Here is a 144,179-nt window from a genome sequence, read left to right as displayed (position 1 = left end):
TTTCCTATCCTGGCTGCCACCCTGCAGCCCTGGTACTCTCAGGCCTTGCTTCAGGCCCTGCAGGCCGGGAGCGAGGCCAGGCTAGAGCTCCCCAGCTCTGCCTGCCTTTCCTCAGCCCTGCTCTGTCTTAGGAAGCCTCCAAGCTTCCTCAGTAGCCAGGTCCCCCCTGCTCCCTAGCTAAAACAAGTGTCTCTGTGCCAGGGTGCCCACGCCCCGCACTGTGAGAGGGCTCCGCCGCTGCGACCCTGCCGCGCATGCTCCCAGCAGGCTGGGGCTATAATAAGCCCCGAGCCGGCACAGCAGAGAGAGGCAGTCGGAAGGGGCAGAGCATGAACACTAGCTCCAATTCTGTTCCACCCAGCTTCAGTGTAGGAGGGTTGGCCCTCCCTGGCTGACCCATCACCAGGCAAACCTTCGCCAGTTCTGAAATCACTGTGGCCATGGTGGATGGGGCCACCTTACCCAGCTGTGTTGCAGCCAGAGGAACCTCTAAAGCTGTGAGAGATGCTGTCGCCCTGGCACTTGGGATGGTCCACCAGGAATCCTCCACCACCGAGGGCTGCTTGGGCCACACCGCCGCAGTCACCAGGGACGCTGCTGACTGGGAGGACCCCCTGGCTGGTGCAGAGGTAGCCGTGGATCACATCACCTCTCCAATGGGCTGAACCATGCCCACAACACGCACCAGGCCGCTGCGACGAAATGCGAAGGCCAGCTGGAAACACTGAGGAGCAAACGGCGGGACATGGGTAGGAAGTGGCCCAGGGCAGGGAAACTACGCCCATGAAGTTGGTGTGTTGTGGCCCCTGTCCCCACCAACTTGGTAGCGGAGTATTTCCCTACCCTTAGGGTGCTGGGTCGGGAGCTGGTGGAGTGGGAGGGCTTGGGTCCCCCTACGCTCCTTCCTCCCTTGTCTTTGGGAGGGCACATGACTCCAGCATTCAGGCAGGGTCCTGTGTGATGGTAAATCCTGGCCATGGGGCCATAATTTCCCCTGACCAATAAGGGCAAACTCTAGACTCTGGCTGAGAGGCCTTATTTCCCTTACTAAAGAGGGTGGACTGGGGACCCTGGCCAGGAGGCCATATTGTCCTCATTGAGGGGGCCGTATTTACCCACAATCCATCCATGCTCTTTGGGCATCCACTGAAAAGCTGTTACCCCTCGTGGAAAGGGGGAGAGTAAACCCCAGTGGGTCCCTCTGGGTGACCGACAGGGCGGTTGAGGCCCCCCTACCTGATGGACCCCCCTGACAGTCTCCCTTCCTTATTTATACAGCCGCCAGCTGGGCCCTAATTGGCAGTATCTGCCTCAGCTGTGGCCTTTGCTCTCCCAGGGCTGAGTTTTTTACCCTTAAAGGGCCAGTGTAGGGCAGATCCCCATCACATGGGGCTTCTAGTCTTTGAGTTGTGTTTATATATATATATATATATATATATATATATATATATATATATATATATATATATATATATATATATATGTGTGTGTGTGTTGTTTGTATTGGTGGTGCACATGCCCACACTACCTCAATACCAGTGTTGCACATAAGAAACTTCAATCCGCCCAAGAATAGAAAATGTTAGAGGGAACACAGGCTAGGACCTTATGACTGATTTTGCGCCCCAGCAGAAAAGAGCTCAGCAGGAAAGGTTTTGCCATTTGTTTCTTGGAGCAGAGTGGTTAGCGCATTTCCCAAACTTCCCTTTATCATAGAATGCTAGAACTGCAGCAGCATCACACTGCTGACTCATATTTAGCTTGTGGTCCACTATAAGCCCTAGATACCAATCTGCTGTACTCCTTCCTAGACAGTCGCTTCTCATTCTGCATATGTGAAAAGGATTGTTCCTTCCTAAGTGGAGCACTTTGCATTTGTCCTTATTAAACTCCATTTTATTTACCTCAGACCATTTCTCCAGCTTGTCCAGATCATTTTGAATTATGACCCTATCCTCCAAAGCAGTTGCAATCCTTTCTAGCTTCGTATCTTCTGCAAACTTAATAAGCAAACTCTCTACGCCAATATCTAAATCATTGATGAAGATAATGAACAGAGCCAGTCCCAAAATGGACCCCTGCAGAACCCTACTTGTTATGCCCTTCCAGTGTGATTGAGAACTATTAATAACTACTCTCTCAGAATGGTTATCCAGCAAGTTATGCACCCACTTTATAGTAGCCCCATCTAAGTTGTATTTGCTTAGTTTATTGATAAGGACGTCATGCGAGACCGTGTCAAATTCCTTACTAAAGTCTAGGTATACCAGGTCCACCACTTCTCTCTTATCCACAAGGCTTGATATCCTGTCAAAGAAAGCTATCAGATTGGTTTGACATGATTTGTTCTTTACAAATCCATGCTGGCTGTTCCCTATCACCTTGTTCTCCAGATGTTTGCAGATGATTTCCTTAATTACTTGCTTTAGTATCTTGCCTGGCACAGAAGTTAAACTGACTGGTCTGCATTTTCTTGAATTGTTATTTCCCTTTTTATAGATGGGCACTATAGTTGCCCTTTTCCAGTCTTCTGGAATCTCTCCCATCTTCCATGACTTTTAGAAGATGATAGCTAAAGGCTCAGCTACTTCCTCCATCAGTTCCTTAAGTATTCTAAGGTGCATTTCATCAGGCCATGGTGACTTGCAGACATCTAACTTTCTTAAGTGATTTTTAACTTGTTCTTTTTTTATTTTAACTTCTAAACCTACCCCATTTCCACTAGCATTCGCTATGCTGGGCATCCCGTTGACGAAAACTAAAACGAAGAAGTCATTAAGCACCTCTGCCTTTTTCAAGTTTCCTCTTATTGTTTCTCCCTCCTCTCTGAGCAATGGGCCTGCCCTGTCCTTGGTCTTCCTCTTGCTCTTAATACATTTGTAGAACATCTTCTTGTTGCCCTTTATGTCTCTAGATAGATTGATCTTATTTTGTGCCTTTGCCTTTCTAATCTTGCCCTTGCATATCTGTGTTGTTTGCTTATATTCATCCTTTGTAATTTGACTTGCTGGTTGGGCCTCTCTTCAGACAATCAAGGGAAAGTCTGGGGAAGGCACTAACTGAGAGTGGGGTATTATGTCTAGGCGGAATGAAATGTGGGTCCATCACCAATTCAGATGTCCTCTTGCTCCTACCTAGACATCAGGAGAAGCTTGGCAATCCCCAAAGCCCAGATATGTCAAAGGCTGTAGCAGCCCCTCAGCAACTCTGAGGCTTGGGCCATGTTCCCTGTAAGCTGAGGTCTTGAGGGCCACTCAGGAGAGGTTCAGGTGTCACCCAAAGGCTGATTAGTAGAACGCCCACAGTTGGCATAATGTGTTTCTACCAGTGGTGCACATTTGTACATGCTGTGGTGCACAGAACAAAATGAATTCTGCACATGGATGAAAAAAAACTAGAGGGAACATTGCTTGAGCCCTGCATTTGTTCAAATACAGTCATCCCACTCGGTATTAATTGGCTGCCCAGATCCATGCATGACCCGGGGTGGTGAAAGACAACCCCAGGGCATGCAGCCTTCTCCCCTCCCCACCACAAGATACCTACGGGGCTTTGGGTATTTCCATTTTAATCCAAAACTGACCAGCTCCACAAACGGATGACTGCACATGAGAGTATCTGAACTCTGGCGGTGATGCTGATATGGCCCCATCACTGGGGGATCCGAACATCTCACAATAGCCCAGGCAGAAGGGCACTGCGATAGTATAAAGTGTGGGGGAGGAGCAGGCTTGGAAGCCAAGCGACTTGCTCCAAGATTTGAGGCAGAACAAGGATTTGAATAGGAGTCTCCCAAGTGCTCTAACCATTGGGAAACCCTCCCTCTGCAGCTTCCTGTTGTTAGTAACCTCATCTAGCCATTTTCCTGCCCTAATATGTCACTCTCTCTGCCCCTCTCTCATGCCCCTGCAACCTGCAACAAGCCCCTAACTGCCTGGCTTTATGAATTGCTCTCCACATACCTTCAAAGAGGTTGTTTTTGAGTGTTTGTCTGCCGTTGCTAGCTCCTCTCTGTAGTTTCCCTGCTGCCAGCTCTCTCTGCTGCGAGTGGAGCCCATGAGCAGATAAACACCCTACTGCAGTTCCCTAGGTAACAATTAGCAGTCAGCACCTGGAATGTTGTGGTAGTTGCTTACCACTTACAGCTGTGAGCCTTGAGTTTCCTTGTTCTCCCTCCTGACATGGACAATGGAGTAAAACAAGTTAAAGTGTGAAACACCCGCGGAAGCACAGGTTGATCTCCTGGAAGGGTAAATGGGTTCTGCTGATTCACATGAAACTAAAAGAGGGAGGAACAACTGTCTAGTGAGAGAAGATCTAGAGAGTGGGCTCAGCAGAGCAAGGAGAGGAACCTGAGCTGGGGGAGAAGGTGTGGGCTAAGCTTTACGGTGTATTTCTGTTCAGGTCCATCCAAGTAAAGGTGAGAGAAATGAACCTGAGTTCTGCCTAATGTGATGACTATATTGGATAGGATAACAGGGCCCACATGATTACACATTCTCATACCTGTTTTCCTGTTCAGGCACTTTTGGGCTGCTAGGCTTGAGTGGGCCCAAAAGCTCCTAAACACCAGAGGATGAAGCTGTTGCGGAGGGCATGGGACAAGCTTCAGTGGCCCTCTAAGTCAAATCCAAGTTTTATTTCCTGTGCTGCCATTAAGACGCAGCCCCTCCCTGTGCCTCATGTCCCTCTCTATAATCACTCTTCATAGTAAAGGGCTTTGAGGTCTTTGGGGGCAGTGTAACCATTGTCTAGTCAGAAACAAAATGCACTTAAATATCAAACTGTCATTGAGACAGACCATTCCAGAGAGCTGGAAGGTTCAGAGAACCAGCAGACTGGTGGCTGTTTATCAGACCATGTCTTCTCAAGGATCCCTCAGCACTAAACATGTTGCTCTGGATTCACAGAGGAATTGCAAACCTGCTGCCAGATATCAAGCCCTCTCAGTTTCCACTGAAATCTGAAGATCTTTACCACTACAGGGAAGGAATAGCATCTTGGCATGTAAATGGCGCACACTGTACAATTCAGAGGATCTGCTACAGGCAGGCTTAATTTGGGCTCAACTGATGCACTGAAAACTTAGAGCTCATTAGTTTTCGTGGCCCTATCACAAAAATTAAATCCATCTGTCATGGCTTATGCCCCTTAAACACCCTGCTAAATATCCAATTCCCAGAGCTACTTGACAGCTTTTGTGAAAGTGACCACCAGGGAGTTTGAACCTGACAAACTCTGGTAATAAAATAATTTCTTCCTGATGGAATAAAAAAAAATCATTTTTTTCTCTGCAATTAATTTCTGAGCAATTGCCTTCTATTACTGGTCTCATTTTAAATGTCACGTAGGCTGAGGAGGAGAGAAGAAGCAGAAAGGCCACTCTGCCGGCACAAGGTTCTACCCAGAAGGGCACTTCATAGGTCAGGCAATGCTCATTAAGTTTGCAGACAAGTTCCAATCTCATTTCTCATCATCAGCATCATCTATTAGTGAGTAGCATCAAGACATCAGAGCTGCAGTCATGCAGGGGACCTGTAATTGCTGGGTCTTGTAAGCTGAACTACCCAAATTAGTTCTGCCCTGTATTCCAAAAAAAGAAAGGGAGTGTGGAATCTTGGAGCAAGTGCAGTAGACTGCTGATCCCACCATCGCTGGGTGAGCTTGTGGCTTCATTAAAGCATCCATTGCTGCTCGGAGCAGAAACTTGCTCCCCAGAGGAACAAAATCTTGGCCAATGTGGTGGAAGCACAATACTAGGAACCCTGGCAGTACCTCAGCTCTCTGAGTGCCCCATGCATTCCCTCTCAAATCTTTGGAGGAAAGGAGCGATAGAAGCACACACTGCTGTTGCAGCGGTGCTGGAATAAATTTTATAGTGGGGGTGCTAAGAGCCACTGAACTCACCTGTAAATCCTGTGTCTGATGGAAACCTCTTCATGCCCAGGGGTGCTACAGCACTTCCCCACCCTGCACTTCTTGTTCCAGCACCTAAGAGGCAGCGTGAATGTTAGTGGCTCATGTCTGGGGGCCTGCATTGTACCTATTGTCTTGGCTGGTGGCTACACCTGCAGTAGGTAGGCTTAGCATGGCTGTGGTTTCACTTGTGAGATACCCCAGAAGCGCATGGCTGTTCAGGACAGGTGGTGCTCGCTTTCTCAGCAGAGCTACCAGTAGCTTCAGGCTGACAATGGATTAAAAATAAAACAACAGGAAGGAGTTGGCTGCCACGGCCAGGAGCAGCTCATCAGTGAAGGCCAAGCCCTTTGATCACATCGTCCTTTCTTGGGGGCACCTAACATCACAGGGAGCTTCACTTTATTGAGGACTGAGCAAAATCAGAGCCAGGGCCTCATGGTTCCATGGTCAATAATAATGAGCAATGGTTGCCAGGGGACTGACACATGAATTGCCACTTTGGAAGGGGAAGGGGGAGGGGCATGTGGATTCCTGGGCCACAGTGTTTCCATGCAAACACCCCTAGGGATGAAAGATGCCCTTTCTCCACCTCACTGATTCCTCCCCTCCACCCCAGTGATGTCAGTAGCTCTTGGCAAGCTCTGGCCCTGGCTGTGAAAAGGAAGAAAACTGTGACACTCAGTGGTATCAGGTGATTGGTCCAATGCACGTAGAAGGCAACAGAGGCGCTCCCATTGGCCTCAACAGGCCTCGGACCAGGACCTTATTCCTCGGGTCTCATCTGCAGTTCAAAACAAATGAGAGAAAGGATGTCAGAAGGGTCCCCATATTAACCTGTTACTTAAAAAAAATGACTAGTCCGATAGCACCTTAGAGACTAACAAAAAAATATATATAGTATCACGAGCTTTCGTGGGCACAACCCACTTCTTCAGATGAGTGGAGCCAAATATGTATGTATTTGTTAGTCTCTAAGGTGCTACAGGACTAGTCATTTTTTATGAGGAAGGGTGGTGAGAGGTTTCATCTGTAGGACTAGAGAAAACAGGTCAAAACCAGCTCCATTGTTTTATTTTGATCCCCCATTTGATTGGAACCTAATCAGCAGTTGAATGTATTATTCCAGCTCCCTTCCTCCTCCCTCCCCAAAAAGTGTAATTGCTGATTGCTGGGTAAAGGAAAAGTAAATGGTCAGCATCACCTCCTGTTATCTGAACGTATTAAAACAGGATTATTGCATGGCTTGAAAACCAGAGAGAGAGAGAGCAAGAGAGTGAGAGCGAGAGCATATCAATGCGGTTTTCAGTCATCTCTGCGTATCTCTGTATGCATGTTTATATAGATATAAACGAGGGAAAGAGAATAAGCAGGCTTCAGTTCTAGTACATGGAAAATTGTCTACAAAAGCAGTATAACCTATTGATTCCTTGGTGACCTCTGAAGTGCAGTGTAAAGGATAAGCACATATTAAGCTTCAGCAATTTTGTAGACAACACAAACCATTAAAGGGAGATCAGTATCATCATTCACACACATCCAAGCGGTGCTAAAATAATGGCTCTGGACTTAGCCACGCGAACGGCAGGATCTTCCCAGGCAAGGAAGAAAATTGTTCCTTAAACTACCCCAACTTGCATCAGTTTTTTGTCAGTCTGATCCCTGCCCTGGATAAATTCTGAGAAGACAGCAGTGCTATGTTGGTTCTGAATTAGAGGCAAAAATAGCTATAAGAGACTAGAAATCTAATCTGCACCTTAGAGAAATGATTTTTGAATAGAGCTGTCTGCCTTTCAAAGAATTATCTTATACCAGGCCAATTATTCATCTGATCTGCTGCCTTATAGATCTGATTAATGTCAAAATACCTGATTCTAGCTTGGGCTTTCATATTATAATTGTCGATTTTGAATTCCCCTATTATTCTGTCATTAGGATGAAAATGTTTGAGGCACCTTAGCAATCAAGGTCACAGTCAGCTCCCCAGTCAGAAATATTATATATGGTGTTTTGAAAGTTAATAGAGGATTGGGTTTATTTTTGCAGATTGTTTCTTTCAGGGGAGGCTTGATTCTGTCATGGGTAGCATGGCAGAGTAGCCAGAGTCTTGTGCAATGGGATTTTGTCAATTGAATGAACAGAGCAGGCACCCAGGAAACAGGACTTCTGGGCCTGGTTCTGTGTAGCCAGACAGAACCCTCCCCTACAACATCCATCTTGCTTGCCCCTCTTAGGTGCCTGGAGCGCACAGGGCATAAAGAGCAATAAGATCAGCATCGTCTTTGATGCCTTGACAGAGGCCAGGATATGCTGGCTGCTGTGACCCTGGATAACTGTAAACACAGATACGAGAGAGTGACCAAGCTAGTCGTCAGCCAAGAGGTTGCGAGAAACCGCCCTTGACTGGCACCTATGTTGATACGATCACACACAACTGTCCCAGGGAGGAATCTCCCGCTGAGCAAAGAATGTCCAGCACTCCCAATTTAGTTCTCTCTCTCTTGCAAGTGTAAATTACATCAAAATTCCCTTGTAAGAACTGGCGTCACAAAGATGAACCAGCACAATCTGTCATCTTAGATAAGAAAGAGAATACATGCCCCTATGGGTATAAAGATGGGTCCAGCAGCACACTCACTCTGAGCATCAATATACCATCTACTTGCTGGTCGGGTTAGGTGATTGCCTCACGAGGTCCACATGAGGACGCCCAGTCTCGTATTCGTCTTTCCCAGGGAATTGAGTGACCGTTCCTGGCCTGACACGCTGGAATCGAGAGACACAGAAGGGGATAAAAATCATACCCGTATGTGTCCTTTTGTTTTAGTGCATGCATAGAATAGAGATCTTTAAAGATTAAGCTGTCATTTGGTACCATTATTTTTGTTTTATATTGTTTTATTTTTCCTTTGCAACAATTTTAAGATCTGTATTTGCTAGCAGTTAAGAAATAGAACAATAGCCACAGTAACCCCATGCTTTAGAAACCTCTTTAATAAATTTGTAACTGTTTACGTTTTTAACCTGACTCTTCCAGTTGCTGTAAGAGAACCAAGCACAATTTAAAAGAACTCCAGCCGGTCAAACGGGTAGATGCAGGCAGAGCTGGGCGTTTGGATTGTGTCGCCTCCAGGGGTCAGATCTGTGGGGCACCTGTCAGCCTTCCCTAGGCTGCCCGCTGCTAAGGGGCCCGTGTGTCCTAGCAGTTAAAGTCTCGGGTGTAATAAGCTTTCCCTGCAAACTCTTGGGGCACCTGTCAGCCTTCAATAGGCTGCCTGCTGTGAAGGGACCCTGTCTTAGCAGTTGTAGACTCGGGTGTATAACATACACAGACCACACGCGCTGCCCTGACCATCGGCTGACATTCTGGCACTGAACGACCAAGAGGCATTGCAGAAGTTACGTGGGCCCAAATTTTCAAAATATCTCCAGTTTTAGGCACCTACTATAGATAGAAGCTAATTTTAGATATGGAGCATTTACAACTCCAATGAAAGCTGAGCACTTCATGTATTTAGTACCTCTGAAAAGTTGGCCCTGGATATCTACACTTGGGCACCCAAACATGGAGGTGTCCAAAGCTCATCAGCGAGGAAGCCAGTTTGCAGTGTATCAGCAACTGGATTGCTCCTAAATATGTAGATTCAATCTCCTGTTCCTCTATATACGTGGAACCTATCTAACCTGACCGGTGCCGAACCAGAGAATTTGCCAAACCATGGGAGGGCAATGTTACCTAGCAGCATTACCAGCACTTCCACTGCTTGCTGGGCAGTTAGAAGACATGTAGGGGTAAATTAAAGCTAAATAACAGCACTGAACACTGAGAGCCAGGACTGGTGGCTGTAAACTAACTGTACGGGACTACCGGAAACTTGGCCACACCCATGATAAATGGACATCTAGATAAGAACATATGAACATAAGAATGGCCATACTGGGTCAGGCCAAAGATCCATCCAGCCTGTTATCCTGTCTGCCGACAGTGGCCAATGCCAGGTGCCCCAGAGGGAGTGAATCGAACAGGCAATGATCAAGCGATATCTCTCCTGCCATCCATCTCCACCCTCTGACAAACAGAGGCTAGGGACATCATTCCTTACCCATCCTGGCGAATAGCCATTGATGGACTTAACCTCCATTAATTTATCTAGTTCTCTTCTAAACCCTGTTATAGTTCTGGCCTTCACAGCCTCCTCAGGCAAGGAGTTCCACAGATTGACTACACGCTGTGTGAAGAAGAACGTCCTTTTATTTGTTTAAACCTGCTGCCTATTAGTTTCATTTGGTGGCCCCTAGTTCTTATAGTATGGGGACAAGTCAATAACTTTTCCTTATTCACTTACTCCACACCACTCATGATTTTATAGACCTCTATCATATCCTCCCTTAGTCTCCTCTTTTCCAAGCTGAAAAGTCCCAGTCTCTTTAATCTCTCCTCATATGGGACCTGTTCCCAATCATGCTGGACCACAGATGTTGCTGGACCAGGGACTAGAGAGATTCAACCTGTACCATTAGATGGCATTTTTCATATGTTCTATTGTCTCTCTGTCCAGGCACAAACACGCACATAGTCATACAGCTACAATCTTTTATCCAGAACTCTTGCCTCAAGAGACTCACAAAATTTCAGTTTATTTTTAAAAATCTGGGCCTTAACTTTTCTGACTTCAGTTTCTCTCTCTGTAAAATGGGCCTTTCAACATTTTCACATCTCCCAGCCTTTAGAAAAGGCCTTGAATGAAAGGTTCAGAAAGGTATGAGGATTTTGTACTTACCTATCCTCTGATATGGTAGGCTGTCAAATAACATCACAGATGAGAAGACCAAAGACGAGTGTCATGCTGTACAATTGTAAAATGTACTCTGAGTGCTGCCAGCCATGAAAACCGCCTGAGGAAAAATGTTTATGATAATAAATTCCTGTAACAAAAGACTTAGTGATACATCAAATCTCTGAATATTTATGGGCAATTGTTAGATGGGTTTTCTACAGAATCATAGGGATGTCCCAAGGTGGAAAAGTAATTTTATATTCACCATTAATCTTGCACAACAAAACACATGGAGGGGACCCTGTTGGGAATTCACATTAATTGATTGTGGCATTAGAAATGAGCCTATGACTCATTAGAAAGGAGCTGAAAGCTGTTGTGCTGTTTATTCTCATTTTGTTTTTTTGTTTTTCCACATGGTCGGCCAACAATATGAAGCCATATATGGAGGCAGCAGTCTGTCCCTTGAAACCTAAACGCTTGCCAGAAGCATCATCAATGGAATAGAGTATTCAGAAGGCCTGGACAGAATCAGATGGAAGGTTAAGAGGGCTTTGCTTGTGCTCTATTGAAAACCAAGTGTGAGGGCAGGTTAATTGTTTGCTATGTAAATGGATTATTCTGAGAGAAGAGGACTTGATTCTTCTCATTAGTCAATGGAGATGGAGAAAAGCAGTGTCATGGATTTCAGCTACTGCAGGCAAAATGGAAGTTAATTATTAGGAAAGGCATTCAAATAATGTCCCATGCTTCTGGAAATTCTTCCTTGATTCGCTACCAGGCCATTCTATAGCTAGTCATACCATGTCTTGTCTCGTCTTTGTCTGTTTTGGGCTTGTAAGTGCCTCTAAGCAGGAAGCAGGTTCCCCCACTGCTGCATGTGATTTTATTTTTTATCAAAACAATTTTTCAGTGACAAATTACTTTTTTACACATATGCAAACTTTTGTAGAAAGTACCCATCATGGTCTTAACTTTCTGTGGTAGTTATTCGCTGTTTGTTTGTTATTTTTTTTTGTGGGAAAAAAAACAAAAAATGTTTCCGTGAAAATGTTTGGATTAAAAAAAAAGGGGGAAGGCAATTTGGTTTGAAAACAAACAAACAATTTTTGCTGAAAATATTTGACAAACCCTTTTTTCAGAGTGTGTATGAGAAGTAATCTTATTTATTATATTATTTTTTGTTTCAGTGGTTTGACAAAAACCTGAAATGGTTTTGGAAGAACTTGGGTTTGGGGGGAAAAAGTTGCGGGTCTTTTTTAAAGGAAAAAGAAATCAAAATTATCCACAAAAATGATTACTTTCATTTTCACTAGCTCTAGTCAAAGCCCACAGGGTTCATTGTCTGCAGGACTGGGTTGCTATTCTGACTCTATGTCTATACTGCAGGCTTCTTTTGGAAGAAGTTTTTCCAGAAGATCTTCTGCAAAAACCTCTTTTGATAGAAAGTGTCCACACTGCCAAAGCGCATCGAAAAAACCATCTACTTTTTTGAAAGATAGCATCCCCATTGATTGGACTCTGTCTTGCATTTAAGTTGTGATTACTATGGACAGAGTGGCCACCAGGGCACCTGTGCTTTTTCCTAGGGACCTCTTCTTTTGAAAAAAAAAAAAAAAAAAAACGACAACCCTCTTTCCTGTCCATACATACCCTTTTCTGAAAGAGCTCTTTCAGAAAAAGGCTTCTTCCTCGTTGAAAGGGGTTTAACACTGACAGAAAAACCCCCTGCAATCTTTTGACTTTCTGTCAAAAGAACGTAAATGCAGTGTGAATGAAAGTGTAGTTTTTCCAGAAAAACAGCTGTTTTTCTAGAATCACTCTGCAGTGTAGACATACCCTGAAATAACTCTTTGAACGACCGCTCCTAATTAAATTTACAAATATCCCTTTCTCATTTGACAGTCTCAGAGGGGTCACTGTATTAATCTGTAACTTAAAAAACAATGAGTAGTTTTGGGGCACGTTAGAGACTAACAATATATATATATATATAGTATCACAAGCTTTCATGGGTAAAACCCACTTCTTAAGATGATGAGCTGGAGTGGAAATAACAGAACCAAGATATTTATAACAGGGTGGGGGGAAGTACCTGCCAGTTGTAGTACAGGTGCTAATGAGGCTAATTAAGTGAGCTGGAATTGTCCCAGTCTTAGCTTTGGATGTGAAAATGCGGTAGTCAAAGGCAGGGGAGACTGGTTTTATAAAGTTTTTGTGCAGGGGGTTGGACTTAATGACCTCCTGAGGTCTCTTCCAACCCTATGATTCTGTGATTTTTCTTAATCTCTAGGTGCTGCAGAACTACTTGTTCTCATTCGATATTGTGTGGTTTGCAGGCGTTGTTGCCTATCTGCGCCCATATTGGGGTTGTATTTTGGACACTCATGTCTGAAGATACACCTGTGGCACCAGTAAGAGTGTCTGTGAATTAATGTGAATTTGCAGCTCCCTGGCTGAAAAAATGGTGTCAAAGAGGATAAGAAAGCAACACATGCAAAACGGGGCCAAGCTGCAGGTGTTCAGAATGTAGCTACTGTTCAGACAAAGGCAATTTGTTTCCCTATGAAATACTGTGAACATTTGGTTTATGAGGGTGAACAGTTGGATACCTGAATTACTTATAAGAAGCTCTCTGAGTCACACAGGCAAGTGGGTAATTCAGTCCTTTGTAGCTCATACATAGAGAGTAACTGCCTTTTGTGATCTCAGGGGCCAGAGTCCTTAAAGTGCAGATATTTATCTAGTAAACTTGGATTTGCTGAACTTCCGTATTTCAAAACAATTAGGATGACTGGCAAGGGATTTGAGGGAGGACTGTTGGCTCATAGGGGAGCTTCTGGCCATGTTAATTTCGAGGCATTCTTACTAAGAATAAAGCATGCACAGAAGAGATGCTATGTTCAACTGCCCGCAGGGGGTGAAAACACCTAGCAAGGATGAAAGAGAAGGACAAAGGTTTGAAGACAGACAGTTGACAGGTGTTGCCTTGTTGGTGGAGAATGCAGCTGAGTCCTGTGTGGGTTGCAATTGGAACACTGTTAAATAATATTGGAGCAGTTGCATCCGTTGTGACTAGACACACTTACAGGCCGATGTAGGGTGGTAGAAGGAAAAGATGGGAATACTGACTCATTCTTCTGGTTTGGTGGGCTATAAGGCCAGGTCTATATACTAGGGGATAAAGTCGACCTAAGATACACAACTCCGGCTATGAGAATAATGTACCTGGAGTCGATGTACCTTAAGTCAAATTTTCCTGGCATTCCCACTGAGGGAGGTCGACGGGAGAAACTCAAGGCCACTTCCATTACTCCTCGCAACTCTGCCAAGTTGATGGGGGGTAACATCAGCGTTTGATTTAGTGGGTTCTGAGTAGACCCACTAAATCAAACCCTGGTAGATCAATCTCCACAGTGTTGATCTCCCTTTAAGTAGAGACAAGCACTTTTTGAGAGTAAATGGATATTATGTGGGCCTCTGCACGGGGTGAATTTTCTCCTGATACCACTGCTACAGAAATTGAAAGCCAAGCTTATTTCACATTCTGCAGGGAGGACAACACTTTGCTAAGAGGAGAATGACAGATTGTTTCACTGGTGCTCATCAAAGCCACACGCTCCAGAAACACACAGCAGCCATGCAGGGACTGACAAAAGCAAACACAGCGCAAGAGAGATTTTGTTGAGAGATGCATGCAATCATTTCTGAAAAGCACAAACAAAAGACAAAATATGGGACACACTTTCTAATAAGGGTCCATTTATAAAGGATACACAGAGGGTTAACAAAGAATTAATTGATCTTTTAATAGGTAACAAACTGTCAATGAGTGGCCTTTATCTGAGGTTACAACCCTCCATAATACTTTCTATTGATCTGCTTATAGTATTTAGTTCTCACATCTGCAGCAAGCTTTCAACATCTGTTACTCATGAGTAATTCTTTATGAATTGAACTTTAATCTACATTGTGACTCATGAGCACCCTGGGACACAAAAAACCTTTCTCCAGACTGACAGCGAAGCAAATGATTTCCCTCACTTCAGGGTGGCCAACAATCTATGCCAGGCCCTTGGAAAAGTGGAAGGGCTGAGACTCTGGCCCCCTGGAAAGGGTGGGGCCTTGGACAAAAGAGGTGGAGCTTAGGGCTAGCCTCCTTGGTTACGTCTAGACTGCAGACTTCTTTTGGAAGATGCTTTTCCGGAAGTGAGCGTCCACACTGCCAAAGTGCATTGAAAAAGCGTCCACATTGATTGGACCCTATCTCGCATCTCAGCTATGATTACTATGGATGGAGTGGCCACCAGGGCACCTGTGCCTCTTCTTTTGAAAAGAAACCCTCTTCCCTGTCCACACACGCCTTTCTCCGAAAGAGCTTTTGCCAAAAGTCTTCTTCCTCATAGGAAGAGATTTACACTGTTGGAAAAAACCCCTCTGTTCTTTCAACTTTCTGTCAAAAGAATGTAATTTGCAATGTGGACGAAAGTGTAGTTTTTCCTGAAAAATGTCTGTTTTTCTGGAAAAACTATACAGTATAGACATACCCCCTGAGTCAGCCCTTCAGCACTGCCTGGTGCGCACTGCCGGGGGCTCTGGCAGTGATTTAAAGGCTTCGGCTGCTGCCATTGCTATTGTAGCAATGGTGGTAGGAGCCCCAGACCCTTTTAAATCTCCAGGCCAAGGGACAGCTGCTACCTTCCCCCTCCCCCACCCCATTAGTAGACCAGCCTATCTTATGGTACGTCTAGACTACATGCCTCTGTTGCCAGAGGCTTGTAGATTAGGCTACCAGGCATAGGAAAATGAAGCGGCGATTTAAATAATCCCCGCTTCATTTAAATTTACATGGCTGCCGCGCTGAACTGATCAGCTGTTTGTCGGCTCAGCGCGGTAGTCTGGACGCACGGGTGTCGATATCAAAGGCATTTGTCAACCACCCAGGTAAACCTCATCCCAGGAGGCATACCTGGGTGGTCGACAAATGCCTTTGATGTCAACACCCGCGCGTCCAGACTATCGCGCTGAGCCGACAAACAGCTGATCGGCTCAGCGCAGCAGCCATGTAAATTTAAATGAAGCGGGGATTATTTAAATCGCCGCTTCATTTTCCTATGCCTGGTAGCCTAATCTACATGTCTCTGGCGACAGAGGCATGTAGTCTAGACGTACCCTTAGAGTCCAGTTGAGGGCAATGAAAGCTGGATCAGGTCCCTACTGCATGGAAAACCTTTTATTTCTACTTTGATGGTGTTTCAGGTTCTTTTGTTTCTACTTTTCCCAATTTGAAAGGAAGCCGCTGGGATGCATTTTGTTCTTGCTCTTGCCAGGTCATTCGTAGCCAGATCCTTTTTGTTAATTCCCCTAGCTTTGCAAATGCCTATGGCTTGAGTTAAAGCCAAACCTGCCTCCTGCTGTAGGCTCAGTCATATAGTCCTGCAAGGTTTCATTGCCAGTCAGTTGACTGGGAGGGGATGAGAGCTTTGGTTAAGTGTAACTTCTGACACTATGCAATGTCTGCAGAGCACTTCGGATTGGAAAACATGCCAATGTTCAAATGTGGGAGTGTCTGTCTTGCTCCGTGTAGGTTGATGCATGTAGCTCTCACAGAGCATGCTCACAGGAATTTCCAAAGGCACACACTAACATCACACCACCTAATTAGCATAACCTCGCCCATATTATTTCATTACCTGTTTAGTTTGTTCACACTCATATCCATGCCATCTCATTAGCATGTTCATTTGCTCTGAACAGGAAACTTTTGCTCTGATCTTGCTGTCCAGGGAGAATATTAAAAGAAATGTCTCATTTCAAACCAGGCCAAAAAAATCATACACTTATTAAAAATAGTTGAGCCAACCAACAACAGCAAAAAGGAATGAATAAAAAATAAATTATTCTCTGGCCAGTCCAAATCTTTCATTTTGGTAATTTTTGAAATGTTTTATTAAGATGTCAATTTTATCCATTCCCTCCCACTTTTGTTTTAGTGTAAATTAAATCAGATTTCCCAACAAAAAAATCATCTCAAAACTCTTTGTTTAGAAAATGTCAAAGAAGACATTTTGACAATTAAAAAAAACAAAACAAAACTTTTTTTTTTTTAGTTAGGAAATTGATTAAAAGCTGACTAGTTCCCACTAGCAGCTTCAGTTTTGCTGAACAGGCATTTTTGTATGGAAATAATCCATTCAGTCAAAACATTTCCCACCTTGCTGTAATATTCATTGCAACACTCAGATCCTATTTCTTCTTACAGTCACTACGGAACATACACTTCCCTCAGTGTGCATTGGCCATCTGGAGAGAGCACTGTCTATGTTAGGCAGCTGTGCTGTGAGCCATGACATGAGAATGGCAATGACACTGGTGCTGAAGCATTTTATAAACAAGCTACATTCTCAGCACCTGAACCGCAGTGAGAATTTGTCTTTCTTGCCTTGTCTTGACATTTTACCTTCGATTGTATGTGATTTTACAAAAATCAATTGAGGTGCAGTAAACTATATGTTGGGTGGTCTCTCTGACATGTTTATTTTTAAACAAGCATCCTGCTGCCTTAAAAACTGTGATTATTCAGACAAACTCCAATGCAGTGCTCCTACGAGTGATTGAGACAGCTGCTGTGTTCCGTCCTGGAGGTGGTTGCATTCTGATGTCTAGAAAGCATTCTTAGAACCATGGTAAATTCAGATGTATGTGTTATTCTCATCCTCAATAGTTCATCTCCTGTCGGACGACATTTTTCATTAAAATAATTCTTAAAATATTTCTAATTGTGATAGGCTAAAATGGTTTGAAAAACTTGGGCTATTTCTGAATGCAGTGGTTTTCAGAGGCTTATAGGCAATAACTGTCCCTCACATTTATGTAGCATTTCAAAGGACTCCAAAGCACTGTGTAAATTTTATATAGAAATAATTCACCACTGCAATGCAGCTACTTCTAGGGTAGAACACAGCAGTCATTTAACAGCATATAGCAAAGGTACACATTGTTGTAAGTCAGAAAGGGAAGAAGAACCCTGTATTCAATTGTATCTACTAGATATGACCACCCAAGCTATGTCTACATTTCATCCCTCTTGCGCAAAAGCCTATGTAAATGAAACGTGGATTATATTTCTGGGCTTCATTTGCATAATTAATTAGGGGCCATTTGTGCACAAGAGGCTTTTGTGCAAAAAGGTGCTGTCTAGCTCCTTTTTGTGCAAAAAAACCCTCTTGTGCAAGAGCCGTTCTTCCTGAAAAAAATGAGGAAGAACGGCTCTTCTGCAAAAGGGGGTTTTGCGCAAAAAGATGTGTCAACGGTGCCTTTATGCACAAAAGCCTCTTGCGCAAAAATGGCCCCTAATTAATTATGCAAATGAAGAGTGGTAATATGCTAATCAGCGCTTCACGTGCATAGGCTTTTGCAGAAGAGGTATGCAATGTAGATGTAGCCTCAGAGAGGAATTGTGTAGGGCACTTAGTCGTTAAAGACCCCATCACACCTTTTTTTAAAATGGCTCTGTTAATCTAAGTGACAAGGGAAATTTCAGTTTACATCTTTCCTAACAGGCAGCACCAGAATGCCCTCTGCCTCCTCAATGAGTCACTAATCTCATAATAAAACAAGGAGGAATTATGGGGCATCTTAAAGACACAAATTTATTTGGGTATAAACTTGGGTTCCCACCCACAAAAGTTTATGCCATAATAAATTTGTTGGTTTTAAAGGTGCCACAGCACTCCTCGTTGTTTTTGCTGAGACAGACTAACACTTGACTCCCCTTCTGAAACTAATCTCATGGTGACACCTCCTGAATCACTGACCCTCAGTCTAGACCAGTCCACATGAGAGAATCACTTCCTTGGCACTACAGTACAATTACATGATGAACACATTTCCACCTCCTAATACCAGAAACGTACCAACTGCTACACTTACCTTTTTGCCTCTAGCTTCCATCCTAAACACATTTCCCAACCCATTGTCTACAGCCAATCCCTAAAATACAACTGGATTTGCTCCAATACCATGGAGAAAGAAAAACACCTACAGGCTAAGTAGCAGTTCTGCAGAAAAGGACTTTGGGATTACAGTGGATTAGAAGCTGGATATGAGTCAACAGTGCGCCCTGGTAGCCAAGAAGGCTAATGGCATATTAGGTTGCATTATGAGGAGCATTGCAAGCAGATCTAGAGAAGTGATTATTCTCCTTTATTTGGCTCTGGTGAGGCCGCATCTGGAAGTATTGTGTGCAGTTCTGGGCCCCCCACTACAAAAAGGATGTGGATGCATTGGAGAGGGTCTAGCAGAGGGCAACCAATGTGATTAGGGGGCTGGAGCACATGACCTATGAGGAGAGGCTGAGGGATTTGGGTTTGTTTAGTTTGCAGAAGAGAAGAGTGAGGGGGGATTTGATAGCAGCCTTCAACTCCCTGAAGGGAGGTTCCAAAGAGGATGGAGAGAGGCTGTTCTCAGTAGTGACAGATGGCAGAACAAGGAGCAATGGTCTCCAGTTATAGTGAGGGAGGTCTAGATTGGATATTAGGAAAAACTATTTCACTAGGAGGGTGGTGAAGCACTGGAATGGGTTACCTAGGGAGGTGGTGGAATCTCCATCCCTAGAGGTTTTTAAGTCCCAGCTTGAGAAAGCCATGGCTGGGTTGATTTAGTTGGGACTGGTCCTGCCTGGAGCTGGACTTGATGACCCCCTAAGGTCTCTTTCAGCTCTACGATTCTATGTTTCTATGATTCTAGGATCTATACAGGGCATTCCTAAAACTGAAATACCCACCCGGAGAAGTGACAAAACAGATTGACAGAGCCAGAACAGTACCCAGACATGAACTGCTTTTCTGCAGGCCTGGAAAAAAAAACAGAACACCCACCACTTAACATCAGCTACAGCCCTCAACTTAAACTCCTCCAGCGCATTATCAACAATCTACATCCTATCCTGGAAAATGACCCCACACTCTCACAGGCCTTGGGGGACAGCCCAGTCCTTGCCTATAGACAGCCCCTGAACCTCAAACAAATTCTTTCCAGTAACCACACAACACACCTTCCTCATACTCATCCAAGAACCCACCTCTGCAGTCAGCCCCAGTGCCAACTCTGTCCACATGTATTCACAAGTGATTTCATTGCAGGAACTAATCACATACACCACCACGTCAGAGGCTCATATAACTATACATCCACTAATGTGAACTGAGCCATCAAATGCCAGCAATGCCCTCTGCCATGTATATTGGCCAAAATGGACAGTCTCCACAAGAGAGAATTAATGGACACAAATCAGATATCCAAAAAAAGCAACACACAGAAACCTATTGGGGAACATTTTAACTTGCCCAAGCACTCATTAATGGATCTCAAAGTCACTATATTGTTTCAGGCTAATTTCACAAGCCAACTTCACAGGGAAGCCTTAGAACTTAACTTCATTTACTAGTTTGATTCCTATAACAGGTATGAATAAAAGCTTCAGAGGGGTAGCCGAGTTAGTCTAAAACTCAAAAACAACTCTTAAAAAACTTAAAAAACAACATATAGTCTAGTTGTACTTTAAAGACTAACAAAACATGAAGATGACTGAAGAAGTGGGGTTTGTCCACGAAAGCTCATGATACCATCTATGGCTGTGTCTACACTGCACCCCTTTTCCGGAAAAGGGATGCAGATTAGACACTTTGGAATAGCAAAATCCGCGGGGGATTTAAATATTCCCCACGGTATTTGCATTAACATGGCTGCCGCTTTTTTCCGGCTTGGGGATAAGCCGGAGAAAAGCGGCAGTCTAGGCGTGATTCTCTGGAAAATAAACCCTTTTCCGGAGGATCTTTTATTCCTACTTGAAGGTAGGAATAAAAGATCCTCGAGAAAAGGGTTTATTTTCTGGAGAATCACGTCTAGACTGCCGCTTTTCTCCAGCTTATCCCCAAGCCGGAAAAAAGCAGCAGCCATGTTAATGTAAATACCGTGGGGGATATTTAACTCCCCCGCGGATTTTGCTATTCCAAAGTGTCTAATCTGCATCCCTTTTCCGGAAAAGGGGTACGGTGTAGACACAGCCTATATGTTTTGTTAAAGTGTTACTAGTAATTAGACTATTTCTTGTTTTTTAGGTATGAATAAAGACATTGGCTGGATAGCCCGCTACATTCCACTTGGTCATGACATAAAAAACCAAACAATGGGTACTTAAGAACAGTTAGTACCTTCTCTATCAGCTTTATGTAGCATGGACACTGTAATTGACTATTCTTTTCCTTTTTTTCCTTCCCCCCCCCCCTTCTTTTTCCTTCTCTCCACCCCCATCCACTATTTATTTAAAAACTTCACCTTTAAAAACTCCAGTCATCTGAAGAAGTGGGTTGTCCCCATGAAAACTCATGATACCTTCTATATTGTGTTAGTTTCTAAGGTGCTGCAAAACTTTGTTGTTTTTAAGTTTTACCATTTCCTTCAGTACACAGATTTTCTACTGAAAATCTCCCAGCTAAGTACTGATTAGGTCTTGAGCCTATTTAAAGGGGTGCAAGCACAGTCGTAGACCTTCCAACTTTTCATTGATCTCAGTGTTTTGGATTAAGCCCTGATTACTCTGTAATAACGGCTGAACAGATGCATCATCAAATGCAAGGAGAGGAAAGTACCAAACTAGTGGTGGAAGATGTGAGCCATTAACTAAGAATTATAAACTATAACACTTAAACTTTAACGTATGCCTTGTGCTCAGCCTTACCTTTAGCACAGCACCTGCATCTACTTCTAGCAGGAAGTGCATTAAAATTTACAAGCCAGGTTTTCTCATTTCCTGAATGGGAATCGTTTATTCTGAAGCATCACCAGGAGTTTTTGATTTATTAGGAATTGATCAGCTGTGTCCTCAATATAGCTCATAGTGTTGCCATTAAATTTCCAGAGATTAAAAACATGATGGAGACTATAAATTGTCTTGAAATAGGTGTCCCTGGTGCCCATGCTAGCGGCTGCTCCTATGGAAAGTTCCCATCACCTGGAGATGACAATTGTTTCCTCCTTGAAATGATACCAGAATTTTCCAGCGCTAAGAGGTGTGTCAGTGAGGCCTGAATGTGCGGGAGGAAAGGGCTCTGGGCATATAAATAAAGCCTTCCAGGGAAGTGATGTCCTTTAGAAGAGGAATAAAAAGAGTTTTATTTCTACAGCAATCAGCACAGCTTGACCTTTCTCTGATCTGCTCAGGGAGACAAAAGAATGTTTTCGTATCTCTGACACACAATCTTCTCCCTTGCTATGGCTATCCAGCTAGCTTTGGGTAGCTTCTATCTGGGCACCTGGGCTCAGAGCTTCTGGCAAAACAGAGTTATTGGGTGAGAAAGAAGTAATGGGCCTGATCCTCAGATGGGGCAAAAGAGCTTAGTGCCATTGACGTTGGTGGAAGTGCACTGATTGAGGGCTGAGGGTCTAGGTCAGAGCAGTTGTTTTAATTGCACCTATTTACCATTGAGCATGCTTAGTTTTGAAAAGTGGTGCCTGTGTATATCCGTGTCCATATTAGCATTTGTCCATATTAGCATGTTAGTACCACACAGTACTTAGTGAACTAAACAGTCATGGCATGTTTGCTTGCGTTTGGTTTGGGAATCATTCGCCAAATGCGTGGATCAATAAATGAGCCTGTTTGGTAACCACAAGCATTAGTAGAATGGGACAGGATGACAACCAATAGGCATTACTGTCTCGTTATGTTTTCCTGTCTGAACCCAGCTGTTGTCTCTTGTCTGGCACTTGGATTGGGAGCTGCATAGGGCAAGGACTGTCTTTTGGTTTTGCGTTTGTATGGTGCCTAGCACAGTGGGGTGCCAGTCCACGGTTAGGGCTCCTGTATGTTACAGGAATATTGACTATACATTTGAGAGAATTTGTGTGTCTGTGTGTCTGTCTGTCTGTCTGTTCAAGAATCCTGCCTAAATGGTCAGAGCTGGAACCACCCAATTCGGAATGCAGCTTCCTCTTATCAGAACTTAAAGTGAGGTCAGGGTGGGTTGCACCAGGACAATGGGATGTGTTTGGGATGGGATTGCATCTCATAAAACCACACAGAAAAGCTACCAACGAGGGTTGGAAGCAGAAGGACCTTATGGGTCAGGCTGGGGGCTGGGATCAGTCCTCAGATCTGTTGCACACTGTCTGAGTGCCCTTGGCCAGTCCCTTCATTCCTCTGGGACTCTGTGCCTTATCTGTGCAAAGGGGATTGTTGTGCTGCCCTATGTCGCAGGGCTGCTGTGAGAATGAGAAGTACACTAACGGCAGTACATAAAGGGGCTCGGGTAGGTGCAAAGCCCAGATCTGCAAAGGCACCTAACTCCCATTGGTTCCAGGAGGTGGGCTCCAAACACCCTTAAGCATCTGGACCCTAATGACAAAAGCCCTGATTCTGCAATGAGCTCCACACAGATTTGGGAACCTGCCTATGCAAAACCCAGTGTACGAGCTGGGCTAAAGAGGAGCCAAGGTTTATTATTGTGTGTGTAGTATCGCAATGTCAATAGCAAAATGCCAAAGAGCTGAGACAACCAGATGAGTGGGAAGCACCGAAGGGCAGGACAATTCAGCAATAGCAAAGCTAAAAGCTGAGCGATGCTTCTATAACTAATCGCCCCCGAAATGAAGCGTTATTGACTGTGTCCAAGATTGTGACCCAGGTTGAGAAATGAATGTTAAAAGCCCACAGGAGCATCAGAGAAGGAGTGACAGACAGCCAAGGTACGCGGAGGCAGCAATTTCACAAAATGATGAATGATCAACAGCTCAGCACCCAGCCATGGGAAATCCTGAAGTCACTAGGGATATAAAATCCCGCGTAATCAGTTAACTAGTAAATCTTAGGTTTGACCAGTTAATCAATTAAGTGTGATTCCAAAGGAGATTGCTCCTGCCTTGCTGGCATAGACCTCAGCCCGTGGGGCATCTGGCACCTTATCCCAGTTTCCCACAGGTTGGGGCAGCCCTCCACTTGTGGCAGGCCATAGGTGAGAGGCTGCTCCTGGGTATTGGTTAAAACTGGCTACCCATTCCCATAGCTAGAAGACACCCGTGAACCTTCCCAATGTACGTCTGCATGTGGGCTGGACTAGTGACCCCAGGAGAAGCAGAAAGACAGGCAGCCCAGCAGCATAAGGCACCCCGGTGTTGCTCAGAATGCACATAAGCCTGTTCCTGCCAGTGGGGGAAAGAAGTGGTGGTTGAGAGCATTCACTTTGGAAGAGCACCTCCCCATAGCGCTTTACTTCAGGAAAAGCAAGTGGCGCTAGTTAGCTAGCCAGAATCATAGCTCTCCACAAAGGAGGGCTGAACCGCCAAAGACAAGCACTGCTCCTGCTGTCTATTTGACTGTTGCTTCATTTCTTACAGCATCCCTCATATCTAACTCTTTGCTTTGCAACACCTTTGGGATGCTCTGGCAGTAGAAGGTGCTGTACAGTCAAACGGCAATGCTGTAGCTTTATAAATCAAAGAAGTGTTCACCTGCTATTTATGCCTGCATTTCTCCTGCTCAGTGGCAGTATTCTCTGCCAGGGTAAAACAGACGCAAAATCAGCTGCAACCTGAATTAATTACATAGCTTAAAAACTCGACTGCGGGGAAGGTTTATGTACCTATTGTTAACACCACAGAAGAGGACACCATCTCGTCTTCTGTGAGAACAGAGTGGGCTGTTTTCAGGCCATGTTTTTCTTGCTTTCAGAACATTCTTTTCATGACCACTCCAGGAGTCTTTTTGAGTTGAATCTCTGGCTGTTTTTGAATAACATGAAGAATACCTAGCACTGACAGAGAACTCCATGGTACAAACATTAGCCAATGTTAATTCACCAGTAGGTGGATGAGACTAATCTGTGTGAATTTATAGTCATTGTCAGTCTTACAGTCACCAACTTGAAGCATATATGCTCTGGCAGCCATACAACATGCCACAGAAATACTCTTCCAGGAACCTATCCCTGCAACAAACCCCGGTGTCAACTCTGTTCACACATCTATACAAGCGAGACCATCACAGGACCTAACCACAAAAGCCCACCTGCACATCCAACAATGAGATCTATGCCATCAAGTGCCAGCAATGCCCCTCTGCCAAGTATATTGGCCAAACTGGACAGTCTCTGTGACAAAGAATAAATGGACACAAATCAGGCATCACGAATGATAACGTGCACAGACCTGTAGGGGAACACTTTAATCTCCCTCCACACTCAGCAATGGATTTAAAGGTAGTCATCCTTCTACACAAGAACTTCAAAACCAGAACAGGAAGGGAAACATCAGAGCTGCAATTCAATTGCAAATTAGGACTGAATAATGATTTAAATTGGTTATTTGCTCTCTCTTGGTATTTATACCTCCTCATCAGCGGCTGTGAGTGAGCCACACTGAACTACTCTCATTAACACTGGTCCTATGCTTGTTAAGTAACCACCTTTTGTTGTTCTTATATATATACCCTGCCTCTGTAATTGTCGCTTTGAATATTTTAAATAGAAAGGTGGGGTAAAAATATTTAAATAAATAAATAAAATATATAAATGAATTCTCCCCCCCTTTCCTGCTCTAAGACCCTTCTCTCATTCTAACCCTGCCGAGACTAACTCATCCTGCAGGCCCAAGTCCCCCACCTTAGTGTCAGCCCCACTTACCCTTTGTTCCCCTTCTTGGGCAAGAGTTGTTATCTCCTATGCCTGGCCCCCAGGTGTGAGAGGCCAAATACACTTCTGCAGTGAGTCATCCCCCTTCCTCCAGACAGTGTAGCCGTGCCCAGGACAGTGGGAAACACACACAGCACACAAAGCAACACAGCAATACAGTCTCTGCTACGTCACAATATGACAGTGGCTTCTTTTGGTCTGGCTGAAACTCTCCAGGGACATAACACTAAACCAGAATAAGAAAGTCCACTCTGGGCATTGTGGTTGCATAGAACTATATTGGATTAAATTCAGGCCTTGATTTATCCTGGCACAACAAGCCCACTGCCTCCTCTTCTTTCCCAACTTTTTTCTTTTTGCAGCTAGGACACCCTTTCCCCAAGGATGCCCTCCCCCAACCTCTCCCAGCCTGGACAGATCAATCTGGTCCACCATTCCTCTTTGGACAGAGGAATTGCAGAGCTTCACCTATTTAACTCTCTCTCTGAGGGAACGTCTACACTAGCCCCCTAGTTCGAACTAGGGAGGCTAATGTAGGCATTCGAAGTTGCAAATCATGCCCGGGATTTAAATATCCCACGCTTGATTTGCATCTTCACGGCCGGTCGCCATTTTTTGAAATTTACAAGTCCGGACTAACTGCCCACGTCTACACGCGGCAGGGACCCGGTATTGTGAATTAAAGCCCTAAATCGAACTACCTGTCATCCCATGTATCAGTGACCCTGGGATGGCACCCTTCAGAGTAACGGTAGCTGCTTTCAGCCTTGAGGTTTCAAATAACTAAGCAATGTGCTTCTCGTCACGTCCCTGGGAGACAGCTGCACAGCCCAATTCCTTCACTTCACCCCCGCCAGACATTTATCATGCTCCTATTAGTCAACCCTTGGCTACCAAGAGAGATGGGTTTTTAAATCTTCCCTGGCAGTTCCTCCTGGTGGTGGGAAAACCGGGCCTCATCCTGGCGCCCAGGATTCCCCAGGCACATCTCTTTTCTCTACAGCCCAGTCATCCAGGGATCGCTGACTGCAATGTCACTCCACACACTGTCTAGTGCTCACGGTGTCTCCTGGCTGGTCTGGGGGAGCTCAAACAATTCGGTATTTACTTCAAACAATTTCCCGTCAGGAATGTTGCCTGTGCCTGGTAAACTGTTCCCAATGGCTGTAGGTTGGCCAGCTGGTCTGAGATGGGACCCGGGAATGGCTAATCTCTGCCCCATCCCTCTTCCTCAGCGGCACCCTGGGAACAGCAGGAAGTGCAGCGCGCAGGTGCTGGGACTGTCTCTCTAGCAGGGGGGATGCTGTATCGATGCAACGCTTTGTGGTCAGCCGTGGGATATGAGTTCTGTCCACACTGGTGGGGCTGAAGCATTGAAATTGGTGTTTCTTTGAGAGCTCCCTTCTAGAATGAGCCTGTCAGCCCCACAGGGAGCTTAGAAGATGGTGCCAGAGAGCAGGCCAGGAGGAGGGGGGTGAGTCTAGGAGAATCTGCCCCTCACAGCTGCTCATTTGTATTCTTCTAACCCTCTCCTGAGACACCCCACTTTCCTGGTTGCCTTTTTTGTTTACTGCAGCCATAAATTGGGAAGAAGCTTTCAAGGATTTTTCTGCTGTAAGCTTTAAAATGCTTTTCCTGGTCAGGACACGGCATGGCTTTATTGGCACTTTTGCTTTGGGCTGGAGGGCCCCCAATTTACTCCTAGGTGTTGCGCTCAGACTAAGTGCAGAACACGTTCAGCACAGGATGCATCACAGCAAAGGGTTAGATTGGATAATCTAACAGGGTTCTTCATTGCACCCGCTATGATCCTGTTCTGTTTTCTGTCAGCATGAAGCTCCATTCTCCATTCACACCAGCCCATGTGCATTAAAAACAATCCACCACCGGCTACATCAACAAACAGCGGCATTTGTGTTTGAGGATCACCCAGAATCCTGATCATATGGTGGGAGGGGCCAAAATCTTCCCAACAGAAATGTCCTTGCTGAGGGCTGGTTCTTGCAGGGAACAAGCCAATGAAGTCTCTCAACCCGGGTTCTGGATTACAAACAGTCACTTCAGGTGACCAGATGTCCTGGTTCCATAGGACAATTCTGATATTTGGGGCTTTGCCTTACGTAGGCACCTGTTAGCTCTCTGCCTCGCCCCACCTCCCCCATGATTTTTCACACCTGCTGTATGGTTACCTTACAGTCAGCACATGAAGTTTACAATGTAGTGTGTGTATGTGTGTGTGTGCACACTTCTACCCTCCTGCTGCCTGAAGCAGACTAACTCTAGCATGATGCACATTGCACAATAGCTGCAGGACCATAATGTCTGCAGGGTAGTTGTCACCCTGTTGGTCCCAGGATGTTAAAGAGACAAGCTGGGTGTGGTAAGATCTTTCATTGGACCAGCTGGTATGAGTGAGAGAGAGAATGTCTGAGTCCGTGTGACAATGAAACTCCAGCATGATCCACACACCTTGCAAACGCTCAGCCCAATATACCATGCAGGCATCAGTATTGTTAAGAAAATACTATAAATTCCAGAAGGCAACAGCGGTATGTGTCCTGATGGAAATTTATCCTTCAATTTCCGTCTGTGGCTTTCCCCTCAGACATTTACCATGGCAAAAGGCCAAGTCTGTGTATTAACAACGTACAATGAATCTCTTAAATAAAAGCCACAGAAAACCCTGCTGATTCGATGAAAACTGGTAACTTATTAAAATACACAACTCTTGCCAGCATTTGATCTTTATTTGATCCAAGAGGATACCGACTTTCTCTCCGTTTCTGTTGCTTGCTGAGATGAAGCAGCCTGTTAAACAGTGTTGGCTGCTTATTTAGAAACAGATTGCTCAATATTAATGAAAAACTCCCAAGCCAGTTGCCTTCAGAATCTTGAGAGCTGATTTCTCATCTCCCTTTCACTGAAATCTGAACTGTGTGAGGTGGGGTCTCTTATGGTGTGGCCCGAGAAGTCATAGATGTTTCTCTAATAAGTCTGTGAAGAAAGTGTCTGTAGATGGGCTGGAGGAGAAAAAAATCCCTCCCACCCCCATTGCTTTGCCCAAATTGAAACTGAACTGGAACCAATCTCTGAGTGAAATAATACAAAAGTGCAGGGCAGGGCTTGTGTTCTGGGGCACCTCATTCTGGTGTCTAACTGAGTCACTTTCTTTTGAGAAGGTGAGTGTTCAGTACCTTCTGAGAGTCAGGCCCCTTTAAGAGATCACAGGCTGCGTGCCCAAAATCACTTGAAAACTTAGGCCCAGGAAAATATTTTCCCTGCCCTAGTGTCACCTTTGACTCTCCCTCTGCATTCCTTGGTGTTGGCTGCAGGAGTGAAGTAACTTACATTCCTGATAGGTACTGTCACAGCCCTACCGGAGGGGGGCTCAGGGCAGGAGGCTGTCTTTGTGTGTTGTGATAAGGCAGGATCTGTAAGAAATTTAAGGGTGGGGTTGAGTGTGGGGGGCTCAAGGCAGGGTGTGGGGGATAATGCAGTTAGGGTTGGTGGATGTGAGGAGGGACCCAGCAGAGAGTTAGGGGTGCAGGAGTCAGGGTTGAAGAATGTGGGGGGATCAGGGCAGGGGGCTGGGTGTACAGGGAAGGCAGAGGGGACTGAAGCCCCCCATTAAGATTTGTACCAGGAGGCTGCTTGCTCTCCGCCTTCCCATCACTGTTAGGGAGGAAGGGGAAAGTGCACAGCTCACCTGCCCCCTGTGCTCCCCAGCCAGAGGGAGGATTGCAGCAAACTGTGCACTTTCCCCTCGCTCCCTGATGGAACTGGGGAACAGCCAAAAGTGTCCTGATACTGAACCCCGGGGGGGGGGGGGGAGGGAGTAAGGCTTCATCCATCCCTAGATGGTACCCTGGAGGAGCTTAGGGCTCAGGGAGCCCCAGACAGGGGGGAAGGTACACCCCCAGCTGATCCCTTTCACCTGCCTCGCTGCTTAGTGCAGCAGCCTGCAGGAGAGCCTGGGGAGGCAGGCTGAGAGTGCGCTGATGCATCCTGCAGCCAAGCACCCCAGCCAACAGGCTCCTCGCCGGAGCAGCGCACCGCCTGACCTTTGCCTCTGATTGGCTGGGACAGGAAGCAGCAGCCGTCATATTCCACAAGCAGAGCTGCACCTTGTGGCCCAAACCGAATTGGCCAATAGCAGAAATCTCTGGACTGATGTGGTTCAAGGCATATTAAATCCCTTTCTCACATGCAGACAAGCTGCTTCCCTCCCACCCCCACCTTGAGCTGGAGGAGGGGAGACATTCATTCAGTCCTCAGGCTTGGGCTGCCAGCTCGAGGGCCACCTACTCCCTGGGAAACAGACCCAGACCTATCAACATCCTGCACAGAGCTGTCAGGTGGCAAGGATTTACAGTCACTGTTGAGGTCTTCAGCCACTGACCTAGAGGTAGAAGACTTTATATCCCTTAACCATCGCACAGGCCATCTCTTTGGGCCTGGTTGGCCCGCTGACATTTGACCCCTGGCCTGAATATACCAGGAGAAACCAGGGCCTTAGAAAGGGACTAGACTCTTCCTTGCAATCAATAAATCTGACATGTCTCCTTGGAGCCCATCCTGTTTTGCTGTCCATGTCCCAGCATAGTTTGCAAGCCTCCAAATGCAGCTGACTTAGCATAGATTGCATTGCAAAGGAGCTTCATTAAAGAGTGCAGAAGCAAAAGTCATTCAAATGCTGAATAAAGCATGTCTGAATCCCAATGAAGCGTCCTTTACGCTATCCATTGTCCCCAGTTCTGCAAGCAAGGGACAGGATGTGAACCACAAATCACACTTGGCCACAGCACAGCAGCATTTAAATATTTCTTTTTAATTAGATTCCTGCTCCCCACACCCACCCCATTGTGAGATTTCTTCAGGTCTCTAAACCCGCTAATTAACTGAGATTCAGAATTTGCAGCATCCGTGGAAGCCAAAATAAGTGCCTGGCATCTGGGAGTCTGATTTGGGCACAGTTTGTCTCATCTCAGACCTTTTATTTGCATAAGAGGGGGAACAGAAGCAGTATTTATTAGGTAACGTGATCACAAGTATGAATGGATAAAATGGGCTAGATGGAATGAAAATTGCCCTGAAATTTACACCCCAAAATCCAACTGCAGTCTTGTATGAAATTCTGGAAAACTTCTGAAGCAACCACAGAAGGCATTTGCATAGCATAGGTTAGACTTTAATTGATGGCTTAGCACAGGGAGCTGTTTCATAGCAATGGCTATAAAACATGCCATTTACCCATTAGAGCTGGCCTAAGAATCATAGACAATGAGAGTTGGAAGAGACCTCAGAGGTCATTGAGTCCAACCACCTGCCCAAAGCAGGACTAACCTCAACTAAATCATCCCAGCCAGGGCTTTGTCTAGCTGGGCCTTAAAAAACTCTAGGGATGGAGATTCCACCACCTCCCCAGGGAACCCATTCCAGTGCTTCCCCACCCTCCTAGTGAAATAGTTTTTCCTAATATCCAATCTAGACCTCCCCCGCTGCAACTTGAGACCATTGCTCCTTGTTCTGCCATCCGTCACTATTGTGAACAGCCTCTCTCCATCCTCTTTGGAACCTCCCTTCAGGGAGTTGAAGGCTGCTCTCAAATCCCCCCTCACTCTTCTCTTCTGTAGACTCAATAAGCCCAAATCCCTCAGACTCTTCTCATAAGTCATGTGACCCAGCTCCCTCATCATTTTCATTGCCCTCTGCTGGACTTTCTCCAATTTGTCTTCATCCTCTCTCTAGTGGCGGACCCAAAACTGGGCACAGTATTCTGGATATGGCCTCACCAGTGCCGAATAGAGGGGAATCATCACTGCCCTTGATCTGCTGGCAAAGCTCAATGTACTGTTAGCCTTCTTGGCAATAGGGGTACATCATTGACTCCTGTCCAGCTTCTTGTCTACTGTAACGATACAGGTTGCACCCTATTTGGTGTGTCTTCATTGCAGAGCTGGCCAGGATGGATGGCATCCAGGTGAGCCTCCTCTGGGTGCAAGTAGCTCCATCCCTGGGGCTGACATCACCCATGTGTGTTACTAGGACTTCTGGTGGCATATCCCGTGGTTCCCTGTGCAGGGGTGAGTTGAGCTGCTGTAGGATCCTGTTCCAGTGATTTATGAACGAACTTGTCAACCCTCCAGGGCATACAGAGTGAATTGTGGGAAGGCCCAGGAGGATGATCAGTATTCTAGTAATTTAGCTGGTGTCCTCACTGCAAAGTGAGTGTGTAACCAGCCCGAGTGAAAGCAGCACTGGGGAGTCAGCCTATAGCCACAGGTGAGCCATCTCAGACTCGAAGAACCACCACATTCAGGCTACTGCTTGTTTTTTGCAGAAGAGGAAATGCAAATGTAGCCTTCATTTGTAAATCTTGTGCTTTCATTTGCATATTCTCTTCCGATTCTTTTTCTGGAATAGGTTTTTGCAAAAAAAAACCACAGAGCTCGGTGCAATCTGTACAGCACATACCCACCCCACTGCTTGCTGCACATTTGACACCCGCAGATGGAGACCCTCTGCCAAGCAGGCCGCTGCAGAGTTTGTCTGCATGAATAAATGGCTGCAATTCACCACCGCACAGCACAGAGCCCACCACAGGGTGCAGTAAGCCTTTAGTTATCAGATTATCTCAGTGTTTTCAATACTAATCTAGCATTAACATTAACTGACGTGAAGTGGCCATTAGTTCAGCATTCTGCATGTTCCGAGAGCCATTCCAGCCTGTCGGAGAGCCAGGGAGTTCACCAGCATGGAGAATGGGAAACACAAACAGCCTGTTCCTTTCTCATGCCAATAGAGAGCCAGGGCGGAGATGGTGGGGGCGAGGGGGCGGGATTCTTTTGCAGAAAATGACAGTTGCCTGCTGTTTCCTGGTCAGGCATTGGCCAAAGAACCAGAGGCAGGAGACAAGGAGGAAAACAGCCTTCTTGGAGGTAGCAGGGAGAGAAGGATGAATAAACTAAAGCAGCTAAACCAAGAAGCTGCAAAGATGCTCAAATAGAGGAGCTGGGGGTGTTTACAGGACTGGGAACTTGGAGGATTAAGGTTTTTTTTTTTCATAGAGAACCTAGCCAAGGTGCTGTCCATGAGTGTAGTGAGAGCGGCTTCCTGCCCGCAAACAGCTTACACTCCAGTTAGACAGACAGTGGGTTGGAAAAAAGTATTGGTAATGCACATTCTGAATGCTCTGGATAATAGTTTGCAAATGCCACTTTAATGCCACAGTTTTATCTGCTTGGTTGGTTGTCAATAAGGCACTTTCTTGAGTGTACTGGTGCGGGGGTGGCTCAGAGTATAGGCAAAGCATTGATTTATGCTAAAATCCTTTCATGTGTGCAAGGCCCCTGTCTGAGACCAATCAATGTGCCAGTAAGACTAACAGTTACTATCATTCTGTTCCCCTGAGGTGTCCTTGGGAGAGGGGTCAATGAAGCCTAAGTTAAAATTCTGCTCCAGGATCAAAAGGAACTTTACGACATTTTCTTGTCTCTTTGGATGTGGCTAAACCAGGTGTCGGCAACCTTTTCAAACCAAAGAGCCAAACAACATCAAAATTCAGAGCAAGTGGTCAACAAAGAGCTGTATAAGAATGCAGGAGTCAGGGCAGGCATTTGGGTGTGTAGGAGCTCAGGGCAGGGGCAGGGGCACTGGAGTTGGGAAAGGGGGTGGAAGACTCAGGGCAGGGTATGGGGCTGCAGGAATCAGGACAGGATTTGGGGGTTAGGACAGGTTTGAGAGTGCAGGAGTCATGGCAGTGGTTGGGGGGCTCATAGAGGAAGTAGAGGTGCAGGAGTGAGAGCAGGGGGTTGGTAACTTTGGGAGGCTGACAGCAGGAGGTGGGGGGTGCAGGATAGGAGGTTGGGTATGTGGTGGGGCATAGTGCAGAGGGGGTGTGGGAATCAGAGCAGGGTATGTAAGGTTAAGGATGGGGTCTCAGAGCAGGAGGCTGGGAGATTTGTGGGGGGGCTTACCAGGGCTGTCCGCGGTGGTGAAGATGCTGCTGCTCCAGGGAGGGCACAGTTTCTGGACCTCCCTGGCATCTTCTCTGGGAGAGGAGGGTGGATGGTGGTTTCTGGCCCCTCCAGTATCTCCTCTGGGGGGCAGTGGGTTTTGGCCCTCCCCTGGTGTGCCCTAGAGTGGGGGGATGCTGGGCTGTGGTTCCCAGTCAACCCCTCCTGCGTCTCCTGCATTTGGGGGAGCTGCACCCCCAGCATCTCTTGGAGGTGGAGAGGCTGCTGGGCTGTGATTCACAGCCCCCACAGGTTGTCCTAGGTGAAGGGTGGGGGGCAGAGTGCAATTTGCAGCCCCCTGGCATGTCATGGGATGGGTGGGAGATGCCTGGCCACAGTTTGCAGCCCCCCCAGCACGTCCTGGGGGGAAGGGGCTCATGGCCCAGCCCTTGAGTGTTTGGAGGAAGGGCTGAGGCTGGGGCCAGGACTGCATGGTGGCTGCCTGGCCACTCCCGGGGTGGGCTGGATGGTGGGCAGCTGGGCGAAGCTGGGTGCTCCTTTGGCTGCACCGCAGTCTCTGTCCTGCTGCACCAACCCCAGCAGCTGCTGTGTGAGGGGGTGGGTGGGATTACAATTCTTTGTGCGCACCCACATCGGCGCGCGCCCTGGCAGGAACTCCCTGCAGCTGCCAAAAGAGCCTTGTTTGGTTCCGTCATGAGCCATATGTAGCTCACAGGTTGTTACCAGATTTGCCCAATACTCTGGGGTATGCTCATTGATTAGGGTTACTCGTATGGGACTGGGGGGAGGTAACAATTCTATCCGTGTGCTGCTTGTGCTTCCTTGTGCTCTCATACGGAGCTGAACTCTCTCTGCTGCCAATTCCCCCTCCCACTGGAGCTCTCCTGCAGGAACTAGGTTCCTCAGGATGGGGTTCTTCCCACCTTAGCAACACACACAGACACTCACCCCCACTAATCAGAGCACGTCTGAGAGGACTGGGTACTCAGCACTCACAAGCTGACCCCCTCATATGTCCCTGGACTCAGCTGGCTGGGTTTCACAGCAATGCCACACTGCACCCTCATGTGCCTTTGGACTCCGTGGGCTGGATTAAACAGCACTTTAAGCTGCCATCCTCATAAGCTCCCAGGTTCAGCACCCCCTATCCCCACTTTCACACCACAGTCATTCACTGGTAAACCACACGATGAGCAAACCCAGCAGGACTTTGGGCACTATAGGGATCTTTAGCTTGAGTACAAGAAGCATCGTTGCAGGGCGATGGGGAAGCCAAAAAAACACCCCTTGAGGAAGAGTAAGTGAAAGAGAAGGAAAGAGAGAGAAGCAACCAGCTTAACAATGAACGTTATTTATTATATATATAGGGAGCCAAACACACAAAACAGTTACAATATTAAATCTAAATTGGAACTGATTACAAATGTTAAGGCTAGCTAACCATATAACAGTTTACATAGGGCAGAGTCAGGAGGCTATGCTTAGAGAGGTAGTTGATGGGTGAGAGAGAGAGACCTCACACCGCATGGAGCTTGCACTGATCGGGGTTCCCAGATGATGATGGTAGCCAGGGGGCCAGATGGCAGGAGACAAGCAGAGCAGAGCCCCCAGCATGATCAGACAGGAGATGAAGAAGTCTCAATGGAACTGATGCAGTTTAAATCCAGGTATCAGAACAGTTTTTCTTGGGGCAAGGATAGGAGTTTTTATAGGGATAGGATAATAGTTCAAAGAGAAAGAGGAGAGACAATAGAGACTGATCACACCTGGTTATGGGTGATGTTTCTTGAAGGAGCTCACAATGCAGCTGGGCAGTTTCAGTATTTTGGATGTCAATAGGATCGTTACTAGAATTGGTCTGATAATGACTAATTTGGGTGTGAGCAGGCCTGGGTTCATTAGCATCTGGAGCAGAGATTTCCCATCAGGCAGTGCTTCTTTGCTTTTGGTATCCCATAGTTCACTGTGGTTCCTGCCTTGGAAGAGCTGGTCTCTATTCTGTATGCTAAGGAGTTCTATCTTCAATGCAGACGAGGCTGGGGTGTTTCTTTAATTATTTTAGGTGTGTCTTCCCAGGCCTTTTCATGGCTTTGTCTGATTCTAGCAAAGGCCTAGGGGAAGGGGGGTGTGGTTTTCCATGAATGTCACTCCCTGGCTCCCAAGAGCACAGGGCTGGTAGGTAATAGCACCATAGAGTGTCACCCCCTGGGCTAAACCAACTCTGCCAGGGCCGATGCTTCTGCAATGTCCTGACACCCCTTTGCTTTTGGAATGGACCAGATTACACCAACTCTAAGCTGCTATCAGAAAAGGACCCAAGATACATCCCCCCCGTTCCCCCGCCTCGCAAAGTCATCATGCACCCTACCTCTAATGTGACCCACGTAGCCTGGCCGAGCTGCTGCCCTAGCAACATCCCCGGTATGGGCTTTCCAAAACAAAGTATAAACCACTGCACACAGCACTTTGCCGGGTGGTTTTGACTTCATGGTTACAAGCATGATTTTGTTTGCAATGGGAAGACAAATAGGTTTCCCTTCCCCCATCCTTCCACCCCATCTCTCTGTCAGCTGTTGCACCTCTAGATCTTGGGCCCAATCATTGGGAAGTGGGGAATTTTTGGTGGGAGCCCCTTGTTATAATGTGGGCAGCATATCACTGAGCTGAACATCCCCAAGAACTGGCTTCTTCCTGAGGTTTCTGGTACTTCACACAGCATTGGCTGTGCAAATACTAGGTGGACAGAATTGCTGGGCTCCTGGATAAGGTGATGGGGAGGGTGGTTCTGTGTTCCTGGCAGAAGTGGTGGCACAGGGAGCAGCCAGCCCTCAGCGTGGTCTGGAGCATGCTCCCTCTGCCGGTTCTCAGAGCCACCTGGAGGATACAAAAAGATGTTTATTTTTGTGGCATTACTGCCATTTGCCATCCAGAACTTGTGGTTACAGAGATTCATGGGAAATAAAGAATGCTACATAAAAGTGTGTTGAACATGTCCATATCTGCAGAAAGCTTTGGGCCCTGGGCATGGTTCTGGCTTAGGGTGGAGGCTTGGGTTGGTTGTGGATTTATCCTGATATGCCCCTTCTTTTCTCTGTATGTCGATGAGGAGAGGGCGTTAGTGAATAATGCTGAAAGTTCCCTCAACAACGGAAAAGCTCCCGCATTTCTTCCACAATAAGAGTGTGACGTCTGCTTAGCAATGACACAGGCCATTTTTCATCCCAGAAAAAATACCGTTGGTCCCAGCCAACTGAGAATGTGTTCCTGCCAGGAGATGGAGGAGGAAAGAGAGGGAAATAATGGGACAGTGAGAACAGCTGAGGTTAGAAGGGATGAAGTGAATCAGGAATCACAGCCTGGTGAGAATGTTGCTTTAATTCCCACCCAACAGACCAAGGACATGTGGAGTCTCAGAGAAACATCGTCAGCATCATTAAAGGCGATTCCAGTCACTGGAGGCGGTGTGATAATTGCATTAGATGAATTGCAGCTGGAGGAACCGACAGGTTTGCGTTACATGTAGCCAGAAAAATAGATTGTGCTTGTGACTGGGTAAACCAGAAAAGGAGCATATTCCAAACACATGGAGGCTTTTCTAATGATGCCTTACGGAAAATGGCTGCGGCCTTGCTGGCAGGGTAAACAGCCCCAGTGCCTGCTTATAGTGTGTTCCTGGGATAGGTACGGAGCAGGCAGCTGCAGTCACTCTCCCTGCCTTGCTCCAGTGGGGCTCAGTACCGTCCTGTAGGGATCCCGCTTGGGATCAGAGAGTGCGCCCCTCCCCCCAAATCCATTCATTCCCTGGCCGAGATGGAGGACTCTGATACCAGTGCCAATGGCGTGCGTGTGTGTGTGTGTGTGTGTGTGTGTGTTCACTCAACCATTAGGTGCAGCACACTCTGGCCCCAATTCAGCCCAGCAAACCAAGGATTGCTTATGTGCTGCGAGTTAAGTGAGCCCTTAGATGCTGGACCAGAGCATTCAGCACCTGGCAGCATAGAGCTGTAGGAGCTGCAACAAGATGGCTTCCCATTTCACACAGCCATAGGAAGGCTGCCAAAGGGCAGAGACTTGCTTCCACTGGGTACCAATCAGGCCCACCTGTGAAGCATCCAGGATAGGGACCCTTGTTGTTGGTGGGTCTATCCTGCAAGGTGCTGGATTCCGGCCCTGATACAGCACCACTTGTAAGCATTGCAGACACTATATATCCTGCACCTTGACAGTGGGTGATACTGCCTGGCCCTCATGTTCTCTTCTAGCCCTGTGGTTCTGTGGTTCTATGTGACTAGCTCAACTGGGGTCAATAACAGTGGGTCAGTTTTCCTGAGATCACCTCCCAAATTCAGATGCCTCCCCTTAGCTGGCAATTGGGTCCATTGACCACTATGCAGCAACTCGGAGGCTCCCGACGATATCTCGCTCCCCGCTTCCCGCAGTGAGTGCAAAGATTGTCAAGAAACTCCTGTGAAAGCTCACAACAGACACGTCTTTCCACATTGCCGAGGGTGATGCACCCTGCTGTTCTAACTCAATGTGATGGTAGCACCTGGCCTTTAAATGTCAGACTGAGGCAGCGAGACACGGCTCAGACACAATGCAGGTTTCTTTGGGGAAATCAAATGATCGATGATCCTTCCACAAGGGGAAATACTTGCTTGGCTGTGCCAATCTGTGTATGTCAAGTTAAGGAGGTGCCCCCTGTATCAAAGGGAGTCTGATAGATAATCCTTCTGCTGTTACACTGCAGCTGCAGGGAATACACTGAGAATTGGGTATTCGGATAAAACAAGGAAATAAAAACCAAGCTAAGAACTTAGCATCTCTGATGAATGCATTCACTTTGGCTGGTGTTCATCCCCCCACAGCACAAAAAAAGGCAGTTTTGTGTAGAATCTAGGATTGATAGAACTAACTCAGTAGAATTAATTAGAGCTTGTCAGGAATTCTTCCATGAATGGGTTTTGTTGTTGTTTTTGGTGTTGGGAGTTGGGGAAGAGTTTAATTTGGAAAATGCTGATTTGTTTAAACTGAATTTTTTTTCTCAGGAAAGAATCCATTTTGATGAGTTCCTCAGTCTGAAAAAACAGTTGGAAAAAAAGTTGACGGGTTGAAATAAAATGTTATGACAATGTCTAACTCAGCGTGACCTTTTGATTTATAAATGTCAGCTAACATTTTGGGTAAAACATTGAAATAGTTGATCTTATCAAAATAAAAAAAGACTTTCGAGTAACCCGAATCTATTTATTTATTTATTTTCATTTATGAAGAGTTTGGAGATTTTGATTTTTCATCTCATTTGGGGTCTGGAAAAGTTTTTACAATCTCAAAAGTTTTTGAAGGATGAGAAAAGCTTCCCTCCTTACCACTCAGAATAACCCATTTGTCTGCCAGGATTTCTCTGCAGGAGTAAGTCTGTATCAGCAGAAATCCAATGCAAGCCACAGTCAGCAAAACAAACATATGGTAAAATTTCCCGACAGCCTGACTACTTTATCCAGCCCTCAGAACCTGGGTTCGGAATCTTTGCCTTCCTGGAGGCGTTGTTTTCCTTCTGTCTCTCTTCAGCTTCCTTCTTTTGCCACTGGGGAACTAAAATACTTCAGGCACATCTGGACTCTTTGATTCTTCAGTGTTGCTTTTGCATGATATTCACCCACAAACCTTAAGGCACATTACAAAGCAGGGGCCAATGTGTAGCTGTGTGCTGGTGTTTCAGGAAAATCTGTTACTGTGTAGGTCAGGGGTTACCAATGAGTAGATCGGGAGCTACCAGGAGACTCTGACAGGTGATCCTGACTGGTTTGGCCAAGAGACTTTCAGCTGCCAGCACTTCAGCTGCCCCTCCCGCTAAAGCTGCTCATCTCCTGCCCTTTGCCTTAGAGCTGCCTCCTTTCACTCCCAGGAGCCTCCTTCTTTCTGTGCAGGGCAGGGGAGGGAGAAGAGGAGCACTGATGTCAAGGTGCCCCCTCTCTTACCCTGTATCCTATCTCCGCAGAGCAGGGCCAGGGGTGTGGGCACAACAGGACGAGGGAGGGAGTTTGCTGGCTGCTTTTGGGAGTGGTGCAGGGCCAGGGCAGGGATGAGCCTATCTTAGCCCCCCTGCAGCACCACCCAGGAGCCACCTGAGGAAAGCAGGGCCCAGTTGTAGCCCATGTCCTGAAACCCTACCCCAGGCATGCACTCCTTCCTGTACCCCAAGCACCTGCCCTAGCCCCGAGCACCGCTGCTTCCAAACACCCTCCCAGAACCTGTACCTAGAACCCCCTCTGGCACCCCGACTGCCTGCCCCAAGTTCAGCTCAAAGCCCCTCTCACTCCAAATCCCTTAATCCAAGACCAGAGCCTGCACTCCAAACTGCTGCCCCAGCCTGGTGAAAGGGAGGGAGGATGGGGGAGGGAGGGAGGATGGAGTGAGCAGGGGTGTGACCTCGGAGAAGGGGCACAAAGGAGGTGGGGCAAGGGTATTTGGGTTGAGATAGATCCTGGATTGCACTTAAATGCAAAAAGTGATCTCATGCTTACAAAGGTTGGAGACTTCTGGTGTAGAGGGACTAGATTGGGAGTGGAGAAGGATAGAGACAGTCTTACAAGCCCCACCCACAACATAACCTCCACTCACATGATTCACTGTGAATTGTGCAGCTATTCAAAATCTGAAAATGAGCTTTCTGAGCTGCACAGGGCTCCTAGCTCAAGTTTGGCCTGGCTGCCCCTCTGTCCTGATGGCAGCCCAGCCAAATCTGAGTGCGCAGCATTGCTACTTGGCATGTAGTATTGCATCCAATGTTCCCTCTCATTTTTTTCATCCATGTGTGGAATACATTTTGTTTTGTGCACCCATCATGTGTGGATGTGCACCCACCAATAGAAAGACATGCTGCCAGCTGTGTGCACTGTGGATGCTCTGCTAACCGGGGGGCTGCATCTGACTCTCTCCCAGGTGGCTGCCCAAGTGCTCAGCTTACAGGGGCCACTGGTTGCAGCACCTCTAAGGTTTGGGGCCTGACACTGATAGCAACTTGTCTGCCTGGCCAGGCTTTGAACTGCTGGCATCCCCTTGCTAGAGCCAAGGCAACCCAGCAGGCGAGAGTCTAGAGGCAGGACAGGTTGGGTCAGACTCTCTCTGTTCCCCATTCCTTCCTGAGCCCCACCCCCAGGGAGATGGCAGCAACCCATTGTGCACACATTGCATTAGGGGGCTACTTCCGCCCCTGGACCATGGATTCCATTGGGCTCCTTGACTGGGGAAAAGGAATAGGAACTGATACCACCCAAATGGCCCACACCTGTGGCCCCCAAACGAGCTGTTGCTCTCAACAAACAATGCAGGGTGTTTCTCCTGCCTCCCATGCTTGGCATTTAAATTAGCCACTGGGCATCTATGGGAGCTGGACACTGGCACATTCTTCCCCTGGTGTGACTTTGGGGTTGGAGATGTGCAGATGCCACTTTACTTTGTGGAGGATGTGGCCTACCACTCAAGCCGTGGCTTATGAAGCTATACACCAGCCACCAGGACCCCAGCAGGGAACAATTCAATGCCCACCTCACCTGGGCCCATATCCAGGTGGAGTGCTCCTTCTGGTGCCTGAAGGCGTGGTTCAGATGCTTCCTGACCCACATGGACATGGGGGAGCACAACATTCCCAAGGTGGTGTTGGTGTGTTGTGTCCACCACAACATTGTGGAGAGAAAGGGAGAGGCCTTCCTAACAGGGTGGGGACAGAGGTCAACTGCAAAGGGAGGGCCTTTGAGCAGCCGTGGTCAGTGGCCATCTGCCATGCCCATCAGTTGGGGTTGAGCATCCGGGAGGCCCTGAGGGAGAGTTTCTCTCAAGGACCCCAGTAACTCTCCCCAGGGTCTCCCCCCTAGGGGAGCCTTGCTCCGTTTTCCCTTTCTCATCACAACCCTCCACTTCCCTCCTTCCCTGAGCTCTCAATAAACACACCTGTTTTGATTTGAACAATTTTTTTTTAAATAAAATCAACTGGGGAGAAGGGGAGCTGAGAACCTGTAAGCGGGAAGGAGGAGGGGGGCTCAGGGCTAGGAGTGGTATGTGGGCAGCTGGAAGTGCCATGTCAGGTCCAGCGACCTCGGTGAACTTGGGGTTGGGTGGGGCCTAGGAAAATAGGGGGGGTAGACAGGAGAGGGGGCGGGAGCAGCGTCAGGTATTGCAGGGGGAGGGGGGCATAGATGGGAGAGGGAGCATGGGCATAGCAGGGGCGGGGAAATGGGCATCGTTTGGGGAGAGAGCAGGAGGAGCAGGAGGGTGGGAGGCAGGAGCTGGGACAGCAGCCGAGTGTGCCATCATTTGACACATGACGTCACACATGTTGTCACCCTGCCGCACAAGCTGGTCCCACATGCGTCTCTGCCATTCAGTGTCCTCCTGGACCGTCTGCGCCAGAGTCTGCTGCATGTTGTGCAGGACGCCCACATGCTGCCTCAGGAAGTCCTCGTGCACCCTCAGGGTATGTCTACACTACAGAGTTAGTTCGAACTAACTTTCCTAGGCACTACACTAGTGCTCCGTTAGTTCGAACTTAATTCGAACTAACGGAGCGCTTAGTTCGAACTAGGTAAACCTCATTTTACAAGGATTAAGCCTAGTTCGAACTTACTAGTTCGAACTAAGGGCTGTGTAGCCCTTTAGTTCGAACTAGTGGGAGGCTAGCCCTCCCCAGCTTTCCCTGGTGGCCACTCTGGGCACAACCAGGAAAACTCTTCACCTCTCCCCCAGCCCCGGGCCCTTAAAGGGGTAGACTGTGGCCAGACGGCACTAGAGTCAGCCAGCCCTGCCAGCAGTCTCTGCCCCTGAGCCAGTGGTTGCATGATGAGCCAGGCAGCCAGTGGCAGCGAGACGTCCCCTGCCCAGTCCCCCAGCACCCAGGGGCCATAGACGGCGCGCGGCCTCCTGGACTAGTGTGGAAGTCATGGACCTCATTGAGGTTTGGGGGCAGGCCCCCAACGTCCATGATCTCCACACTAGGAGGAGGAATGCGGCCGTCTATGGGCGCATAGCAGCCGCCATGGCCAGCAGGGGACACAGGCGCACCCAGGAGCAGGTGCGCATTAAGGTGAAACAGCTGCGGCAGGCGTACGCCAGGGCCACAAGGGGCGGCGCCGCTGCAGGGGCTGCCACCTGCCCCTACTTCACTGCCCTCCACCAACTATTGGGGGGCAGGGCGGTCCGTGCCAGCCCGGGGGACATCGAGCCGGGACCAGAGGGCCCTGCCCTGGGCGCACCAGAAGGGCCACCGCCAGCAGTTCCAGCAGGGTCGTCCAGGGAGACCGTACCGGGTAAGTAGTTTGAATTAAGTAGTTCGGGGGGGGAGGTGGGAGGGAGACCAGAGACCGCGCGCGTGGGCCATGTCTTCCACGGATCACGCAGACACCTGTGCACGTACGAGCACGTGTCATGCCACCCTTGGGCAGGTGGCTCCAGCTGCGTGACACCCAGGGGCCATGGCCCAATAGGCACATGCATGTGTGAAGAGACCTGACATGCTCCCGACCCCGGGGCAGGACCCAGCAGGATGCTTTCCCTTCACATGTCCCCTCTACACGGAGGCAGGGGACATCTCCCCTTCCCCCCCACCGCCCCGGCCACACTATACATGGCACAGGGACATGGGTGCGGTCTTGGGGCAGCTCCCAGTCCCGGGGAGAGCCAGACATCCTGACCATGGCCTCTGTACAAGCACAGCGGCTCTGACGGTGCAGGACATGGCCACCCTCACGTCGCGGGGGGGAAGGGGGCTGGGCATCATCCTCTGCGTCCCCAGGGAGAACTGACCACTTCTCTTCTTTCTCTACAGCTGCACCAGCTGCTCATGCAGGGCGCACCACCCCGCCCGGGACATGCTCCCGCACCCGCGGCCTGCTCCGGACCCCCACCACGGAGCAGGAGTACCGGGACCAGCACCTGGGGGCCCTGCGAGCCCTGCACCGCACAGTGCAGGCCTGGATGCGGGCAGACCTCCAGCTCCGCCAGGAGCAGCTGGCTGAGGTCCGAGGGCTGAACTCAAACCTGCAGGCCCTGCTGCAGAGCATGGTGCCCCGTGCTGGTCCTGCGCCTGCTGCCCCCCCCAACTGCTGTCCCTCCTCCCACTCCTGCCCCCCTCCCACCTCTTCCTCCTCAACCCCCACACCCTCTTCCTCAATGTCCACACCCCCCACTTCAACCTCCGCACCCTCCACCCCATCCCCCCGGGGACGCCGAGGCCCCCTCCCTTGCCGTGCTGGGAGGCGGTTGGCCCGGCGAGACCCCCACCCCTGATCCTTCAGTTTCCCCACCCCCTCCTTTCCCTTGCTTCCCCCTTTCAGCTCCCTCCTCCCAGTTTTCCCCCTCCCCTCTCCCACTCTCTCTCTTCCCCTCTCCCACCTCCTTTTCCCAGTTTCCCCGAGTTTTGTTAAATAAACAGAGTTTCTATTTTTGAACACACGTGTCCTTTATTTTGTACATCAGGAAGGGGGGCTAGGGAAGGGTAAGTGGAAGGAGGTGAGGGAGGAATGGGGCACGAGCCCCCGATGGGGAGGACTGGGCTGGCTCTGCGGGCTTCTGGGGGTGGAAGCTCTCCTGCAGCCCCCCAATTGCCCCTCTCCCCAGATGGCAGCCTGCGGCACGTGCAGCTGGTCTGATGGCCGAGTGCTGTGATGTGCCCAGTGTGGGTACTCCGGGCAATCCAAGCCAGGACTGCTTAGCAAGCGGGACACCCCTGAGAACTGTCTGTCCGGGGTGGGGGTCGGGTCCCTTTAAGTGCAACCCTGGGCTAGCCTGAGGCAGCATCTCCACGCTCTAAGTCCTCCTCTGATGCCCTGCCGGCACTGCTTCCGGCCATCCTTAAGCCCAGTTCAGGGTCCACTCTGTGTGGACATGCTAGTTCGAATTAGCAAAACGCTAATTCGAACTAGTTTTTTAGTCTGGATCTGTTAGTTCAAATTAGCTTAGTTCGAATTAACTAATTCGAACTAAGTTAGTTCGAATTAACGTTGTAGCATAGACGTACCCTCTTGTACTTGCCGCTCCCCCGGGGTTGGGCGGCTGCCTCAGAGGGTGTGGATCGCCCCTCAGCAGCAGCTGGTCTGGCTGTGGAGGCCAAGCGGGAGAGGCGGTCAGTCATCCCTGCAGACACTGTCCCTGAGGCCGTGCCATCCTCTGGGAGCAGCCACCAACAGTCCTCAGGCCAGAGGACAGTGATGTCCCGGGAGCAAGGCCATGTGTGACCTGCTCCCTGCCTCCCCAGCTCCCCTAGGACAAGCAGGAAAGGGAAGTGTCCGTCCGCAGTGGGATCCCACGGGTGGGAGAGGGGCTTGGAGCAGCCTGGCCTCTATGGGGCCTGCACACGCACCTGTGCCTGGCAGCACTGCCTGCGGGAGTGGGTGCGACCTTGCGTGGGCAGGCATGCCCGTGTGCTGTGTGCAACACTCCTCGGTCAGTATGGGGACGTGCCTGCGCCCTTGCACCCAGCATGCTTCCAGCAGGGGCCAGTGGTGGGAGGGTGTCCCCCCCCAGGGGTCAGACATGTGTATGGCCTCCCCTGAGCTTGTGTGGCCTTCTCTAAGCCCAGGGCTGCTCCTGATGACGCGTGGTGCAGACTGGCACTGCACATGTTTCCACTTGCACCGACTGCAGCACGATGTCCAGGCCGAGCAGGCCGAGCGATGATCGCACCCCACCCTCTCTGCACTCGCCTCCCCGGCCCCATGTGTGTATAAAACTGAGAGCACTCACCTGATGATCCCTCTCTGCTGTTAGAGGCTGCCTGTGACATGTCCAGGTGCTGGGGTACTGGCTCAAGAGAAAGGGTAACCTTACTGGCTGTGTCCTTCTCCTCTTCCCCCACATCCCTCGTCGTCGTCCTCCTCCTCCTCCGCGAGCCTGGGTGGGCAATGATGGGCGTCTTGAGCCCTGAGTCCACCACCCCGGATGTGGAAAGGACTTCCCCAACCCCCAGGATCTAGTGGAGCTCCTGGTAGTAGGGGCAGGAACGGGCGCTCCCTGGCCCTGGTATAGCTATGGTGGAACTCCTTCACCTTATACCAGATTTATTCTAAGGTGCGGGGTGGGTGTCCCCGCTCCACCAGGGCCTTGGCCATAGATATCAGCATTTCTGTGCCGGGAGTGGAGACCCAGTAGGGTCTCCTCTTCCCTTCACAGCTTGAGGAGGGACAGGATCTCCGCTCTGGACTAGGAGGGCACCAGCTGTTTGCTGCCCCGGCTGGGTCCTGAGAGCCCTGGTGTTGCTCCCTGTGAGGCACCCAAATTTAGTGGATTACCCATAATTACTAAGGGTATGTCTACACTACCACCCTAGTTCGAACTAGGGTGGTTAATGTAGTCATACGAACTTGCAAATGAAGCCCGGGATTTAAATATCCCGGGCTTCATTTGCATGTTGCCGGGCGCCGCCATTTTTAAATCCCCGGTAGTTCGGACTCTGTGCCCACGGCTACACGCGGCACAGAGTAGGTAGTTCGAATTAGAAAGCCTAATTTGAACTACCTACTCCGTGCCGTGTGTAGCCACGAGCACGGAGTCCGCACTACCGGGGATTTAAAAATGGCAGCGCCCGGCAAGATGCAAATTAAGCCCGGGATATTTAAATCCCGGGCTTCATTTGCAACTTCGATTGACTACATTAACCACCCTAGTTCGAACTAGGGTGGTAGTGTAGACATATCCTAATATACCGAGTAGTCCTGTAACACCTTTTGTTAGAGACTAACAAAAATATATATACAGGCAGTCCCTGACTTACGCGGATCCGACTTATGTCGGATCCGCACTTACGAATGGGGCTTTTCTTGCCCCGGAGCTCATGGGCGGCGGGTCGCCACCCGTGTCCTCCGGGGCGAGAAAAGGCTTCTCCCGGTCTCCCTGGTCTGCTGGGGGGGCGGGGGGGGTCCAGCAAAGCCGCTTGACCCCACCAGCAGACCAGGGACACCCGAGCAAAACCGACCAGGCGGCGGGAGTCCCGCTGCCTGGGCGGCTTTGCTCCTGTCCCCCTGGTCTGCTGGGGGGGTCCAGAAAAGCCACTGGACCCCCCCAGCAGACCAGGGACACCCGAGCAAAGCCGTCCAGGCGGCGGGAGTCCCGCTGCCTGGGCGGCTTTGCTCGTTTGCCCCGGAGTAAAGCTGCTCAGGCAGCGGGACTCCCGCCGCCTGGGTGGCTTTGCTCCTGTCCCCCTTGTCTGCTGGGGGGGTCCAGCAAAGCCGCTGGACCCTCCCCCCAGCAGACCAGGGACACCTGAGCAAAGCTGCCCAGGCGGCAGGAGTCCCGCTGCCTGGGCGGCTTTGCTCGTTTGCCCCAGAGCAAAGCTGCTCAGGCAGCGGGACTCCCGCCGCCTGGGCGGCTTTGCTCCTGTCCCCCTGGTCTGCTGGGGGGGTCCATCAAAGCTGCTGGACCCCCCTAGCAGACCAGGGACATCCGAACAAAGACGCCACCTGGGCGGCTTTGCTCGTTTGCCCCGGAGCAAAGCCACCCAGGCAGCGGGACTCCCGCCGCCTGGGCGGCTTTGCTCCTGTCCCCCTGGTCTGCTGGGGGGGTCCAGCAAAGCCACTGGACCCCCCCAGCAGACCAGGGACACCCGAGCAATTGCTCCTGGGCAAATGAGCAAAGCTGCCCAGGCGGTGGCTTAGCTCTGGTGTCCCTGGTCTGCTGGGAGGGTCCAGCGGCTTTGCTGGACCCCCCCAGCAGACCAGGGGGACAGGAGCAAAGCCACAGAGCACGCCCGCAGTGGGACAGCCCAGGCGCGCTTGGGCTGTCCCGCTGCAGCGTGCTCCGTGGCTTTGCTCCTGTCCCCCTGGTCTGCTGGGGGAGGGGGGTGCAACTAGTGCCCCCCCCAGCAGACCAGGATTTTCTTGCCTACCCCTGGGGTAGAGCAGCTGGGGGCTGCCGGGTTGGTCCATTCTCTTAACCTGTTCAAACTTTCATCAGTCGTTATCCACAGCATCATCTATTGAACATCTTACTGCATGTTTGCTGGGTGAGGGTGCAACCCACGCAACAGTTGTAGCTACTGTAACGTAGCACATTCCCATGTGGCTGAACCAATGGGTAGAGCACATGTGTGCATCAAGGACAATTGCCTTTAGTCTGTGCTCTGTGGTGAACACATCTTTCTGTACCTCACACGATTTGGTTTTCTGAGCTGTTGTGTTATTCGCTCACCCGAAAGCACTTTGGGTTCCATTGTTTCAGTCTCAGAGAGCTAGCCATATTACTCTGTATCTGTGAAAACAACGAGCAGTCCTGTAGCACCTTAAAGACTAACACATGTATTGGGGCAGAAATATTTGTGTCCTGGAACCCACTTTGTCAGATGCATGCAGATGCACAGTTTATGAAAGATGCCATAGAAAAAAGAGGTACCTTGTATTAAAAGTTGGGTTTCACTTTGAATCATATCCTGAAGCTAGAGAAGTGGTTTTGATTGGCTTCTCTCTCTCTCTTTCTCTCTCTCTTTTATAATAGTTTTAATCTCAGGAAAGTTTAAAATTCTCGTTGAAATGAAAAACAGATCAGCTGTTAGTACTGCTCAAACACTGCAGGAGCAGCCTGGCCAGGAAACAATGAAGACAAATGTAAAGTTGTGGGCCATTCATCTCACCACGTTGATAGGTGAAAGCACCTCAGTCCTTGCACTGAATACAGCATGGAGAAATTAGTTCAACTCTGGGAAAAGCCACATCCAGGCTTTGGAAATATGATGCATCGGAGAGGAACCACCAGGTGCTAACTAATTAGGACAGTGGCTGAGCTGGCCAGCGTTAGTGCGTATTATAACACTACCTACTTTTAACCTCCAAGCTTGTACACGGATGGCAATTGGATGCAGGTCAGATGGAATTTGTAAAAATGTAGGCAGCTCAAAGCATGAGCCCTGGGGCTATTAATTATGAGACACATTTGAGCTGAATAGTTCAGGCTGTTCTTATGGGAAGCTGTTCAAAACTAACGCTGAGTTGGCCACAGGCCAGTAGGAAGCGCCCCGGAACTTTGTTGACACATTCTCCCTTCCCGCTGCAGCAGTCCCATTCACAGCTACGGAATTCTGGGTGGGCCTTTGCTTTTTTTTGAGCTGCTGAAGGTTTGGGGGGCGGAGTCTCATGTATGTTGTCATGGGGGCAGGCACTCGCCCCTATGGGCATCTCCTGCTGGACACTCTGGGAATTAGCTTTTTAACCCTGGAGCACCCCCTTTCTGCTGGTGTCTCGTCTGCTGTTACATTTTTTCCTTCCACCTCTGTGTTAGGACCCATGTGCCCCCAGACCATGGCATCCTCCCTGCAGGGTGCTGCCCAGCTGCAGTGCCCCCATACTCTGGGATTCTCCCTCTTTCAGCGAATCCCCAATACCTCTGTACCCACCTTGCCTCAGTCACCCCACTGCATGTCATCTAGTCCCTGCCTCAGGGTCAAACTGCTGTCTGAAATGGCCACTGCTCTTTGACAAGGGGTTGTGGACCTGCTGTCTTTTCCTATTAATGGCTGTGTCCCTGTAGTCCTAGTATGCTCAGGCCTTGCCTCAGGCCCTGCAGCCTGGGAGTGAGGTCAGCCCAGGGCTCCGCAGCTCTGCCTGCCCTTCCTCAGCCCTGCTCTGTCTCAGGAAGCCTCCAGCTTCCCTGAGAGCCAGGACCCTCCTGCTCTCAAGCTAGAGCAAGAGCGTGTGTGTTCTCCTTCCCTCCAGGAGTCCTTATTTGTACAGCCCTGGCAAGGCCCTAATTGGCTAATATCTTCCTCAGCTGCAGGCTCTACAGCCCCAGCTCTCTAGGGTTGCCAGATACCTTAAAAAAATACTGAACAAGTGGAAAAAATTGGTTGAGGAAAAAAAAAGGCCACTGCGCCTTTAAATGCTCTCCGCTCTCCCACTCTCACAGCCCCTGCCAGACGTGACAGGGGAAGAATGTCCTTACCAGCCTTCTGTCCAAGAGAAACAGAAAATACTGGAAATTTTACATTATCTTTTTTTTACCAGACAGGTGGCAAAAATCAGATTGTCCGAGCGAAAACTGGACACATGGCCAACCCTAGTTCTCTCCCAGGGCTGGGTTTAACCCTGAAAGGGCCAATGAGGGGCAGACAACCTGTCACATATATGATGGCCCTTTTGCACTGTTCTTGCAGGGTAAAGGATCTTGGAATGGGTATGAATGGATTTTACATCCACTTTAAATCCCTGTTACACACGGGGGTGGCCTTAATATAATGAAAATAAGGCCTCATATTTAGCAATGAGAAATGTGAAGGGTTCCATTGAAGGAATAGTTCCATGTGAATAGTTAAGTGGTTAACCAGTAGGGACAGGAGCAGCTTCCTACCCATGGCAAGCCCAAGTCGGGTGCCCTCTGCAGGTGTGGGCTGCTGTGACTGGCCAGCTGAAACAGCCCTTTTCTGGGGGAGACGGGGGGGACGGCATTCCACTGGGCTGGATTCCCTCTGTTCATCCCCCATTTAATCAGCTAACCAGTTAAACATAACATTTAACCAGTTAACCAATGAAAGTGGATTTTACATCCCTAAGCCACAGTGGTGAGGCATGGAAAAGTAGCCCAGAATGGTGAAACAGAAGGGAAGGCCATTTTAAACAGCAATTATCCAGGGCAATCTCTCAGGAGAAGCAGGTTGGCATGTGCTGACTCTGCTTTGCCCTGGCTAACGTTTGATCTTTATCCCACTGTTGTAGAGTAGCTGTGACCTCTGCGCTGCTGTCTGCAGTTATGTCCCCATTGAAAGTAGGAATAAGAAATCCCCCGGAAAAGGCTTTATTTTCCGGAGAATAACGTCTAGACAGGCGCTTTTCTCCGGCTTTTCCCCAAGCCGGAAAAAAGCGGCAGCCATGTTAATGCAAATGCCGCGGGGAATATTTAAATCCCCCACGGATTTGCCTATTCCAACATGCTACATTAGCATCCCTTTTCCAGAAGGGATGCCAGTGTAGACACAGCCTGTGAGTTTGGGATGCAGAGCTAGCTGAGGAGAAGAAACATTAGCCTTAGGTAGCCAATCATGCAGCATCAGTTGCAAACATCCGGAGCAGTCATCCCAGTGAACGAAAGAACTACGTAAGCTAAAACATTAATATTTATTCATAGTGCAGTAGTTCCCAGTGGTTCCATTCAGGAACTGGGGCTCTACTGGGCTAGGGGTTTTAAAAATGCATACGAGAAAGTTGGCTCCTTGCCCACAGAGCTTGCAATCTACAGACTATCATTTGCATACCACACTTTGATAATTTATTAGCAACAAATGTGTCTGTAAAAATCTCAGCTTGGTGCTAAGAGGAAAAGTGGCTCAATTGGTTGACTAAAGTTGTTCCTCAGTGAATAGCTCTCACCCTCCAGTCCTGCTGGCAGCTAACGAGCAAAACAATTTGGTTAATTAGACAACAGAATCTGTGGAACATTCGGGTGAACTGAATTAAAAGATTTCATGGCTTCACCCAATGGCATCCGGTGTGTCAGTTGCTTCAAACTCAGGGCCTGCTGGTGCATTTAGCCCATTAGTGACCCTGACACCATCCACTGAGTTTCCATCATCATCGTTTAATGAGTGGCCTACCCTGTTTCCAAGTGCCATCACCATAGCAACTCTTAATAAAGAGCAGCAGCATCAAACCAGTATTGACTCAGCCCACAGAACCTCACTAGCACCACTTCCTGTAATACCTTGTATGGTTTAAGAAGGTCTTTCATACACGTATGTACCAGGCCTGGCTCTCTGGAGATCCCAGACCAAGTCAGCCTGGGGAGAGTTACTCCTGTGGATATTATTATTGAAAAGTGGCCCTGTCTCCAGTTAAACATTCTGGATGCAGAAGTTTCTCTCATGTCAGTGTCCTTTAGTTTTCACTACATTGCTAAACACAAGAGTTACTAAGACCTTCAAGGGGCTCTATCTCTTAATGCAGATTTCCTGCTTTAAATTTAGAATAAGTTCTCTCTACTTGGCTTTCCATGATACCAATAGGCAGCAAGTTTAAAACAAACAAAAGGAAGGTTTTCTTCACTCAGTGCACAGTCAGCCTGTGGAACTCCTTGCCAGAGGATGTGGTGAAGGCTAGGTCTTTAACAGGGTTCAAAAAAGAGTTAGATATAGTCATGGAGGTTAGGTCCATCAGTGGCTATTAGGATGGTAGGAATGGTGTCCCTAGCCTCTGTTTCTCTGGAGGTGGGTAGCAGGGGAGGGATCACATTAGGGTTACCTGTTGTGTTCTCTCCCTCTTGGGCATCTGGTATTGGCCAGTGTCGGCAGACAGGACACTGGGCTAGGTAGACCCACTATGGCCGGTCTTATGTTTTTATACCACTGTATCTGTTTTTTCAGGCCTAGGCCTGGATCCTTGCCCTCACAGAAAGTCCTGTGACCAGCGGTGCAGGCCATAGCCCATATCCATAGCATCTAGAGGAGTGCAGATGCCTGGCACTCCAGTTTACTGACCTCTGCAATGATGTCAGTGTAGACAACAACTTCTCTGTGAAATCTAGGCCTCAGTCAGCTTTCGTTAACCCAGACCGCCGAGAAACTTATACCACGACAGGGGACTTGGCTGAACGCGGGGCTTTTGCTTTCTTTTGAGTACGGAATTATACTGGCTTACATTTCCTTCTCCCACATTTCAGAGATTTGTCAGTAGCTGGAGCATAGAGAAAGAACATCTAAAAGCAGGGCCGCTGATTGGGGTGGGGAGGGGCAAGAGGAGAGAGGGCAAAGGTGGCAGTTGCTTGGGGCCCAATGATTCAAAACGACCCGGGATCCGCACACGGCCACCACTGAAGCAGTAATTCTGGCTGGTGTCCCAGGCTGCACAGTGCACTCCAGGAGTCTCTGAGGACTGCCCGGGTTGGGGGAAGCATGGTGCGGTGTGCTGCAGGAGGTGCTAAGGGCTAGCTACAGCCCAGGCCTGCCCCTTCCATCTGAGGTCCTGTTCCTTCTGGGAGCATGGAGCCAAACCGTCCCCCTCACCTCAATTCTGTCAGTCCTCTCCCATCCAAAAGTGGCCTTGTCATGTGCAGAGCAATTACTCTTTTTAGATCTTGAAATTCCTTGTGACAATTACTGTTCTGATATTGAGTGGAACTTCCATATCTCAGGACTGTTCAGGTCTTTCCAGAGCCAAAACAGTTCTATCACCTCCCGCAAAATACAGCAAACGTACTATTAGCCTGAGCAACCTGTTTGTCTTCCACCCTTTATGTTGTATCCCTCTGGCTCTCCTCCAGCTCTGCTAGCAGCTTGCCAGATGTCTCTTCTTGCTGATAGGAACAGAACTTAGTAAAATTCAGCCCATTTGGCACCAAGAGTCAATGTCTGATCCAAGAGAGAGTCCATGGTAGCTGCATATGATTTGAAGCACACTGACTGCAAAGAGTTATTTAGGGATCTCATAAAACTGGGTCGCTGGGCAACAAAATGGCAGATGAAATTCACTGTTGATAAATGCAAAGTAATGCACACTGGAAAGCATTATCCTAACTATACATATAAAAAGATGAAGTCTAAATCAGCTGTTATCTCTCAAGAAAGAGATCTTGGAATCATTGTGGATAGTTCTCTGGAAACATTCACTCCGTGTGCAACAGCAGTCAAAAAGAGCTAACAGAATGCTGGAATCATTAGGAAAGGGATGGAGAATAATTAAAATCCTACTATATACATATATGGTGCACTCAGATCTTGAATACTATGTGTGGTTTTGGTCATCCCATCGCTAAAAAAAATATAGTGGAATTGGAAAAGATTCAGAAAAGGGCAACACAAATTATTGGGGTATGGAACAGCTGCTATATGAGGAGATATTATTAAGACTAAGACTTTAAATCTTGGAAAAGAGACAACAAAGGGAGGGTAGGATAGAGGTCTATAAAGTCATGATCAATGTGGAAAAAATAAATAAGGAAGTGCTATTTACTCCATATAACACAAAAGGCAGGGGTCACCAAATGACAATAATAGGCAGAAGATTTAAAACAAACCAAAGGTAAGTATTTCTTCACACAGTGCACTGTCAACCCATGGATATCTTTGCCAGAGAATGCTGTTAAGGTCATGACTATAAAAGGATTAAAAAAAAACTTTAAAAAATTCATCGCAGTTAGGTCCATCAATGGCTATTAGCCAAGATGAGCAAGAGTAGCGTCCCTAGCCTCTGTCTGTCAGAAACTGGGAAAGAGCAACAGGGAATTGATCACATGATGGTTACCTGTTATGTTCATTCTAGGGCTGTCAAGCAATTAAAAAATGTAATCATGATTAATTGCGTGCACCTCCCTTTTGAAACTCTGTGGCAGCATTTCAATGGGGCAGCGCTGCATGGAGCCCAGGATCAGCTGGAGTCCCCAGCTGACCCCGGGCTCAATGCAGCACTGCCCCTTGGAAGCACTGTGGTGGCCAGTAGTGCTTGCCAATTTAGCACTTTAAAGTAGCAGCGCATTAGGAGCCTGGGGTCAGCTGGGGACTCCAGCTAACCTCCGGCTCCGCTTGCGCTGCCCCTTTGAAGTGCCAGAGCAGCAGTTCAAAAGGGCAGTGCTGCTTTATCTCCTGCGATTAACATGTTAAAAAATTAACATGTTAATCCTGTCTTGGGTTAATCGCAGGCATTAAGGCAGGTCAATTGATCGCCCTAGTTCATTCCTTCTAGGGGCATCTGGCATTGGCTATTGTCAGAAGACAGGATACTGGGCTAGATGGACTCAGAGTGGCCATTCCTATGAAGAGATTAAGTTTGTTTGCATTTTTGCCCAGTGTAATTCACTTCTTTTATGTTCTTCTTCCCCTGTTCCTTGGGTCTATGTTATCTTAGAAAGTTTGAGATGCACATCAATTCCACCACCATCCCGGACCCATGGCACCTGTAGGTACTGGCGCATCTACACAAACCTGCTGAGGGAGCACATAGTGGCCCTGTAGGACCTCAACAGGACCCTCCAGCAGAGGTCAGAGGCAGAGCTGAGTGGCGCACCAGGATGCTGGACAAGCTGGTCCAGCAGTGCACTGACATCTATTCCACAATGCGTGAGATCTTCGCCTTGCCTACCTCTGTCACGGGCACCACTCCTCCTGCATACGAGGCCCCGGCTCCTCCAGCTCCCCCAGCCCCCCAATCCCACTTCTTCCCCAGCTCTGCCTGCTCCCGAGCCCTCACAGGCCCAACAGCTGCCCCCTCCTCCTGCCCAGGCTAGGACTAGGTCTTGCTCCACCCGATCCCAAGGCCGTAGCAAAGCCAGGACACAGGAAGGTGGCAGGACCCTGGGATCAGGGAAGCAGCGGCCTACATAAGCCCTCTCCCCCCTCCAGGTTTTCAGTCCCCTACAACCTCAGTGAAAGGACATTTCAGTTATGTTACAAAATCTTTATTTTTGACAGACAGATTATCCTTTGTGGATAAACAGGTGAACAGTTAAAAGAGAATTTTTTTTAAACAGTTCACACATTTTCTTTACTGCTAGTGTTTCTAATAAAGCAAATTTCTGTGTACAAAGAAAAGTAGGTGATAAATATGTTCTTAATGGGACGAGAGTGAGGGTTGTGGAGGGAAAGGTAGGGGTGGGCCAGGCCAACCCCCCCCCATGGGGAAGGCTCTGGGGAGAGTCAGTAGCTCCTTCTGAGAATCTCTCCCTCAGGGCCTCTTGGATTTGGACACCAGACTGGTGAGCCTGGTGTGCTGAAATTGCCTCTCCTCACCATCAGGATCTGTCCCCCACCCTGGCAGGAAGGCCTCCCCTTTCCTCTCCACCAGGTTACGGAGGGTGTAACATGTGGCCACCACCACCGGGATGTTGCATTCGCCCATCTCCAGCCATGTGAGGAGGCAACAGAACCTCTCTTTCAGCCAGCCGAAGACACATTCCACCCAGATGCAAGCCTGGCTAGGATGCATGTTGAAAAGCTCCTCGCTTGCATCCAGGTGGCCAATGTAGGGCTTCATAAGCCATGCCATCAGGAGGTAGACCACGTCGGCACTATGCACACTGGCATCTGCACGTCCCCAAGTGCAAGGTGCTGCTGGGGGAAAAAGTTCCTGCCTGCAACCTGCGGTACAGGCAGGAGTTCTGGAATATGTGGGCATCATGTGCCAGCCCCGACCGTCCCTGGTGGTCGACCAGGGCCTGCAGCACCACGGAAAAGTAGCCCTTCCGGTTTATAAACTGGGCTGCTCAATGGGGCAGTGCGCGGACTGCGATGTGTGTCCTATCGAGGGCTCCTCCTCAGTTTGGGAATCCAAGGGCAACAAACCCAGCACGGATGTTGTCCAGGTCCCCGAGATGGACAAGCCTCTTCAGCAGCTCCACATTGATGGCCCTCACCACCTGCGGCAAGAGACAAATAGACAGAAACCAGGGAGTTAGAGAGGTTACCTAAGCGCTTGGGAGGAGAACTCCCCTCAGCCCCACATCAGTGCAGGGGTGGCCGAGGAGAGGCCTCCAAGTGCCTCTCCATCCCCCACTCCCTCTTGCCCTTGCCTGGCAGTCCCCCTTTCTCAACACCCCCACTCAGCAGGGCCTATCCCCCGACAGTGACTTACCTCCATCAAGGCAGCCCTGACAATAGACCTCCCCATGCCAAACTGGTGTCTCATGGAGCAGTAGCTGTCGGGGGTGGCCAGCTTCCACAGGGCGATTGCAACCCTCCTCTGCAGGGGGATGGCGGGCCGCAGGTGGGTGTCCTGGTGTTCCAGAGCAGGGGTGAGTTAGGCACACAGCTCCAGGAATGTGGCCTTCCACATCCAGAAGTGGTGGAGCCAGTGGTCATCGTCCCAGAGCTGCATGACGAGCCGGTCCCACCAGTCCGAACTCGTCTCATGCTTCCAAATCTGCCTGTCCTCAAAAAGTTTGGGGGCAAGGGCAGAGCTCCAGCATCCTGAAGGAGGGTCTCCTAGGTGTGGTCCGGGTTCATATGGGGCAGGAGATTCATGACAGAGTCATTCAGATGCAGCAGAAGCTGCAGTATGGCAGTGCGGGGCCATCACCTGCCCAGGGGCAGCTCAGGCTCCATGGCCAAATAAAAGGTGAAAAGCAGAAAAAAAAAACTGCAAATAAACTGCTGTGGTGTCCAAGGAAGCAGGGCAACCAGAGCAAGAACTGCAGCAATTTTGCTTTCTCTCTAGGGGTACCTCTACACTACATGGCTCCATTAATGGAGCCATGTAGATTTGTTTGTTTGGCAAAGGGAAATGAAGCGGCGATTTAAATAATCGCTGCTTCATTTAAATTTACATGGCTGCCGCGCTGAGCCGACAAACAGCTGATCAGCTGTTTGTCTGCTCAGCGCGCTAGTCTGGACGCGCCCCTGCCGACATCAAAGCCCTTTGTCGGCAGCCCCGGTAAACCTCATCCCACGAGGAATAACGGGGCTGCCGACAAAGGGTTTTGATGTCGGCAGGGGAGCGTCCAGACTAGCGCGCTGAGCCGACAAACAGCTGATCAGCTGTTTGTCGGCTCAGCGCCGCAGCCATGTAAATTTAAATGAGGCGGCGATTATTTAAATCGCCCCTTCATTTCCTTTTGCCTACAACCCTCATCTACATGGCTCCGTCGATGGAGCCATGTAGTCTAGACACAGCCTAGGAGGTAGAGAAGCCAGAAGCAGGAGCAGAGCAACAGCTGTCCAGGGGGATCCCTTTAAGCACGTGTCTCTGCAAAGGGCAAGCAGCAGCCCCTGGAAATAAAGGCTGCCCCCATGCCCTGCCAGAAACACTTCCCACTGCCCTCTTTTTTCGACAGAGCATCCGGCAGTCTGGACGCTCTTTTTCGAAAAAGCGGATCGATTTTTCGATCCTCATAATGTAATCTAGATGCTCTTTTTTGACAGAGGTTTGTCGACAGTATCTGTAAGCACTTTTTAAGTTACTTTCACCCCTGCCCTTACATAAATCCTGAATATCTTCCTCTTGTTCCTAGCTCTGTGCAGCTTCTTATTCCAGAGCATGTCTGTTATGTCTGAGCTGATTTGTTTCCTGTTTGTTCTCTGAGGTGTGCAATCAAGGGACACTGCTTTTCGTTTAGGATGCTTCTTAGACTTACAGTCCCCTCCAAGTTTGTGTGCAGACCTAGACAGTGGGAGGGGTAAACAGATGCTCTGCTGGAGACAAATACTTTATATGCTCCTTTCTCAACTTCCTTCTGCTTTTTGTGACCTTTCTTGTTCTGCTTCACCAGCTGCTGTCTTTGTTTATGGCTCCTTAGCACTGGCCTCTGTCACTCTTGCCACCCTTGCACAGTGCCCTGGCGCCATGATTACAATATTGGAAATTCCCCGCACTGTGTATATTTCACCATTAATGCCTGAGCCCACCTCTATAATCATGTTTTATTGTCAAGCGGGTCTTATTGAGAATGTATGGCCAGAAGTATACCAGGATTAGAATCCAGTAAGATTTGAGCAAATGCTCTGGGAAAAGAAAAGAACAGTTACTCTATGGATTTTCAAGCTGATTTAGTTCCAGCAGCAAGAATATAGATCCCATCAGAAAAGTTCTGTTCAGAGACTGCTCAAGCTGGCCCACCAGCTCTCAGCTGTCTGGAAATGGAAAAATTAAGGCTGCACGGTAAACTTAACTCTGCCCCCTTGTGCACATGTATTAATGTGACACAGGACCAGATTCTTTTATACACTAAGGTGCTTTTGCATCACACTTGCAGTGAAAGTGGTCTTCACTATATATCTTTCAGATATTTTTGCACTTCCAGAGTGATATAAAAAGACCTTGTAAATGTGGAATAGTGATAGAGATGCAGCCGTGTTAGTCTGGTGTAGCTGAAACAAGGGTATGTCTACACTACCCTTCTAGTTCGAACTAGGAGGGTAATGTAGGCATACCGCACTTGCAAATGAAGCCCGGGATTTGAATTTCCTGGGCTTCATTTGCATAAACTGGGCGCCGCCATTTTAAAATCCCTGCTCGTTCGAACCCCGTGCCGCGCGGCTACACGCGACATGAACTAGGTAGTTCGGACTAGGCTTCCTAGTCCAAACTACCGTTACTCCTCGTGGAACCAGCAGGGATTTAAAAATGGCGGTGCCCTGTTTATGCAAATGAAGCCCGGGAAATTCAAATCCCGGGCTTCATTTGCAAGTGCGGTATGCCTACATTACCCCGCTAGTTCGAACTAGCGGGGTAGTGTAGACATACCCCAAAAGACAGAACTATGTAGCACTTTAAAGACTAACAAGATGGTTTACTGGAACAGGATACTACACTCTGAGAGGCTCTGAGAGACAGACCGATAGTCTCCTATAGACAATTACTTAACCTCAGGATGATTCTTACCTACAACCACAGGACATATCACACTAATACCAACCCTGGAACTTTCCCTCACAACAAACCCCGCTGCCAGCTTTGTCCACATATTTACTCTGCTGACACCATTATTGGACCTAACCATGCCAGTTACAAGATCAAGAACACATATTCCTGTTCATCCAGAAATATAATTTATGTGATCATGTGCCGAAAGTGTCCGTCTGCTATGTACATTGGACAAATGTGTCAGATACTTCGCCAAAGAATCAATGCCCACAAAACCGATATAAGACTCTCTCACAGAGAGAAAGCTGTTGCCTGCCATTTTAGCCAGACTGATCATTCCCTCAATGACCTTAAAACATGCATATTGCTTCAAAGAGACGTTAACTCCAGACTTCAACGAGAAGCTTCAGAATTGTCATTCATGCTTAAATTTGACACTGTATGTATGGGTTTAAACAAAGACTCTAATTATCTCACCCATTACAAAGATAGCTTCCCCAATTATCACCCCTAATGTCATTACCTCACAGAAACTTCCCCTATTATCACCCCTATGTCACTACCTCACAGAAATTTACCTCCCCCCCCCCACTCTGTTCTAAAATTTGATTTGTCAATTTCACATGCGTTGACTTTTTTTTGATTGTATCACTTTGGTATATATGGTTGTGCCGATTTTCTTCCACATATTGATCTGAGGAAGTGGGTCTGGCTCACAAAAGCTCATCACCTAATAAACCATCTTGTTAGTCTTTAAAGTGCTACATAGTCCTGTCTTTTGTTTCTTGTAAATGTGGACTCTGAACACCCCTCCCCCTCCCCAGAATTTAATTCCACAATCGCGTATTATATTTTGGTTTAATACAATACAAACCATATTAATAGAGCTGGAATAACATGTCTAGTTCTGGTGCCTATACAGGCTGTCCTCGCTATAAGTCCAAGATACATTCAAAAAAAAATTGGACTTATAGCAAAACAATTTAAAGCGGGGAATTTTTTTCTCATGGCTGACTTTCATTTAAGCAAATTGGGGGGAGTGTTTCACACGAATTATAGTGGGAATGGGAGGACTTATAACGCATCAGTTCCTACAAACGTCAATGACTTTAATGTGGAACGGGGCGACTTATAGTGGAAATGCCCTGTAATTCAAAGAGGACTTTGATAAACTGGAGAGGGGTCAGAGAAGAGACACAAAAATGATACAAGGATTAGAAAACCCCCTTTATAGTGAGAAACTTAAGGACTTTGATCTATTTTGCTTAATAGAGAGTGAAGAGGTGACTTGATCCCAAAGTAACTAGAAGGGGAACAAATATTTGGTAATGGGCTCTTCAGTCTAAGTGAGAATGGTTCATTCCACTTCAGTAGCTGGAAGGGGCAGCTGGAGAAATGCAGACAGGAAATACGGTGTATATTTTTAACAATGAGGGTGATTAGCCATTGGAACCATTTGCCAAGAGCCATGGTGGATTTGCCATCTCTTGGAATTGTTAAATTAAGATGGACCCTTTCTGCCAAAACATTTGCTCTAGGGATTTTTTGAGGGAAATTCTCTGGCCTGCATTATCTGGCAGGCCAGGCTAGCCCATCACAACAATTCCTTCTGACCTTGGAATCTATAAATCTATGCCTTGCACAGGAGAGTGAAGGTTGCCCATGTGGACAGAATGCAGGAGATGCAGCCCAACATGTATGACCAATGCAGTTTGTCACATGGCCTTGATGTGCAAATCAGCCAGTGAGCCCTCCTATCCCTGCTACTAGTGCCCTTCCTCCCCCAGCCTCTCTTCTAGTGGTCTGTTCCCTTCATCACTGTTTAGATTGTGTAGCCTGATCTGTAGAGTGTGTATTAATTACACCAAATCCCCAGTTATCATTTGGAGGGTGTTGGGTTCTTATCCAGTATATTTAAATTACTTTATGGTTGGGAACCCAGCTGCAACACTCACACTATTGGAACTCCTTTGTATTTACCAATAGTTTATTAATTCATTTAGCACAGTGTCAGGTTTCGGGCTCCCCCTCAGGCTTACAGCCCCATCATCATCGGGGTTGCCTGCCCCAAAGTCACCACCCTACACCCGTGTCCTTTAAGTTCGTAATCGCGGGCTGTTCTGGCCCCCGAGTGTCTTCAGAGTTGACCGAAGGTACGACTCTGAGCCCGTCCCTCGTGATGGGACCCCTAATTCATCTCTCCCCTTCTACCCTTCGGGGGGGGGGGGATGCAGAAAAGGGGGAATAATGTCAGTTAGGCGCCTCTTGTGGCGGCTATACAGACACCCGCTCTGACGCAGAGACAGTTCTATTGCCACAAGGTAACAAACCACCACCAGGATATCCCCCCCGTCACGGCAGCGGGGTGGGGGAAAAGAGGGGCCCAGACCCGCCCTCGCTCACTGGCCCCAGCCCAGGGCCCTAAGGGTATGGGTCGGTTCGGACCCGCCCTGGCTGATGGGGCTTCCTGCCGTAACTCGTCAGCCCACCAACCCGTGAGGGTTCTGCCCTGGGCTGCTTCCTTTCCCCGCCCCGATGTCCTGTCGCGGGTCGGCTCATCTTCCCTTTCGCGGCCAGACTGCCGACGGGCTCACCTCCAGCCAGAGGAGTGGTGCGCTGCAATCCCCGGCCCTTCAATGGCTCTCTCGGCTTGGCCATCTGCAGGGAGCTCCTTTCTGAGCCTCCCTCTTCCTACCCTCCCTCAGACTATGGCGGCGGCGTTTTAAAACGTCCCGCCACCCTTACACGTCACCTGTCGGGAGGGGGCAGGGCCGACGTCCCTCCGCCGCTCCCCAGCGCGCCGGACGTTCGGGGGAGGGAGGAACCTTTCTGTGCTGCCCCCACGCTCGCTCCGACGCTCTCCGCCTGCCCCCCGTGCACCGGCAGGCTCGGCCCTCCTCGGCGCGGTCCCGGAGCATGCCGCGCACCTCCGGACTGCTCCCCCTTCGGTGCCGAGCAGTGCCTGCTCAGCGGGAGGCATCGTGCGGGGCAGGAATGCCCCGTCACACACAGTCACAACCACTCCCACTCAAGAAGGCAGATCCCTACTCTTATACCCTCCCTGGCAGAGCAACCTGGAACATTAGCCATCATCTTCCTCACCATTATCACCTTCTTCCTCTTCACCAGTAGCCACCATTCAGGTACCTCCCCTGCTGCATCTTCTTCTCCTACCAGCCCTCTGCTGGGATGCAACCTTTTATATGATGTTATGTTGGTACGTCTATGTATGTTGCAGATTCAGTATGGGGATTTTCCCCTTTTCCTTATTCCTCACTGTACTAATGTTGGAGTGACTCTCTTCTAGAGATTAGTCTATTTATGATCTCGACTTATTATTAGATGTGTCAGTTTGTTACCACGGTTCTCTTGTGCTTAGCTCATGGGCTTGTTATGTACATCAACTGGACACCATTATATTTTTGTGGGTGATTGTTCCTGTAGTCAGAAATACCCCTTAAACGCTCTTGTTTCAGCACCCCAATGTTTGGGATTTCAGTTGGGCTCTTTGTCTGCTTGAAGTCAATAGGCCGCAAGCCTTGTGCCAACGACTGAAGCCAGTGTCTCACCAGAATCCAACCTGCAGGTTCTTTCCATTACTGCGGAATACAATAACACCGGAATGTAATACAAAGTAGGGATGTGAACGTGTAACCATGTGCACGGTTAATTGATGAGTCTGGGCCCACTGGTTAATTAATCTTCACAATCACATGCAGGCTCCCAGTCTGTGTGAGGAGCTGGCTCCCAGTGCACACTGGCTCCCATGGGGCTGGCTTCCATGCGTCGTGTTTCCCAGGGAGCTGCCTGTGTAACTGTGTAACCACTGACATTTTCAGTGGTTACTCCTTTACTTGATTAAACATATTTTAACATCCCAAATACAAAGTAGCTCATTGAACACAGACAAGCTAGACCATCACAAGTGCCATGTGCTTGTGTAATGCTTGTGTAGTGCAGGTGGCACATGGAGGGGGGCATCAGGGGTCATGTGCCCCAAATGCCATGGGCAGGAGAGGCCATCTAGCAGCCAGCAGGGGGATCAGCAGGGGAGGAGAGGGAGGGCTGGTTCCCACAGCAGAGGTCTGGTTCCTACCGCATGAACCGACAGAGGTGGGGCAAGTGGAGCCATGTTGCCTGGGGAGGGGGCAGGACCACCCTACACTCACCTGCGGGAAGCAGAGCGATGCAGCCAGAGGAGCGCAGCAAGCTGGGGCGGTAGCTCGGCTTCCCCTTGCCACTGCCAGTGAGTGGTGGGTGGGGATGGCCCCCTGCTGCCGGCCCCAGCCCCGCTATTCCCCTGGGTTGCATCAGCCTGAGGGAGGGGGAAGAAACAGGGTGGGGGTGAAGCAGAGGCAGGGACAGGGCAAAGCAGGGAAGAGTCAGGTCCTAGGGTAGAGGGGGTTGCCCCGGGCTGGGTGTGGGGTTGGAATCATTTAGCCAGTGCCCCCCTTCCCCTTCACCAGTCAGCTCTCCCTTGCAGAATAAAGCCTTCTAGGGTGGGTATGTCTATACTGCAGCTGGGAGGATGCAGCCATGCAGACGTTTTGTCTTGAGTTGGAGCTTGGGCTCTCAACCGAGGGGGACAAGGGGCAGAGAAAAAGCTGGCTTGACAGCCTGGGCACCAGCCTGAATCACATACCAGAGTCACGACTGCACAGCTATTATCAGTGCACCAGCACAAGCCGGCTCACACCAGTCTGTGGCCCTGAGCCCAGAGACTGACATCCAGCTGCAGAGCAGACATTCTGCTGGGGGACACTGTGCCACCAGAGTCCACATGCTACATAATGAGGAGCAGAGAAGCCATCTGAGAAAGGCAGTTGGGAGGAAGCTTTCTAAAGACAGATTTCAAGAGAAGAAGTGACTCAGGGCTGTGGAGGCAGATGGGACAGTTGGGAGAATACCAAAGAGAGGTGGCGGCCTCACGCCGTGAGATCAGAGATTATTTGGCTAATTCTATCCAGATTAGGGAAGTTGTGCACATTCCTCTCAATCCTCACTGTAGCCACATCACTAAGAAAGGCGGGGGAGGGAGGCCTTTGGACCCTATAAACCACCAACAAACACGATTTAGTGTGTGTTGAATGTTTGGAGACAATACAGGAGGCCCAGCTGATTCCTGTTTAGGACTAGGTCACCGGCAGGACCACTGCCAAGTTTGCTAGATCACTATGTTACACCCTCTTCCACATGTTGTGTTATGAGGAAAAGCTGGCCAAATCCCCTAGCCTAAGCTTTTGGTGTGGCTTTTTCTCTCTTGCCTGAACAGCGGATCGGAAAGGCAGTATGTGCATGCTTGTGTGTGTGCATCTCCATGCTTGTGTGCCTCTCTCTGTTCAAGGGCCGTAGAATGATGGAGAAGGAGCAACATCAGCAGGCATGAGAGAAGCTGCAAACAGCTGTGTGCCTAGTGCTGAGTGGGTTTTCCTCCTTCGACAGACCTAACCAAGCCAGAGCATTGTTGTAGCCCATAAGGAGAGCTGAGTCCGTGGAACAGCTTGTTGTTGCAGTGGGTGAATTCTGCATTACTTCATCCTGTCTTTAACAACATCCCGAGCAGTCCAAGGAGAGAGGAGCAGATACAAGGAGGACAGAGCCACTCAGAAGGTACTGTTCCCCAAGGAAAGATTTTGAAGTTGGACCAAAGGGACAAGGATGGGGTGTGCTAAGATGAGCTAACCCTTTCCACCCTCTACATCCCTATGAATTTCTCAGCAAACCCCAAGTCTTCCTAGCTGAGCAAGGGTTTTTTAGGCAAGAAATCCCTAAAGAGCTCTTTATATCACCCTTAAAAAAATTCAGAATAAATCAATGCTGGCAGTCCAGTGCCCGTGATGCCTACCCCTGCAATCAGTGCTGTAACTTGCTGACAGGGACACAGCTATTTAGGTCGGAAGCTCCACAGGGACCTAATCAAATTGGGGGATTGGGCAGCTGCAATTTAATTTAGAGAGCTGCATAATGAGGAGGAATGATCTAAATTCCTCTCTCCTCTGCCTCCCTCCCATGCTGAAAAGGTCTGAGTGAGCAGGTGCCATGAAGGGAGCACCTGGCCAGCATGCCTGGCCAGCATGCAGAAGCTAGAGTAGCAAATAAGAGACTTGCATGTGTTACAGATGGGATGGACGGTATTATAAAGGCATTTATAACAAGATGGCATATCTGCTGGGGGAGTTTGGGGTTCAGGTTCAAGAGCAATAAAGGAAATATTTTTTAAAAACCCAGATTGGAGACACTTATCGGGGGGTCTTGTGAAAGGTACATTGTTATATAGATACATGGTAAAGATTTACCCTAAAGAGAAGAGTAAGAGGTATCTTGAGTAAGGCACTCTCAATAAGAAAACCTAGTCACAGGCTATGTTATAGTCTCCCCTATATTGTGTGAGCAAGGAACCACACAGTGAAACTGAAAGTTTCATCCATTTACACAATTTCTATGTCTAGCCAATCTGTAGGACTCACCGCTACAGCAAAACCATGGAGACTAGTGGTGTCATAACATTGTTTTAAAGGAGTGCAGAGGTTTGTAGCTGTTAATGGTATTTGCTGTTACCTGAGTGTGAATGATAGTGGAAATGCAACTGTGGCTAACATGTTTAGGCATCAGATGCTAAATACATTTCAATTAGTCAGTGGATCCCCCTGCCTCTGGACTGAAACATATCCCCTGCCAAAGTCCCCAGGCCACAGAATTGCACCATAGGACACAGTGTTCCCTCTAATATTTTCTGTCTATGAGTTATGTGCACTGAGGCATGTATGGAGGTGCACCACCAGTAGATACACATGCTGCCTGCTGTGGGCACTCTGCTAATTAGCTGGGTTGTATTTGAATCTCTCCTGGGTGATTGCCCAAGTGCTCAACTTACAGGGAACAGTGGTGGGGCAGGTAGCTGTTTTGCGATGCTGCATTCATCATCCTGGTTGGCGATGGGGTACACACTCAGATCCCTTGGGCTGGATGCACTATGAGAGCCTGCATAAAAGAGAGCAGATGGGTCTGGAGTTCTGTGAAACAAACAGCTATATTCTAGAGACAAAGCATGGAAGGTGATATCTCGTATTGGACCAACTTAAGCTGGTAGGAGAGACAAGATTTCCAGCTTCCCCAGAGCTCTTCTTCAGGTCTGGGAACATATCACAGCTCCCATTCGGCGCACAGCAGTGATTCTCATTGATTTATTTACAGGAGGCCCCTCGACATGAGACCACTTGAATTGCAACCCCCCCACATTTACAACCATTTTTGTAAGTGCAGAAGGCGCCAGAAAGCCCTGACTTACATCCTTGGCCCACATTTATGATGTGCACGGCACCTATCATAAATGAGGACTCAAGTTATAACACCCCCAACTTGTGATGCTTCCCCAGGAATGGATCGTGTTGCATGTCAGGGGCCTCCTGTACAGCCTTTGCACTTGTGGATTGCAGTTGCTTCCTAGGAATCAAAGAATCATCAAAGCAACATGATTTGTGATTCCACAAATACACTTCCTATGAATGTCTCACATACAGGCCCGTCTTGAGAGGGACACTCCTTCATCGTCTAGTCATTGCCAATAATTCAGCTTCCCCACTAGTCTGAGTGATCCCTGAGAATTAGCCGAGCAACACCCAGATTTGCTAATAAAGCAGATCACTTGCGTCATCAGCCAATGTCAGGGACCCCACAGACAGCCATGCCCTCTTGTCCTAGATGCACACTTCCTCCAAGAAGATGGACTTTTGTCTTCTTAAGGGTCCTGCATCCTTTATCTATGAGACAGCCCACACCTAGCCAGCAGCTCTGAGCTGTATGGCTATCTGCTCTTCTGTCTCTACGCTATTGCTGCTGAGTTCAGAGTACATGGAGGCCAGGGCCCTAATGAATCTGTCTCTAGCTCCTAGAATCCTAGAATCCTAGGGCTGGAAGAGACCTCAGGAGACCATCAAGTCCAGCCTTCCCCCACCCCCCAAGGCAGGACCAATCCCAACTAAATCAACCCGGCCAGGGCTTTGTCAAGCCGAGACTTAAACACCTCTAGGGATGGAGATTCCACCCCCTCCCTAGGGAACCCATCCCAGTGCTTCACCACCCTCCTAGTGAAATAGTTTTTCCTAATATCCAACCTGGACCTCTCCCACCACAACTTGAGACCATTGCTCCTTGTTCTGCCATCTGTCACTACTGAGAACAGCCTCTCTCCATCCTCTCTGGAACCTCCCTTCAGGAAGTTGAAGGCTGCTATCAAATCCACCCTCACTCTTCTCTTCTGCAGACTAAACAGACCCAAATCCCTCAGCCTCTCGTCATAGGTCATATGCTCCAGCCCCCTGATCATTTTGGTCACCCTCAGCTGGACCCTCTCCAATGCATCCACATCCTTTCTGTAGTGGGGGGGCACAGAACTGGACACAATACTCCAGATGTGGCCTCACCAGAGCCAAATAAAGGGGAATAATCACGTCTCAAGACTTGCTGGCAATGCTCCTCCTAATGCACCCTAATATTCCATTCGCCTTCTTGGCTACAAGGGCACACTATTGACTCATATCCAGCTTCTCATCCACTGTAATCCCCAGGTCCTTTTCTGCAGAACTGCTACTTAGCCATTCAGTCTCCAGCCTGTAACAATGCTTGGGATTCTTCCATCCCAAGTGCAGAACTCTGCACTTTGTCTTTGTTGAACCTCATCAGATTTCTTGTTGCCCAACCCTCTGATCTGTCCAGGTCACTCTGGACCCGATCCCTGCCCTCCAGTGTATCTACCTCTCCCCCTCGCTTAGTGCCATCTGCAAACTTGCTGAGGGTGCAATCCATCCTCTCATCCAGGTCATTAATAAAGATGTTGAACAAAACACACCCTAGAACTGATCCTTGGGGTGCTCCACTAGAAACTGACCTCAAACCTGACACAGAGCTGTTAATCACTACCCGTTGGGCCTGACAGTCTAGCCAGCTTTCTATCCATCTTACAGTCCATTTGTCCAATCCATACTTCCTTAACTTGCTGGCAAGAATATTGTGGGAGACCGTATCAAAAGTTTTGCAAAAGTCAAGGAATAGCACATCCACTGACTTTCCCATATCCACAGAGCCAGTTACCTCATCAGAGAAGCTGATCAGATTGGTGAAGCATGACTTGCCCTTTGTGAATTCATGTTGACTATCCTGATCACTTTCCCCTCTTCCAAGTGCTTCAAAATGGATTCCTTGAGGATCCCCTCCGTGATTTTTCCGGGAACTGAGGTAAGGCTGACTGGTCTGTAGTTCCCTGGATTGTCCTTCTTCCCTTTTTTAAAGACGGGCACTACACTTGCCTTTTTCCAATCATCCGGGATCTCTCCTGATCTCCACGAGCTTTCAAAGATAATGGCCAAAGGCTCTGCAATTACATTTGGCAACTCTCTCAGTACCCTCGGATGCATTAAATCCAGATCCATGGATTTGTGTATGTTTAGCTTTTTTAAACAGTTCTTAACCTGTTCTTCTCCCACTAAGGGCTGTCCACCTCAATCCCATACTGCGTTGCCTAGTGCAGTAGTCTGGGAGCTGACCTTGTCTGTGAAGACAGAGGCAAAGAAAGCATTGAGTACTTCAGCTTTTCCCACATCATCTCTCACTAGGTTACCTCCCTTATCCAGTAAGGGCCCCACACCCTCTCTGATCACCTTCTTATGCCTGTAGAAACCTTTCTTGTTACCCTTCACATTCCTTGCTAGCTGCAATTCCAATTGTACTTTTGCCTTCCTGATAACTCCCCTGCATGCTTAAGCAATATATTTATATTCCTCCCTAGTCTTCTGTCCAAGTTTCCACTTCTTGTAAGCTTCCTTTTTGTGTTTAAGCTCACCAAGGATTTCCCCGGTAAGCCAATCTGGTTGCCTACCATATTTGCTTTTCTTAGCGTGCATTGGGATGGTTTCTTCCTGTGCCTTTAATAAGGCTTCTTTAATATACTGGCAGCTCTCCTGGACTCCTTTCCCCTTCATGTTAGCAACACAGGGAATCCTCCTGTCCATCAGTACTCTGAGGGAGTCAAAGTCTGCTTTTCTGAAGTCCAGGGTGTGTATTTTGCTGCTCTCCTTTCTTCCTTTGGCCAGGATCCTGAAATCTACCATCTCATGATCACTGCTTCCCAGGTTGCCACCCACATCTACTTCCCCTACAAGTTCCTCCCTGTTTGTGAGCATCAAGTTAAGCTGCGCATAGCCCCTGGTTGATTTCTTCAGCACTTGTACCAAGAAGTTATCCCCAACTTCCTGGATTGTCTGTATACTGCTGTATTGGTCTCCCAACAGATGTCAGGGTGATTAAAGTCCCCCAGGAAAACCAGGGCCTGCGATCTGGAAGCTTCCCTCAGTTGTCTGAAGAAAGCCTCATCTATCTCATCCACCTGATCCGGCGGTCTATAGCAGCCACCAACCACAACATCACCCCTGTTGCTTCTACCTCTAAACTTAATCCATAGACTCTCAACAGGCTTTTCTCCCTCTAAACACTGGAGCTCTGAGCAATCATACTGCTCTCTTACATACAGTGCAACTCCTCCTCCTCTTCTCCCCGAATACAGTCTGCTACCTGCCAGACACCTCCGGGAGGCAGTGTCATGGGGCTGGGGTTCTGGACCATTAGAAGAAGAGCTGTGTGGATGGGAGTGGCTGGGAGAGGACAGTTATGCAGTCCTCCTGCAAGGGAAGGGCAGTAATTTAAATCTCGGCCGCAAGTCTTGAGTGCCACGGCAGTTGGATGGAACAGGAGGATGCTGGCCACAGGAAGACAGTATACGTGCCTGACCTCCCACAGCAGGTCATTCCGCACCTACTGGTGCCATTGATGGGGGACACGACAGCCTCTCTGGAGTACTTGTGGACTGGGCCGCTGAATCTACAGGTTGCCAGGTCCAATGGGATCCACTTCTCTGCCAAGAGTGTATCTAGGACTCATTCCCTGTTCTCCAGCTTTGTGTGGGATGCAGTTTGAAATGCCCTCTGGGGTTCAGCTGTTTGGATCTCATGCCCAGACTATTCCCCTTACGTTGTACATTTAAATGTCACGAGACTATGGGGTGGGTAAATGCATTGTCTGCACTTCAGCATTTCTACAACCTCTGAGCGCAATCTTGCCGTAACTCTGTTCTCCTTTCTCCAGAGCAAACCCCCAAATTGCCAGCCATGTCAGCAACTTTTCTCATGATTTAACTTAGGGCGGTTTCATAAGAGGCAATTGTGCAACAGGATGGACATGATTCCTCTTTTCAAGCATTGTCTGGCTCTTGTTATCTATGGCTATGGTGTAAGATGTCAAACCTTGCTGTGTTCAGCAAGCACAGGCAGGAATCTGTGCAGCCCTTGCTAATTGCTACTTGAACACTAGACCAATGTCTCCTACAGTGTGAAATTCACTCTTTGCAGAAGGGAAACAGAAGGCCATGTGCGTTATTCAGGGCCTCAGGTAAGGAGACCCTCTGAACAGGAATGAATTTCACACATAGCTCTTAAAAAGATAGTGTAGGCAGCATGATGCCACTGACTTTCTCTGGGCATTTACCAGCATCTCTTGAGTCTCATCAGTTGTTGGCAGTGGTTGTTTTGATTGACAAGAGTATTGGTGTCTGGCTTCCTCTCTTTGTTCATTGTCAGAATTATTTGCTCCTGCTAGCCATGCCCTTCGGCAACCCGGTCTCCACGCCAGACTCCTCTCCCTTCTCATCGTGTTTTGCTCGCTGATCCTAATGCAGTTTACAAGGTGCGACAGGAAACAAAACTGAGTGGGGTCTGTTCTCCATCGCCACTTCCCACTGCAGACTGGGGTTTCTTGGCGCTGATGCGGCCCAAGGCACTCACAAGGTGAGACATCACAGGAAGGGAACCTCCAGTGTAAACAGACTGTGCACAGACACGCAGAACCCAGGAACATGTGGCGATCGCATTGCCTCCAACACACAGACCCACTCACACTGCTCTCTGCACTGCCTCCAAATGGTGCTCTATAGAACACGGTGATGCCCTTGTAGGTGCCACAGTTCCAGGAATTGAAAGAATGTCCGTGAACAGAGTACAGGCAACTCATCTCCACTGCATTCCCACGCCCCCTGTCCTCTCCCCATGAGCCACTGAGTGTAAGAACAGCCAGACTGGGTCAAACCAAAGGTCCATCTAGGCCAGTATCCCATTTTCTGATAGCACAGGGAATGAACAGAACAAGTAATCATCACGTGATCCCTCTCCTGTCACCCATTCCCAGCGTCTGAGAAACAGAGGCTAGAGACACCATCTCTGCCCATCCTGGCTAATAGCCATTGATGGACCTGTCCTCCATGGACTTATCTACTCTTTTTAGAACTCTGTTATAGTCTTGGCCTTCACAACATCCTCTGGCAAGGAGTCCCACAGGTTGATTGTGCACTGAAATATTTTCTTATGTTCATTTGAAGCCTGCAGAACAGAAGCATGACATCAGACCACTTCTCAGTAGGGAATCTTTTATCCCCTGAGGGCAGAAGTGGGCAATAAGTAGTCTATGGGCCGGATGTGGTTTGCCAGGGTTAGTCCCTGGTGAGCCACCACATGCTTTATTTATCATCATGTCTGCAGGTACGGCTGCTCACAACTTCCATTCACTCTGAATCACCATTCCCGCCCAATGGGAGCTTCAGGAAGCTGTATTCTTGTCCGCACCACTTATTGCCCACTCCGGCCCTAGGGGAAACATCCCTTTCACCCATATGAGCTAAATCCACAGGCAGAATGCTTCAGGGCACACACTGTACTATGGAAAGGGAGAGAGAGCTCCATGTTCTGATGCATGGCAACTGAAGTGTGTTTCTATTGCCTGCTGGAGCGGCACCAAGGTTGCACGTGGTTAAGTGCACTCTCTCTTGGTTACTTGCTTCTTACCCTTGAAGTTACCTCTCCGATGCTCTGTGTCGTATTGCACTGCCAGCTCAGAGGAGGGAAAATTCCCCAACCTCTGATCATAAACATGACTAGTGGCCCTCCTGATTCCTTCGCACTGTGCATACTGAGTTTTTACACAGCTGCCACCCCGATTTACTCCCAGAAGGAAGCCAAGGCTGCCCAGGCATTTATGTTTCCTTGCTGGTGGCAAATTTCACATGTCCCAGAGCTGCTGGCAAGACTTCTGTCACTAATGCAGATCTAGGCACCGGCTACAGTCGGAGAACGTTTCACTCATGCTATTCCCTTTTACTGACATATTTTGATCTGTGTTTCTCAGAAACAGAGACGAATCCTGGCAGATTTGCTCGGATGGACTCCCTCACTCCAAAATGCCCAAGGGAAGGAAGAGAGGTTTTATCAGCCAGCAGCCTTCTTAGCAGCTGTTAGCACCTCTCAGTCAACCTGCCATCTTGGAGTGCTGCCCCCACAACGGCACCTCAAGGAGCTGCTCTGCCATGCATGGTGCCAGAGTGGAAAGCTAGTGTAATATCTGGGAGTCGTTCCTCTGGCCAGATCAATGAAATAATCAGAGAGATCTACTTCTCCAACCACAGGGAATCCTCTGCCTGTTTTTCCAGAACACTGTGGGGAAGGTGTTGGTGGTTTGGGAGATCACCCATTCAGTGCAAACACGACTGATAAAGTTCCTGGTTTCTACAGCTGACTGCCAACCCATCTCTGTGCCTTAAGGGTGCTTCATAGGGCACAGGAGCATCATTGCTTTATTTTAAATAGAAAATAAAATGAGAAGAGAATAAAAGCTCAGGATAGCATCTGATTGACCTGGCCTCAGAGAACTACCTCCCTCCTGATATGACTCTGACTAAGACATAAATGTCTTAGTGAAACACAGAGCAAAGATTTAGGCTTTCAGAATAAATATAGCCCCTTCAGTTAGGTGCTCAGATACTAGGTCAGTGGTCTCCAACCAGTAGATCAGGATTCACTGGTAGATCTTGGAGCCTCTGATAGGTGATCTTGACTGGTTTGGCCAAGAGGCTGTCAAGTGCTGGCACTTCAGCTGCCCCTCCCCCTACCGCTGCTCATCTCCTGCCCTTTGCCTTGGAGTTGGCTCCCCCTATCCCCTGGAGCCTCCTGCTTCCTGTGCAGGGCAGGAGAAGGAGAGGAGGGGTGCTGATGTCAAGGTGCCCCCTCACCCACCCTGTATCCTATCTCCAGAGTAGAGGGCACAACAGGACTTGGGATGGAATTTGCTGGATGCTTTGGGGAGTGGTGCAGGGCCAGGACAGGGGTGAGCCTGCCTTAGCCCCACTGCACCACCATCCAGGAGACACCTGAGGTAAGCAGGGCCCAGTCAGAGCCCACATCCCGAAACCCTACCCCAGTCATGGACCGCCTCCTGCACTCCTGCCCTAGCCCCAAGCACCCCTGCATCCAAACACCCCCACAGAGCCTGCACCTAGAACCCCTTCTGGCATCCCAACTGCATGCGTTAAGCTCAGCTCAGAGCACTTCTCACTCCAAATCCCTTAATCCAAGACCAGAGACTGCACCCCAACCTGCTGCCCCAGCCTGGTGAAAGGAAGGAAAGGTGGGGGAGGGAGGGAGGATGGAGTGAGCAGGGGCGGGGCCTCAGAAAAGGGGCGGGGCCAGGGTATTTGGGTTTCAGATAGATCTTGGATTGCACTTAAATTCAAAAAGGGATCTCGTGCTTAAAAAGGTTGGAGACCCCTGTACTAAGGGGATGAACGTTGTACAGAAATTTAGTTTAGCTGGTGTCATTATTTCAGGTAACAGACACAAGAGCTATTAACCCCCAGACTTCAGGGCAGAGGCTGCTCAACCCCTAGGTCAGGAAGTAAATCATGCATCAGGATAAGAGTTCAGAAGCAGGTAAGAAGGTGAAGTTGAGGACTAGGAAAAATGGTCATGGATGACCTTTAGATGAGGTATAAATCTTGAGAGCTGCCAAGAAAGTAATTATCTTTTCCATTTTCAGCATGGCTTTGGTTTGCACTTGCGGCCCTCACTTGTAAATTGTTTCAAAGCAGCATTATTCCTCTGGTTGTTTTAATTGCACTTTTAAGCGCTTCCCCATGTTATCTGCTGGAACAGTCCAAACATGCAATGGAATTGGGGTTGGATGATTTAAGGAGAACTCTAATGGACTTTGAGGATGTTGCAGTGCATGGCCTATACCAGAATGGCTGGGAGGAAGAGCTGTGAGTTGAATGCTAATTTAAATGGACAAGTCTCAGAGGGGGAGCCGTGTGTTAGTCACCATCTGTAAAAACAATGAGGAGTCCCGTGGCACTTTAGGGTATGTCTACACTAGGGAATAAAGGTCAAATTAAGATATGCAACTTCGGTTACTTTAATTGCATAGCTGAAATCAAAGTACCTTAACTCAACTTTTGGTGTCGTCCAAACTGCAGGGAGTTGAAGGGAGCAGCCTGACTTCGACTCCCCTTACTCCTCATGGATGCAGGACAACCGGCACCGACCCGAGTGCCCCCTCATTTCTAATTATTGTGTCTGTACTAGACCTGCTCATTCGAACCCTAGAAGATTGACTGTGGCAGCTTCTCTGTAGTCTTGACGTACCCTTAGAGACTAACAGATTTGTTAGGGCAGAACCTTTTGTGGGAAAAGAGTTTTAACCCACAAAATATTATGACCTAATAAATCCATTAGTCTCTAGGGTGATACAGGATTCCTCAATTTTATTATGGGAGAGGTGTAGAACAAACTCTATGCCTTCCCTGCATTGCGAGAGATTAAATTTGTTTGAATAGGGTCAGATGTGTTCTCCCCTCTTGAAGAAGAAAGGACTGAGGAATATCTCAGCAAATGGTTGTGAATGGTCAGTGAATGGTTCCTGTAATATATTCCTCATATACTGCCTTCAGTAGAAAACAGGATTAAAAAAAAAATCAGAGTCACATTAACAAAGCCAGTTCAATTATGGCTATTTACAGTGATGAGATTCTTATTCCTCCCTAATTATGGAGTGTCAGAGGAGGGGCCTGAGAACTAGGACTCCTGGGTTCTTTCACAATGCTGCCACAGACTCATTGTGTGGCCTTGGGCATGTCACTTAACTGTTCTGTGTCTCGGTTTGTCTATTCTTAAAATAATTATATAGATACTGACCTGCCACCCTAGTGGTGCTTTGAGGCTTTACATTTGGATAACATTGCAAGTTCTCCTGCTCTCTAGTCTGTTTCAACTTTTTCTTTTCCTCTCCATTTGTCTTTGTTTCATTCATAGAATCATAGAACACTAGAATTGGAAGGGACCTCAAGAGGTCATTGAGTGCAGTCCCTTGCCCTCATGGCAGGACCCAGTGCCATCTAGATCATACCTGCTTCTTGTCCTATCCTCAGAGGCCAATTTTTCTCTCTTGTCCTGTGACACCCTTTTAGATACCTGAAAACCACTATCATGTCCCCTCCCAGTCTTTTCTTTTCCAAACTAAACAAGCCCAATTCCTTCAGTCTTCCCTCATAGGCCATGTTCTCTAGACCTTTCATCATTCCTGTTGTTCTTCTCTGGACCCTCTCCAATTTCTCCACAGCTTTCTTGAAATGTGGTGTCCAGAACTGGGCATGATACTCCAACTGAGGCCTAATCACTACAGAGTAGATCAGAAGAATGACTTCTCCTGTCCTGCACATAACACCCCGTTAATGCATTCCAAAAGCGTGTTTGCTTTTTTTTGCAACAGCGTCCACTATGACCCCTAGATCTCTTTCTGCAGTACTCCTTCCTAGACAGTCGCTTCCCATTTTGTATGTGTGAAACTGATTGTTCCTTCCTAAGTGAAGTACTTTGCATTTGTCCTTATTAAATTTCATCCTATTACCTCAGACCACTTCTCCATTTTGAATTATGACTCTATCCTCCAAAGCAGTTGTTACCCCTCTCAGCTTCATATCATCTGGAAATATAATAAGCATACTCTCTATGCCAATATCTAAATATTTGGATAAAGATATTAAACAGAACCGGTCCCAGCACAGATCCCTGTGGAACCTCACTTGTTATGCCTATCCAACAGGATTGTGAACCATTAATAACTACTCTCTGAGTACGGTTATCCAGCCAGTTATGCACCCACCTTATAGTAGCCCCATCTAAGTTATATTTGCACAGTTTATTGATAAGAATATAATGCAAAACCATATCTGATGCCTTACTAAAGTCTAGGTATACCACATCCACCACTTCTCCCTTATCTACAAGACTTGTTATCCTATCAAAGAAAGCTATCAGACTGCAAAAGCGACGAGGAGTCCTGTGGCACCTTATAGACTAACTGAAGTGTAGGAGCATAAGCTTTCGTGGGCAAAGACCCACTTCGTCAGATGTATGTCACATGCATCTGACGAAGTGGGTCTTTGCCCACGAAAGCTTATGCTCCTACACTTCAGTTAGTCTATAAGGGTATGTCTACACTACCCCGCTAGTTCGAACTAGCGGGGTAATGTATGCATACCGCACTTGCTAATGAAGCCCGGGATTTGAATTTCCCGGGCTTCATTAGCATAAGCGGGGAGCCGCCATTTTTAAATCCCCGCTGCTTCGAACCCCGTGTAGCGCGGCTACACGGGGCTCGAACTAGGTAGTTCGGACTAGGGTCCTATTCCGAACTACCGTTACTCCTCGTGAAACGAGGTGTACCGGTAGTTCGGAATAGGCACCCTAGTCCGAACTACCTAGTTCGAGCCCCGTGTAGCCGCGCTACACGGGGTTCGAAGCAGCGGGGATTTAAAAATGGCGGCTCCCCGCTTATGCTAATGAAGCCCGGGAAATTCAAATCCCGGGCTTCATTAGCAAGTGCGGTATGCATACATTACCCTCCTAGTTCGAACTAGGAGGGTAGTGTAGACATACCCTAAGGTGCCACAGGACTCCTCGTCGCTTTTGCAGATTCAGACTAACACGGCTACCCCTCTGATACTATCAGACTGGTTTGACATGATTTGTTCTTTACAAATCCATGCTGGCTGTTATCTATCACCTTATTGTCTTCCAGTTGTTTGCAGATTTATTTCTTAATTACTTCTCCATTATCTTTCCTGGCACAGAAGTTAAACTGACTGCTCTGTAGTTTCCTGGGTTGTTCTTATTTCCCTTTCTATAGATGGACACTAGATTTCCCCTTTTCTAGTCTTCTGGAATCTCTCCTGTCTTCCATGATTTTCCAAAGACAATAGCTAAAGGCTCAGATACCTCCTCTATCAGCTCCTTGAGTATTCTAGGATGCATTTCATCAGGCCCTGGTGACTTGCAGACATCTAACTTTCTAAGTGATTTTTAACTTGTTCTTTTTTTATTTTATCTTCTAAACCTACCCTCTTCCCACTAGCATTCACTATGTTAGGCATTCCTTCATCATCAGACTCCTTGGTGAAGACTGAAACAAAGAAGTCATCTCTGCCATTTCCAAGTTTCCTGTTACTGTTTCTCCTTTGTCGCTGAGCAGTGGGCCTTGGTCTTTCTCTTGCTTCTAATATATTTATAGAATGTTTTCTTGTTTCCCTTTATGTCTGCAGCTAGACTGAGCTTGTTTTATGCCTTTGCCTTTCTAATCTTGCCTCTGCATACCTGTATTGCTTGTTTATATTCATCCTTTGTAATTTGTCCAAATTTCTACTTTTTATATGACTCCTTTTTATCTTTAGATCATGTAAGATCTCCCAGTTGATCCAACATGGTCTCCTGCCATACTTTTTATCTTTCCTATGCAGTGGAAAAGTTTGCTTTGGGGCCCTTTAAAAAACTGCCTACTCACTTCAGTTGTTATTCTTCTTAGTCTTGCTTCCCATGGGACCTTACCTACCAGCTCTCTGAGTTTACTAAAATCTACCTTCCTGAAATCCATTGTCTCAATTTTGCTGTTCTCCCTTCTACCCTTCCTTAGAATTGTGAACTCTATGGGTGCGTCTACACTGGGCCACTTATTCCGGAAAATCAGCCGCTTTTCCGGAATAAGCTGCGAGCTGTCTACACTGGCCCTTGAATTTCCAGAAAAGCAACGATGCTCTACTGTACAAATTCAGCCACTATTCCGGAAACCGTACGCTGCTCCCGCTCGGGCATAAGTCCTTATTCCGGAAAAGCTTTTCCGGAAAAGGGCCAGTGTAGACAGCTTTTCCGGAAAAGCAGAAAAAACGGAAAAAAGCGGTTTGGACGCTGGGAGACCCCGTAGGAGCCGCGGACTTCCTGGTAAGCCCGAGCTGTTAAAGGGCTCTCAGGCTGCTGGGCGCACGTGCCAGGAGCCTGCCTGGGTCAGCTCTGCCGCTGCTGTGCTGCCCAACAGTTCAGGCTGACCGCACCATGGCAGCTCCTGCCGGAGAGCCCCCTGGACCCCCAGCGGAGGAGGCCCCCAGGGGCCGCAAAAGGCGGGCCCCATCCCGGACCCCCAGGGAGTTGGAGACCCTCATCGAGTTATGGAAGGAGGAGGAGGGCCTCCACAACCTCCATTCCCAGCGCCGGAACGCCGATCTGTACACCCGGCTTGCGCAGAACCTGGCCCAGCAGGGACACCCCAGCCGCAACTGTGAGCAGGTCCGCTCAAAAGTCAAGGAGCTGCGGCTGGGGTATGTCAGGGCCACTGAGGGCAGGGGGGCAGGACGCGACGCCTGCCCATATTTTGAGGAGCTCCACTCCTTTCTGGGAGAGCCCGCCCCTCAAGCCCCACCGGTCCCCGTGGACACCTGCCAGCGGCCACCCATCAACCGTCCCACCGAGCCGGAGGAGGGAGAAGAGAGTGGCAGTGCATCTGGTGAGGAGGCCAGCGTTGCCACCCAGCAGGCCCCCTCCAGCAACTCCTCCGAGGACGGGGAGGAACCCACTGGTGAGTCTGTGCAGTTTGCACTCCCAAGGGTGGGGGAGGAGGGCGGAAGGTGGGGAGCCAGGTGCCCGGAGGGGGGAGGGGGAGAGCATGTCACTCAGGCCACGTGAGCTGCACGCTGCATAGCATGAGGACAGCAAGCAGCAGATGCAACCACGTGCAGCCTGGTGACCGAGCGGCACATGACCACGGCAGGCAGCTGCAGGCCACGCCTGGGACCCTGCTGCTCACATACATTCGGCGGGACCAGGGGGAAGGGTGGATGCCGGCCAGAACTGGCCAGGGCCCCAGGGACTCAGCCCAGAGCCCGCAGCTCCGGCAAGGGTGCAGACCAGAGAACGGCACACTGTCCCATGCCTGGCTGTGAGGCACAGCCAGCTGCTATTGGGTACACCGCAGCATCACAGTCCTGTGACCCTGGACCCCCACCGAGCCCCTCGCCTGCTCCCGGTGCCTTGGCTGGTTCCCCAAGGGAAGTCCCAACTGGGGCCACACATGTTCCTGGGCTACCGGGCTTGCGGGAGGGATCGTGGGAGGGAGAAGGGCCCCTGAGTTGTGCTGCAAGGATGGGACATCCCCCCACCCAGTCACCCTTCTGGTTCTGTCCAGGAGATATCCCACACGAGGGGGATCTGAGAGCCCAGACCGCCTCTGCCAGATGTGCTCCCAGGCACTGCGTGGGGATGCATCTCGCTCCCTGTCAAACAGCAGTGATTAACCCAAAAGCTTTTCACAGTCTCCACCGGCAGGGAGTTCCACAGGTGAACGCTGCACAAGCACCCTCCCGCCCTGCATGGGGCCAGGATACAGAGCAGTGCTTACAATACCCTGGAGGGAGGACCCTACTCCAGGGGCAGGCAGGAGGGGAACCGAGTGGGCCCAAGCCACACAACTGTGGGGTCACCTGGGCTCAGGGGTGGAGGGCATGCGGTGTGGGGACAGTGGACGGCCTGCCTGACTGACCCATCCTTTCTTCTCTTCCTTGCAGCGGGACCCAGCACCAGACCCTCCACTGCGGCAGCAGCGCCACCCCCAGCAGGCCAACCCCGGAGGCACAGGCTCCGGCAGAGGGACCAGCTGCTTCGGCGCCACGTCAATGCTGTGGAGGCAATCCAGGCCTCCATCGAGGAGCGGGTGCAGGGGGACCTGCAGTGGCAGCAGGACGCCTGGGCTGCCTTCCTGGCCGAATGCAGAGGGATGCGCACCACCATGGACACTCTCACGGCACATATTGTGCATGCCATTCACTATGGCATGGGCGGAGCCCAGGCCCCCGCTATCCCTCCTGTAGCACAGGTCATGCCCCCTCCCATCCCAGCTCCTGGCCCTGTTCCTGCCCCTCCTCCTATCCCAGCTCCTGACCCTGTTCCTGCTCCTGACCCTGTTCCTGCTCCTGACCCTGTTCCTGCTCCTGACCCTGTTCCTGGCCGTGCCCCTGCTCCTGGCCGTGCCCATGCTCCTGGCCACCTCCGCGTGCAGCCTGCCCCGACGCGGTCTGCCCAGCGTGGGCAGGCTGGCCCCCGGAGGAGCGTTCGCAGGGGCCGCCCATCCCGGTAACTGCCTCCCCCCGTCCCAGTTGAAGGTCTCCCCCCCCTCTCCTGTCCCAGTTGAAGGTCTCCCCCCCCTTGTAAATAAACAGATCTCTACTTTGCTGTTCATTCCTGTGTTGGGTATTGTGTAACTCTAAGAAGTAGTGTACGAAATGATGTGAGATGCCAAGTAGCCACTTAAATGTAACATGGTGGCAAACTGTGGAGAACGAAATCTGTACTCTATTCACTGGGGGGGGGGGGCCTTCGTAAGTGGTCAGTAGTTTGTGGCGCAGAAATAAATGATGACACTTTTCAGTAACATGTAAACCACAAAATATTATTAACATAGATTACAAACTAGCAAGAACAGTTACAAGATGCACACAACAGAGATAATTAAACAAACTCTAGGCACAGGGAGGATGATTGTGGTGTTGCTGGCCACCTCGATCCTTTGGTCCTTCCGGGCCTCAGGAGAGGAACAGCCAGGAGATCCCTCGACGGACGATGACGGTGTTGCTGGCCATGTCAGTCCTTTGGGCCTTCCGGGCCTCAGGAGAGGAACAGCCAGGAGATCCCTCGACAGACGATGACGGTGTTGCTGGCCATGTCAGTCCTTTGGGCCTTCCGGGCCTCAGGAGAGGAACAGCCAGGAGATCCCTCGACGGACGATGACGGTGTTGCTGGCCATGTCAGTCCTTTGGGCCTTCCGGGCCTCAGGAGAGGAAGAGCCAGAAGATCCATCGAAGATGTCACTGATGTGAGCCTTCTGCACAAGTCCCAAATCCTGTTGGCTGTTCCTCAGGACGGCGATGGTGGCCTAAACCCTAGCCTAACTTAAAAGAAAAACCGTAACTACGCCCGACGCACCCGACGAACAGACTCGATGACGGCCGCGATGTGCTGTGACCCGACGCTTTACTATACTATTGGGGGGGGGGAGGTAAGGGGAGGAGGTGGGGAAGGGTAGGAGCTGGGACGGAGTACTCTGGGGTGACCCAAGCGACCCTGCTAGGGGGCTTGGGCAAACATGTCCACCAGGGCCTCTCTAATGTGCACCGCCTCCTGGCGCGCCTGGCGGATGGCAGCTGTGTCGGGCTGGTCCAAGGTCTGTGCCTCAGCTGCCACCCATGCAGGGAGGAAGGCCTCCCCACTGCGCTCCACAATATTGTGGAGCACGCAGCACGCGGCCAGCACCTCCGTTGCATTCTGCTCACCCATGTCGAGACGGGTGAGCAAACAACGGAAGCGGCCTTTTAAGCGTCCAAATGCCAGCTCCACTGGGTTTTGGGCCCGGTTGAGGCGGTGGTTGAACCGGGCCCGGTTCTGGTCCGGCTGCCCTGTGTAGGGCCGCATGAGCCAGGGCATCAGGGGGTAGGCCGCGTCCCCGACGACGCAGATGGGCATAGGCACATCCCCAACAGTCAAGTCCCGCCGGGGAAAGTAGGTGCCTGCCTCCAACCTCTGAAACAGTCCAGAGTTCCGGAGGATGCGGGTGTCGTGTGCCCGGCCGGACCAGCCGCCGTAGATGTCCAGGAAGCGGCCCCGGTGATCCACGAGGGCCTGCAGGACGATGGAGCAGTACCCCTTTCTGTTCATAAAGTGGGCTGCTCGATGCTCTGGGGCCCGGATGGCGATGTGGGTGGCGTCCAGGGCTCCCCCGCAGTTGGGGAACCCGAGGGCAGCGAAGCCGGCCATGGTCTCATCGACGTCGCGCAGGCGGATGATTCTCGGCAGCAGGACGTCATTGATGGCGTGGACAACCTGCAGAAGGGTGCAGAGAAACACAAGGGAACACATTACATACAGCCAGGGGTGAGTGTGCGCTCCCTTGGGTCCCCCCCCTTGATTCCCTCTGTCCACACACACACACACACACACACACACACACACACACACACACACACACCAGGGCCCCCCATGCTCCCCCCCACCAGTGGGCCTGTGCAAGGGAGGGACGGCCGAAACCCCTGGGCGACCCAGCCTGGAGTCTTGGGTGTCCCTGGGCCTGGAGTGGAGCACCCTCCCCCCATCCCACTCCCCCTGGGACTTACCTGGATGACGATCACTCCAACGGTGGATCTTCCCACCCCGAACTGGTATGCCACCGAGTGGTAGCTGTCCGGTGTGGCCAGCTTCCACAGCGCGATGGCAACCCTCTTGTTGACGGGGATGGGTGCCCGCAGGCGGGTGGCGGTTCTCTGCAGCGCGGGGGTGAGCCAGGTGCACAGGGTCAAGAAGGTCCGCTTTCGCATCCGAAAATTCCGGACCCACTGGTGGTCGTCCCATAGTCCGAGGACCACACGGTCCCACCAGTCGGTGCTGATGTCCAAACTCCAGAGTGGCCGGTATACGGTGGGGTGCTGATGAGACAGGGTTGCCAGGGCCCCCCTGGTGAGGGCGTCCAAGGCAATCTCTGCCTCCTGGTCCATGAACAGCAGGGCACCGGCCTGCAGCACGAGCTGCAGCCAGCGGAACAGCCCCAAGAGGGGCCCGACCAGGCACATGGCCACCCGTGGCTCCATAGTAGACAGAGCAGGGCAGAAAAAAAAACCGCAGGGAAAAGCTGTTGGGGGCCAAAGGGTGGTGTCCCCAAAAGTCAAAGGGCACCCACAGACCTGCGAAGGGTGCCAGTCCCTGGCAGAGGCCCCAAGGCACGGGAGCAGGAGACCAACGGCTGCCCAGCGAGACCCCTTTAAGCACGTGTCTGAACGGCGCTCTGGCCCCGCCCCCGGAAAGGGCTGGTGGCCTTTGCCCTCTTCAAAATGGCTCCGGGCTTTTGCTTTTCCGGAAAAGCGCTTCGTTATGACAATAACGCCGGGGCCAATGTAGACGCGCTTTTCCGGAAAAACTGAAAACGGAATAGTATTCCGTTTTAAGCATTTCCGGAAAATCATGCCAGTGTAGACGTAGCCTATGATTTCATGATCACTTTCACCCAAGCTGCCTTCCACTTTCAAATTCTCAACCAGTTCCTCCCTATTTGTTAAAATCTAATCTAGAACAACTTCCCCCCTAGTAGATTTTTCAACCTTCTGAAATAAAAAGTTGTCTCCAATGCAGTCCAAGAATTTATTGGATAATCTGTGCCCTGCTGTGTGAGTTCCCCAACAGATGTCTGGAGAGCTGAAATCCCTCTTCACCACCAAATCCTGCACTTTGGATGATTTTGTTAGTTGTTTAAAAAAAGTCTCATTCACCTCTTCCGCCTGCATAGGTGGCCTGTAGTAGACCCCAAGCATGACATCACCCTTGTTTTTTACCCCTTTAGCCTAACCCAAAGACTCTCAACAACTCTGTCTTCTACGTCCATCTCCACCTCAGTCCAAGGCTATGTCTAGACTGCAAGCCTCTTTCAAAAGAGGCTTTTTCGAAAGTATCTTTCGAAAAAGCCTCTTTCGAAAAAGAGCGTCTAGACTGCAAGCAGTACTTTCGAAAAAGCAAGCCGCTTTTTCGAAAGAAAACAGCGAGTGAGTCTGGATGTTCTCTTTCTAAAAAGCCCTGTTGGCATTCAAGAACGCATTTTTTCGAAAGAGCACTTTCGAAAAAAGGTGTTCTTCCTCGTGAAATGAGGTTTACCACCGTCGAAAGAAAAGCCGCATTCTTTCGATTTAATTTCGAAAGAACGCGGCTGCAGTCTAGACGCAGGTGACGTTTTTTCGAAAAAAGGCTACTTTTTTCGAAACCCCCCCTGAGTCTGGACACAGCCCAAGTGTATACATTTTTAATATATAAAGCAATATCTCCTCCCTTTTTTCCTTGCCTATCCTTCCTGAGTAAGCTGTATCCTTCTATACCAATATTCCAGTTATGTGTATTATCCCATCAACTCTCTGTGATACCAATGATGTCATAGTTGTGTTTATTTATTATCACTTCAAGTTCTTCCTTCTTTCTGTCTTTGTGTTTTTAAAAATCTCCAGACACTGGAGGGGAGGGAGGGGGGAGGTAGAGAGGATAGTTTTTTGATACAGTGAAATAAAACACTTTCCTGTAGGTCCTTCATGCATTCAAGCTGATCCTTACTATTGTCTGGGCATCTGATTTTGCCTTCCCTGACGCCGATAGCCCCCCTCTTCCAGACTTCAACAACACAATGTTCCCTCACCCCCAAGGAGGAAATCCTGACCCCACTGAAGTCAATGAAACTCTTGCCACTGACTTCCACGTGGCCAGCATGTCTCCCAGTGGCTTTACGTGAAATGTGTATTATTTTGTCATTGAAGAATCACAAAGTGGCAGAACTAATGACAGATGTGTCCTGATTTGACTATATCCCTGCTATGGGCAGAACCTTCTCGACCTAGGTGTTACAGAGAAGGGACTGTTTGTTCATATGCTCCACTATGCTTTATGTTTCTAGTGATGAGAAATACAACTGGGGACTGCCATGACTGAGTAAGAAAGGCCTTCTAGAAATTGGGACATTATATGTTATTACGGTCAATGCATTTGAGTGAGGTCTGCAGGAGGATTTAAATGTAATTTTATCTCCCAACCACTTCCTCGTCTTGTTTTTAGAAAACATCCTCTGGTTAGGAACAAGGTACTTTTTTCCCTTATATGGAGTAAATTAGACAAGCTTATGTGTAAATCTGAAATTATCACCTAGAGATTTGGTCTGTAATTCTGAGAAGCTAGGGCTACAGAATCTGTAGCTCTGCAACACAGGAAATAGAGGGTGATCACAGTCTCGAGGAGCATGAACAATGTGTTCACCAAGGATTATGCACTATTTAAGGGTGCATGGTAAATGCCATTGGTGTTTTGCTGATGTAGCTTGGGGTCTTTGTTCTGCTTTGGATTAAAGATGAGCAAGTGATGGAGCAGCCTATCAGATCCCCTGACTGTCTGGATCCTTGACCTAAAGTTCCTGAAGCCAAAACCACTGCTGTGATTTTGGGTCCAGCTCAGAACAATCATTAGAGAAGTCCTGCAAGAGCAGGAAAAACTGTGCAAAGCTCAGGGGAGTGTGTGATTGGATCATGCTATGGTGGTGAGAACATCAGCTCCCTTTTGGACATTACCCATAAAATGCACCTGAAGATCATACAAGGAAAAAGGATTAAACTCAGTCCAGTGCTCCCTGTAGCATCCGATCACAAACAGCTGTTTGTCAGAATTTGCCACCCTCCAACCCAAACTTGGGACCTACCTTGGCTTGACAACCTAAACTAGGAGCCCCAGGCTTAGCCCAATGTGGCTTTGCACCCCACTTCCTCTTTGACCCAGCCCCCAAGTAACTTCACTGTAATCATGGCGTGGGTAGCCGGGTACAAATGCTTCCACTGAACAAAAACACCTTGGAACAGGCCACTTCTGATGCTTGCTTGTTCACATCTCAGGCTAGTGACTGGATGATGTAATGAGGTTTATGAGTCTGTTGTTGGTCCTTAAACTCAGGCACTTTAATGATACTAATAATCTAGCCTGTTTCACCTGTCACTCTTGATGAGCTTCTCGAAAGAGGCCAGCACCATTCTCTCCATTCCACAGGTGGGGAAATGTGGCACAGAGAGGAGAAATGGCTTGCCCAAAAGGCCAATGGCCAAGCCAGGAATAGGACTCAGGTGTCTTAAGCCCAAGCCCAGGGCTCTGGTCCTGAGACAGCCTTACCTCTGGAGATCCCAACAAAGGTGACTCAGCTGGGGGTGTCATTACACTGGCTGGAGAACAGCTGCTGCCTTTGCCTTGGTGGGAGGTCATTTTATTCTGTGCCCTGCTTCAGATTCACCAATGAGCGGATGCAGCTGGGCAGAGCTCAACTCCGCTTCCTTTTTATGGCCCTAAAGTACATTTTCCAGATCACATCAGAAGAGGGAATATTCCCCCCCCCCCATAATCCTCTTCCTTACCCCGTCCCTCCCCCACATAATAAAAAGCAGTGAAATAAAAACCAGCTGGACAGAGAAGATTGAATGACTGGGGCGGGGAGGTCACCAGAGGCAGCCAGGCAGCAGACAGAGTCTGCCTGCCCTGGCTTGCAATGCCCTCTGCATTCCTTGTCGCTAACCAACCTACTTCACTGCCAACCACTGTCAGGGTGGGGGGGGGCCGATGTTGATGCCCCACATTTGGCAGAGGGGCATCTCGGCTTGCTAAGCATAAGCCTCATTTGGAATATGGAGACACAGAGCTGTGACCAACTGTGTTTGGTAAGGAAAGAGCCTGGTTTAAGTGATATCGAAGTGTCTCACTTTTCCCTTTGCTCTCAAAGGGATCCTTTGCCTTCACATACAGGCCAAGCTGTCATGGGTGGATAATCCTCCCCATGTTTTTCACACGAGGGTCACTGTGGTCTGTTCCCCAAGCCCTTGGTGAGGCCCTAGAGGGCCCTGGGAATGCCAGTTACTCCCAACATGGGGCAGGCTGTTGCTCAGCCTCTGCAATTGTGAGGAGGGTGTCATTTTCTCCCCCAAAGAAGGAAGTAATGTGGGCTGTGGTTGGGAGGGGCAAAGAGAGTGAGTGCTCTTGTGTCACTCTGGGACTGGATGAGAAGGGAACTTTCCATACTTGTGTAACAGGCTGCTGGGGAGACCCAAAGCTTTGCGTCACCAGGCTGAACTTCCACCTCAGCAAGAATGAGCTTTGCTGGTGCTTAGACAGTGTGTCAGCTCCTGAGTCACATGGTCCACCTCTCACCAACAGGTCACCATTAGTGACCTGCAACTCCTGGAGCTCATGTTCTGCAATTCAAAGCCCCCGCCCCTGTGCATTTCCAGCAGGTACTATGTTGGCTGCATTGCTGAGTCAGTACGTAACCACTTATCCATTCAACTGGAGTAAATACACCTTCCCCTTCAAGCACAGCACAGAGCTGGCTTGTGGGAAAAGTGAGACACTTTGATATCACTTAAACCAGGCTCTTACATTACCAAACACAGTAGATCACAGCTTTGGGAATCCAAGCAAGGTATTGGGGCCTGGGTGTATCGAGAGGAGAGGGTTAGTGGGGAGGCTTTTCTTTGTCATGTGCTCACCCTTGTTGGTGTGTCAGGGAGAAGAACCCACAAGGGATTGTCAGCCCACAGGATCATGGACAAACAGGATTATGGATTCGCTTCAACACAGAGTCAATTTGGGATAGTTGCTTTTATTAATTTCTCTACATCATTACTATTACAGGATTAATACTGCCAAATGGTTACACAGCCACTGCAAAGTGACACATCAATAAGCACAGGCAGAGCAATGCATAAAAGAGTAACAGGCACTTAGAAATGCTTTCTTCCTTTCAGTCTGCAGGAAGTTCCATTTCTGTCACTTAGCACCAGGGCCACAGTGAACATGGTTCCAGCTGAGGGAAATCCGAGCACCCTCAAGGTTGGGGTCCCAGGCAAAATTCACCAGGGGTGGGACTCCCAGTGATCTTATACCTTATCTGTTTACCGAGTGTACGTGCACTGGCTCAATGCCACTCTTAGCATTCCCACGGAGCCGAGAACCAAGGTCAAGTTATTTATCCCATACTCCATTCTCAGCTAGGAAACATAGGGCGGCAGCTGATGAAGGATATCTGATAAAGAACACCTGGTGTTTTGCTGGCAAGGTTCATAGCTGGGCTAGAGGAATAGAAATGTAATCCCTGCAGGTCTACATATGGCTTACATTAAAGGGACCTGGGGAGCAGAGCTGTGTGTGGCCTCAGACTGGCATAGCAAATGTCCTTCTTTCAAGATTTATCTGTGTTTGTAAACCTCGGCCCTGTTCACTCAGGGTATGTCTACACTACCCCCTTGTTCAAACTGGGGGGGGTAATGTAGTCATACGGAGTTGCAAATGAAGCCCGGGATTTGAATTTCCCGGGCTTCATTTGCATAAAGCCAGCCGGCACCATTTTTAAATGCCGGCTAGGTCGGACCCCGTGCCATGCGGCTACACGCGGCACGGACTAGCTAGTTCGGATTAGGCTTCCTAATCCGAACTAGCTGTACACCTCGTTCCATGAGGCATGAGAAAGGCAATAATGATGTACAAGGGCATGGCATAGCTTCCATATGAGGAGAGACAACACAGACTGGGGTTGCTTGGCATAGAAAAGAGTTGACTAAGGAGTGATTTGTTGAAGGTCTGTAAAATCATGAGTGGGGTGAAGAAAGTGACTAAGGAAGTGCTGGCTGTCCTTTCCCACATACAAAACCCTGGGGGTCATCCAATGAAATGAATAAGCAACAGGTTTAATAAAAAAAAAGTTATTTTTCATATAACACACAACTAATCTGGGGAACACACTGCTGTGGGATGTGGTGATGGCTGAAAAAGATGCTAGGTTCATAAAAGAACTAGATAAGTTCATGGAGGACAGGGATGCAATCCCATGCTAAGGACTACCCTAAACTTCTGACGGACAGAAGCCAGGCCTGGAAGGCTGGTGGACCATTCCATAACTGCTCTGTTTGGTACATTCCCCCTGCATTCTGGAACGGACCCCAGAATGCAGATCTTACAAGATGTTTTCATCTAGTCTTGTTGAGAGCGATGTCCACAATCTCACAACAGGATACACCACAGCACCTAGTTTAAATCTTGATATATTTTTTTTAAATAGAGACCACCACATCCTATTGCTAAATAAGACTCCTTCCTTTGCAGTATTGAGTGGTTCTGACAGAGAGAGGGTAGTGGTACGCCTTACAAGAGCTACTTCACATCCCCTTTTTTTTCTTTGCCTGGCATTTTTTTTAGAAAGGAGAAGCACTGACTTTGCTAAGAATCTATCGGCTGCGTGTACAGAAATTATAAAAAACATCAGGCAAACTGTAACCTTCAGTGTTAAGATATGCCAAAGAAATATAATCCGGACACAACTTTGTATGTGGATTCAGAACTCTGAGGCTACCACATTGCTCACACTCCAGCAAGGTAAATGTATAGATTATAATCTAGATTCCTTTCTGATTATTCACTGGATTCCTTCTATCATTGGCTCACTTGAATAGTAAAAGAGATCTAGGAGATAACAAAATACAACTGTTAAATCCTGGGAAATGCATTTTGTGTAGAAGCTGTTTTATAGCACTGGCTGTAAAATCTGGGAACTTGACTGTCTTTGGTCATGAGATATTTTGGAAGGCTACTGTTAACATAGGAATAGGGCAGAGAACCAGCAGTATCTTCTGGATGGAATGCAGTTGTGAAAGTTTTGAAGCTCCAAAGGGATGGCTGGGAAATTTAACCAGCATTAGGCAGGAGTTGGCACTGCAGTGATTGTTTAGGAATGTCAGAGGGGTGTTTTTCCCAGGGTGATTGTGAGAATGCTTATAATCTTTCTGCTTGTGCAGGAAACAGCTAGTTTGCTCACCTTGAAGTTTCTTGTGGAATTTCTAAAGCAGGGCATAGAAGATTTATTCTTTAGAATGAAATCTTCCCAGAGAAGCTAGCGTGAAATAGTTATTCTTTTTGATAGCACTATTGCATTTTTACTGGGGATGGGATGTCAGATTTTGTTAAAGCAAAGCCAGATTGGAACATACTGTAGATCAAGAGTCAAGCCCTCAAAATCTCCAGAGCTTTGAGAGCATCCCACAAGGTTTATTTTCATTTTTGCAAGTGGTCTTGTGAGTTCTTTTGAAACTTGTCAGTCTCTTGGGCCGTGTCCAGACTCAGGGGTTTTTTCGGGAAAAGTAGCCTTTTCCCGAAAAAACTTCCCCTGCGTCCAGACTCAAGCCGCGTTCTTTCGAAATTATTTCGAAAGAACGCGGCTTTTCTTTCGATGGCGGTAAACCTCATTTCACGAGGAAGAACGCCTTCTTTCGAAAGTTCCTCTTTCGAAAGAAGGCATTCTTCAATGTAAAGAGGCCGTCTTTGAAAGAGAGCATCCAGACTCGCTGGGTGCTCTCTTTCGAAAAAGTGGATTTCTCTTTCGAAAGATCCGCGTGCAGTCTAGACGCGATCTTTCGAAAGAGGCTCTTTCGAAAGATGCTTTCGAAAGAGCCTCTTTTGAAAGAAGCCTGCAGTCTAGACATAGCCTCGGGTGAGAGCCTAAATTCATGAGCTCTTCTGCTCATGTGCTGGCAAAAGTAGCTCAGACTGTGCTTTGTTTCAGCTGCAGGGTGCTCAGCTGAACTGGATCACTACAGCTGGTGAGATTCGTCCATCATTGCTCTGAACTCTGGTCTTGGGATCTCAGTTCTCTCTTAGCTCCCTGTGCTTTCTATTGAAAGCCCAGTCATTTGCCCTGCTGGGGAAGAGGGCTGGCATGGCTCCACAGGGAGACTTGTAAACACCCAGTTCTTTGCACTGCATTGGAGCTGGATAAGCCCTGGCTAGATAACAGCCAGCAGCTATTTTGACCCCAAAGGGACTCCAAATTTCACCTATAGCTTTGAGAATTGCACTGTTCCTCACTGGCCAGATCTGCAGGTGAGTTTGCGGGGGGAGGAGGGGCTGCTATATCCCTCACTCCTCTCCCTGCACCTGTGATGGGAACTGTCTTTTAGTGGAGCACAGAAGGAGCCACCGCTGCATTGCCTGGACAGCTGGGGGGCAACTGTCCCCCCATCTTTATGTTGAATGATTGGCGAGGGAAGAGGCTACTTATGCCCTCCTGAGTCAGAGACAGGCTGGCCCTTCAGTGACACTATTTGCCCAGGGAGACAGAGGGCAGGCATTGATGTACCACCCTCCAGTACTGTTGGTACCAACTGCAGGAGGGTGGGGAGGAAAGAGAACAGTGGAGCTTTTCTTGTCGTGGTTTGGCAACATGAGGCCGCCCAGAGCAGTTGAAGGGGCTGCATGCAGCTGTGAGCTGTGCATAGCTCTAGATTGTTCCTGGAGGGCCCAGCTGTCATGGGAATTTTCCACCTTGATGAATGAGCCCCTGGGAGCTAAACTGAGTGACAGCTGCAGGAATCATCCCCAAGCAGGCAAAAACCCACTCAGGATAAAAAGGCCAGTTCTTTTTCCCACCTCTCTTTCCTGCAATCAGGCAGTGATGCCTGGGCACGACTGAATTCCTTCCAGCCACCCCTCACCAATCTCCTGCCCGTCTGACTGGCTGTGCACAGTTTCTTCAAGGAACAGAATGGGTTCAGATGGTCAGCTGAGCAATTGGATGTGGGCAGCAAAATGGAAGCAGTCTCTGTGCTGGTGCCATTGCTTGCTAGCCTCCCTGGAAGAGCTAGCAGGCCTGCACAGGGGCTGAGGCATGGGGGTGGAAGTGGGGACTTGCAGGTAGACAGGGAAAGAAAGGGCCATGAAAATACAATTGTGCCCTCCCTTGCATGAAACAATGACTCACTTTGGCATCTACATTGAATTAGCCCCGACCCCAGGCTGGCTCTGGCTTGTTCCTGCTTCCAGGTGGCATGCAGGGTCTGCGCTAGCACATCCAATTTGGAGAGCTGGCCCCTGATCACCCAGCCTTTTACACTCTCTTTGCACTGAGTAAATGATGAGGCAGGATACGGGATGGTGGAAAATCTGGCACTTCCTCCTGAACTGTGGGGCCCATCTTCTGATTCTGGGTCCTGACTTCATTTCCTCCAAATGCTGTCGTGAATGTCATGGATTTATTCAGCACTTGGGTTTTGCTGGAGCGTTGTGGGCCACAAACAAGTGCCCGCGGTGCTCTAGCGCAATCCCGCCAAAGGCAGCCTTGCAAAAGAATCTCTTCAGTGCGCCATGCACAACAGCTGGACGGGATCTCAGTGAGTGGCTACTACAGAACCACCTCGGTGATGCCAGCTCTGTATCGAGAGGGCTGTCTATGGGGGGTGCAGCCTGAGACACCAGTCAGACCTGGGGGCTGCATCTAGACTGGCAAGTTTTTCTGCAAAAGCAGCTGCTTTTGCGGAAAAACTTGCCAGCTGTCTACACTGGCTGCTTGAATTTCCGCAAGAGCACTGACGATCTCATGTAAGATTGACAGTGTTCTTGCGGAAATGCTATGTTACTCCCATTCAGTCAAAAGCCCTCTTGCGCAAATGTTTTTGCGCAAAAGGTCCAGTGTAGACAACGCGGTATTGTTTTGCGCAAAAAAGTCCCGATGGCGAAAATGGCGATCGGGGCTTTCTTGCGCAAAACCGCGTCTAGATTGGCACGGACGCTTTTCCGCAAAAAGTGCTTTTGTGCAAAAGCATCTGTGCCAATCTAGGCGCTCTTTTCCGCAAATGCTTTTAAGGGAAAAACTTTTCCATTAAAAGCATTTGCGGAAAATCATGCCAGTCTGGACGTAGCTGGGGAGTTCGTCTGAACTTAAAGCAGGGGTGGGGAACCTGTTTTAGGTTGGGGGCTGCTGACCCACAGAAAAATCAGTCAGGGACCACACAAGCGAGATGCAAAAGACCAAACCAAACACCTCATTGACGTGGCCCCCAGCTGAGAAGGGGGAAAGGTGCTCCCCACATTCCTCTCACACACCAGAGCCTAGGGAGACCAAGGATAGTTGGGTTTGTGTGCTCCAGTCCTGCGGGGGAGACAGTGGGGAGGGAGGGAAGGGGAGACTGAAGCATCATCATGGGCTTCCCAATGCTGGGGGGATCCCTGAGCTTCATGGGCTGGATTTAGGCAAGCTGGGGGGCTGCATCTGGCCCCAGGGCCTTAGGTTCCCCACCCCTGGCTTAAAGGGCTTTGAAATGGGAAAGGAACAAGCAATGGCTGAATTGTAAGAGTTCTGAGTTGGATCCGCTGCTAACAATGGGCTGCCTCCCCTGACCTGTTGGACTGAGGGTTTCAGAGCAGGATCAAGGGCTTTTGTGGCAACTTCTCCATGTGGCCTGCTCAGAATGGCCCTCGCAGTGGCTCTTTGTTTCCTAGCGATGCCGATGGTGCTGCACAACTAACAGAAGCAGGATGGCCCTGGTTCTCAAGACACTAAAGCATGTCCCTGATTTCAGGCCCGGGTTCAGACTCAATGGGAGTTTTGCCATGATGTTAGCAGGAACAGGATCAAGCTCTCAAAACATGTGAGTGGCCTCAGCTCATTGACTTCAGAGGGACAATTGAGCTTCAGGCACATGCATAAGTATCTCGCTGAATCGGGTCTGGGGGCCTCCTCCTGAGTGCTTGGTGTATTGCAGTGCCACTTGCCTCAGTTTCCCCTACCTCTTTTAGCCCGTTCCAGATGGAGCAGCACCTGGCTCCTCCAACCAGACCACTTCGCAGCATCCTGTCCCTTTTGGGGTCACAGAGTCCTTTATCCAAGCACAGCACAAGTGAATCCAGGCCCGCTAGTGGCAAGGGAGACAACGAGGGCAATTGCTCTAGGGCTTGGTGGTTCAAAGAAGCCCAGGGCTCCAGCTGCCACAACAGCCGAAGCAGCAGGGCAGCCCAGTCTCTGGGCCCTTTAAATCACAGTTGTAGAGCCACACCGTGCACTCTGGGCAGAGCTAGGGGCTAAGGGAAGGTGCCAAGCCACGCTCCAGGCAGAGTTGAAGGCTGGCAGGCTCTAGGTTTCTGGCAGGCTCCAGCTGGTTCAAGATACCAGAGACAGGACACTTCCCCTAGTCTCTCCCCAAATGAGCTCACCCAGCTCTTCCTAGAGCCAGGCCTTGCTCTCCCTCAGTGAAGCTTTACTTCTAATTCGGCCTGGGCCACTCTCCAGCCAGACCCAGGCTGTCTAGTTGGCCTCCCAAGCTCAAATTGCCCTTCACACCTGGGAGGTAATCACTCCATCCCAGGTCCCAAAGGGTTAACCTGATTTTCTCAACACTCTCAGGCGGCAGAGTTCAGTTTTGGTTATTTGGTCGAATGGGTTTAGTCTCACTGAACTATTTGATTGCATCTGATATTTACTGCAGCCTTATTTACTTTTTGGAGAAAGTAACTAAGGAAGTGTTATTTATTCCTTCTCATAATGCAAGAACTATGGGTCATCACATGAAATTAATAGGTTGCAGGTTTAAAACAAACCAAAGGAAGGACTTCTTCAGACAATGTTCAGTTCACCAGTGGAACTCCTTGCCAGAGGATATTGTGAAGGCCAAGACTATAACTGGGTTCAAAAAAGAACTAGATACATTCATGGAGTAATAGGAGTAAATAACACTTCCTATTAGCCAGAATTGACAGGGAGGGTGTCCCTTGCCTCTGTTTTGTCGGAAGCTCAAAATGAGCATCAGGAATTGGATCACTTAATGGTTCCCTGTTCTGTTCATTCCCTCTGGGGCACCTGGCATGGGCCACTGTCATAAGACAGGATGCTGGGGTAGGGGGAAGTATGACTGTTCCTATGTTCTTATGATACATGTGCTGGTGTTATCAGTCACAGAGCACTATAAGTGGACAAAGCAGCTGACAATAAAACAAGTCCAGAGCTAAAACCCTGCTGCAGAGCAGCCAGAGGAGTAGGTAAAAGGCAGCCCCAGACAGAGACCTGAGCTGGCGAATGGGGCCAGTAGTGTTTCAAGAGATGGTGAACCCCCTAGACGGCTGTGAGCAGGAGCAATTAGTTTCTTCTCACTCTAAATCACTGTCCATTATGCCATGTGGCCATACTCCCAAGCATCAGGCAGTGGCTACTGGATGTGAAATGATACTGGACTGATTGGGCCAGCAGCTGTAGTCAGTACAGTGATGTTGAGGTCTTTATGACGTTCAGGGACAAAACCCATTAACCTCTAATAGGAGCGATCAGTAGGAGTTTATTTCTGTCTCAATTGGACTCCGTTAGCTCTGTCACCATGCAGAGAGCTGGTCTCCACCTGAGATGACTCCTGTGACTCTGTGTTTTCTAAGCACTGAAGCCTGCTTGCTTTCTACACACCCCACACAAGCTCTCACCAATTGCTATCTATGAGTTGACTGTGTGGTGCAGGGTTTGAGGCTGATGTTAGGTGCATTAGTGAGGGTAGCTGAGTGGCCAGAGCAGGAGTGACTTTGCCCTATGTGCATTGCTACATCCTAATTGCAACAAATAGTACTGGTGTTTGAAAGCAGGGTGGGGACACACATTTTTTTTTTTTTTTTTTTTTTTTGGTACTGAGAGCGGGTCTGAAAGCAGCACGTTGGAAGTACAAGAGGGAAAAGAGAGTTGTATTGGCTGCAGAATGTCAGGAGAGCCTATCAGGAACAACTCTAGTGTTTCACCCTTTCAGCCTATGGAAGGTCAGAAACAGAAGCAGAAATTGCTTCTTCCCCTGCCACCCCAAAACTCCCAATAATTTTCCTTTATTTTAAAATTTAATCTGCCAAATGAATATGAAGGACAAGGAAGCAAGATGAGAGAATTATGCCTCTATTCAATAGTTACTTTTATTGAGCCGAATGCTTAGCATGAAGTTGATAGGCCAAATGTAGGGTTCTTTGCTCAGGATATGTCCCACCAGAAATGTGCTCTTTGAACATGCAGTGTGATCAGGCCACCCAACCAGGAGGGGAAGGAGGTAAAGGAGGCAGTTGCCCCTGGGCCCAGCAAATCAAAGGAGCCAGCAGCATCGGCATCAGGAGCTCTGAGCCCTTTGATTGCTGACAGAGCAGCACACGGTGCACTCCATGTGATTCTAAGGGCTGGGTGTGCACCGTGCTACATCGAAGGCTGTCTGCCCTAGCCCTGCCTCTTTCAGCCTAGGACCCTCCCTTTGGAACCCCCCCTCACCTTACGCGGAACCTCCCACATCCCTCCGCAGGCTGTCAACTCCCCCAAATGTGATTCTACCAATCATGTCTGCAAGGCTACACTAGGCAGATGACAGGTGTTTGAAAGGGCTGCCATTCATAAGGCAAGTGGGAATCCTAGGCTTGGAAAACGTTGCAAAGTACAGAGTAAATACGAGAACACAGAAAGAGCAGCTGCTTATGCACATTAGGATGAGAGAACCGAAAGCCCTCCAGGAAGTATGGTGCTGAGGTTAGTGTGCTGGGCTGTTCACTGTGTGTGTCAGGCAGATCACTTATGCCTGGTGCTTCTGTTTCTCTAGCTGTGAGATTTAGATCATGATATTTCCCAAGCGTTAGAAAGCCTCTGGAGATTTGTGGATGGAAAGCAGGGGGCAAACATTCTTCCTCCACCTTTTTAGACTGACACACCTGTGAAGTGTGGTATCCCTCTCATTGTGGGGTTTGCACTAGGCCTACAACCAGCTCTGCAAACTTGACCCATTTCTGTGATGGAACCTGCACGCCGGCTTTTTAAAGGATTTGAACTCTTCAGCCCCTGTCTAGAGAGTCCTGAGAGTAAAGTGAGGAGCCAGACTGAAGTCCAGAGTCCAAAGTCCAAGGGATAATCTGATCCAAAGGCTTGGTTCTGGCCCAATTCTGTGCAAAATTTATTTTTCATTTCTCTGTTGGTACAGTGCTGGGCTCTGCCTGAAAGGCAAAGACCATGTAATAAAGTAACCATGATCATGCTATTTTCAGCCTAATTGAAACCACCTTCCCACCATCCACAGAGAAAGCACAGAGTATAACAGCCTACAATCACTCTGAGAACAAAATGGCTGCCTTCAGGAAGAAAGTGCACTACCTGGAAAGCTTAGCAGTCTCATAGACTTCCTTATGTGATCACATCCAGACACCCACTCTCCACTGTCCATTGAGTGGTGTCAGTTGGTTTGGTTGCCAGCTACCATTTCCGAAATGCCCCTTATCAGTTACGATCTGTCTAAAACATCTTTTGAGGCATATTTCTTTTGCCCTCCTTGAGTCCAGCTCCCACCTGTTGGTTCACCACACAGCTGTGGTTTCAATAGATGCTGTTCCCAGAATCTAGGGTGTCCATCTGGGTTGTATCTCCATCAGCACAGTATGGCAAGGAGAGGAGACCCTAAACCTGCTAACTGGGCCACCAATCACAATGCAAGAAGGGCTGGGAGAAGCGGTCTCATTCTCGTGTTTTGGCCTCCTCCTTCCTTAGAGTATGTCCATAGGTTTTCTGTGGCAGGGGCCTGAATGGTCACAATGCACAGAGACAACACAAGGGGTGCTGGGATATTCCAGGATGAATCGATTGCACACCAGAGATCCCAGAATTCCCTTTGGCAAAGATTGCCACAGCTTGGTGATGGACAAGCCATCACTGTCATTGGTCAGATATGGCACCAGCAGCCAAATCCGCCAGCCATGTTTTGTGTGTGTGTGTGTGGTGAGCACTGGCACAGGTGAACTGCCAGAGCTCCCACAGGTGCCTGCATTACTCATCCTTCTGCCACACCGAAGTCACCTGGGAGTTTAAACACTAGTTTCTCTTGTTGAGCGCTGGAGTCTGTCTCCAGGGCAGAGGTGGTATGTGTGGTATCCAGGGGGTACCCCGCAGCATCACAGCATAGAAAGATAGAAAATATGGCAAAAGACCAGCTTGGCTTAACAAGGAGATCTTGCATGATCTCAAAATAAAAAAGGAGTCATATAAAAAATGGAAACTAGGACAAATAACAAAGGATGAATATAGGCAAGCAACACGGGAATGCAGGGGCAAGATTAGAAAGGCAAAGGCACAAAATGAGATCAAACTAGCTACAGGCATAAAGGGAAACAAGAAGACCTTTTATAAATACATTAAAAGCAAGAGGAAGACCAAGGACAGGGTATGTCCACTGCTTAGTGAGGAGGGAGAAGCAGTAACAGGAAACTTGGAAATGGCAGAGATGCTCAATGACTTCTTTGTTTCGGTCTTCACCGAGAAGTCTGGAGGTGTGCCTAACGTAGTGAATACAAGCAGAGAGAGGGTAAGTTTAGAAGATAGGATACACAAAGAACAAGTTAAAAATCACTTAGGAAAGTTAGATGTCAGCAAGTCACCAGGTCCTGATGAAATGCATCCCAGGATACTCAAGGAGCTGATAGAGGAGGTATCTGAGCCTTTAGCTATGATTTTTGAAAAATCATGGCAGACAGGGGAGATTCCAGAAGACTGGAAAAGGGCATATATTGTGCCCATCTATAAAAAGGGGAATAAAAACAACCCAGGAAACTACAGACCGGTCAGTTTAACGTCTGTCACAGGGAAGATAATGGAGCAGGTAATTAAGGAAATCATATGCAAACACTTGGAAGGTAATAAAGTGATAGGGAATAGCCAGCATGGGTTTGTGAAGAACAAGTCATGCCAAACTAATCTGATAGCTTTCTTTGATAGGATAACGAGCCTTGTGGATAAGGGAGAAGCGGTGGATGTCATATACCTAGACTTTAGTAAGGCATTTGATACGGTCTCGCATGATATTCTTATTGATAAACTAGGCAAATATAACTTAGATAGGGCCACGATAAGGTGGGTGCATAATTGGCTGGATAAGCATAGTCAGAGAGTTGTTGTTAACGGTGCTAAATCCTGCTGGAAAGGGATAACAAGTGGAGTTCCGCAAGGGTCTGTTTTGGGACCCGTACTGTTCAATATCTTCATCAATGATGTAGATATTGGGATAGAGAGTACGCTTATTAAGTTTGCAGATGATACCAAACTGGGTGGGGTTGCAACTTCTTTGGAGGATAGAGACATAATTCAAAATGACCTTAGCAAGTTAGAGAAATGGTCAGAGGTAAACAGGATGAGGTTTAATAAAGAGAAATGCAAAGTGCTCCACTTAGGAAGGAACAATCAGTTCCATACATACAAGATGGGAAGCGACTGTCTAGGAAGGAGCATGGCGGAAAGGGATCTAGGGGTCATAGTGGACCACAAGTTGAATATGAGTCAACAGTGTGATGCTGTTGCAAAAAAAGCAAATATGATTCTAGGTTGTATCAACAGGTGTGTTGTAAGCAAAACTCGTGAAGTCATTCTGCCACTCTACTCTGCACTAGTTAGGCCTCAGCTGGAGTACTGTGTCCAATTCTGGGTGCCACATTTCAAGAAAGATGTGAAGAAATTGGAAAGGGTACAGAGAAGAGCGACAAGAATGATTAAAGGTTTAGAGAACATGACCTATGAAGCCAGGCTTCATGAACTGGGCTTGTTTAGTTTGGAAAAAAGAAGATTAAGGGGGGACATGATAGCGGTTTTCAAATATCTAAAAGGGTGTCACAAGGAGGAAGGAGAAAATTTGTTCCTCTTGGTTACTGAGGACAGGACAAGGAGTAATGGGCTTAAAGTGCAGCAGGGGAGGTTTAGATTGGACATTAAGAAAAAATTCCTAACTGTCAGGGTGGTCAAATATTGGAATAAATTGCCAAGGGAGGTGGTGGAATCTCCCTCTCTGGAGATATTTAAGAACAGGTTAGATAGACATCTGTCAGGGATGGTGTAGACGGAGCTTGGTCCTGCCTTGAGGGTGGGGGGCTGGACTCGATGACCTCTCGAGGTCCCTTCCAGTCCTATGATTCTATGATAGGGCAGAGGTTGAATGTGCCTGTGATCTGACCTGTGTTTGAGGTTGAACAGCAGGGCTTTTTCCTTGCAGCATGCAAGCTCCACTGAGAGGGGACTGTATACTCCATCTGTGCACCTGGCAGTGGGAAGCACAGCTCGCCGACTGGTGTGCAGCCAGAGTAGTTAAAAACAACAACCAAACCCAACATCTCTTCAGCTGGCAGCTGGGAGCGTGTGTAGGATCGGGAAGCACGCAGCGGCTGTTGGCTGAGGCTGCATTGGAAGGGAGGCTGGGGCGGACTGGTTTTCCCTTTGCTAGCAAGTGTTCCAGGGCAGAGACATATGGAGATTTAAAGCATCCCACATCGGAGCCGGGTGCAGCGTCAGGATCCGCTCTACCTAGGCAAACAGAGTGAGTCCTGCTCTCCCACCTCTCTCGGGAATCAGCTACTCTGGGGGGTGCAATGGAATTTAGTCAGAGGGGAAAGTAAGCGGTTGCACCCTAGAGCACAGCTACTGCAAAAGCTGGCTGAGCTGTGGCAAAAGCCAGCAGGGGGCTATTTAAAGAGCTGGCAGGGACCCAGGTTGCTATAAGACAATACTTTCAAGTTACTTTCACCACTGGATTTAGTGTTGATGCTCACCAAGGCCCAATTGCTAGCTCAGAACTGACTGTGTTGCCAGCAGAGCAATCTAATTACTGGTTGGGTTCAGCCGGCAAGGGGGCCAAGAAAGGGTGGGTCTCTTTCCAGCTGTTGTGTGGGCCAGCCCAGCAGCCAGACCAGGAGAGAAGACATGGAGCTGCCTTTAGTTGGAGTCCCCTCTGGGTCCCTGGAGCCCTGGAGAAGAGGGGAAGAAACAGGCGCAGGAAGAGACTGGCGAGTGGCTCAGCAATGCTGAGAGGGCTGCGCAGAGGCCTGGGAAAGAAAACCACAGCCTCAAAAGAAGTGTTAGTCTCACACTTCTACAGCTTAAATGGGAAAGAGGGAGCCATGCAGGGGGTATCCTTCTTTTGCCAGGCAGCGGTGGCCGCCAGGGGGCAGAGGAGCACCTGCAGGTACCGCTTCTGCTCAGCCAGCCAGCACGCCCCTTGGACTTGGGCAAGTTCCCCGGTGCCCGTTAGAGGAGTAGGCCCCTTCTGGGGGAGGCATTCGGAGAGTGGTGGTTGGAGGGGAGCCTGGGAGGCAGAAGCCCAGGGCTTTCTCCTGGGTCCTGACATTGACTTGCTATGTGAGGTTGGGTGTGTTGCGAGAACCACAGGTCCGATAATGCATATCTAAGGGGGGAAGGACAGAACCAGGTGGACCGTTTTATCAGATAAAAAATATTTATTTATAGCAATGATGAATTTATAGTATTTATTCTGAGATTTTTAATAGACCGTGTTAATAATGAATTTACAGTATTTATTATATTCTATGATTTCTAGTTAAACGTGTCAGAGTTATAAGGATGGGAATGGTGAGGAGAATAGTCTCTATTCTAAAAATATCCAGCTACACTAATTAATAAGAGTGATAAGTACAAACTCTATGTACTACCAAAAACAACTACAACACTAAGCTTATACAACAAAGAAAATAAAATCATACATACCAACTTACACAGCACACGGAACATTTCAAAGATTTGTAAACATTTCAAAGGTTGCAAAGGTTATGCCCGAGAGTTGGGGGAAGTGGCTGGTCGGTTGATCAGGCTGGCAGCGCTTTGAAGTATACGAGAAGGCACACGCACGGTGATACCTGTGTTGCGAAGACCTCGAGTGAACTGTGCGATGGGTATTTATCCCCAAATCTACACTTCGCTTTCCCGTGCTTGCATATTACCATATTCGGCCCAACGGTCACCAAGTGGGGGGGTCTGTGTCCCAGGGATTGGGCCGAAACTGAGCAGGTTTCATGCGACCAGATGAGCCCCACAGTTCTCAAGCCAAGGTGACGGGTGGGAGAGTCTGAGGCTGTTTTCCCCTTTTCACACCTTCCCTTTTTCTAAAGGCAATGGTATGCAGGAAGGGTGCGGCCAGTTTCTCCCAAGGAGTACTGCAGCCCACGATAGCAAGAGCGGCCTGACCAAACTTTTTACTGGGGGGGGGGGAGGGAGTTTTTTTTTCTAACAGGGTGGATCTCGGCATCTCTGCTTCCTCATCTGTAGAAGGGGCTGGTGACACTCCCCTTCCCCCCATTTGTAAAGCGAGCTGAGGTGCTTTGATGAAAGGGCGGGTTCAAAGTGCAGTTATTTGGCTGGCCCAAAGTGCTCCATCCTCTTCTGTCTTTCCCTACGCGTTGTTCCCTGTTGCTAGGCGACAAGCAAGGGGTGGGGAGACAAACCAGCATAATGTCCTCAGAGTGACACTGAGAGATCAGGGAGCCTAAAGCAACGAGGGGTAACTTGGGCAAGTGAGCAGGCCGTATGAGTGGCCCTCCCTCATCTCAGGGGGCCGCAAAGTTGTCGTAACCAAGACAAACTCCTAGGACAGGGTAGTTCTGCTATCTGCACTTACATGCCTAGAATTTGCAGGGTGTGCCCATGGAACCGTAGCAGCACTTACGTTGGATGCAGAAGGTGCGCCTGGCTCTCGGAGTCAATGTTATATGCATGTCCCTAGCCCTGCCCCTTCTGCACAGGCCCTCACCCCCATGAGAGCCAAGCCCTGCCCTCCAGCACCACAGGGAGGGCAGGCAGCGTGCAGCCCCAGCTCTCTGGCCCTGGAGCACAGGGAGGGCGGATGTTAGGGACAGCAAAACTCTGCCCCCAGAACAGCGGCAGCAGGCAAGCTGGGGGCAGAATCTTGGTGGGGCCAGGCTGGCGGGTTGGGAAGGCAATATCTTCCTCCGCCTAAGATACCCGCCTACCTGGTTGTGTGCAATCAGCACACACCTCACTTCATGTGTCCTTGCTTTAGAGGTGTGTGTCACTTTTGTAATACTGGTAGTATAAGAATTACACAGCTGGGAGCCAGCAGAATCTGGTAACCCTGAGCGTGGGCAACTATAAACACGTCCTGTGGGCCACATGAAGAACCCTGAAGGGCCGTAGGTTGCCCATCACTGCCCTAAACTCTCCATGAACTGCAATACCCTGGAGCCAGATTCCTTCCCATCGCTCTCAGCTCTTTCATCAGCCTGGCCCCTCTTGACACCTGCCCCCTCTTCTGCTCCGTGGCCCCATGATGTCCTGCCCTTTATCTATCTGGTTTGCATTACTTAGAAGTGGTTGTGTTCCCTGACACTTGTTTGCAGCCTTCTGTGGGCCACAACCCCCAGACTGAGAGCTAACTAATGTGATTAGCCCCTAATCCAGTGATCAAGTCTGTGTGTGCAAATCCAGCTGATGGGTCGGAGCCTTGGATTTGATGGTGGTGAGGAGATTAAACCCCATTTAAACTCCATAGGCTCAGCCAGCCTCAAAGAACCAGAGTTTAAATAACCTGCAACCCCTCATAGAGTTCAGGTTCCTCAAACCATGGCAATCCCACAGGCTTTGAAATGCATCCAAAGTTGTTCCAGAAGCAGTCTCAGCCTCAGTATACAAGCCAGATGCTGCAGCACAAGCACTGTTGAGTCATTTAGGAAATTATGGAGAGAGAGGTCTGCCCCAGGGAACTGGATGATCCAGACTGTCTGATTGCATTTGCCTCTCCTCTCACCTCTCTGGGGAGTGCGAAGCACTCATAGCTCAGTGAAAGATGTGGTTAAGAGGTGATGTAAAGACTGCCCACTCCTGTGAAAGGTGTGGTCCTAGGGGCATTTTCATTCACAACCCTACGCTCCTTAATTTTTCATTCCCTGATCTTACAGGTCTTTGAAAACTGCTTCTGAGCTTCTCTAATGATCTTAAAGATCAAAGTCAGTTTCTAAAATGGGAGAATTTCTGTTTCAAGCTTTGAATCATTCACCAGAGCATTGGGCCTAATAATCCTTGTGAAGCATCCAAATTGCTCAGGTCTCATTTTCATACTTGCTATTGGTAATAACTGCACTCAGGATGAGGGACTGAAACACAGAACGCTGATGTCCATGTGCCCAAGTGGCCCCAGTTAAAGAGTGGCTTTTTTAAAAAGCCTCCCCTAAATACTGTACATGCCCCAGACCGGCTCTTGTGACAGAGGCCGGTAGGAAACATTCCCTGTCTTTCAATCCTTTGCTTTCAATCTCCTACGTGTTCTGCAGGGAGGCCCCAGAGAACCATGGCATTGCATGCAGCACTGGCATGGAATATGAAACAAGCCGTGTGGGGCGCTGAGCCTGGCTGAAGCCAGAGCTGCAGAGCTTAATTCAGGGCATCTCAAACTCAATTTACTTTATGACCAGTGCCAGTCCTCAAATCCTCCTAGTGGGCCAATAATGTCACTGAAGAATCTTCACTCCCCCCCCCCCTCCCGCCACTCACCTGCCTAAGGGTCTAAGAGGGGGTTTGGATAGGGGAGAGGATGTGGGCTCTGGGAGGGAGCTTAGGTGCAGGACGGGGTGTGGAAGTTTGGGGGTTGGAGGGAGTGGTTGGGGTTCAGGAGGGGTGCAGGCAGTGGGCTGGGGCAGAGTATTGGGGTGCAGAAGGGGGTGCAGGCTCTGGTAGGGAGTTCAGGTGCAGGACTGATGAGGGGTCAGGCTCTGGAAGGGAGGTTGGAGGAAGGTGGGGGGAAAGAGTTCTAGGAAGGAGTGGGGTGTGTGCGGAAATGTGGGTCCCTTCACTTATGTAGGGTACCAGCCTCTGGCAGTGGCTCCAGTGGGATGGGGATCTCCGCATGTCCCCACCCAACATGCTCCCCCCCATCCCCCCTCCCCACTGCCTGTCCCACAACTCCGTCTGCTGCCCCTGGGCAGTTAAAAAAAACCCAGGGCCACCACTGCCACTATCAGCAGCACAGGGGGGCTAGAGCAGTTTCTGGTCGCTTGCTCCATGTTTCTGCTAGCAGGACTCTGCAGCCCGGGGGAGGGGTGTGTCTTCTCCACGTGCTGCTCCCAGCAGCTGGAGCAGCCCACAAACACCCTCCTCCCTGGGCCACATGAAGTCGTATGACAGCACCTGCATGGGCCAGATTCAATACCTTTTGGGAAAGACTTTGTAGGCTGGATTGTGGAATTGCTCAGGCTGTAGATGGCCTATGGGCCATGAGTTTGAGACACTCCCAGCCCCCGGTTTAATCAATAACTGGTTCTGGTTCTTATGGGAAGGTGAATCAGGACGGAGTGTTTGGAAGGGAGGTGGCTGGTGCAGGCTGGGCCTATGGGACAACCCTCTGCTCTTGCGCAGGAGGCACGAGTGGATTTTGTTAGTGAAACATTGGCCGTTTTGCTACTGCTCCCTCTGAACTCCCCAACACAGGTTTCAAGGGAACATCCTAGTTTTCATTGAACCCTCCTTTCCCCTAGTTATAGCTACCTGGAAATGTCAACCCCACCCTCACACTTTGGTCCTGGGGCTGCGGGGGTGCTTCACTGCACGTGGTAGAGGCGCAATGCACTACAGCTGTGCTCCCGCTGGCTGTCGGGACTCGCACCGCAGGGTTGCAGGCAGGTGGGCAGGGGGAAGGGGCAAGCTGGGGGTGTTCCGTAGGAGGTGTACCCGCTCCCAGCCAAGCTCCTGCTGGGGTGTTCACCTCCCAGCCTGTGCAGCTCCTTTCTCACCATGCTGGCTGGACAGCAGGCAGTGCCAAAGCAGGGACCCATCCACCTGCCCCAGGCCAGTCCACTGTCATCCCACTGGTCTAGGACTGGCCCAGGCTAGCCCCGAGCATCCCCTGTACTGCCTTGTACACACACACCTCCAGCCCTCTGCCCTGACTCCTGCAACCCTCCACATACCCAAACCCTGGGCTCCCTCAGCCACCTTCTTTGAGCCCTACCCCCCACTTTCCAACCCCTGGTCCTAACTTCTACACTCCCATCCCCTGGCCTTGAGCCCCCTGCACTCCACCCCACACTTACATTTTGTCCAGGCACTGCTGTATCAGAATCTCCCCAACCTCCCATCCTGAGCCCTGTGGGAGTGGGGGGGGGGGGGGGGGGGGAGCTACAATACAACGGTACCTGTAAGACATGCAAGTTAGTTTCAGCCCTGCTTGGGACCCTAAAGAGGACACTTCTATTCCTGCATCACAGCAGTAACTTAGCCCTGCACAGCATCCCTGTGCATTAGGGAAACCACCTCAGCCCTGGGCTCCGAGGTGCAGAGGGAAATCACATAACCCCACAAAGGAGTCAACAGGAGAGTCCAGAATGTGGAGCGCTAGGCCATTCTTCCCAGCTCCAGCTCCAGCTCCGGCCCAGTCTCTGTGATCTCTCTCTCACCCCATGCAGCTGAGTGTATATTCAGCTATGAATACCCTATGCCCAGCACACTGAAGGACCCATCTCTATTCCACCAATCAGTGAGAAAACAGACACGTGCTCCACTTCCAACACAACACAGTGGCACAGTTAGTTGGAGATGTCACATTTGGATTCTCTTGTGGTTGTGTGACATGAGGTTGGGAAGGCCTGGGAGAGCCGCACAGAGAGAAAACAAACAGGAGAAAGAATTATTCACACTTTTCGGTGCCTCAGAGAAGGTTCATGTCAAGTTCTGGGCAAAGATTCAGGTTGGTGTGTGTTTGACCCACACCCATTTAGATTCCACTGGTTCTTCTGCCCAGGTGAAGGCCTACATGTGGTAGGCAATGCAGGGCAAAGATCCCAAAAGAAGGGACACAAACAAACTCTATATGCACAGCATTTAAGTTGTTGTGGTGCTCATTCCTTCAGAGTATAAACATGGTCTCTCATCTCAGCACCACAGCTCTGCTTTTTGGACAGCAGTAATTTTAGAACACAGAATTTGTGTGGCGTTCTGGCCCTTGTAACAGAGGCATCTCTACAACGACGGGCCCCCGCCACAAACAGTCTCCTTTGATAGCTGAGCTTGATTTCCTTGCGCCACTGCTAGGATTCCAAACATTCCCCCCATAAAGCTATGCGGGTGAGTACACAAATCAGCCATGTGCAGACATGGCCCGGCCTTATCTCTGTTCTGGAAAGGAATGATTATAGAAAACAAACAGTGGCGTGTACAGTGTATTGGGGGAGATAAACAGGCTGCCAGGTGGCTGGTCCCTGGTTGCGTGAAAGGACTGCAGAAGAAAGTGCCACAGAACAACACTGTAACCCCCTGCTCTGACATGCTGTTCTCCAGACTCCTCTTTTGGGTTTCATCATTGAGCTGGGGAGGTGAAGAGGTGGAGGGACAAGCTCCTGTAAAATGGAGCCTGCCCCCAGAACAAACCTTCTGAAGGTTATTGCAGATCAGGATGGGCTTATCCCAGGTTATTTTTTCCTCAGAGACGGTCCCAGAATAAATTTGCCCCAAGTCTAAAGATCCTAGAACTGTGTGTAGGGGAGAGGGTGGGTGAAGTTTAAATACCAATCTTCATCTGCCTTTGGGGCCAAGCCTTTCCTTCTATCATGGGCCAAACTGGAGGTCCTAGCACTGCTCTTATTTCACATCTGCCCCCCGGCACTTGTGGATTATGGAGAAGAGCTGCAGCTGCACTGAATTTCCATCACTGTGGCCTCAAGAGGTTCCCTGAGTCAGCAAAACCTCCAAGCTTCTTACCCTGACAGAACTTCAATCGCTTTTTGAGGGTTTGCCTCTCACTCCATTTGCACTGCAGGCCCAACCCACAAAGTGGCATTAGAATCCCACAGACTCTCTAGCTAATCAATATGTCCCCTGTGTTCACTCTCACACAGCTTCCTGCTTGCAGGCAGGCTTTGCTCACTTCCTCTTTCCAGGTGGGGCTCTTAGAAGCAGAAAGGCAATTGCAGAACAGAAAGAGCCCCCGGGGAAGTGGTGGAGGTGACCCAGTCCTGCAAAAAGTAGTGAGCAGGCCCTGTGGGGAGGATGCAGGTGAAGTTACCTGAGTGGTTGGTCTTGGATTCATGGCTTCCCTCCTGGGAGTTCAGCATGAAAGAGCTGTGCCAGGCTCAGCCCTAATGTTTTTTTCCAGCTAAAGCCCTCTGTCAGTCACCCCAGAACTATTGTGATGAGGAAGCTGCCTATGGGGGTGCCACAGTGGGGTGGGGAAAACTCAGGGGCTACACTGGATCTGATCAAAGGTCCATCTAGCCCCAGTGTCCTGTCTCCCGACAGGGATCACTGCCAAGTACCCCTGAGGGAATGGACAGCATCTCTGAAGAGATCCAGCAGCATCTCTGCTCACGGGTGGATTTTATCTAGACCGGACTCAGGTAAATTCTCACAGATGTCGAATGGGAGCTCACCAATGTTCAGTCTAGGCCTGGGGGACCCACTCCGAGTAAGAGTAACACACTGAGGATTTAATCCCAGAACAATATGACTGTATCAATTTACTGGTAAGGATATACACTGAAGTGGAATAAAATAAGAATGTCCCTTCCCCCCCAACTTCCTTCCAACATTCTCCTTCCACTCCACCCTCACCTATTCCACGTGTATCTCTGCACGTCCGGATTTTACCCGAACGGGAACAGAAGTGTGGCAAGAACTCAGAAAACGCTTCCTCCTCTGAAGGATTTTCTGGACCTCTTAGGAAAAACGAGAGACCTCATGAGGCTTGGCATTGAGAGCTGCCTGCTCAGGGCTGCGACCAGGGAAACACTTAAGTCCAGTGTAAGAAGGCAGCCTGCCCCTTTACAGGTCCAGGAAGCCTTGGGCCACTCTATCCTGTCCAATCAGGCCCAGTCCCTGCCTGTGCCAAAATGAGCTGCTGCCTGGCCTGAGGGGGTGGAACTAATGAAGTTAGGGATTCAAGGGGGCCTCATGAAAGGGCTGAGAGAAGACTGTGTGGAGAGGACCTACCACAAGCAGGTTGGGGTTCAGGGCCCTGTAGGAGTAGGCAGTAGAAGCCTACTAGGAAAAATGGGTCTCCAGGCAGAAAGTCCTGGGAAGCACTGGTCAGAGAAAGGCTCAAGGGAGAACTTCTCAAGGCCTGGGCTTATGGGTGAAGACAGCAGTGACACATGGCAGGGAAAGGAGGGGGGGACCAGCCCCCATCTCTTCCCACCCTACCCTTTGCTCCAACCTCCCTTTGGTACACCTTTTCCAAGCACCCTCCAGAGCGTCAAGAAGTAGTGCCACACAGGTGGGAGCCGCCTGGCCTGTGCCTTCTCTGCTGCCCAGTGCATGAAGCAAGCATGGAGAAGCAGGGGATGGTGGCCAGTGTTCCCTGTAAGCTGTGCTCTTGTGCGGCTGCTCAGGAGAGATTCCAATGCTGATTTGCAGAGCACCTTCAGTGAGGTTTGTGTTTTTACTGGTGGTGCACATCCACATGTGCCTCAGTGCACATAAAATTTATTCCTCTCATGGTTGGATAAAATCTGCACATGGATGTAAAGGTTGGAGGAACTTTGTGGGTAGCCCATAAGCTGAGCCCAGAAGATGGGCTGGGGTGTAATCCAAGAGGGGCAGAAGAACCATTTGTGTTTGGCCTTTGAGTTAGACTTGTGTTACGCTGCTGGAGCCCTGGCTGCAGGACTTGGTCCCAGAAGTTACAGGGCGATGCTGAACCAGATTGGCAGACAATAGGGGGTGCTAGAATAGAAGACCCTCCAGAATGAGGAGTCCTGGCTTTAGGGGGCGCTCCTGGATAAACCCCTTTCATTGCCCATAGGTTTCATTTTGAGCATGCATTTGCCTCCCATTCAAATTAAGCATGTGCTTAAGTGCTTTGCTGAATAGGGATATTTTCCCAAATCAAGGCCATCCATTCTATAGGCCCAAGAAGAGTCATTTGGCTGATGTTCATTTAACCCGTGTGAACTTCCATTCCAGTATTCTTAGCAAAAGTCCATAACACAATTTTGTCAGTGCACGTAACTTCAATGGTAGATAGATCACAACAGTATTTCACTTAATAGGGCAGCATCTGATCTTTTGGTGCTTCTATCACCCTGAACAATTATCCCAGCCAGAGGGTTTTCCATTGCTAATATAAACAAAACTCCTGTTTTAAATCAACGGCATTGCCAGGGATGCAAATAAAAGGAATCATTATAGCAGATGAGATGATTGCTGGAAACTCCGAGTCTGTTCTTTTAATGTATAAATGATATAATTGAAACATCAAGGACAGCAAAATCTGAGCCAGTGGGTGTGAGAGAAGAAGCCACTTCCAGCCCCCAGGCTGAGAGGAAAACTATTTTCAGACCCATCTCTGTCCCAGCCATGTCTCTGCTGGCTTTTATTAATGCCAACAGAAACACAGGAGGTTGGCAGGACACCACTAACCAAATGTTCCCCAAACATCTGTCTGCAACTTCCATTACTCATGGAACTGGACTGGTCCCTCAGCCAATTTCATTTCTGCCAGCAAAATTTGTGAACATGCAAAATCTGGCTTCAGCTTCAGCATGATTTTCCAATCTGGGGGTGGAAGTTGCAGATGTCGGATGTAGAGGATTAGGGAGAGGAGCGGTGGGATTAATGCTGGGGCACTCCATTCTGCAAAAAGGGAAAACATCGAAGTAGAAGAAATGCTTAACATGTCCACGAGGGAAGCTCGGGTCGGCTGCTGTCTGGGCAGTGTCGGGTACACGGAGGTAAGTTTAAAGCAGAAGCAGGATTCTGAAGCTGCCCCCAGTAAATGTGCCAGAACCCAAATGTGCCAGTGGAATTGATGAGCCCCAGAATTATGGCCAGTTCATGCAGGAATTGGATGATTCCAGGCATGTCAAGGAAGCCCCTTGGCCTGAGCTCTACAGGAAATCGGACTAGATGGATCACGAGGGTTCTGTGATGGGGCAGTTGCCTTTTACTGTCATGTAAGGGATTAAAGCAACCATGGGGGAGGCTGCGTGGGAGGCAGCCAGTAAAGAAAAGCCTTGTAGTGCCATCCAGTTAGGGGAAGGCTTATTGGTGGAGCCAATCAGGGCCAGTCTGGCCCATATAAGAAGGTGCTGCTGAGCAGAGCAAGGGCAGTCACTCTCTGGAGTTCAAGGGAGGAGACCTGGCTGCCAAGAGGGCTGAATCACCATGGACAGAGAAGTGCTAGGCAGGGTTAGCAGAATTTGAGGGAGTTCTAGCCTGCTGAAGTCCTGAGACCAGGGGCCAAAGAAGGTGCTGGGCTGCAGGGCAGTGGCCAAGGGAAAGTAGACAATGGAGCAGGAGGAGAAGCTGTATGTGGCTGCCAGCTTCGGGACATTGGCCTGGGCCTCAGGCCTGGATTCTTCCTGTCCCTGCTCTGCCACATTTTCCACTGAGAGCAGCGGCTGGAACCTGGAATGCAGTTTGTCACTGAGGCAAGTGGCTGGACTGAGGACTGTCAGTCTGTGGGAAGAGTGGGGCACAGATAGAGGGCTGCGTTCGAAAAGGATTCTGCAATCCTGGGAGCGACGTGGGTCCTAGATATGGAGACAGAAGTGACAACGGGTGAGACACCACCTGAGGGGGGGTGCTCTGGCAAACCCGAGCCAATTCCCACCAAGGCCATTAGGAGGTTAGTCACACCCCATTACAGGTCACTTCTGGGCTTTATAATGCCTGAATTTAGTCTTCATAAAATACAGCAGGACTGAGCTCAGAGCCCCTTACTGAGCATTTCCCCAGGACTCACTTAAAGGCTCCTGTTGAAATCAGCAGGGATTTCTCTAATTAAGGAACTCCGCCTTGGTACAGATACCAGGATTTAGTCTGCATTTAGGGCCTGATCCAGACCACCAACGCCCTTGGCACCTTTGGCTCGGCCCCTTAACTGCTAGTATTGCTTGCCCAGTATCCGTCATTCAGCGCTGAGGTAAGGTTCTCAGCAGCTTTGGAGGTGGAGGTCCTTTCTCTGTAGGACAGGCCCAGTCCAGGCAGTACATATTCGTCACAGACTTGGACTGGTGCAAGGCCGGGAAATCAGATCTCTGCTGGGCAAAAATGGAGTTCCTCCATCGTCGGGGATAAAAAGGCTGTTTTCCATTTCTGTCATGAAAGCTCAAAACTGTGTTTGAAATGCTTTGGGGGATGGTCCAGAGAATTACTTTGCTCTCCATTATTTTGGTCATTGAAGAATTTGTCCATATGGGCCAGTCCAGAGTTCCTCTAGACTTTCCCTATGTTTGCCATAGCTGATTTCCTTAAGCATGCTTAGGGCATAGTGTTTTCTCTTCTCTTCCATGGCCAGACGCTGCCCTTACATTTGCCGGTGTAAATATGGGATGCCCCATTGACATCAGTGTAGTTTCTCCAGCTGTGCTTAGGCTAGGTTTACACTGGGGGAGAAATTCAATTTAACATACGCAACTCTAGCTACAACAATAATGTAGCTGGAGTTGATATATCTTAAATCAAATGTCTCCAGCAGCTCCACTGTCAATGGGAGAAATTATCTTACAACTTCTCTTACTCATGTCTGCAGAGTCCTGGCATCAGTGGGGTGCCATCAGTGTTTGATTGAGCAGGTCCTTACTAGACCCACTAGATTGAACCCCAGAAGATTGATCTCTAGAGTGTTGATTTCTATGGAACCTCAAAGACCATTGTGCACGGCAGGGAGTGTATGCTAGGGACTCCCTTGCATACCCATTTAAAGGTGGGTCCCTGAAGTTCAGTGTAATAACTCCCAGTTCCTGTTGCAGCACACTGCCTTGGACTGCTGAGCCCTGCCAGCGGCACCACCACAAAGGCATGTGGGTCATCCAGGGCAGCTCAACCCCGAAAGGCTCATCAGGCCATCCAATCGCGTGGTGGGTGGGGATCCCATCAGCTTGTCTGTGATCTTTTTTTTTTGGGGGGGGGGAGGGTGTTTCATTGACAGGGCTGTGTAAAAGGTCTGGCTTAAACCAGGAGTCCATCCCCAGTAAGCACACACCCTACCATGACCCTCCCAGGTGCATGAAGCTTTGCAATGAGCAGGCACTGACTTGTGCCTGCATGTGCATTTCCTTTGCATCCACCTGGACATTGCGGATCTGCATCCTGCTGCACTCCAGCCTAGAATCGCTTGCTTTAGCTTGCAGATGGCTGCCTAGCTGACCAACTTGAACAGAGTTTCTGGGGATGGTCTGACATTGATGCACCAGGAACCTCTGGGAACACAATGGACAAATCCATGGACCGTTTTTGACAGACGGATACACATATACATAGTGAAATAAACAAGTTAAGCTACACTTAACGTCTCTGCCAGTGTACGTAGATAGACAGAAGTTAGAAGCTAAGATGCTGGAGAACATCTATTTACACATTCCAACCTTCACTTAGAATTTTTAGCACCACCTGTTACTGTAGCAGAAGCTTGCAGAATTCATCAGCCTTAACCTATTTGTTTCTGTGTGTGTACTGGTCTCTCTGGGCCTATCTGATAATGAAGTGGTTTTTTTGCTGTTGAAGGCTCAATGCTCACCGTTCTCCAACCTATTGTAATTCTGAAATGGCTTTGAACTGCTCTCTGCTGCATGTGATCGTCCTCTGACACTGAGGACAGAGACACACTGTACTGCTCCAAATGATGGGGAAGGCTTCTTCCGTGATTGCCACTGTAAACACAGCTATTTAGAGACGGAGAAACCAAATGTTTTCTGGCTAATCTCTTCTGCCTTTGCTCAGCTCAAGTTTCTACTGTCTGCCTTAGTTTATATCCAACCCTTTCTGGGGAAGGATTTGTTGCTGGGCGTATGGTTTAAAATGGAATAACATTTGTAGTCGGAATATACAACAGTGGAATTTCACACTAGAAGATTAATTCCGAATGCATGGTCCTTCCTGCAAACAGACTGGCAATTGGCACAAAAGTACCAGTAAGGTCACAGGCACATGCCAGCCAGGCCTGAACCAGGGCAGCCGCTGGGCCTGATGGGGTGCACCAAGAGGCCATTTCTATGTCAGCCATTCCCTCCTGATTGTGCCAGCTATCCTATTCTAGGGCACTGCCCATCTCAGACAATGTCAGCCTGAGCACTGTGGGAGCAGTCTAACGTGGGGTTCCTCGTTATCCCAGTATGATCACACCAGTTGCCCCAGTTGGAAGGCACTAAGCCCCCTGGGTGGAATACACAGAGGGGCCCAGGCTGATTCTGGAGCATGCACAGAGTCTGCATTAGGCCACAACAGTGAGGAGCTTGAAGGAAGATGCTTAACAGAACTGTTCTGTCGTCTGATGATTTGGGGCAGCCACTCCAGGCTCCGCATTTTGAGGGTTCTGTGTTGGCTGCCTCAACTATCCTATAGATGGGGCTCAGAGTGACCTGGGGGATTACTTGGGAGGGGGCCTAGTGTGGGGCAGAAGCTGGGGATGGACCCCCGCATTCACCATGGCAACAGGAAGACAAGCGGAGTGCAGCAGGCTGGAAGAAGGTAGCAGGAAGGTATAGAGCAGGACAGGAAGTGATGAGCTATATCCCCAGCAAGGGAAATGTTGATTAGATAGTAGGAAAAGCTTTTAACTATCAGGATATTTAAACTCTAGAATAGCTTCCAAGTGAGATTCAGGGCTTCCCATCATTGAAGGCTTTTAAGAACAGGATGAACCACCATCAGGGTTACTTGGTCTTTCCTCAGAGGACTTGCTGACCTCTCCAGATCCTTTCTAACCTGACATTTCTCTAGTTCGATGTACATTGTGCCAATGCACTCCTGGCAAAAGTCACCCTAGTGCAGAAGATTAGCCAAAAGGCCTATGCATGGCTCAGGTGCCCTGTACTGGCACTGTCTCACCATATGTTACTCAGAGCCTGTGGAATCTCTCCCGTTCCCAGGGAGATGTTGATTGTCTGGCCCAGCAAGAATTTGGGGCTTTAGTCATTTTGTTTCTTCATTCTTCTTTGATTGTCTAAATGTTGAAGTCCAATAACAAGAAAGTGAAAAAAGAACAAAATCAACAGAGAATCCCAATAAATAACCCATTAAATAGAGTTTTGAAATATCACGTTAAATGTCACCATGGACACTAGCTTTTGGGAGCAACAATAAAAAGCAGCATTTTAAAATAAAAAAGACACGTGTGAGCTCTACGGGAACAAAGTTGTGGTAGCATCATAAAATGTTTCACAAGCATACTCCTCTGCCAGGTGGGGGACATCTATCTTACCAAACAGAGCAGTGTATATGAATTAATCAGAATTAAGCTAATCCCAACCACCATCTGTCTCATTTATATTGAAAGATTTCCTCCAACCAATGTGCAGCCAAGAAGCAGTTGTAGCAGCCTGCAGATCATCAAGTGACTCCTGAATTCCCTATCCTTACAGAGGGTGCTGGATGAGTTTGATCTGATGGGTCAACCTCAGAAAGGTTCAAGGTTTGGATGTCAAAGTGGGTCTGGCCCATGAAAGCTCATCATCTAATAAACCATCTTGTTAGTCTTTAAAGTGCTACATAGTCCTGTATTTTGTTTTACACAGAAATACCTGTGTGAAGTTTACCAAAGTGTGAAGTTTACCAAAACCATCCTTGTTTCTGAGGTCTATGAAATCAGGCTGGAAATCTCACATGAACCGGATTTCTTAGCCCACGAAAGCTCATCATCTAATAAACCATCTTGTTAGTCTTTAAAGTGCTACATTGTCCTGCATTTTGCTTCAAATACCCCAGACTAACACGGCTACATTTCTGTCGGATTTCTTAGGGCATTTTTTGCTATTGTGGTTAGCTCCAAGAGAAGCTGTGGTATTTTCAGTGACTGGATGGATCGCAGTAATACAAATGCATAGCCCGTGTATGAGAATGTGTGTGTGTGTGAGAGAGAGAGAGAGTTGGACAGGAGGAATTGGTGAGGAGAATTCAAGTGACTACTTCAGAACCACCCTTCTGTTGGGGTTTGGATTAGTTCTAGAAATGATGCAAAGTCCATAGGCACCAAACTTTTTCCCTAGTGTGGACAGGGATGTAGGCAGTTGTACCTAGTGGTCAGAGCACAGTTGGTCAGTTCGAGTGGTCAGAGCAGGTGCCAGGAACCAGGAACTGGAACTGATCAGAGACAGGAGTCAGGCCCAGGGAAAAGAGCCAGAGCCAGAATCCGTGGAAACACGGATCTGGAACAAGACAGGGACTGGAAAGAGGACAGGATGGCAGGGTCTAGTCGAACAGCCAGCAAATTCCCTAATTGTACAGTCACATTCTTGTGCCTCTTTTTGAGCCAATCACAGAGGCCAGATGTCTCCTCCAATCAGGAGCTTTATGGCTGGTGCCAGTGGCAAGGTCATATCCATCTGCCCACATCCCCTGCCGAGTGGTGGCTGAAGCCTGGGTACCAATCCCCTTACACCTAACCAGTCCATCTACCCTTGTATTGTTTTCTACCCTCTTCTAACAAAACAGAGCACCTGCTCTGTTCAGTACCAGGCAGGGATGTGACAGCTTACTATAGCAATCAGGCAGTGCTGGGGTTGGGTGTCACGCGGGGCCGCAGTGTTTTGTGTGTCCGGGCAGACTGGATCAATTGGGGGGAGGTTTGTAGGAGGAAGCTGGAGCAGGGAAGGCAGCTCCCTTCTCTTGGACTGAAGCCTTCTCCTGTAAAACCTGCCATGCAAATGAAGCAGGATGCAAACAAAGCAGGATCCTGCCCATTCAAAAGGAAACAATATGATTATCTCTGGTCTACAACAGGAACGGTTAGACCAGCTCATTAAACTGGCACATTAATAGTCAGCTGTGTAACAACCAGTTCTGCTGACAGTGTCACTTCCACTGGGTTATCGACTCTCTCTCATCCTCACGACAATAAAAGCGTCACCCAGGACAGGACTCCTCTCTGTTCAGGCCAATATACAAGCCGTGAACTGAAAATCTCATTTATTACAGTCCCTTCATTGTCTTCATGCAGTGTGTTGCTGCGTCGGGAGCACGATGGATGACAGAGCAGCAGCTGAGGTGCCATGAAGCAGCATGAGCCCCAGACAGTGTTGTCACAAGGACTCCAGTTCAGGAAAGCACTTAAAGATGTGCCTACCTCTTGATGTCAATGGGACTTGAATGTGTTTTTAAACTTAGGGCCATCCCCAGGGCAGTGCAAGAATAATGAGCGGTAACTAACTAGTGCCCCTGAGCAAAGACCCCTGGGAGGTTAAACAGTCCCGACTGACTTACACCAAAGGGCAAATCATACCCCAGTTCAGACCTGGACTGTGCCTCAGTTCCATCCAGCCCATTGTGTTCTTGGTCGGAGAGGTGCCCCCTTCCAGTGTAAACCAAATCCCACAGAACCCCGCCCCCATCCCAGCCCCTGGCTTCTCATCCCCAGCCTGCTGGACAGAGGTAGCCCCACAACACTGGGGAGCACTGCAGCAAAAATAAAGCCTGGGTCACGGTGTGTCAATGGAGAAGGCTCTTTTCCCCCCTCCTCTCAGGTTATAATGGGGTCTGGCTGGTGGTTGCATCCCCATTGCTATAAGGAGAAGGCCCCAGAGTGTCCAAGCCTTAATTTGCATTGGACACGTTCAGCCTGCAGTTCCCCCAGGCCAGAAACACTTTTCAGCCATTGCTTTACTTAGAGCACTATGCAGCTGGGTTCGCCATGGATGAAGAGAACTGGGATCTCAAGGAACCGGAAAATGAAGGGAAAAATTATCTGTTGGGGTGGCTCCATCATTTTCAGTAGTGTTACACCAGCAAGGAACCTAGTCCCTGAGGTCTATATAGACTATAAGCTTCTCTAAGCAGAGACTGGTCTGCCCTTTATTCTGCAACATCCCAAACTCCCTGTTGGCGAGTGAATCATCATAACGATCCACATTCTGCGACCCTCATGCAGGCAAACGGAGTGAAGGCCCACTACGGAGCTCAGGATCTGGCCCAGCTTAACACAAAAATTGTTACTCCAGTGGAGCACACTTGTGTTCAGAAGACAGAGAGCAAGTCCCCATGGAAAGAGAGAAGGCCCGTCCTGAGGGGTGTTGTGTTGAGTCAGTCATTTCAAACAGAGCTAAGTCCCTTTGAAAATGGTCATTATGGAAGGGGAGGCACTCCAGGACTGGGTTACATCCCTAGTGCAGGTGCTATCAACTACAGCAGGAGTGGGCAATAATTTTGAATGGGAGGCCACTCCAAGATTTTGGCAAGTGCTCAAGGGCCGCATTTCTACAAAGGGGGCTTGGGGTCTGGTGCAGAGGTTGGATGCAGAAGGGACCTTGGGGTAGGAGACTGGGGTGCAGGAGGGGCTGTGGAGTCTGCACGTGAGTTTGGGTGAAGGAAAGGGATGTGATCTGGGGAAGAGGCCAGGAAGGAGTATGAATGCAAGAGAGAATTCTGGCCAACGGGAGGGGCTCTAGGAGTGGGTGCAAGGTCCGGGAGGGAATTGTGACATTGGGGAAAGGGGTACAGAGGGTGTGGGTAGTGGCCTGAGGCAGGTAGTTTGTGGGGGGGGAGAGAGAGTGAGGGTGCCAGAGGCCGGCTCTGGCTGAGAGGCGCTTACCTAGGAAGCTTCCAGTCAGCAGCCCTGCAGGAAGAAGAAGGCTGCAATCACAAGCTGCTCCATGTGGCTCTGCTCTGGTCAGGGTGAAGGAGTGGGGAGGGAGGGAAAGAGGGAAGAGGCTTCATTGGCTGCTACTGCCACCAGCAAAATATCTCGGCAGCTATTGGTCAAAAACTGGACAATGGGAGCTGAGAGATTTTGCTGGGAGGCGAGACAAATCACAAAGCCTCCCACCTTGCACCCAGAATAGAGTAGCCATATTTAAAGCTTCTGCCACTGTGCAGTGCTTAAGGGTTCCTGTGAGTCAGCCACAGGCTGGATCTGATTACTTGGCAGGTAGATCCAGCCCGCTGGCAGCCTCTTGCTCACCCATGGCCCACAGTATCCATCAGCCAAGCATTTCAAACAGAACTCTGCTGCCATGTGTAAAAGCCCGGTCATGGGGCTGAGACTCAAAAGAACAGCCAGACTGAGTCAGACCAAAGGTCCATCTAGCTCAGTATCCTGTCTTCTGACAGTGGCCAATGCCAGGTGCCCTATAGGGAGGAAACAGAACAGGGAATCATCACATGATCCCTCCCCTGTCACCCATTTCTAGCTTCTGGTAAACAGAGGCTACAGACACATTGGGTATGTCTAGACTACATGCCTCTGTCACGAGAGGCATGTAGATTAGGCTACCTGGCATAGGAAAATGAAGCAGCGATTTAAATAATCCCCGCTTCATTTAAATTTAAATGGCTGATGTGCTGAGCCCATCAGCTGTTTGTCGGCTCAGCGCAGTAGTCTGGACACTCCACAGTCGACAGCAAAGGCATTTGTCGACTTCCCAGGTATGCCTCCTGGGATGCCCATTCTAGCAAATAGTCATTGATGGACCTGTCCTCCATGAATCTCTTTTTTGAATCTTGTTAAGGTCCTGCCCTTCACAACGTGCTCTGGCAAGGAGTTTCAAAAGCTGACTGTGTGATGAAATCCTTCCTTTTGTTTGCTTTAAACCTGCTACCTACTCATTTCATTGGGTGACCCTTAGTTCTTGTGTTATGGGAATTAGTAAATAATTTTTCCTTACTCACTTTCTCCACCTCAGTCATGATATTATAGAGGCCTATCACACTCCGCTTAGTCTCATCTTTTCCAAGCTGAAAAGTCCCAGTCTCTTTAATCTCTCCTCATAGGGCAATTTGAGTCCAGTCATTTGACTCCCATGATTTATTGCTTACAACTTCTGGTGTGTTTTTGCCCTGGAGGAACAAAGCAAGCAATTCCTTTGTTCCCTCTAGCCTGGGTATTTCTGTCTTGCTATCAGCTTTCATTCATGAGTGCTGTCTTCCTCAACAAATGGTGCTGTCTTTGAAACGTAGTGCCCTTCTCTTGCCTGGTGCTGCCCAATACACATCACGGGGGAGCAGTGGATTCAGAAAGCAAGCCGGAGGCCTGGCTCCATGAACAGTGTCGGAATTGTCTCAAGTTCTGCTGTATTGCACTACAGCCTGTTTAAGACCATTATATTTGCTTTGCTAGCACACAAAACCCTGTGTGGCGAGCAGTGCATTAGGCACAAGTTCATGTACAGTAACTGCCTTTGGCTCTGCCCCTGTTTAATCCACAGTGAATATTTACAAGTCAGTTATTGACCTCGTCTACATTAGGGTCTTTGAATGACTGATCCAAACCAGCCTTTCGTTACTGCACATGGCACTGTGACTTTGCACAATGAAATATGTAAAACAGGCAGGGCCTCAGAGAGCTAGCTAAGGCACATTCATTGTGTATTGTGTGTATTTCTGATGGGCTTAATTAATTATAATGCAACCAATAGCTTGATTGTCATGTTTAAAAAGACATGCTGAGTGTTGGCTTGGAGGTGGTGCTCTTTTAGCAGGAAATGTCTCCTTATATTAGCAATATATATCAGCCAAAGCTGAGGGTTAATGACACACATCTGAAAATTGCAACAGTGGTTTCTTATGGTAGCTGATGATCTCTATCAGATGATGCTTAAGAAATGACCATTTGCCAATAACTGTCCTTCTGAGATAAATCTGATTCTGTGGAGAGGAAAGCTATGGAAACTTCTGCTAGTAAAAATAGCTATTGGCTATTTCTGCTTGCTAAGATATTAACCTGAAGCCAAGTCCTGGTCAATAAAACAGCAGCTAATGTTGGAGGCCACAGTAGATTATTAATACACTGGTGCTTTCAGGCTGTGGAACCTGTGAATTATGGACTGTTTGGCTGAGTTTGAGATTGACTTGTTCTGATTCCAGTTAGAGAGGTAACCAGTTAACCAGTGACCCAGGCCTGTTGAAGCAGCTTCCCACGCATAGAGTGGCTCAGTGGGCCTGGCCCAAGAAGCCCCACCTGTACCACAATGGCCTCAGCTCTACCAGGCCCACCACACTGTGCCCAGGGAGCCACTCCATGGTTAACTGATTAAACATAGTGTTTAATTGGTTAACTTTTTAAACAACAGTTTACATCCCTAGTTCCAACATTAAAAGAAAAACCCCTGGATTCAGTTCATCCCTAGTCTAAAAGGAGTGATCTTGGTGAATTTGTACCAGCAATTGGATTAGATGCATTAAGTTTATTTTAGCTCACTGATAACTTTGCACATTTGTACTGAAGTTCTCTGCGGGTTTCCTAATGCTGAGTGATGATGAAGAATCCATAGAGCAGAGAAAGATCCATGGCTTCACAAGCCAGGCCTGCTGGGGGAAATCTTAGCAGAGGCTGTTTCAGCTTCTCAGAAACAAGATTAAATATAAACTGATTTATCAAGTTTGGAATATCCTTGTTAGAGAGGTGGGAAGCAACAAGAGCTGGAGGGGATAGCCATATCCAAGTACCTAAAGGTACAAGGGGGACAGAGGAAAAATTCTTCTCCTCAGCCTCTGAGGATAGGACAAGAAGCAATGGGCTTAAACTGCAGCAAAGAAGGTTTAGGTTGGACATTAGGAAAAACTTCCTACCTGTCAGGGTGGTGAAACACTGGAATAAGTTGCCTGGGGAGTTTGTGGAATCCCCATCTCTGGAGATATTTAAGAGCAGGTTGGACAGACACCTGTCAGGAATGATCTAGAGCAGCAGTTCCCAACCTTTTCCAGATGGGGACCCATTTTGACAATTCAGGAAGACTTGGTGACCCAAAGCAATTCAAAAACGGGGGGAAATGGGAGGCAGAGCCACCTGGGAGTCACTTGGTGACCCTTTTGAAATGTAATGGCAGCCCATATTTGGGTCCCGACCCACAGGTTGGGAAACCGTGATCTAGAGGGTTCTTGGTCCTTCCATGTGGGCAGGGGACTGGACTTGATGATCTCTCAAGGTCCTTTCCAGTCCTATGAATCTAAGGGTGTGTCTAGACTACAGAGTGGACTTTTGTCGACAAAACTATACCTGCGTCTACACTACCGCTGAGTTCTGTCGACATAACGACGCTGGTAAACCTCATTTTACGAGGCATAACACCTTCTGTCGACAGAGTTTCTGTCGACAGAAGGTGTTATTGAATGTAAACTGTCCTTTGCGTCTACACTACCATGTCGACAAAGCAGCTTGCTTTGTCGACAGAACTCAATGTAGTCTAGACGCTCTTTGTCGACAGAAGTTTTGTCGACAGTATCTGTCGACAAAACTTCTGTCGACAGAAGCCTGTAGTCTAGACAACCCTGAGAGTCTATGGATTCTATGATATTAGCAAATGGAACTTTATGTCAGATACATTAAGGAATTAAAAGTCTCAGAGGGGTAACTATATTAGTCTGTAACTGAAAAAACTTTAAAAACAACAAATGGTCCTGCAGCACCTTAGAGACTAATGAAAAATGTAGATGGTATCATGAGCACAACTCAAACGAAGAAATGGGTTGTGCTCCCAACAGCTCCTGGTACTGTTTACATTTTCTGTTAGTCTCTAAGGTGCTTCATGACCAAAGAAATAATAACACTGATGTGGCCATTCTACTACTAACTGTTGTGAGAGGAAATCACAGGTGTCTGGTTTTTGTTAAGATGTATTCTAGCAGTTATTGTGAGGAAGTTCTTTGGTCAGGGTTATGCAGAGGGTCCAAAATGATAACCGTCCCTCTTGGCTTTGGAATCTAAGGATCACCACAATTTTTGGCTGAACTCAACACAAACACCAATGTCCTTCCTTCTAATTCACCGCTCAGTATAGCACAGGGCCCACGTTGGATCCTTGCTTTGATATTGTATCCATGAACAAACACATGCATCTGAATAGGGAATGCTGTCCTTGGAAAGAGTTGTATTTGTTTGTCTGGCAAATAGACCCTGTGAGTCTCTATCCTGTATTGCAGGTTGATCCAGCTACTCAGTGAGTGGGTGAGGCCCCTGCAACAGGAACACTGAGAGTGGAGTTGCAAAATCACTGGTGAGAAGAGGTGAGATTTGATAACATGCTCTCAGGGCCACATTCTAGCCTTCATTACATCTGCGCAATCCTGCAAATTTGGCTCAGAAATATGCAATTTAATGAATGGTAGAGGGAGCCTGGGGGAGGAGAAAGAGCAGGGCAACAATATTTTGCACTCATTGGAGGATCTCAAAGCACTGAACAGAGCACCCAGTTCTAAGATGCAGACATGGCCTCGATGGGAGGAGGTATAACTATTGTGCAAAGTGAGGGCTGATTCCAAACATCAGTGAAATACAACAGCTTTAGCTCATGTCCCATGGCACCAAATGATACATTCTCCACTCCGCCCTACCATTGTCCATCCAAACTAAGGGCATGTCTGCACTTATAGCCCTGTAGACACTGTAGCTCTCAGTAAAGATGCTATCCCAGTGGCGTAAGTACTCCACCTTCCCGAGAGGCAGTAGCTGCATGGGTGGCATGTGAACTGTCAGCTTGGGGAAGCTAGCTTCTGGCCCTACCCTTTCAGTAGAAGGCCCCGCCCCCAACTTCTACCAGAATCTGCAGCCTTCCTATAGCAGCCCTCAGCTCCTCCCACCCACAAGCTGCTTGGATGCCCCCCACCCTGAGTGCTGGGTGAGTGGCTTGGCCCCTGGTATGCTAACCCCAGAATATAGGGCAGCCAGAATACTGAGCAGGTGGGTGGCACACCCAGAGCTCTGGTGGGAAATAGGAGGGGGTCTGTGGGCAGGACCATGCCAGGCTGTTTTGGGGAGTTCCCCTGGCCTGCGATACCCATCGCCCATGAGTAGCTGTGTCAATGGGAGAAGCTGGTATTTTGGCCAATAGACTCACTATTAAACTCCATGACATAGAGCATTTCCTGGTGAGCCAGGATTTGATATATTTAACTGTTCAGTCCTAGTTTGTGCTTACTGACAGCTAAAGGCGGGTTTCCCCAGAGAAATCACCTGTGAAACATAGATACAATCAGTGTTCCCTGTAAGACAAGCACTTGGGCAGCCACCCAGGTGAGATTCAAGTGCTGCCCAGCTGATTAGCAGAGTGCCCACAGCCGGCAGCATGTGTTTCTACTGGTGGTGCACCCTTCACACATGCCTTGGTGCACAGCACAGCATTTATTCCACACATGGATGGAAAAAATGTAGAGGGAACACTTCATACGATAGCCCCCTTGCATGATTTTAACCATGCTTGTAACATCATAGGGCACATTCTACCCTGAGATACATGCACAAAGCAGCCAGCTACAGCCCTCCCATGTGGGAATGCAGCTTCTAAGGAGAACCATAGATATGCTCATTTAAGGCATTATGGAACAATCCATTTACATGACAAACTAAAGTCTGGGGACAAATCCTGAAGTCTTCCTGGTGGCCCTATAGATTTGGCCTCATATATAGAAACAAGCAGATTGACAGTCCATAAAAGAATTGCATGGTGAAATGACTGTGATTTGTTTATAGATAATGGAGACCATTAATTCCACTCTGGAATACCTGGATGATTATCTTGACTATTATTATAATAATTCGAACGTGGTTAGTGTTCAGGAAGAGCCATCGCATGGTGGGAAAGACATTTCTAGGATTCTCTCAGTTGTAATCTACAGCTTCACCTGCCTTCTGGGAATCCTGGGAAATGGCCTAGTCATTGTGATTATTACTTTCAAGATGAAAAGGTCCGTCAATGCCCTTTGGTTTCTCAACCTGGCTGCTGCTGACTTTCTTTTCAACATCTTCCTGCCACTGAATATCGCATACACTGCCATGAACTACGACTGGGTCTTCGGGGAAGCCCTGTGCAAATTAAACTCCTCCCTGCTCAACCTAAACTTATACAGCAGCGTGTTGCTGCTGACAACAATCAGCATTGACCGTTGCGTGTCTGTGGTCTTCCCAGTCTGGGCCCAAAACCATCGGACCATCAAACTGGCATGTTTGATTTGCATTGTCGTCTGGTCTGCTGGTTTTCTAATGAGTTGCCCGTCTCTTATTTTCCGGCAAACTGTATCTCACCGAGGAAAAATGGTTTGTTTTAATAACTACTCCTTGTCCAAGAAAGATCATGACCTGGGTGTAAAGAGACATACAGCAGTCAATGTCATCAAGTTTCTGATAGGGTTTGCCATTCCGGTCACTATCATCATAGTCTGTTACACGATCATTGTCTTCAAGCTGAAACGAAATCGGCTCGCCAAATCCAAAAAGCCCTTCAAAATCATTATCGCCATTATCGTGACCTTCTTCCTGTGCTGGACCCCCTTCCATATCCTGAACCTCCTGGAAGTACAGCACGTCCAATTCTCCCATGTGCTATTTGAGATTGGAATGCCCATCACCACAGCTCTAGCTGCGGCCAACAGCTGCATGAATCCCATCCTTTATGTTTTCATGGGCCAGGAATTTAAAAAGTTTAAGGTGGGCATCCTCTCCAGACTAGTGAATGCACTCAGTGAAGATACCACCTACTCAAGTCTTACTCACAGGAGCTTCTCTAAGATGTCCTCAATGACTGAAAAGGAGACAGTGTTTCTCTAATCTCTACCCTCAGTACCTTAGGGGCACACCCAAGATAAACTCCCATTGCTTTTTATTTGGAAGCAGAAGATAATTTCACTTAGCTCTTTGAGCATTCTCTAGTGCTCTCCAAAGACCACTTTGCATGAGTTCCAAGAAGTTCCTGGGTTTTTTCTAACCAATCTGTGCATCTTCCTACATTAGTCATGTCTGACGACGGGTGCCATGAATCTTCATTAGAGATTTTCTGACCCACATCATGGAAAAAGTGACAAACCATAACACAATACCAACTTCAGTCCCTCTTCATGTACCTTTTGCTCTGACCTTTACACTTTTCTGCTCATGCCACCTGAACGGCTCATCAGAAGGACAATATTACCTTAAAGCATGGTGTCCAACCCATCCTGAAGCAGAGCTACTATAGTGGTTCAAGCCAACTAGCCACATTCAACCTGCCAAATGGCAGGTGTGTTGGACAGCATGGCCTTAAAGCATCCCAAGTTCAAACTGCAGAAATGGATTATTGTGTCCTAGAGTTTGAAAAGTTCTGTGGCCAAAATGCATTTCCATCCATGTGACCCCTTGACTATTGGACTTGTTAATTCCAGTCAGTCAGTCAATCATTCAATCTTGTGCCCAAATTAGATCCTCAAGGATTATACATGCTTGCACATAATAATTGTGTGTTTAAACCCTGCATTAGTGGTGTCTGCACACATGGTATAGTATTTGCCTGCACAAATCTCCATTTGAACATATAATTGCTTAATCTACGGACAATTAGCACCCATATTTAGACTATATGACCTTAAATGGCTAGAAGACTGGGTAATGTAGAAGTTTCCAAATACCACAGAAATTGAAGAGACTTATGCCACGAGAGGAAAAAAAGCACAGAAACAGATTTCCTCTCGCATACATTGGGAAGAAGATAGAGGAAGCCATGAATTGTATCTCTGCTTTGAGAACATCCTTCCAATACTCATCACGGGGTTCAGTAATGGATTCTATGACTTTCACAGACTGCTGGGACATTTTCCACTTCAGCCTCAAGGTGGCAGAGCTGGAGGTCCCAGAGGGTGGTGGGCAGCAGGGGCAACTCTCTGTAATCTTAACCTTCTCCAGCACACATGATGGGATCAAAATTTAGTCCTATTATAGCTGGAATATATGGTGCCTATTATGGAAGAAAATGATTATGAATATGTTATGTACAGTGTATGTGTACAGACAATTAACCAGCATCTTAAAGGCATATAATATTGGTACTAGTATAATTTGGTTTTATTCTGAACGTTCTTTTCTCATCGAGTCCACCTGAAGTCAGAGAGGATAAGAATACCCCAAATAAATATCAGACAGAATACTGATAAAAAACTTACATTAACATCACACCAGTACAGCAAAGGGGTCAAACAGTGTTTCTGACATACAAACTACATCCTGGGATAACTTCTTCTACCTCTGCATTTTAGCAGAGCTTTGAAGCACGTTGTGAACTTTAAATGTCTGAGTCATCCCATTGAAGTGGGTGGACCTACACCTGTGCGTGGAGATAAATGCTTTGGTGAATCAGGAAAGCAATCCAATACTGTGACAGCCGGCTGCATTTTGAGATGGGTGGGGGTGTTGTGGCATCCCAGAAAGAGAGAATTCTCAGCAAAACATAGGACACTTTCTTTTTGCAATTTCTTCTGGGCAAAAAGCAGTTTGTCTCACAGCCAGGGCAAGCTCAGATAGTTAGGGTTGCCAGATAGTGTCACCAAAAATACCAAACATATTGGGGGGTGAGGGTGGGAGCAAAGAACCAAAAGTTGTTGACCACAAAAAAAAAACAAAAAAAAAAACAACAACAAAAAAAGACTGTCCCAAGCAGCTTTCCATCTGAGAAAAACAGAAAATACCAGACATTTTACATGTCTGGTATTTTCTGCTTTTTTTTTACTGGACACATGATGCAAACACTGGGCTGTCCGGTCCAATACCAGACACATGGCAATCCTACTAATAGTTTCATTTCATTGGAGCCTCAAGCTTCAAACTGATGTAGTATCCATCACTGCTGGGTCTGATGGATACCCCTTAATCCTTGCAAGGGATTCCCAACTAAGTCCATCATGCTTACAGTTTTCCCTATAAGTTGAGTGCTTGGGTGGCCACACAGGAGAGATTCAAATGCCACCCAGCTGATAAAGTACCCACAGCCAGCAGCATGTGTTTCTACAGGTGGTGCACACCCACACATGCTTTGGTGCACAGAACAAAATTTGTTTTGCACATTGCTGGAAAAAATTAGAGGGAACATTGCTCTTCTGGGGTTTGCCTATGGGGAACTGAATGCAGGAGCAGCCAATGTTTATACAGAAAATCAAGACCCCAGCAGTGACTCTGAAAGCCTGGGCCAACTGGCACAGGCTGGCAGGGTATAAAAATAGCTGTACAGACTCAGGTGGAAACCTGGCGAGAGGGGAGGGTCTTGGAACCTGGCCCCCAACCCAAACAGCAATGTCTCCACTGCTACTTTGACGTTTGCAGTGTGAGCTCTCACCGATTTACCCATGCCCTGAAACTTGCTGCCACGGAACTGTTTGGCTGTGTAGTTACCCTAAGTTTGCCTCACACAAGATTCCAAGCCTGGCAACAAGGCACTCCCTAGACCCAGCAGTTCTCCTAGGGAGGCAGAGAGTTCCAGGCTAGGAGCAATGCGAGATTTTTTAAAAAGCATTTTGCTTCACTTTTGCTCCTTTGAAAAAGTCAGTCAAATTGCTGTCTGGGTTCCTTTTATTCTGACACCGCCTGTCGCTGACTTCTCAGGAGAGAAAGTTCTTTATGAGGCTGAATGAGGTCACGGTAGTGCATCTTTCACACACATTGCCCCATGACCTCTTCAAAGACACCATCAATATTGTCATGCCTGGGGCTTTCACCAGGCTCCAGTAGTGAAATATCTTCCTACAGGAAATCTCTGGCCTCCACACCCTGTCTCCTAGCTGCTCTCAAATCAGGAAAGATAGCCACAATCCCTCAAATCGGGCATGTCAGCTCCACCCCAGCTCAATGCCTATTGATTCAGAGCAAGGCAAAACAAAAACTCCTTAATGCTTCCTTTCAGTCGTGCGAGACTGAAACAAATTTACTTCCTGACCCTTGCAACGAGCATCTTATGCACAGAGGCCTCAGATTAGATTGCATCTCCTAAGTGATGGTTAACAAGACTCCCTTGGAAGGGCTTAGCCCTAAACGGAGTAAAGCAGGGAAGCGGCAAATGGAGGGGGAAGAAAAAGCAGTAGTTAAACCTCAGAAGTCATAAATGCCGTTTGCAAATCAATGGGCTGGTTGATTGGCATTGCCAGCCAGCATGGAGAGGAGAAATCTATCGACCAGCCTGGGTTCACACCAGTTGTGTTCTGGGTACATTTTAATCCATACATATAAGCAGCTGGAACAACAGCGGTTTCAGAGTGATGTGGGTGCAAACTGAGCTCTTCCCAATATCTGTGAGCAAGAGGCCTTGGCCATGTTTTGAATGACAGCTCAGTGACTGGAGCCCCCCCCCCCCATGCCAATGGCCCCTTCCGCAGCTCAAAATGGGGATGGCAAGGCTGAGGGGAAGTGGAGAATGTGAGGATTGTACTCTCTGCTCCACCTCCACCCTGCCCTACATGACTCCTCCCTCCCCTGATGTGCCCAGAGGCTTGGGCATGGGCGCTGCCAGGCCAGCTTGACTCTCTTGGGCTGTTCCACAGTGAAGCTAATGGCAAAACTTCTATTTACTTTTGCAGGAGCCTGGAATTGACCCTGTGTTTTCAGAATCATTTCAATAGAAACCTGTTGATTAAATTCCTATAAGGGATATTTAAACATTTCAAATAATGAATCTCATTTCAAGATTTCTTCCCTTTTCATCACCCATCAAGTAACTTTCCTGCCAGTGGCGTTACCTTTCAGTTAGACTGCATTGTCCATTAATACATCCTTTAGATAAAATATGGTCTGAACCACTCTCCCTAGCCAATTTCATGCACAGTTAATTTGGGAGATAAGTCATGCTTTTAGCTTCTTGACTACTAGCAATGAGTGAAAGCTGGTGACATGATATTTATATGTTGATTTCTTTGTATCAGACACAGCTATTGATATGAGCTGTAAAACAAGGAAATATTTAAAAAAATCAAGACAATCATATTTAAAAAATGCAAATCAGTGGACAGATGCTTGTAGAGTAAGGCTACATCTAGACCGCAGCATTCTTTTGGAAGAGATCTTCTGAAAAAACTTCTTCCAAAAGAGAGCATCCACACAGCAAAAGCACATTGAAAAAGCGATCTGCTTTTTTGAAAGATAGCAGCTACACTGAATGGACACTCTCTCATATTTCAGCTGAGGTTACTAAGGACAGAGTGGCCACCAAGGCACCTGTGCTTTTTCCTCTTTCCTTTTCTTTCGAAAGAACTGCCTCTTCCCCATTCACACATGCCTTTTTCCAAAGAAAAAGGCTTATTTCTTGTAGAAAGAGGTTTACCAATATCAGAAAACCCTCTCTGTTCTTTCGATTTTTTTTGTAAGAACACAATTGCAGTGTAGACATAAGTTAAGTTTTTTTGAAAAATGGCTGTTTTCCCCAAAAAACTCTGCAGTGTAGACATACTGTTACGCTGTGTCTACACTGGCGTGACCTTGTGCAAAAACGGCTGCTCTTGTGCAAAAACTTGCTGCCTGTCTACACTGGCTGCGTGTTCTTGCGCAAGTAAACTGACGTACTAATGTATGAAATCAGGGCTTCTTGTGCAAGAACTCTGATGCTCCTGCTCAGGAATAAGCCCTCTTGCGCAAGAGCTCTTCCAGAAGAGGCCAGTGTAGACAGGCAACATGAATTTCTTGCGCAAGAAAACCCTATGGTTAAAATGGCCATCAGAGCTTTCTTGTGCAAGAGAGCATCTATACTGGCATGGATGCTCTTGAGCAAAAGCACATCTCTTACGCAATAGCACATGCCAGTGTAGACACTCTCTTCTGGAAGAGTTTTTCCAGAAGAACTCTTCCACAAAAGAGTTTTTGCGTGAGAACATGCCAGTGTAGATGTAGCCTTAGTGTCCAACCAGCACAAAGACCATTTGATAACCATTAGGCCACTCACCATGATCCTACGGGTAGGGGAAATGCCTTGGGTGCGAAAACAACTTGCTAGCAGGCCAAAAGAACTTTTAACACAGAGAATTGCTTCCTTGCTATAGAATTCTAATGCATAGCTCCAAAAACACAGGCAAAGGAAGTGAGTCAGTTTCCACTGGGTTTAAAATAAATTCTTGTAGAAACCTATTGATTCTGTCACTGTTCATTTCTATATTATTTTGCATAGGGGAAGGAGTGACACTTACCGACAAAAGGATGTGATTGTCACCTTGGGAGCAAGACAGGCCAGGTTCAAATCCTGGAATAGCCTCCCCAAAAGCCTGGAATGGAGCTGTCCCTTGTGGCTGAAATTTGATGAACAACATTCTTTTGGCAATGCCCTTAGCTGGGGTAAATAAGCAACGCTCCAGCTGAAAATCCAGCACTGATTTACTCCCATTCAGAACATGGCTCAAATGATTCAAACAAATCAACCTTCCAATTCCAAGACAGATCTAACCACAAAACTTGCCTCCCACCAGCCCCACAATTTGGAGGAGTTTGGATTGGGAGTCAGCTCATATTTCATGTCTCTGTGCCTCGGTTTCCCCACCAAATGTCGATACTGATCTGTCTGCCCCTCCTAAAGGTATTGTGAGGAAAAAGCTATCAATAAATCAGAGGGAGGGGCCTAAATGGCTTTGAGGATCTGTGTCTAAGATGCTACGTGGGTGAGACCCATAGAGCAAAGGGATTGGATAAACCTCCAGCCAAGTGTTTTATCTGCATAATCTTGTGTGTATCAAGTTGATGGGGAGATGGGGTGCTGTGGGCACCCACTGAAGTTATCAGTTAGATGCTTATCAGCGCCATGGAAAGGTTACACCTTTTTTAATTATCCTACCCTTAGGACAGTGCATTTTGCAAAGCAATGAGCTAAAATACCTTGAAATCAGTATGTACTATTGACCTCTTTGAGAGTTTTGTCCGAGAAAGGCCCTTGGGACCTGATTCTTCCATTATGTTGCAATTGAATTGTCTGTTTTGTTTATGTTGGCTTATATAGCTTGTTAGGAATAACTACCTGTATTAAGAGATAAGGTATTTAATTGGTGATGGGCAGAGATTCTGTGTAACCTTCGTAGTTTATTGGCTTACTTCCTCATTTCATCTTGCTGCTAGAACCTATTGAATTGCTTCCCCTCCGTCCATCGCCCCGCATATAATTTATTGTAATGTTTTGCTTAACCAGTGTTAACCAGATTAACCCCTGGTAGCACTCCACCAGCAGCTGTGTGTAATAAATCCTCTTGCCTGTTTTCACAGCATCCAGAGTGTCCAGACTTATTTCCAACATCGTTAATTAATTAACTAGAGCTGCCAACTCCCCCCAGTAAAGTAGGTAAATATTATTTGCATGGGGAAGCTGGGGCACAGAAAGGCAATATGACCTGCTCAATGAGTCAGCAGCACAGCTGGGACTAGAATCAAACAGTTTCTCCTCTCTTGGTGGTCACGCCTCCAGATCAGCTGCTAGAAGTGGGCCTCATCCTCCCTGATTGAATTTACCTTGTTATCTCTAGCCTGATTCTTGCCTGCATATTTATACCTGCCTCTGGAAATTTCTCCTACATGCATCTGACAAAGTGGGTCTTTGCCCATGAAAGCTTATGCTTCAATACATCTGTTAGTCTATAAGGTGCTACAGGACTCCTTGTCACTTTCGCAGATCCAGACTAACATGGTGACCTCTCTGATACTTGACACATTGCATGTGTTCACCAACACTGGTATCAGAGCATCAGAGAAAGGGTCCCCGTGGAAACATGAACAGCAAAGATTTAATTTCTCAGGGAAGGTTAGAAAAGCTATTGACCAGCCTGGCAGGAGCAGCGCCCCTAGCCACAGCCATTTCCTAGCTTTACAAATTAATTAGAAGAGATCAGCTGGGTAGAGCTGGTTTCTTTGTCAATGATCCTGGGGCAGGGATAAGGTCTAGTTCCAGAGAACACTGTGTTCAACAGGGCAAGGTTATGAGTCTGCAGTGCAAGGCTTGTTCTAGAAACGAGGTGGCTGAGTTGCAACTTGTAGCTAGATCTGATAACTCTTGATGTCACTGCTTGGCAGCCGGAAGGCCAGGAGGGAACCAAAGCTGTGGCAATAACCATAGAGATTTCAAAAAACCCCAGAGGGCTATTTAAGGCCAATGGTTAGAACATGTTCCATTTCTAGAGTAGACTTTATATTTTACAGTACTAGAAAACCTCATAGAGCCAACTCACTGCTCAGTAATTGGGAGTTGGTATGCAGACACCTATAGGACCAATATATATATTTATACAAAAGGAAAAAGTCAATAGGCAGCTGCCTGAGAAGACACTAAGCTATTTATAGGTCTGACAGCGAGAGCTCAACCAGACCCAGCTAATTCACAAAGCCCAAGTAATTGAGCTGCATGTCAAGCAGTAGAAACACTTCTGATAATAAAGCTAGATTTCCAACAGGTCATCAAACTCCACCCCCTTCCCTCCCTCCCCCCCACACGCTATAGCTCAGCTTTTCTAATCTACCAAGACTCAGAGGGGAAGCTGGGTTAGTCTGTATATGCAAAAACAATGAGGAGTCCTGAGGCACTATAGCCCTGGTCTACACCATTTTGAAATAATAAGCGGAGCGGTCACACCATCAAGTCTGTTATTTTGAAATAAGGGGCTGGTTATTTCAAAATCTGTACTCCTGCTTTCCACAAAATAGTGGTAGTCTAGCTGCTCCGCTACTGCTATTTCGAAATAACTACTCTTCAGAGTCAAAGTAATTTCTCTCCAGTGCTTCCTGGGGCTCTAAGTCAAGATAGCACATTCACATTAATGGAGCCTGCTTTGCACTCATTTCGAGGCTTCCCCATAGTGGGGACATGCTATTTTGAAATAATTATTTTGAGAGTTATTATTTTGAAATAGGTTATTTCAAAATAATTTCCTAGTGTGGGCATGCCCTTAAAGACTAACAAATTTATTTGGGCACCAGCTTTGATAGGTAAAAACCACTTTGTCGGATGTGAACAGGAGCAGCAAACAGGGAGTTTTGAGAGGGAGTTCTCCAGGTAAAGGAGGAGTAAATACGGGACCCTTGAGGTAAGTGGCTGTCTGTAGTGTGTGTGTGTGTGTGTGGGGGGGGGGGTACTTGCTGTGTGCTGAGCTTGTGTTTGTCAGTTTGGTTTGTTTGAAGTAGCGTGTGCTGTAGCCGGCAGCTGGAAGCTGTGAGCTTCTAAAGGTTTGAAATCTAGAAGCCTCTGTTAATTGGCTGAGCCTTAGTCAGGGGGCGGGGCTATTAGGGCTTTATAAAGCTGAGAGTCAGCAACCAGGGAGCTTGCAAACAGGAGCAGCAAATAGGGAGTTTAGAGAGGGAGTTGGGAAGGGGCCAAGGTACTCTTGCCTGTCTTTATAGCTTAGGTTAAAGGTTTTAATAAAAACTTCCTATTTTAACTAGAAACCTTATCAATCGAACTCATTCATGGGAAAAAATGCAGACAGAAGCCCAGCAGCAGAGTGGGGGCTATCCTGTTTATTGCATCGAGTGTAACATGTATGATTACCTGCCCAGTGGGCAAGTGGCATATGTGTGCACCCGTTGCAAGGAGCTCCTGACCCTCAGAGACCAAGTTCAAGCTTTGGAGGATAGGGTGGCTGAACTGGAGGAGCTAAGAGAGGCAGAGAGCTATGTTGATGAGACTTTCTAGGACACTGTAGTACTGTCCCACCTCCAGTCTGAGAGCCTCAGTGCTCTTAAGCAGGATGAAATTCTCAGGGGAATAGAGTATTCAATGGGAGCAGAGGGAAACCATTCCATAGTTAGGACCCTTCTTCCAAAGGATGTTGCGGTATCCTCTCACACTGAGGATACCTCTGAGGAAGAGGCAGGTGTTAGTAGTGGGTGATTCGATCATTAGAAACATAGATAGTTGGGTTTGTAATGACCGGGAGAACCGTATGGTCACTTGCCTGCCTGGTGCGAAGGTTTTGGATCTCTCAAGGCATCTAGATAGACTTATGTGTAGTGCTGGGGAGGAGCCAGTGGTCGTGGTACATGTAGGTACCAAAGACATAGGGAAGGGTAGGAGAGATGTCTTGGAGGCCAAATTTAGGTTGCTAGGAAAGAAACTGAAATCCAGGAGCTCTATGGTGGCATTCTCAGAAATGCTTCCAGTTCCACGCGCAGGGCCAGGTAGGCAGGCAGAGCTTCAGAGTTTCAATGAGTGGATGAGACGATGGTGTAGGGAGGAGAGGGTTAGATTTATTAGGAACTGGGGACACTTTTTGGAGAGAGGGAGCCTATACAGGAAGGATGGGCTCCACCTAAACCAGGGTGGAACAAGACTGCTGGCATTAAACGTTAAAAAGGCCGTAGAGCAGTTTTTAAACTAAAAGATGGGGGAAAGCCGATTGGTGCGGAGAAGCACATGAATCATATGGAGATTTCTCTTAGAGGAGAATCTGTTGATAGAGATTCTCTAGGCTGTAGTCAGAAAGAGAGGAGGGGAGAGGACAAACCATGGGCCTGAGCAGACAAACAACCGCATATAAAGGAATCCAATGCATCAGGAAAGGGCAGACAAATAAACAGAGGCCATTTTTTAAAGTGCTGCTACGCAAATGCTAGGAATCTGACTAATAAGATGGGTGAACTAGAGTACCTCATATTAAAGGAGAAGATTGACATAATAGGCATCACCGAAACCTTGTGGAATGAGGAAAATCTGTGGGACACAATCATACTGGGATATAAAATATATCGGAAAGATAGAGCAGGCTGTGTGGGTGGTGGAGTGGCACTGTATGTGAAAGATAACATAGAATCAAATGAAATTAAAATCTTAAATGAATCAACATGCTCAATAGACTCACTATGGATAGTAATTCCATGCTCCAATAATAAGAATTTAGCAGTAGGGATATATTATCGACCACCTGACCAGGACAATGATACTGACATTGAAATCCTAAGGGAGATTAGAGAGGCTACCAAAATAAAAAACTCTATAATAATGGGGGATTTTAATTATCCCCATATTGACTGGGTACATGTCACCTCAGGAAGAGAAGCAGAAATAAAATTTCTCAATGGCTTAAACGACTACTTCTTGGAGCAGCTGGTACAGGAACCCACAAGGAGAGAGGCAATTCTCAACTTAGTCCTGAGTGGAGCGCAGGATCAGGTCCAGGAAATAACTATTACAGGACCGCTTGGGAATAGTGACCATAATATAATAACATTTAACATTCCTGTGGTGGGAAGAACACCTCAGCAGTCCAGCACTCTGGCATTTAATTTCAAAAAGGGTAATTACACAAAAATGAAGAGGTTAGTTAAACAGAAATTAAAAGGCACAGTGACTAGAGCCAAATCCCTGCAAGCTGCATGCAAACTTTTTAAAGACACCATAATAGAGGTCCATCTTAAATATACACCCCAAATTAAAAAACATAGTAAGAGACCTAAAAAAGAGTCAATGTGGCTTAACCACAATGTAAAAGAAGCAATGAGAGACAAAAAGGCATCTTTCAGGAAGTGGAAGTCCAATCCTAGTGAGATAAATAGAAAGGAACATAAACACTGTCAAATCAAGTGTAAAAATGTAATAAGAAAAGCAAAAAAAGATTTTGAGGAACAGCTAGCCAAAAACTCAAAAAGCAATAGCAAAATGTTTTTAAGTACATTAGAAGCAGGAAGCCTGCTAAAAAAAACAGTGGGTCCCCTAGACAATCGAGATACAAAAGGAGCAATCAAGGATGGTAAAGCCATTGCGGAGAAACTAAATGATTTCTTTGCTTCAGTCTTCATGGCTGAGGATGCTGGGGAGATTCCCAAATCTGCACCGTCCTTTATGGGTGATGAATCTGAGGAGCTGTCCTCGATTGAAGTGTCATTAGAGGAGATTTTGGAACAAATAGAAAAACTTAACGTTAAAAAATCACCAGGACCGGATGGTATTCATCCAAGGGTTCTAAAAGAACTCAAATGGGAAATTGCAGAACTATTATCTGTGGTTTGTAATCTATCCTTTAAATCGACTTCCATACCTAATGACTGGAAGATAGCTAACGTGACACCAATATTTAAAATGGGCTCTAGAGGAGATCCTGGCAATTACAGACCGGTAAGTTTAACTTCAGTACTGGGAAAATTAGTCAAAACAGTAGTAAAGAATAAAATTGTCAGGCACGTAGAAAAACATAAATTGTTGGACAAAAGTCAACATGTTTCTTGTAAAAGGAAATCCTGTCTTACTAATCTATTAGAGTTCTTTGAAGGGGTTAACAAACATGCAGACAAGGGGGATCCAGTAGATATAGTATACTTAGATTTTCAAAGCCTTTGACAAGGTCCCTCACCAAAGGCTCTTGTGTAAATCACATTATCATGGGATAAGAGGGGAGGTCCTTTCTTGGATTGAGATCTGGTTAAAAGACAGGAAACAAAGGGTAGGAATAAATGGTAAATTTTCAGAATGGAGAGGGGTAACTAGTGGTGTCCCCCAAGGGTCAGTCCTGGGACCAATCCTGTTCAATGTATTCATAAATGATCTGGAGAAAGGAATAAGCAGTGAGATGGTAAAGTTTGCAGATGATACTAAACTGTTTAAGATAGTCGAGACAGAAGCGGACTGTGAAGAACTTAAAAAAGATCTCACCAAACTGAGTGATTGGGCAACAAAATGGCAAATGAAATTTAATGTGGATATGTGTAAAGTAATGCACGTTGGAAAAAATAACCCCAATTATACATACAGTATGATGGGGGCTAATTTGGCTACGACAAATCAGGAAAGAGATCTTGGAGTTATCGTGGATAGTTCTCTGAAAACTTCCACACAGTGTGCAGCGGCAGTCAAAAAGGCAAAGAGGATGTTAGGAATTACTAAGAAAGGGATAGAAAATAAGACCCAGAATATCTTACTGCCCCTGTATAAAACTATGGTACGCTCACAACTTGAGTACTGTGTACAGATGCGGTCTCCTCACCTCAAAAAAGATATTTTGGCCTTGGAAGGGGTTCAGAAAAGGGCAACTAGAATGATTAGGGATTTGGAACGGGTCCCATATGAAGAGAGGCTAAAGCGACTTGGACTTTTCAGTTTAGAAAAGAGGAGCCTGAGGGGGGATATGATAGTGGTATATAAAATCATGAGTGGTGTGGAGAGGGTGAATAAAGAAAAGTTATTTATTAGTTCCCAATAATAGAAGAACTAGAGGACACCAAATGAAATTAATGGGTAGCAGGTTTAAAACTAATAAAAGAAAGTTCTTCTTCACACAGCGCATAGTCAACCTGTGGAACTCCTTGCCAGAGGAGGCTGTGAAGGCTAGTACTATAACAGAGTTTAAAGAGAAGCTAGATAATTTCATGGAGATTAGGTCCATGAAAGGCTATTAGCCAAGGGATAGAAATGGTGTCATCTGTTTGTCAGAGGCTGGAGATGGATGGCAGGAGACAAATCGCTTGATCATTGTCTTTGGTCCAGCCCCTCTGGGGCACTTGTTCACTGTCTGCTGACAGGCTACAGGGCTAGATGGACCTTTGGTCTGAACCAGTACGGCCATTCTTATGTGCGATGCATCTGACAAAGTGGTTTTTAGCCATAAATGCTTATGCCCAAATGGGTTGTGCCCACGAAATCTCATGATACTCTCTATGGGTATGTCTACACTAGCCCCCTAGTTCACACTAGGGAGGCTAATGTAGGCATTCAAAGTTGCAAATGAAACCCGGGATTTAAATATCCCTGGCTTTGTTTGCATGTTCCTGTCAGTCGCCATTTTTAAATTCCACTAGTCCGAAGTAACTGCCCGCAGCTACATGCGGCAGTGAGACAGCAATTCGAACTAAGTCCTTAGTTCAAATTAACTGTTACTCCTCCTGGAATGAGGTGTAACAGTTAATTCAAACTAAGGTAAGGACTTAGTTCGAATTGCTGTTTCACTGCCACATGTAGCCACGGGCAGTTACTTTGAGCTAGTGGAATTTCAAAATGGCGACTGGACGGGAACATGCAAATAAGGCCAGGGATATTTAAATCCTGGGCTTCATTTTCAAGTCTGAATGCCTACATTAGCCACCCTAATTCGAACTAAGGGGCTAGTGTAGACATATCCTAAGGTGCTACAGGACTAGTCACAGTCTTTAACTTTAAAAACAAACATGGTGCCCCCTCTGAGACGTTTAGACCCAAATATTTGTCAATCTTTAAGGCGCCACAGGACTCCTCATTATTTTTATTAATTTATCAAGTGCCTCTCATCTGCATCATCTTGTGAATGTCAACTTGATATGGAGAAGGAGGACCAGGCACACCCTCCAAAGACAGATAAGTCGATTCCATGATGTTTCTTGCTTTTGATAGCCAGAAGAGCATCAGGTGAAGGTTAGAGTTAGAGATTCTCTGCAAAAACAGGAATGTTACATGAAGATAACTATGAGAGTAGAATCCTAGTGGAGAGAAGACCCTTGTGGCTGTATCCAGGTAATGTTATCCCTGTATCCCCAATGAGTCTTGCAGTTAACAGCCACTGGCCCCTGTTTTTCTATTAGGATTTTACACTGAGTGAACTGTCTCGATGTAAAAACACACTTGTATGCAGTGAGGACACAGCAGTGAGAAGGGTAGCTGCCATACCAGTTTTTTTAACTTGTTTGCTGGACCAGTTTCACTGGGAGATTTCTTCCATGTGAATTATTTAGTGATGCTGACTGGGAAACGATGAAGACATGAAGCGAGAGAAAAAGGTGAAGCAGAAAGTGGAAACTTGGACACTTCCAGGGAAGTTGCAAACCTCTGGAATTATCACTTCAAACTGTTTGTTATTTATTTGGATTTGATACCCAAAAGCACATGGCCAGCAGCCACGGGAACCTGCAGAACAATAAAAATGGAGCCCTCAGACAATCAAACACAGAAGGCCCATAATAAATGCAAACCAACCAGTCAGACAAAGGAACCCCTCAATCCTGCAATCAGAGCTTTACAGCCAGAGCCCAGCAATCCCTGTGGCATCCAGGAATATGCAGGTAGATCTGATAGCAGGCCTGGGGTCTAAGGTCCAGTTCCCATTGAAACCAACTGCAAAACTTCCATTAATCTGAACAGTGCAAGCCCCAGATGAAGGAATGTTTAATCCTTACCTTTGCTCCAAGCCATATTCCCTGTAAGCTGAGGATTTGGGTGGCTACCCAGGAGAGATTCCAATGCCACCCAGCTAATTAACAGAGCCCCCCACAGCTCCCACAGTCAGCAGCATGTGGTTATATTGGTAGTGCACATATGCACATGCCTAAGTGCACATAACAAAATTTATCCCACACATAAAAACATTAACAGGAACACTAGCCCCAAGCCCTTTTCTGAAGATAGGTAAGGCTGTTTAGGAGACTTGTTTATTCAAGGATTATTCTGAAATTGCAAACCGCAACGTAGCTGTTAACTGACTCTGTCTTACAACTATACCTGTGCCCAGGGACTGTTTAGTAGGTACATCCTGTACAAAGAAACTAGGAGATTTACCCCCACTGCTTCTCCACATTTCTCCATTTTTACCTCTTTTCTGTGAGCTGTATTGAGAATTAATCCTATGCTGGGTTCATTCTATTTGCTTGATCCAGTGTCTTTCAATATTCCATCCGTGATGTCAGTTTGGAGGACTGTACTTGCTTTGGTGATTCTGTCTCTTTTCTGAATGGCTTAATGGGAACCAATCCCATTCCAGGCACATCCCATTTTCCTGGCACAACCAAACTCCTACCTTGCTCTAAGTTACGATAGGAGGAAGCAGTATCCTGAATTGGGTGGTCCTAGTTCTTACTGTTTGGGAAGAGTTCTTGATCAAACAGATCGAAAAATTCTCTAAAATATACAGTAGGTAACAGTGGTAGTCAAGAGCGGGATGATGTTTTTCCTTGACTGCTTACATGACTACTGGGCCATGAAATGTGTGCACCCAGTCACCCTGCTGCCTGCATCTTGGTCTTTCTGTTTGGAGGAAAGACCCAAGTTTCTTAAATCTATTTGTAGAAGAAAGGTTGTGAATTAGAACTGGGGTGGGATGAAGGTAGAGCGTGACTAACTGGTCTCTTCTACATATGGAGTTATTCAGGGATAATTTAACCCATTTGAAAGTGGATAAAAATAAACAGCAACCAAACAGTCTTGTTCAGGAATAAGTATTCACATGCAGAGTTCTTTGGGATAGCTATTGGGCTTTAAATTCACTTCTTACCCTAATTCAAATTAAACACCAAAATGTAGACAAGCCAAAGGCCTTAACCCTGTAATCAGATTCATTCCCATAGCCTCCTATTTATGAGCAGCACCCCAAGAGATCCTGGCTTCTGAGCCGCGGCAAGTAGGCAGGAGTCTGTGGACAAACTGTTGCCGAGGAGCAGCCCAGTAGGATGTAGACTGGGTAGTAGGAGAGCATAAATACTCTGAGTTTGGGGCCTGTTGGCTCTGTAACTGGAGGTATAGACGATGGGTGGTTTATTTCTCGGTACTGCTAGAGGGAATCCGTTCTGCCAGCACGGAGCCAACTTGCTTTGCTCACTACTGTTGTGTGATGTTTGGGGAGGGAATGAAGCCCTGTGTACTCCTGTATGCATCTTGTGCTGTTAGAGGCTTCTGCACAGAGAGAGCTCGGCTGGTACCGCGGTGAGGCTCAAAACAACAACAATACTTAGCACTTGGGGCTTTTCCTCTGCAGGGAATGTCTCACAGTTACACTAATTAATCAATGTGTCACACGCAGTGCAGAAGCTTCCGGAGGCTGCTTTCTGGCGAGGAGATGAACAGTCTTAGTTGGTGGGTCTGGTAGGCTCAGCAGGGAGGAAAATCAGTCCCATGCTGCTACTCTGACAATACAGACCACATAGGACCCATTGCAGTGGGTGGTGAAATGCGTAGGGGCATTAGTGGCCAGGAAGTAGCCCTTACAGAGGAAAATATGGCATTCATTGGCGTGTTTGTGGCAATACTTTTTAAATGTTGATCTATCTATAGCATAAACTCAAGAATTAAAGGGACAATCTGAGGTTGAATCTAGCCTGGCACATAGGGGCTGTGTCTAGACTGGCAAGTTTTTCTGCAAAATCATCTGCTTTTGCGGAAAAACTTGCCAGCTGTCTACACTGGCCGCTTGAATTTCCAGAAAAGCACTGACGATCTCATGTAAGATTGTCAGTGCTTTTGCGGAAATACTATGCTGCTCCCATTCGGGCAAAAGTCTTTTTCCGAAAAACTTTTGCGCAAAAGGGCCAGTGTAGACAGCAGAGATTTGTTTTCTGCAAAAAATCCCCAATCGTGAAAATGGCAATCGGGGCTTTTTTGCAGAAAAGCGCATCTAGATTGGCCACGGACGCTTTTCCGCAAAAAGTGCTTTTGTGGAAAAGCGTCCTACCAATCTAGACACGCTTTTCCAAAAATGCTTTTAATGGAAAACCTTTCTGTTAAAAGCATTTCTGGAAAATCATGCCAGTGTAGAGGTAGCCAGGCTGTATGAAAGCAGGATTTAAATGCCAAAGACCATGGGAAATAGTTCTTTGCACACTTAAGTAAAGAGTCTATACTATTAACAGGTGTTTTCTAAAGCAAAGAACTGTGCTGCTGCAGTGAAAATCTCCCTTGCCTGTGAAACTGAACAAAAACAAAAGGATAATACAGCACAGGTTAGAGACTACACCGGGACTTGGAATTTTATTGCCACCTCTGCCACAGACTCCCTGTGTGACCCTGATCAAGTTACTTAGTCTCTCTCTTTGCTTTAGTTCCCGATCTATAAAATGGGGACAAACATGTTATTCCACCTCTCCAACCCCGTACCTGGACTTAGCCTGCACAGCAGCTTGATGGCTCAGAACCTATGATAGTCTCTGAATTACTGTCTTAGTGTTTAATTTCCCCCACTTCACAGCCCCATGGTACACCTATGGCAAAAAATAAATTGGTGCGATTTGTTGTACATAAACTGAATCAAAAGCAGAATCAATGGCATTTCAAATCCACAGAGCAGCATGGAGCCTGGGGTCAGCGGGGGATTCTGAGTCCCCCACTGACCTCAAGCTCCATGCTGAGTTGCAGCTTTGAAATGCACAAGAGCCACCGCTGGGGACTCTTGTACCTTTCAAAGCTGGCACGCTGCGTACAGCCCGGAGTCAGCAGGACTTCTCACTGGCCCTGGGCTGCACGTGGTGTTTCGCATTCCTACTTTGAAATGTACCAAGAGCCCCAGCAGAAATTCCATCGACTACTCAACTAGTCAATTAACCAATATTTAACATCCTTAGTATGGAATAAATTGTTTATGTGCACTGAGGCCTGTAAAATGTGCACCACCAGTAGAAACACAAACCTTGCTGTGGGTGCTCTGTGAATCAGCTGGGTGGCATCAGAATCTCTCATAAGCACCCAGCTCACAGGGAACCCTGCTTAGCACCTATTCTTGCTTACACTGTGCCAGTTCCTTATTCCCTGACTCCTCTCTCCTGGCGTGTGTGTTTGGAGGTCAAAGGGATCTTGCAGGTTAAAAATTCTACATTTTACGACAGCCATGTCAGTCCACTCTTTGCAGCTCACTCATTTTAGACCATGAGACAGGCCAAAGGATGGGCAACCATGTTATGAGGCAGTTTTTTTGCCCGTATCTGGCCCATTTGCCTGACCCTGCAGCGTGAGGCTAGGAACTTCCATGCCTAAGCACAGATCTCTATAGTGGCAAGCCCAGGGGTGGTCAATAATTTTTGCTGGGGGGCTACTCCAAGAGTTTGGAAAGAGGTCCACTCTTCTGTGGAGGAGATACAGGATCCAGGGTGGAGGCTGGGTATGGAAGGGCACACGGAGTAAGGGTCTGGGGTGCAGGAGACAGTATGAGGTACGAGAGGGAGTTTGGGCGGAGAAGGGGGTTGTGACCTGGATCAAGGGATTGTGGTGCAGGGTGTGGGAGGGTGTTTGGGGGCAGGGGAGGATTCTGGCCTGGGGCAGAGGCATAGGAGGGGTCCAGGGTCTGGGAGGGAGTTGTCACCTGGGGCAGAGGGGTACAGAGGGTTTGGTTGGTGACCTGGGGAGGGAGTTGGGATGCGGGAGGGGCAGAGGTGGGAGGGGCAGGCTCTGGCTGGGAGGCGCTTCCCTAAGCCAGCAGCCCTGCAGCGCCCCCAAGGCAGGCTGGGCTCCCTGCCTGCAGCACCCCAGACCACTCCAAACTGCAGGCAGCTCCCTCCACATGGCGCTCAGCTCCAGGAGGAGGAAGCGGCTTGTGCAGCCCCCATCCCCAGGCCAATCTCTCAGCTCTGAACGGCTGGCTGATTCCAGCCAATAGGAGCTGAGCGATTGGCTGAGGTCAGTTCTTATTGGCCGGCTGTTTCCAGCCCACATGTGCTGAGGATTGGGCTGGGGGGCTGGCAATCACAGAAGCCTCCCCTTCCCTGCAGAGCTCTAAACTGCAGCAGCCGTGTGCTTGAGAGTCCTGGGAGGTTGGTCCGTGGGCCTGATCCAGTGGCTTGGCGGGCCGGCCCCCGGGCCATATTTTGCCCAGCCCCGGACAAGCCCATTAGCAAACAGCAGTTGTAAGTTATCTAAGTTGTGGACCAGCCACTAGAGAGGGGTGTGATGTATTTCCTCACACACACAGCAAAGAAATGTTTAACTCCAAAATTCCAGCCCTGCTTCGGTAGTTTCCTCCCACTCACAAGCTGGTAACACGGAAAGGCAGTTGTTGTTGTTGTTGTCGTTGTTGTTTAAAGACAGACCTTGTTTCCTCAATAAGCCTCTTACGGCTCAGTGCCACGCAGAAACTGGCCTACAGAGGAACAAGAAAAGCAGGTTTTAGGACAGCCCTGTGGATGCTTTGGACAACCAAGTCAAAAGTTAAACCACAGATGGGCTGATTTGAGCCCTGGGGGGGGAGAAAAGCAACAAAGGGAAAGAATATTTGAAGGGAGAAATCTCTCTCCCATTGGTGCACCCTTCCCTGGGGCAGATAAGCTGAAGATGTAGACAGAGAAGGCCTGTTTTCTCTCTCCAGCTCTAGCCCTGACCTCTTGTGCGACCCTTCACCCTCCAGTGCCTGTTTCTCCTTGCAAGATTATTAGGGACAGAAACTCTCTTGCACCATCTGTTCATGCGGTGCCCAGCACAATGTGCACCTGCTCTCAGTGGAGGTTCTAGGTGCTAGTCACAATATATAACTACCCAGGCACTTTTGATGGCACTCGTCAGTACAGCATTCAAGCTCTGCACCTACAAAGCTATTTTTAAGATGCTGAGAAGCCCTCGTAAACAACAGAGGGGGAACAGAATAAATACATAAAACTGTATATTGTGATTGACATTAAAAAAATCCCACTGCTGGAGTTTTTGCTAAAATCAAATATCCGTGATGAAAGTAAATAAAACTTCTGCCTGAAATATAAAGTGAAGGGTTTGTTACTAATAGGAAACCTGCAGCTATAGATAAAGCCTTTTATCTGATGTGTGCACCTGGCATTGACACATAGGGGTATGCCGTGGCATAGGCATTCTGCAAATCATAATCAGCACAGGAGAGAAATGGCAATCTCCACACAATACCACTTCAGGTAAGGGAGAGGCACTCCAAATCAGCACCCTGTTCACCAGGCGCATCAGTGACACATCTAAGCTCAGTGCCGGTATG

General features: G+C 48.3%; 1 protein-coding gene across 7 annotated transcripts; it reads left to right on the top strand.

Annotated features, from left to right (window-relative positions):
* The first annotated feature begins 63,863 nt into the window (after positions 1-63,863).
* Positions 63,864-130,814, top strand: CMKLR1 (chemerin chemokine-like receptor 1). Of its 7 annotated transcripts, none has more exons than XM_025184933.3 (4): positions 63,864-64,223; positions 107,226-107,323; positions 121,773-121,856; positions 123,319-130,814. In XM_025184933.3, exon 4 carries the CDS (start codon positions 123,322-123,324, stop codon positions 124,390-124,392), a length of 1,071 nt encoding a protein of 356 aa, XP_025040718.3. In that variant the 5' UTR covers positions 63,864-64,223; positions 107,226-107,323; positions 121,773-121,856; positions 123,319-123,321; the 3' UTR covers positions 124,393-130,814. The 7 variants fall into 7 exon arrangements, 6 of the variants coding, with proteins under 6 accessions (XP_025040718.3, XP_006123664.3, XP_075754883.2 ...); XM_075898768.2 differs by lacking the exons at positions 63,864-64,223; positions 107,226-107,323 and adding exons at positions 88,455-88,774; positions 89,958-89,994; XM_075898765.2 differs by lacking the exon at positions 63,864-64,223 and adding an exon at positions 88,456-88,774.
* The last annotated feature ends 13,365 nt before the right edge of the window (positions 130,815-144,179 follow it).

This window comes from Pelodiscus sinensis, chromosome Z (genome assembly GCF_052426305.1).
Source record: "Pelodiscus sinensis isolate ZL-2025 chromosome Z, ASM5242630v1, whole genome shotgun sequence".
Classification (NCBI taxonomy): Eukaryota; Metazoa; Chordata; order Testudines; family Trionychidae; genus Pelodiscus; species Pelodiscus sinensis.
Note: the sequence above shows the minus strand (reverse complement) of the source record. Positions and strands in the feature narration are given on the sequence as shown.

Coding starts and splice junctions, on each gene's coding strand:
- CMKLR1 (XM_006123602.5), top strand. CDS start 123,322: ATGGAGACCATTAATTCCACTCTGGAATACCTGGATGATTATCTTGAC.